At 32.6% G+C, this 144179-nt stretch overlaps 1 protein-coding gene and 1 pseudogene across 1 annotated transcript; both read left to right on the top strand.

Moving 5' to 3' along the window:
- The first annotated feature begins 57407 nt into the window (after positions 1–57407).
- Positions 57408–115508, top strand: LOC145277739 (uncharacterized). The gene is made up of 9 exons (XM_080129453.1): positions 57408–57528; positions 102738–102950; positions 106480–106597; positions 107753–107889; positions 109152–109618; positions 109999–110100; positions 110512–110648; positions 111766–111915; positions 113895–115508. Exons 2-9 carry the CDS (start codon positions 102756–102758, stop codon positions 114551–114553), a joined length of 1965 nt encoding a protein of 654 aa, XP_079985579.1. The 5' UTR covers positions 57408–57528; positions 102738–102755; the 3' UTR covers positions 114554–115508.
- LOC145278613 (5S ribosomal RNA) lies at positions 95573–95689 on the top strand (annotated as a pseudogene).
- Positions 115509–144179: the final 28671 nt, after the last annotated feature.

Here is a 144179-nt window from a genome sequence, read left to right as displayed (position 1 = left end):
AAGGTATTTTGAAAAAATAAAAATGTATGACGATCGACTCCACGAAGATTTGTTGTGAAAATTGTATGACCCTTGACCGCTCTCCCCTTACCAACAATGAGGGCTTTATGCCTAGTTAAAAGAATTTTTGTTTATAATTGTTAAACAATATAAACGTATCTCTTTTTTTGACAAAATAATATGTCTTGATTTTTGTCGGTATGAGGTATATTCAGAAGGTCTGAATACTCCCAGGTATTACCTCCGCCTTTAGGAAATTTTATTTTTACTTATCAAGGCCACTGGAAGAAGTATCTGACTGTTCTAAAAGAGGGTCAAAGGTCTTTCTAGACAGAGACAATTAAAAAATTTTCTCCCTGATCCAGAATCCTTCCTTTTAATTGGGGAGGGGGTGTTACCTCGGTACCCCATCCCACCCCCATCGCCATGCCTCCCAACGATATGAAAAATTGATCTTATGTCTAACTTTTCTAAATCAAAGATACGTCCTCGACAATCATTACGACAGTCTTGGCCACTGGAAGATAAGGGCTAAGGTGCTCGCTAGTTGAACGACGAAACAGAAAACACCTTATTATTATTTTATTTATTTATTTATTTATTTATTTATTTATTTTTTAATGGAAGCTGCTCCAGACAAAAGATGATGTCAGGAGCTAAAATAAGTAAACAAACGCAAAACAAAAAAAACTAGCCAATAATAAGTGTTAGATAGATAGATTCCAAAACAGAAACCAGCACTTATTCCCCTTTTGTCAGGAACATCGTTCATGAAATGTGAAGATTAAAGGACAAAATAAAGGAAGTGAGAGTTACAAGGCTGCAAAAGTAAACCCCACGTTCACTAAAATACAGCTCGTTGAGGATTTATTTTAGTCAGCTAGAAAACAACTCGTGGTAATGCTTCCACAAATGCGAAATTATTAGAAATAAACTTTGTTCATGGAAGTTCAGTTTAGTTTTAGGTACAAAGTAGAAAAAGGAAAAAGTCTTTACAGTGGATGAGTTCTTGCTGTGTATGTTTTACAGGGGAAAACTAGAGATTGGAGGTTAGTCTAACATCTATCATTGAAAATAAAATGGATTAGAAAAGAAAAAAATAATAATAATTTCAGGTAGTTATGGAAAAGAATGAAGCCAGCTTGTTTTGGTTTAAACGGAATAGACTAGAGATAGACTAACAATGTCTCTTTTGTGTGAAACAGGCTGTAAAGAAGAGAAAAAGATCCTTGCCACTAGATTTCAAAGTTGATTTTATATTCTGTCAGGGCAAAAAAGATTGCTTTGGGCAGGCATCACCTCCACAGATGTGACAGCAGTACTCCATTTGAAGACATGTGTAACTCCTATAGGTAGAGGATTGCATCAGTAAGAAAGTACTTTCTGGAGAGTTAGAATGATCCAAGCATTTTTCTAGCAACCTTAACAACAGATTTTATGTAAAGAGCTTTATATGTTACATATCCTAAGCTACCAAATTCCTCATGAATGGCATTTGCTGACTAGGCTTTACAAGGTAATGATTCGTCTGCACTTGGAACACAGGTCCCTAGTGTTTGTCAGAGTTGGCAAAGTGTTCTTTGATTCTCATGATCATCTATAGTGTTGTGCCATCAGATATATACTACATATTCCCTGCTACGACCCTGTTCCCTCTGGAGTGTATCATCTGCTTAGATTAGATCTGCTGTCTGCTCACTGGAATGTAACAGTTGCTTCTGTTGCCTACAGATTATTTCATGGTTCTTGCCCACCATATTGCTTAAATATCACCCTGTGCTGCGTCTGAACAGACCAGATTTGCAATGATATACATTCACATTAAACCCTCTGTATAATCACACTATTGTTTGCTCAGAGATGTATGTACCAGTGATCTCTTTCGCATTGTGTTCTGCAGTCCTGAATGTCTGCTTCAGAATTGTGTGAATGAACATTTATCACGGTCATCTTTTCAGAGTTCTGTATTGGCTAAGTATCATGATGTTCCTAAGTTTTATGCATTTCCTAATTAGCTTAGTATTCTCTGTCTATTGCTAATGGTTTTATGACCATGGCTTAATAAAGGAAAACAAAAAAGTCTTCCATTTTAGGACCAGAGTGAAAATCGACTGTAGGAGTTTATCAAGGATAAAACTATTCAACTAGAGAAAAGCAAGGATCCAAGCGTTGGTGATGAAAGAAGAAAAATTTGTGTTTTAGAAATATTTAAAAGTAACAAGCCATTCTTTTTCCCATTGCACTACATGCTCCAAAGTCCTTTACCCCTAGACTCCCGATTTGACATCTATTGTGACAGTCGAATTCAAACTTTAGGGAATAAAAACAAGTTTTTTAATTTAATATTTTCCTATCAAAACAGGTTTCTCATTCATTTTGAATTTTAATCTAAACAAGTTTTTTGTATAGTTTTATATTAAGATCCCTATCAGACTCCCATCATTGAAAAGAACATGAGCAAAACCATCAGTATCCTTTTTTTAAATACCAAACAATTACTAAATCAAAGATGAAATTACCACAGTCACATCTCTACATGTAGTGTGTAACTATTCCCTTTAAGGTGTCTTGTTTATCTGCTTAGCATCAACCACTGTCATGTCAGCAGATAAATGTGACTCAATAAACCGACCTATCTTCTCTTTATGAAGACCACAGTATGGCCTTATGCCTAATTTGTCAAATGTATATTTTATATATTTCTGCAAATAAGTAATGTAGTATCTAAGAAACTAGCGACTCCGGGAAGACCGTTACCATAAATGACCAGCTCAAGAAACTGAATATTAGCATTGTCATTCGTATTATTTAGATTCTTTAGACTACTGTTCTCATCTTGAATGTAATTTTCACAAATGTCATTTTAGTTGATGTAACCTCCGACCTTCTTCAGGTGTATCTTGTTGAACTCAGGAATGCTTCTATCAAACTCGGGAATTTGGACAGAATTTCAAATGGAACCCTTTATTTACTTCATGGGAATAGCATGCTCTTGTTCCATCAACCATGACTGGATAGAGATCCTATGTAATTCACAATTGTATTTTCATGGTCACCCACACAGCAAATTGAACCTTATAGGCTATATCAACCGAAATGTTATGAAAATCACACTCAACAGTAGTCCGAATAATCCAAATAATATGAATAACCAATCCTCATCTCAAAAATTCAGAAACATAACATTGTCATCCTTCAGGAAATGTGCATCGCAGAATTTGGCATGCTGATGAGGAAGGACTACGCATTTTGTTGGTATGGGAAGAACTCTAATGAGTTAAGGAAGCATGGAGTTTTAATAAGGAACAGCCTACTGTATATAATAGAACCAGGCAGCGATGATACAAACGATACCTTACTCTTCACCTCAAAATCATCAAAGGCACATTTGTAGATGATAGTGTTGCGACACTGACAAGGGTAGCCCTTGTCAGTGTCGCAACACTATCATCTACAAATGATGCAAAGAATGAGTTCTACAAAAACCTTACATCCATCATTGGCAGCATCCCCAAACAGAAACAACTTGTTCTGAGTAATTTCAATGCCAGAGTGAACACAGATCATTTGTAGCCCTCCTCTCTGAAACAGTTTGGGGTGCACAATCTATGCATTGCCAACTCCTACTTCAGGATTAACCTCAACACAAGGTCTCTTAACGACACAGATGCTCAAAGCACTGGCATCAGTTGGATCTATCTTTGTCAGGCACATTGCTATCAAGAGCCTTTTCCATACATCCTTTTACCACAGTTCAAAATGTGACACAGGTCATTCTTTACTTTGCTGCAAGATCAGGCAACCAAACCTCCGCATAGTGGCCAGCAACTAAAACTTGCGAAAAAGTATGCAGAAACCTTTGAGGGTGAGTTACAGTCCTTATAGCCCAAAGATTCTCACACTGAGAAATGGGAAACAGTACAGGACATCATATACTACACTGCTCTGGCTACCTTTGTGAAGAAGACCTCTAAAACTCATAACTAGTTTGAGGTGAAGTCCATCGAGATGTCTTCCCTCATAGAAATTTTATGCGTCACCCTTTCTAAATTCAAGCAGTTATCTAGTGAAAGAAACTTTCAGAATCTCAGGACTCCCAAGAATAAGGCTCAGTAAACTGCCAAGCGATGTGCCAATGAGTACTGGACAGGTAAATGAAGAAATTCAGACAGTGGTCAATACAGGCAACATCAGAGGAATGTATAATGACATCAGGAAGACACTTATACCAGTCCAGAACATAATGGCTCTCCTCAAATCCTCCACTGACAAGGCTCAGCAAATGGAGAGATGGATGGAACACTATTCTGACCCCTATTCCAGAAAGGACACTGTGTCCTCCTCATTTCTTATGACATTGAGTAACTACCAACCATAGAGAAGCTGGATGCTGAACTTACAGTTGAAGAGCTGATCAAGTCCATTGACAGCTTGGCCTCAGGCAAAGTCCCAGGTAGTGATGAAATTCTCCTGATTTGATCAACCACTGTAAGGCTACCTTTTTTGCTTCTGCTGCACATAGTTCCCTGCCAGTGTTAGCAAGAGGAAATCATACCATAAGACATGATGGACACCAAGATCATTACCCCCTACAAAAATAAGGATAAGAGAAGCATCTCTCTTTAGCATTGTTAGCAAAGTCTTTGCTTAGGTCACCTTGGTCCACCTGCAGAAGCTGACAATGTATTTACCATGAAATACAGAGTGGGTTCTGAGTAGAAAGAATGAAAAGAAAAGAAAGAAGAAGCAATGCAGACAACAGCAGATGCTACTATACATCATCTTCATAGATCTCACTAAAGCATTTGACCTTGTGAACAGAGATGACCTGTTCAAAATCCTCCACAACCAAAGCTGCAATGGATAACAGAGTTCTTCCATACGAACATGAAGGAGATAATCCAGTTCTGTTAGAGGGAGGAGGGGCTTATTTCCTGAAAAGGCATTAAGTTACTCTCACCACAGTAAAATGATACTCAGACATTTGTTTTTGTTTAACTGCTTTGAACGAAATAATATTTTGAAGAAAAAAAAAAAAATTAAAGACAGTTTCAGCAGGTTAAAAGTATACAGATCTATAGGTAATTCTACTGTTTAGTATAAGGCATTTGTTTATGCTTTTGTTATTGTTACAATTTATTTCCCAACTGTAAACTATTCTGCACTTTTACTAAGTGAGTAAATGCTTATTTTAAAATATGGGGTGGAAGAGACTTAGCTCTTATTTAAAACTAGAGATGAAAGAACTTAGCTACCTTTCCCCACCCCAAGACTTAGAAAAGTCGATTTTATTTGCTTCAAAAACAACAGTGAAATAGTGAGATGGGTTAGGGTTGAGCCTGTATTTAAAACTAAAAGGGAGGATACCTAGTCCCTTCCACTAGTTCGCCATTCTTTAACGATCCTAATTTTCCGTTACTGAAGTGTTCTTGCTTTGTGCCATTTTTTACCTGTGACATTTTTTTCATTTTGTTTGGTCTTAGGAGATCCTTCTAAGTATTATCTCCTCCTTCAAGAAGATGAATTGGTCTAACGCCGATCGCCTAAATTGCCCCTAACGGGGAATGTTAAGTTTTTTGTACCCATCAAAAATGCCCCCAGGAAGAGTGGGGGTCACCAATGCACCACTATAAACGCCGTGGTAGTAAATTACTTAACTGGCCTTCGGACTGAGTTCAAAGTATCTTTCCAAAATTGTATATTTTTGCGGATATATATATATATATATATATATATATATATATATATATATATATATATGAGCAGACAGTTAATAAAATATGTTAAAAAACACTTTGAAATGAGTTAAAAACATATTTAATCTGAAAAGGAAACACTAGATAAATGGATAGTCCTTAATCCGCGGAGTTTTGAAGAAATACTCTCCTTCTCATCAGAGGGTAGGAATTAGCAAAATGCGGGATCGGATTTTGCATGCAGAAGTATTTGATGAAACAACAAGTAAGTCAAAGATCTTACTTGAAAACAAAATAAGTTAAGCAGAGGGAATATGGTAAAGAAAAAGGTGATTACACATGAATGGATAGTCTGGTGGAAGATAAAAAATCTAGTGACGGTAAAATCCAAATGTAAAACTTCAAGAAAGTTAAAAGAATTTCCATTTGTACAAGTAAAATCCAAAGACATCCCGTAATTTTATATATATATATATATATATATATATATATATATATATATATACACACACACACAGGGTGACCCCCCCCCCAAAAAAAAACAGAGGACATTCAATTGATTTTCTGAGCATTTTACAGTCAACGGAGAAAAAAAAGGCCAAAGACCTAGTGTTTTGATGTGATGTTTTGAATATAATAAACTAGTTATGACCAAAGTTTCATTTCATTCGGACAAAACACTAAGAAACGGGGCCGAATTAGAGCTGAGACCCTTTTTTTTGGGGGGGGGGGGTCATCCTCTGTATATATATATATATATATATATATATATATATATATATATATATATATGTATATATATACTCGGGTTTTTTTTATATTCAAAAGTAATGGACTAATGAATTCAACGAGGTTGTTAGATAGTGCTCAATAAAAAGGGCTGATAATACTTGTTTATTGTTATATAAACATGTTCACATCCCGCTGCTACAAATAGCCACTTGTTTCAATCAAACAAGATATCATCAGGCAGCGACTTGACTATTCAAAAGTTCAATGAATAATATATGATTTGGGAATCCTAAGTAGGACGGCCCTTGGTGTGAATGCGGTATTATGGTGATTGAGAACTCTAGCTAGGAATGTCTTAGACAAATCAAAGGTACAGTGACAAGGATCGCCATAGATCCTCCCCCCCCCCCCGCACTTTTTTGATTGGCCTTGTGGGCTTGTTCCTAATTTTGTTTTGTTTAATTTGCTGTTTTCGAAATGATATAAATCAAAGTGCAGTATCCTTGTTTTTTTTTATTTATTGTCCCAATTCCATATTTTGGTGGTAGCTGAATCTTACTCTCAGTAAAAACAGACCTTTTGTTTTATTACCCTTTCAGAGGAGAAGCGAAAAGTCAAATATCTAAAAGAATTTAACGAATAAAATCGAAATTCAAACAAAAAATGGTCACTCTCATGGGCCACGTGATAATGTTGTCATTCATTGGTACTTGTGCAGAAATACGAACCGTGCTATTTTTTTTAGATAATAATTTTATGCTATTTTTTTTAGATAATATTTTCAAGTTAAATTTAATTGTTGCGATGTTTTTGTTTTTTTTTATTAAATTGTTATAGGATTGTTACAAAACGCTCTTCCAACCACATGTTAAGAATGGGTTTCTAAACGTTATTATTTCAGCACGGTCCGTACCACTTTTATATATTTATTTATTTTCATATTCCTCTTTAGAAAGATATTCAATCTGTCCAAAACCAACAAATCCTTCCCATAAATAAATAAAACGGTTCTTCCTCTTATTATTTCATAAACGGGGGGGGGGGGGGAATTTACATTTGTGAGTGTTTTGTTTCACCTCGGCGGCACGATAGTTTTTTTTTTTTTTTTTTTTTTTTGAAATATATATATATAGAGAGAAGGATGATTTAACCCGATGCAACTGAATATTTATATCTTTTTACTTAGGAAAAAAAAATGTATAATCATGAAAAATATGACAGACATCAGTGTTCACACACTTTTTTTTTTTTAAATTAAGTTCCGTTAAATTTATCCTGACTATAAAAATGGACTCAGTTTAAAATTTAAACTTCTTAATAATTTAGAACAATTGTGAAAAAAAGCTAAATAAACTAAAATTGTACATTTATTTACTATAAAAAAGTATTAAAGGTTATGTTCTGATGTAAACAAAAATATTAAGAGGAAGATAATCGTTGTTTTCATTTTTGTTTTTGTGTAATAAAATTTTCTATAATTTTTTAGTTAAAAATGTCTCTTGATTCTTGTCCTTTGTATTTATGTAAACAAAAGTGCCAAGTTTTCGCAGATTTCTTCAAATAACATATTAAGCAATAAATCATTTATTTTATTACATATGAAAAGCAAAACGCTAACATGACGAAAACTGGCAGCAGTAGTAGTAGTAGTAGTAGTAGTAGTTGTAAATTTGGTGTTATACATTGGTGAAAGTTTAGCTTAAAAATAAAAGACATAAAATGCTGAAAGATTTATAAATATACATTTGATTTTAACCATCAACGAAACAGGAAGGTAAATTTGTAGATTTACAACCTCTATTACCTCAACTCCCGAAAATGAGATTCTACCTTTTTAAGCGATAACGTTATACGTCGTATAACCACTCTAAAATAACTTGCTGAAAGATGGAAAAGATTTTAAAAGAAAAGCAGTTATTTTAGAATTTATTGTGGTGAATAATCGGGGTTTGTATTACTGTACACATAGATTCGAAAAAGTTGTTAAAAAACAAATATATAACAAATAAATGTTATCAAAGGCAAGATAAGTTACTTTTCTACCTAACTGGATATATTTTTCGTGTTTTTATTCAATGTAACATGCTTATTCAGCTCGAAAAGCATACAGTGTTTACCGATGTATTGGAAAATTCAAAATGGCGCCCGACGCTCTCTTTAACAAGGTAAGTTCAGGAAAAGATGTTATAAATAATAAACTAGACAAAATACTGTTAGAAATTCGCTCAATATATGTTACCGTGACATTAGTTGACATATATTCGGTGTTTTTTTAATAGTATTTTGTCTAGTTTATTATTTATAACATCTTTTCCCAAACTTACCATGTTAAAGAGAGTGTCGGGCGCCATTTTGAATTTTCCAATACATCGGTAAACAGTGCATGTTTTTCGAGCTGAACAAACATGTTACATTGAATAAAAACAAAAAAATGTATCCAGTTTGGTAGAAAAGTAACTTATCTTGCCTTTGGTAATATTTATTTGTTATATATTTGTTTTTTTGACAACTTTTTCGAATCTATGTGTACAGTAATACAAACCCAACGCTAGAATGGACCGGGAAGGGGAGGTTAAATTTATTTGCGAAACTTTTTGTAATCTGAATTTTGTAAATATTTTTTTCTTTTCTGTCCGTTAAATTTTTCAGGGTGTTGTGTTCGCATATAGAATCGTTTTCTTTTATTAAGGTGTGGGAGGGATAAAGGAGGATGTTAATCTACAATAATACCAAAAAGAATTTAAGTTTATTTTTGTTAAGCGCGCAAATATTTAAGACTGTAACTGGAAAATCAACGTTCACAAGTGAGAATCTAAAATAAATAAGTAAACAAGATTTAAGTATTGATTTTCCCTCCTCGGTTTTTTTTTTTTTTTTTTTTTTTTTTTTTGCATGTTAAAAATTTTCATAAAAATGAAAAATTTACCCTGATCCCCATGCTGTCAATAGAAATCAAAATGAAATATCTTTTATTATACGAATAAACGTTAACACCTGAAATGATTTTATTGTTCTTTTAATAAAATTAATAAAAATAGACTTTAAAGTGAGGTTTCTGGTTTCACTTTACTCTATAAAATAACGTAAAATGATCATCCACAGAACAGAACGAATAACCATTTTTGTTGTATTTCCAAAATTGCTGCTTTTGACAAGATTTGCAAATCAGAAGTTGAGCAAACTGCAATGAGTGAGGTGCAATTCGAACGAATGCCAAAAAGTGGTTGGTTTAAATAGCCATATTCTGTTTTTCTCGGTTTCATTTACTTTCAAAAGCAAGTTTTTACAGGAAAGTGTAAACTCAATATTTTTGAACCAACGAAAATTGTTTTAAACCTAACAATTCTAACAAACCTTACATAAACAGGGACAGGACCCAAGAATGTATGCTCACAAGCCCTACTTTCTGTGCCATTAGCCGGATAGTGCAGGAGGGACAAAAAGAACATTTAAAAACTTACACATGCAGATACACCATGTCATGGCCATTTACACATACACTAACAAGAACAAAGTAAACCAATGCATACTTACACAGTGACACATTATCGGTGAAATCGACCATTTTTCAATCAAATCAATTGATTTCTTGCTCTAGTTGGGGACACATTCACATCACATTACACCGATCTTATTCCACAATACATTGTAGTCTACATTGCGCTTTAGGGAATCTCCTGTTGATTTTATAAAATTATTTTTATATATAATGGCTTGAATTAAAGTTAAAAATGCAAAAATCAAGTATCATGGTTTAATTGCCCTCCAAACAGAAACATTCATTTTGAACATGCCCCTGTCATATCAAAGAACCTACTGTTGATTTTATATGCCTGGCCTTTCTACTTGTGTGGTGATAATGACTTAAAGTTTAAAATGAGAAAATTCATGTATCATGGTTCAATTGTGCTTTAAATATAAACATTCATTTAGAATATCAAAGAACTTACCATTGATTTTATATGCTGATTGCTGGGTCTTTCTGCTTGTGTGAAAATAAAACTTTTCAAATGCACTTGTGATGTTAGAAGGTGTTAATTGTCTGTTTCTTCTTTCATCAGATTTTTTTCAATTATTGATGATCGATATTTATCGAAGGCATTCCAATACAAAACCTACCTAAGAACAATGCCAAATACATAAAGTACATTTGTCTGAAATTTCATAAAAATAGGGTACGATTATGAATATCTCCAGTATCAAATAATCTTTATACACTGTGAAATTTACTTTATGTATGGAAACCAAAAGGGAGGGGGGGGGCGATATAACATCTGAGAAATATTTGGAATCAAGTCTTCCTTTGCTGTTATTTCAGATCATTTGAAACCATAGTAGCAAGTTTTAGTCTCCCCTCCATCAAATATTTGGGGAAATATCATATTTTTGTAATTCATATGCAAAACTAGGAAAACAAATGACTATGATTGAAATATTATTAAAGGTGCAGTATCTTTCAACCTACAAAAAATCCTTTAAAATACCCCTAATATAGATTTCCGAGGGTGCTGAAAACAAAAACAACAGTTAAAATCCCAAGAAACGAGTAATTTAAATATTATGAATAAATTATAGTTTTAAAAAGTGAGGTATCACTTTTCTATATTAATTTAGCATAAAATAAACACCCACTTTATAGCCAAGGTGGTCATAAAGTGGGTGCTCATTTTACATTAAATTAATATAGAAAAGTGATCCCCCAATTGTTTAAACACTAATATGCAACCTTAAGGGCAAATGTAACATAGCCCACTACACAATTCAGGTTATTAGCTTTCCAACGAATCTTCATTTGTTAAATTTTGATCAATAGTCGCCGAGATTTCGAACTTATAAAAGTGCCTAAAACGTGATGTGTGTGTGTGTATATATATATATATATATATATATATATATATATATATATATATATATACACACATACTCGTAGCCAAATTGAAAATTGAAATTGTCATATCGTTGGTTCTATGGGATGAAACTACATGAAAATTTGCAAGCTTTTTGAAGATTATAATACTATTCTATGGTTAAAATGTTATGACAATTATTAAAAAAGAACCTATATTTTCAAACCAATAAAATATGCCCAAATTTGCCTACATTTGTATATATAGTGTCCTAACAGGACAGCTTAAATTTTGCTACTTCTGTTGTCTCCCCTATGGTCTTTCCAGGCTAGCAATATATATATATATATATACTGCCCAACCCTTTGTGTTTGACATTCGCTGAGCATTTTCCTACCAAAACATTATTTGTGCAAATTTTCCCAGAGTAATGTTTCCGGGTAAAAATGACTTTTATCCTTTTGTAAACTTATGTAAACTGATAAATATTTTTGTTATTTAAACATGTTTTCCTTACACAACACTGTTCATGTGTTAAGTTAGAATGTATATAAAACATAATCACGTTGACACACCAGTTCCCATTAGATCAACAAAGTTAAGCAACATTGAGCCTGGTCAGCACCAGACGAGTGACCATTTGGTAATACCAGGTGCTGTATGTTGACACCTCCCTGCAAGAAGTGCAAAAGCATAACCTTGTCATCTCCCCTAATGGGGATATGCATGCAATTTGAGACCGCTTGTGAATTTGATATTTCCTAAACACTTCCTCCTTTGGAGAAAGCTGGTTAAATTCGCCTAGGGTTAATGTCGCTGGTGCTAGCTGGTGACCATATTTTAATATGCTTGCACATTCTGTTTAATATGATTTATTTATTTCCTTCGCCACAACGTAATTTTCATAGACAATTTATATTAATTGTCGGTGTAACTCTTGGCAATACCTAAAGATGCAACCATCATCCAAAATGAAGCTACCAAAGCCAAGGACTACACCACTCCCAATGTTCAGTAGTCCTTCTACATTGTTGGTGACTTTCGATAATGGGCACAAATATACAATCTTCTGATACAGTTAGTATCCTGACGTTTGGTAGGCACACCATAAAACTATTGGGCATTTGCATTGAAAGATTTTGGAAATAAAATAATCATCAGGAAAAACTAATCAATTTTAACTCCAGCATGTATTGAAAACACACATGTGTCTTTTATGTTTATGTTTTTTTTGTTTCTTTTGTCTTTATATCATTTTGTTTTAGTCTTACAAGCCGGGTATACAACACTACATCTGGCTGCAAGAAGTTTTAGTAGTACACGCACATAAAAAAAGGAAATCGATACTTGCCAGGTTTTTCCCTCAAATTTCAATGTGTACGCTGCTCAAAATACAATTGGCATTTGCTGGAAAAGTGCATAAATGAATTAGAAAACCTGATTTACGTGGTGATGAACCTGCCTTAGCAGGGCGTTAATTTGCATACCATATGCTCTCAGATTGCCACTTCAGATTTCCATTTTATGAAGGGCAGGTAGACCAATATTAAGGTGACGACTGGTAATTGCATAATGCAGGAAGACACTGGTGGCACTGTTGATCATGGCATTCATAAGCAAAACGACAAATTTGAGACCGTTTGTCCATTCACAATTTATATCTTCACATAACATATATAAAGCATTCTTCATCATGCAGAGTTGTTTCTGGAGGTTTCCTGAGCTTTACTGTCACCAAGGGTAAAGGAGTTCCTCTCTGATAGACATCTGGTTATAGAATTATTGATAGACTTCTCCCATGAATTGTATCTTGGTCAGAGGATACTATATGTGGAATCTCTCCATGTCAAAGTAAGAACTTGTACAATCCCTGGGTGATAGTGATAGCAGTCTCTTACACACAATATGACTGTGAAGTGTCGACTGAAACTATCTAATATTGTGAGGATGTATCATTTCTCTTTTGAGTTGGGCATTGTAACAAAGTCTATAAAGACAAGCTTGAATAGTCTCTTTCCTCTTTGGCAGTGACCAGTGGGCCAGTGAGTCTGGTACAGAGTTTGTATGGTACGACCAATTTTGTATACAGTCTCTAATCATCAAAACAGAGATGCCTGGTTTCAGAAAAATTTGGTGCAAATGTTTTATAAAAAGCGTAGCTCACTGGTCATTGAGATGCTGAACTACTGGGCCGTCTGTCATGACGGTTGATTAATGCATTGATTAACAGCACTTCTATGTAGAGAGTTTCTGCGAACTGAGTTGCATGGCCTCTGTTCAGGGATTTTTATAACCTCAAGATGTTTTCTGGTCAGATTAGGATGACTTGGCAAAAATTTGGACATAGAGCATTTTGGTTGATTGAAAAGGAAAAAATATTTTTATTTTTCAACTGGAACTTGTGCTCAAATGATATTTCTGCTCACTTGGGAATTTGCCTTTGTCTCATCAACATCTGGTTTTAGTTCTTTTATGCATGCTGTTTCTGTCTGTAAGTCAAAAAGAGATATGTCCTATCTTGTTTTATAACAATCCTTTAAGGTTAGAAAAATGGCTCTGAGAGATAATTCTCCTCTCAAACAAATATCAGACAAAGCCAGGACCACTGAACTTGCTCACGCATGAAATGAAATGATAACATAGAATGAAGGAAGTCCATGCGCTTTCATCCTATAGCAACAACAGGAAGGTGACATTGACTATATAGTAATGACATGAACTGATAACCTAGGTGTGCCAAGTTCGAATCCAGTCCATTCCATAGAATCGTTTTCACTTAGGAATGTTAACAACCTTCACGTGCTTCCTCTAATAAGTACCCAATATTTTTCTAGAAAGATTCTAACTAGAAAGACATCAGAAAAACGAATGTCAATGATAATCATTCGATTCACATGAAATGAATAACTGATACTCATAACACATTACAAACAATTCCAACAGCAAATATAATTTTGGATATACACAAAATAGTAGCCACCATGTTACTTTGAAACCTCGACCACATAGAATACGAAATGTTATATTTTCAATAGACAACTGTTATTTTATACATATGTGCTAGGGTCCTTTTTATCACCTTGTCTGCTGCTGCCACTTCACTTCATCACATCCGTTTCATCTAGTGGTTGCTATAGAAATAAGCTCCTTTTCATGAAGAATGAGAACACAAGGAGACGTTTACTGAGAGTTTACAAGATTTTAATTGGAAAGAATTGACTCTGGAGAGAATTGACTCTGGAGAGAGAGACAAATTAAGATTATTTATTTACATTTTAACTTCCTAACTTAACTGAAATGAGTGATTCACATGAACAGAGATATTGAGGAAACATTTCTTTTGAATTGAAAGCCATGTCTTATTTCAGAAAAGTGTCCGATGGGTAGCTAATCTGTACAAGTCCTGGAAATGAAAAAGAGTTTTCGGTAAGTAGCTAATCTGTATAAACCTTGGGTTTTAAAATTTTGCAGGCAAAGAGCAAAGGTCTTTCTCATGTGGACACAAAAAAATTATGCGCAGGAATTCTAAAAGAGCCAATATTTTTATGGAGCAATTCCGGTTGGTGGCTAGCAGAATGTGAATACATTTGATTGTTCAGTTCCTATCACCAGTGTCTATAAGTAGAACTTTCCAATTTTCTTTAATCATAGCCTCATATATAAAAAATATTGCAAAAATTTCTTTATTTTTCGCTTAGATTATCAAGTTTTCTACATTATTGTTGATGTTTCATTCACACAGCTTTTACAGAGAGACTTATTTGAAAACCTTTGTTTATCCCAGTTCAAAAAACGTGACGTCATTTGTCAAATCACTCCGTTTTGTCTATAGCATTTTTTTTTTTTTTACATGGTGGTCACCACTTATCAAGGCCCGGAAGCCACTCAGGGATAAGGGTTATTGCGTGTACAGTACGTTAGTGTTAAGATTTGATAAAGCGTCTACATTTGACCTGCTACCTTCTGCTTCAATTTCATATCACTCATTTTTGGAAACGATTCTGCTTTGTAGATCTGGATGACCGTCATGTACTCAGTGTGACTCTTGTTAAGATTCACACTAGCTAACTTAATTGCCATTGATGTAAGGTTCCTAATATGCAACAAAAATAAAGATAGTAGACAGGCCTGCCATTACTATGGATATATGGTAATATACATGACATGTCCTGTCCATGGGCTAGAGTGTAGAAACTGCCTTAAAAGGGACGATTTTACTCAAGTTTGCAATTCTAAGCCAGTGTACAAACAAAAAGTGAAGTATTTGATGTATGAACACCAAAACAATAGTACCAAGTTGACATTGGTTGAAGATGGCAACTGAACTAATAAGATATATCTACACAAAGATAAATGAAATCTTTTTTTTTTTTTACTTGGAAGTCACCACTTATCAAAGCCCAAAGGCTACCCGTGGATAAGGATTAATGAATGTAAGGTGGTTGTATAGTAATCGTAAATAGTGTAAATTAGGTAGAATTTGATTATTTATGGGAACAGCTCAACAAGAACTTCTTTACATTGGATTTGAAGGCTACTATGTTGTATTCAACCAGGAAGCAGGCCAGCGAAACAGTGTTCCAGTGTGGGCAATTCTTGGAAAGAAGCTTTGTTCATGGAATCTATGTTTAGATTTAGGCACAGATAGAGAGTGGAGGAAATCATATATAGAGGGTGGAGCTAGTCGAGTGTTTTTTGTAAAAGTTTGGCAAGGGGAAACCATAAATTGTAGTTCAGTCGAGCACTTACCATGAAAATAACGATAGAGAACCAAAGTAGAACTAAAAAAATAAAGAACTATCGCATGAAGATACAATCGAAACTCTCAAATTGAAAAACAAGGAAGATATAATGAATATACAAAATATATTTGAATGTAATATCAAAGAACTTTAAACCAAATACAAAAAAAAAGATGAAGACTTTATGGGATGAAATTGAGCTGAAGCATAACTTTGAAATCCAAGAAATTGAAGAAAGATCATCCAAATAAACAATTTGATGAAGAATATATGAGAAAGTGTTCAGTAACACCAAGAATTACTACATGATAATGCGCACATCGACTTTGGGCTGATTACTGTTCTCAAAGTCAGGTCAATATGAAGAAAAAAGAGGAATGCCTTGGAAAAGAAATGGCTAATCTTACAATCAACAATAAACAATTGGCCGAACCTCTCCAACATGCCAAGAAAGGAGTAGCGAACTGCGAAAATCTTTGGCTAATTATGAGAACGATAAACAGAGTTTAAAAATGACCAAGGCATGTTAGAAGAAACTGTAAGCTTCTGAATGGGAACATAAGATGCTTGAGTAAGGTTTTGAAAAGATCCAGAGCAAAACGTGATGAACTGTACAGTTGGCTTGAGAAGTCAACTCAGGAAGTTCAGCAGTAAAACAGCTTCAGAAAATATTCTTTTGGAGAAGAAGTTTCTCGTGCTGGTTGAACTGCTTGATTAGAAAGAATGCCAATTTACTGAAACCCTCTCTTGCTCTAACCGTGATCCATTCACCCATGATTCAAAAACTGGAGGAAGTTTTATTATCAAAAAGTATACTACATTCACGTGCCTATAAGCCATTCAATGACTTTTCTATCTTCTGCCTACTGCACAAATACAAACCATAGTAGTAGTAATCAAAATGAACTATTGTACCTCTCCTTTTCCTCATACATATAATGGACAAATACATATGTGGCATGGTCCCTACCTTGTTCTTGTTAGTGTGTGTAATGCTGTGAGTAGTAACCCGTCTCTGTTGGCTTGATTCTTGTTAGTGTGAAGGAATATGTACACACGATTAAAATGCTGATATGTGAGTCATTGAGTCCTTTCTACCTCCTCCTCCATGCCAGGCAGAAGCATGGGGTAAGAGCAGACGTTCTGGAATCCTGTTCAATGTTAGGCTAGAGAATTCTCTGTCTCTAGATTTTGGCTGTTTTATTGGAGTTTCTAACTTAACACTCACTGACTTATTACATTTACATAGACATGTTGCTTTTGGGGATTTGAGGCGATTTTCATTAGTTGAAAATATTTTGAGCTAACATGTTTCTGTGAAACTTGCTTGCTTTAGGAAGTGAGGAAGGAAGCAAATCCAAACAAGGTGGAGAAAGAAAGAGAGTAACCAATTAGAGCCATTTGCTTTTTAGCATTTGTAGGAATCATTTCAGGATTAAATCACCACACATGAACTCTGTGCATTCATGGTTTTATTAAGGACAGGAGGGATTTATGTTCAGTCAAAATTGCTTCCCTTTTGTAAATCGGAAATTAACCAAACTACTGGTCATGCATGTTGCTATATTGCAGAAATAAAAGATTGCTCTGGGAAAATAAATTGTTTTGACTCTTGTGCGGACTGAAATCATACATGTGTCTCTGTTTTTCTTATGTCTTTTTATCCTTTGTTTAGTTTTGCAAGCCAAGTCTATGACAGTGCAGCTGCCATTTTAAAAATACAAAGAAAATAGTTACTTTTTTTGTCTCATGCTGATCAAGAATTAGTTGATTACTTTATGTTAAATTATCATAGTAAAGTGAACCCCCAATCTAAAGTCTAAAATGTATATATTTAAACAAAATATTTTACAGATTTTATTCAGGGAACAATAAAAACAAATAGAATTTTATTTTTATTTTTGTGTTGATTGTTGGAGGGTAAAATGTTACCAACAGCTATGTTTAACCATTAACCAAAAAGATATCTAAAACTTATTTGTCCCCATTATTTTCGTTTTAAATGTCATGATCATTTGCATTGATTTTTAAATGTAAATGACAAAAATTGTGAATTGGAATGAGTTAATATTTATACATTTTATTTTTTGTCTATGTTTTAAAATTTCAACATATATCAACTGGAAAAAATGCAACTGCAAGATTGCTTATAACTTACAAAAAACAATTTTGATTTGATCATTTCAGTAACAATCTTTCATAGACTGTGAAAAAAAAAATAGTGCACAAGTGCCCTTTAATTTACCGGAACTTTTTTTTATTTTTGGAAGAGTTATACTAGAGAAAATGGAAGACAATCCAAAATTAATGCTCGTTTTCTAACCGAACTTTTCTGGTAATTTAAAACAAGTTCAATAAAGTAACAAAGTATCACAATAGAAAACATTATTTACCAAAACATTTATTGAATTTAATTGAAATTGTTAAAAATTTAACATTTCAAAATAAATTATATTTAAATTTTTCAAATAAAATGTAACATTTTATATTTCAAAATGATTATTTTTGAAATAAATATTTTTTCATAATGCACAAATAAAATGTAACATTTAGTTTAGAATATTATAAAATGGATGGAATATATATTTTATATAACTTTTCTTTCTTTTTTTTTTTTTGAAAATGATAAAGAAACATCTTCAGAATTGTAAGTATTATTTTGGATTATCGTTCCTATCTGCTAGTATAACTCTTCCAAAAATGAAAACAAAAATGTACTTCCAGCGAGTTACAGTGCTCTTGTGGTAAAAAAAGTTTGGTGCACATCATCACTCTACACTTGACTTTGCATATAGTTAATAATGAAACAGGTAATAATGGCACCAGTAAAAACGGCACACTAAATTGGCACAAGTGAATAAATAAGAAAAATAAACGTTGTCTTAAGGAGAATAGTTTCTCATCTCCCTGGAAAATTTCATCAGTATGCCCTGTATTTAAGAATTCAGGTGATCGCTCATCCCCCTCTCAGTACAGGCCAATAAGTTTCCTGTGCGTCATGAGTAAGTTGCTGGAATCTGTGTTAAATATAGAAGTAATCAACCATCTCAACAAAAATAACCTTCTTAGTGACACTCAATATGGTTTCCGTTCTGCTAGATCTACAGCAGATGTCCTTACAGTTATATCTCATAGGATTAGCAAATCTCTCGACGGAGGCAACCTTTCTAGGGAAATTGCTCTTGACATATCTAAGGCCTTTGATAGGGTATGGCATAAAGGTTTACTTCATAAGATCTCTAGCTATGATATTGCTGGAAATGTCTTCTCAATTATTAAATCATTTCTTTCTGATAGGTTCATAAGAGTAGTAGTTGGGGGGAAAAAATTAGAAGCTCACAGTATTAATGCCGGTGTCCCTCAGGGGTCCATCCTGGGCCCAACTCTTTTCCTGATCTACATTAATGATCTTCCAAATCACATCCTTACATCATTTGTAGACATTTATGCTGACGACACTACCATTTATGGTAGCACATTTAAGACAGTAAACGACCAAGTTCTCTCCAATTCTCTCTCCTCTGATCTTGAGCACGTAGTACAATGGGGTAAGGAGTGGCTGGTTACTTTTAATGCATCTAAAACCAAGCTTCTCTCTTTACATCATCAACGTTCTGATCCACATCTGGCATCAATTGAAATGAATGGCTCTCATCTTCAGGAGGCCTCAAGTTTTGACAAGCTTCTTGGCTTGACCATTACTCCTGATCTTAAATGGAACACGTACATCAAATCTGTTGCCAAGGCCGCTGGAAAAATGGTGGGATCTTTCTATCGATCCGGTAGATATCTCACTGCTGATGCTATTCTCTATCTATATAAGAGCCAGGTACGTCCAAGGATGGAATACTGTTGCCACATCTGGGCAGGAGCTGCTAGAAAGGACTTGTCCTGCCTTGATAGAGTTCAAAATAGACTTCGTAGCCTCGTAGGAGATGTCCTTTTCTCTTCCTTGCAACCTCTATCTCACAGAAGAGATGTTGCGAGTTTGTCTCTGATGTATCGTTATTTTTATGGAAAGTGTTCAACTGAGCTTCAATCTATGGTCCCCCCTCGCCAAACTTTCACAAGAAACACTCGTCTAGCTGTAAACACTATCAATAATTCCCCCCACTCTTTATCTGTGCCTAAACCTAAACGTAGATTCCATGAACAAAGCTTCTTTCTTAGAACTGCACGCCTGTGGAATTGTCTTCCGTTTTCCTGCTTTCCGGCTGACTACAATATGGTTATCTTCAAGTCTAACGTAAATAAGTTCTTGATGAGCCGTTCCATATAAGTTATCAAATTTACCAAATTTTCATTACTAATGATTACTATATTGTCCAATTTCTACTGTACACTCTTTAACCCTTATCCTTGAGTGGCCTCTTGACCTTGATAATGTGGTGATGCCTATGTAAAAAAAAAAAAAAAATATATATATATTAAAATTTCACAATTAGTTTATCAAAATCAAGCATACACTAGGATAAAGAGACTATAAGCTATATTAGGGTAAAGGGAAAATATTAAAAAAAATTATTGAAATCAAAAGAAAATTATCTTTACATTTAACTTAGCTTACATTTAAACTTCTAAAAGGTAAATTTCTAGGTGATGATGCTCAGCAAACTCCCTCCAAAAAATAAATGAGATTCTACTTTTTTTTTTAAGTGATTATGTGTTAACACACTAAAAACACTGGAAAAAATCCTCAAGACCACCAAGCTTGGAATCTGAGATTACAGGCTGTCAGAAAACGTTAGACGTCTAAACAAAGGAGATAAGATGAGAAAATGGAGGAGGAGGGGGGGGGTTCATTATAACTGTATTTGTTTTAGATGTCATAAATGAAGGATTTGCCTTTTATTTTCTAACATTATGTTTTGAATTGAAAGCTATGTTTAATTTTAGAAGAGTTTCAGATGGGTAGCTTATCTATAAAGTCCTGAGATGAAAAATAGAGTTTTTGGTGACTAACTAATCTGTATAAGTCTTGAACTGTAAATGTTTTGCAGACAAAAAGCAAGATTCCTTCTTGTATGGACATGAAAAATTACAAGGATAAGATCTCCATGTAGCTATCTATACTCGATTGAGAACAGGTTGAGTGTCTCTTATCGTTGTCCATAGGACTTTGTGTGTTAATTCCATGGGCCATCTTCTTTGTAAGTCTTGGATCCGGTCCAGTTGCTAAATATCCAGAACAAAGTAACGGGTGGAGGATGAAGCTGGGATGTCATATTTCAGAATCAGTTACACCAGAGATATGTATAATAGTAGAAAGATGTCAGCTGTCACAAGAAGGCTGGATGAGGAAGAGTATACCGTGAACTTAATGAACAAAGAAATCATTTACTTCTTATTACAGTTAAGGATCAGGTAGTAAAGAATACTCCCCTCCCTTTCCTACTGACATGGGAATCTCCCCTTTTGAGGCCCAAGCTCCAATATAAAACACTCAACCACTTGAGAACAGGAATAGGGCGATCAAAAATTGCAAAAACCAAATGGGGCCACAAAATTAACCCAACGAATGAGGAGAGGAGGATCATACGATGCAACGCTGCTTTATCTGCCTTATACTGTCCAATCTGTGCAGTTTGAAAGATCTTGCAGAATCCAACAATAATGCAAAGGACTATGTGAAAAATAATGGGAAATTGTTGCGTGACTACATGCTTCAAAGATATGCAAAGAAAAATTTACTTTGTAGTAAGAGAAAACTATTATAGCATTATTTTTTAATCTCAATAATAAAGGATTTGTAGATTTTAATTAAATATTTGAAAAAAAAGAAAAGAAAGGCATTCATTCAGTTTATTAGCAGACCATTAAATTAGCAGGAAGATCCTGCATTCCTAAAGATTGAATGCAGAATTCTAGTCTATGACGCCATATTAGTTATTTTATTCCTATATTTTCTTTTTACATCTTATATTATACAATTTTGGGGATTTGTCTGAAAGATGTACTTAGCATTGATTGTGTAAGAAGAGGTTTAAATGAAGTCACATTAACTGAAACAAAATTCAGTAAATTTATAGTCATTAACTGCATCTAGACAGACCTAGTTTTTCTCAAATATCTATGAGGACCCCTGTACATTCCTGCGTCAAGCTTTGAGCTCATTATTAACGTTTCTGTTCTTATTTTTTTTTTAATTTCTATAATCTTCATCCATATAAGAAAAGTAAATATATGTGTGTCCGTTTCACTTCAATAATCATGTAAACAAATTTCATTTTAATAAACAAAGAAGGGTTGGCTTTATCTTAAAGATAACAAATAATATTTTAAAAAAAATGAAAGAATAATCATACATGCAAATTTAAATTTTATGAGCAAAGAAAGAGTGACTCAATTTTGATAATATCTGATAATAATAAAAAAGAAAGAATTATCACATATAGAGATTTAATTTTCATGAGCGACATAGGAGTGGCTTAATGTTAATGATAGCTGATGATGATAATAAAAATAAAAATGAAGAAGAAGAAGAAGAAGAAGAGAATACTCACATTTGCAAATAAAAATTTTAAAAGCAAAGGAGTGGCTAAATCTTACGATATCTGATAAAAATTATTAAAATAAAAAACGAAAGAATTTTACTTTACATGCATATATATAAAATAAATAAAATAAAAATCCCGCATTTTGCCAATTCCTACCCTCTGATGAGAAGGAAAGTATTTCTTTGAAACTCCGCGGATTAATGACTATCCACTCATCTAGTGTTTCCTTTTCAGATTAAATATGTTTTTAACTCATTTCAAAGTGTTTTTAACATGTTTTATTAACTGTTTGAGCGTATATATATATATATATATATATATATATATATATATATATATATATATATATATATATATATAGAGAGAGAGAGAGAGAGAGAGAGAGAGAGAGAGAGAGAAAGAGAGAGAGAAACTATTCCCTTATTATTATTATTATTATTATTATTATTATTATTTATTTATTATTATTATTACTATTATTACTAAAGCAGAGTACGAAGGGAGAGTAAGAGATAGAGAAGGAGTTTGGTTTTCTTATTTGCATTAATTAGTTTTGTCTTTTTATTGTTTGGGTTAATCTTTTAATATCAATAGAGAGAGAAAGAAAGAGTCTTCTTTTTCTCATTTCAACGACTTCAAGCAATGAATTAAAGTGTGAAGCATTAGTAAACAGGCGAAACCTTTTCATGTTATACATAAAATAAAGGAAAATATTGTATTTCTTTTTCATGGGTGCCAAGCAGGAACATAAGAAAAAAAAGGATATCAACATTAACAATGTTTGTCTCACTTTTTACTGTCTTCGATCTGGCTTTGATCCAAACCTGAAATCAAACATGGTACTAAAATCCACACATATCAAGTTCTCGTCCACACCATTATATTGTATGGCTATGATACCTGGTCAATAAAAGCAAGTGACTTACGAAAGCATGAGACGTCTGATTAATACTATTTATGTTGCATCCTTCATGTTCATTGGTAGTAGTTCATTTCAAATGCCGTTAATTGTTCTCACTGCAACATATCCTCTCTGCATCAAGCTCTCCTTTTGAGACCTCTTTGTTGGCTTGGTCATGTTCTTTGCCGTCATTCAGATGACTTCATCCACAAAGTCATTGAACCAGCTCTTTTCAGGATTGAAGGTCAGCTGAAAACCTAGCTCCGAACAGTGAAACATAATACCGAGCTGATCCTGGCCACTCGCCTGTATGGGGTTCGCCACTGGAACCGTGATTGGCTAACAATTGTACCTGCTACTATGGTAGCTCGTCATGCCTGGTCAGTATTCGTTTGTGATGCTGCAAATTCTCTGGATGGAGCCCTCCCAACTTAATAAGTCTAGAATCTAACTAATAATACAACTTTCAGGCAAAATTCAACTTTATTCATCAATGTGGTTTCTTCTACAATTGGAAAAATACATAACATAGAATCCCTGAAAGGTTGATCGACATAGCCAGAGACAGTGTCAACACGGACAATACAGAGAGTAGTTAAACCAGAAACAAAAATACAAGAAAAGAAAAGTTAGGAGAGAAGCAATTACATGGATGGTTCATAAGATTGACAAAAGAATAAAACATCTGAACATAGCTACGAAATGGACATGTGAACAGAGATACAGAATCACTGCTGACAACTGCACACAACAATGCAGTAAGAACTAACTATATCAAAGATAAAATAGATAAAACCCAGGAAAACAGTAAATGTAAACTCTGTAGACAAAGAGATGAAACAATAAATCACATAAGTTAATGCAGTAAGCTAGCTCAAAAACAATACAAAAACAGACACAATTATGTGATGAAAGCAGTACATTGGAAACTATGAAACTGATACTATCCAACAGGTGGCAATGATGAAATCAGCTGAAATCTTCACAAAAATCTTTGAATGTAAAAACTCACTAGCATAAACTATGAACGCTGATCAACTACATGGAAGTTACTACAGAAATAAAACAAAAACATTGAAGGAACACCATGTGAACCCGAAGGACATGGAACTGCAAGAAATCTCACAAATTGCCCCCCGCCCCAAAGAACACAATGTGACTGCACTAGCCTTATCTGATACCACACAAAATAGTCATGAAGGTTCAAGGAGGATAAAAACACTAACCAGACATCCACTGGAAAGGTGCAGAGAGTATTAATACCTTGGGGAGGTTTATTACAATACAAACCCAAGAGAAGACGAATGGTTGCTGCTAGCAAATAATCAATGGTGAGTGATTTTTATGATAATGCAAAATCATTTGCAATGAGGGTAAAAAGAGGTGGAGATTATTGAAAATCTGGAAAAATGTCTTGTCAAACAGAAATCAGGGAACACTATAGTTTTTCTTAGTCAGCAATCATTGATGATGACTTGTGTGAGAATTCCTATTGAGTTTTTAATAATAATAATAATAATAATAATAATAATAATAATAATGTGCACTACTAGGGATAAAAAGGGGAAAACTAGAGACATCAGAGGGTAGGGAACTGCCCAATTACACCTCAAACCTGCAGACAAATGGAAACAGTACAGGAAAATGAAAACCACAAATCCGTTGGAACATGGAGATACAAACAGATAAACTCATCCAAGCAAGAAGACCAGACGCCATAATAATTAACATGAAGAAGGAACCTGTCAAATTGGAAATTTTTCCATTCCAGCAGACCACAGAGTGAAGATCAAAGAGACAGAAATACGAAACAATTATGCAGAACTTTCCAGAGAACTGAAAGGAATATCAAACGTGAAAAAAAAAAAAATATCATACCAATAATTGTAGGAGCACTAGGAACATTCCTAAAGAATTTGAAAAGAAAAAAATGGGAAAAATTGGAATCGAGAGGAAGACTAAACCTATACAACTAACAGTAATGTTGAAAACAGCTGAAATCTTAAGGAAAACTCTCGAGTGCGGAAATAAATTCACATGAGCGACAACGTTAACTGGACATATAGAAATTGCAACAGAAGTGAAACAAAAAGATGCAACCAAGAAAATCACAAAATTATAAATTTCGACTGGCACCACACTAAATAGTTGAAGGGTCAAGGAAGATGAAAAAACTGAGAGGGGAAAGCACTAACCAAACCTCCACTAGATAGGCGTGAAGAAGACTGGAGCCTTGGAAATGCTTACAGCCACCCAAATTCCAGTGATGACCAATGGTCACTGCCAGCAAGAAGTCAATGACAAGCAACTGTTGCAATAACGCAAATTCATTTGTCAAAGATTATCAGAAGAGGTAGAGAGAACTAGAAATCTGGGGAGACTTGTTATCACCCACACTCCAAGGAATGCCACTACTTATTGTCAGTGAGCAATTTCTGATAATTACCTGCTGAGAACTCCTGATGAGTAATAATAATAATGGTATGATGTTTAAGAAGGACTGGAGGAAAGTGATAGTGTGGTATATGAATATTCAAATGTAACGCTTCAGCTTAACGGGCCTTAAGAAAAAATTGAAATTCAGAGAATCTTGCTTAACTGGAACATCTGAATTTTCACAAAGGGTTTCCATCCGTTTTCCCCTTTTACATAAATCTAAATTAAATTAAATATAGCCCATGCTACAATCCCTTACATCTAACAGTTTTGTTCCCAAATCATAATGATCGGTTAATTAGTTTAGAATTGAATCCTGTATATACAATAAATATATAGAAATATAAACATGCCTAACTTTATGAATATATATATATATATATATATATATATATATATATATATATATATATATATATATGAGCAGGGAAACCCGACGTTGCCTGGGATTGAATGATGATCAACGAATGTTTCACACTCTCATAATTTTATTGTCATTGAAATTGTCGAAAAAAACATTTTTCAATCAAATCGATGATTGCTTACTCTAGTTGGGACCCATCTCCAGGCACCGGGAGGAATGTTCACATGCCGTCCCCCAGTGATTTAGTTCACATTACATTGTAGTCTACATTGCCATGTAAAATACAATGTAATGTGGGCTAAGTCACATTAATGTTAAAGTCACAGTAACGTAAAAGTAAAGTATCATACTTCAATCGTGCTCTCAATAGAAACATTCATTTTGAATGTGCCTCTAGCATATCAAAGAATCTAGTGTTGATTTTATATGACTAGCCTTACTGCTTGGTAATAAAACTCAAATGCACTTGTAATGTTAGGCTGTGTAAGGTGTAAACTTTGGTCAAAATTGCCTGTTCCTTCTTTCATCAAATTATTTCGATTATTGATACTTATCGAAGATATTCCGATACAAAATCTATCTAAGAACACTACCAGGCACGTAAAGTATCTTTGTGTGAAATTTCATAAAAATCAGCCCAGCCGTGTTCGAGTCCATAGGGAATGAACACAGACGCACAGACAAAGTTCTTTATATATATATATATATATATATATATATATATATATATATATATAAAAATTTTATTTTTCACCATTTAAATTTCTTTATATTTTAATAATTATAAAACTGCGGACCGTTCAGGCATCCTTGCTGGCTTGCTTGCTTGTTTAAATCTTGTAATGAATAATTTTACCAAGAATTCTTCACAAGTTTTGGTTTCGATTTTGATTCTAGCTGATGGTACTGAAGTCATATAATTTTTTTTACTTTTGAAATCACTACTATATATTGGGTACAATATAATATATATAATCGATAATAATCGATAGAGAATTGACACTATAATAATATATATGAAATCCAATGTAGCTGATCAGCGGCTTGGTTCGCACCAGTTTTGGCAAATAACAAATAGGATCCTGAACAGAAGTGTGCGTTCTATCCCAACCATTATCAATGGACCAGAGGTCATCTCGTCAGCTTCAGACAAGGCCAAACTATTTGCAAAGAACTTTGCAGCTAATTCTACCCTATGCGACGAAGGCCATCAACTCCCCATATTTCCTCCTATAATACAGAACATGCTAAGTAACATACAAATATCTGTGCATGAGGTCGCCAAGCTAATCAAGAACCTAGATTCCAGTAAAGCAACTGGCCCTGACGGCATCCCAATTATAGTGCTAAAAAAGCTTCAACCAGAACTTGCTCCCATACTTACGAAACTGTTTAAATGTTGCCTTAAGGAGAAGTGCTTTCTAGCACCTTGGAAAACCTCATCAGTATGCCCTGTATTTAAGAACTGAGGTGATAAGTCATCTCCCTCTCAGTACAGACCAATAAGTCTCCTGTGTGTCATGAGTAAGTTGCTGGAATCCATATTAAATAGAGAAATAGTCAACCACCTCAGCAGAAACAACCTTCTTAGTGACACGCAATATGGTTTCCATTCTGCGAGATCTACCACAGATGTGCTAACAGTTATATCTCATAGGATTAGTGAATCTCTTGACAAAGACTTCCTTTCTAGGGCAATTGCTCTTGACATATCAAAGGCCTTCGACAAGGTGTGACATAAAGGCCTACTTCACAGGATTTCCAGCTACGGTATAACTGGAAATGTTTTCTCAATGATTAAATCATTTCTCTCTGATAGGCTCATAAGAGTAGTGGTTGATGGGACAAAAATCAGAGGCCTGCAGTATTAATGCTGGAGTCTCTCAGAGGTTCATCCTGGGCCCAGCTCTTTTCCTGATCTACATCAATGATCTCTCAAAACACATACTTAAATCATTTGTTGACATCTATGCTAATGACATGACCATCTACGGCAACACATCAAAAGCTGTAAATGACAAAGCTCTCTCTGATTCTCTCTCCTCTGATCTCAAACGAGTGGTTCAGTGGGGGAAGACGTGGCTGGTTACCTTTAATGCATCTAAAACCAAACTCCTATCTTTACATCATCAAAGCTCTGATCCTCATCTGGCATCAATTGAAATGGATGGTTCTCGTCTAGGAGAAGCCCCATGTTTTGATAAGCTTCTGGGCTTGACCTTCACTCCTGATCTGAAATGGAACACATACATCAAGTCTGTTGCCAAGGTCGCTGGAAAGATGGTGGGATCCTTCTACCGCTCCAGAAGATATCTCACTACTGATGCAATTCTCTATCTATATAAAAGCCAAGTACGTCCAAGGATGGAATACTGCTGCCATATCTGGGCAGGAGCTGCTAAAAACAGCCTATCCTGTCTTGATAGAGTACAAAATAGACTTCGTGGCTTAGTGGGGGGTGCCTTTTTCTCTTCCCTGCAACCTCTCTCCCACTGAAGAGATGTTGCAAGCCTATCTTTGTTTTATCGTTATTTCCATGGCAGGTGCTTGTCTGAACTCCAATCTTTGGTCCCCCCCCTTGCCAATCTTTTACGAAAAACAGCCATCTAGCTGAATCCACTGTCAAAAACTTTCCACACTCTTTACCTATGCCTAAACCAAAACGTAGATTCCATGAACAAAGCTTCTTTCTTAGAACTGCACGCCTGTGGAACTCTGTTCCGTCTGCCTGCTTCCCACCTGACTACAACCTGGATGTCTTCAAGTCCAACGTAAACAAATTCCTGATGAACCACCCCCTTAAGTAGACACTTTATTAAATCTCCACACTAACGTACTGTACTTACAATAACCTTTATCCCTGAGTGGCTTCCGGGTTTTGATAAGTGGTGACCACCTTGTAAAAAAAAAAAATCTGCATAAATTAAAATATTATTAGGTTGAGAAGAAGATTCTTGTGGAATTTTTAATTTTGATTTCAAATGATGTATTTCAAATAAGTTTTCATTATAATACTTTTACTTTATATATCATTTTAAAGAGCGTTTTTTGCTCTATCTAATTTAAATTACGATCCTTTTAAAACAATTTTGTCTTCCTTTCAGAATGTTGAATACACGATGGAAAAAAAGTGAATTCGCACAATTTTCTCATTTCAATTCAAGCTAGGCCGAAAAGCTGCTGAAACAACTTGTGATATCAATGAAGCGTTTGGCCTAGAAATCACTACTGAACACACAGTACAATGGTGATTTAAGAAATTTTGTGGTGATGACAAGAGTCTTGAAAATGATGAAGTGGTTGGCCATCGAATGTTGACCATGATCTTTAGTCAAAGGCACTCCAGACACAACTGTTCGAGAAATTGCTTCTGAATTAGATGTGATGTATACGAGGATTTCCAGCCACCTGAGAGAGATTGGAAAGACAAAAAACTTGATAAATGGGTGCCTCACAAATTGAACGACAACCAAAAAAAAAAACGCCATTATAAAGTTATGAACTTAATGTTTCTCAACCAGGTTGTGACTTGTGATGAAAAGTGAGATTTTTACAACAACCAGCAACACTCAGCTCAGTGGTTAGAAGCTGACGAAGCTCCATAACACTTCCCAAAGCCAGAGTCATAAATGGAGGTCATGCTGGTTGTTTGGTGGTCTGTGACCGGTCTCATCCATTACAGATTTTGAATGCAGGCGAAACCATTACAGCGAAAATGTACTGCCAATAAATGGATGAAATGCATTAGAAACTTCGAAGACAACACTCATCATTAGTAAACAGAAATGGCTAAGTTCTCCTCCATGACAATGCCCCACTGTATGTTTCTAAATCGACCCTGTAGAAGTAGAACAAATTGGGCTATGAAATTCTGCCTCATCAGATATACTCTCCAGACCTCTCACCTACCAACTACCACTTTTTCAACCATCTCGACAACTTTCGGCATGAGAAATGCTTCAAAAACCTGGAACACAAGTTTTTTTACGTTAATGGCATAAATACACTGGTTTTACGTTGGCAATACTGTGTTGATTCTCATGGTGCTTATTTCGATCAATAAATTTTTGTTTTGAGTCGAGATATGTTCATCTGAATTTAAAAGCTAAAAACTGCAAGAAGTTTCTTGTCAACTTGATATTTTAGACAATTTCATTTTCAATTCATATTTCAAATAAAGAGTATGCAGAAAGGTATTATAGTTGTTTACAGCTGTTTCAAGGCAAGTTTTATTTAAAATCATACAATCAAACAAAGAGATAAAGAGGTTCTCTCTCTTTAAGTGATCAGAACAGTGTGAATCTTATTACTTGTGTTTACAATTAAAACATGACATATTTCTCTTAAATTTCAAAGTGAAATCGTCATGACGGCCTAACAGTAAGAGCCTAGAGTTCATAATACTTGGATCCAAAGTTTAAATTGTTTGACTAGCGAGGCAGTGTTGTCATTCATAGTTACGAGTATTGTTAACATGAAACATATATATGTCTATAGATATGAAAAATAGTTACTTATTAAAAAATAATAATCGATCTCTGTTAAGTTTAGTACTTTGAAAGAGACTAAATTGAAAATTTGGTAAATTTTTACTTGGTTTCCACCTTAGCATTTTCTTTTAAAATGATGACTTTGTAGGTTTTCGGATTTGCTGAAAATCAATGTCGCATTTAAATTTCTCACAGATAAGTAGCTTTCAAAGAAAACTATGTATGCCAAAAATGTGCTTGTGCTCGCACTCACGCATACAACAATGGCCACCACTTTTAACATAAGGAATTACATTGTTCAATATTCGGAAAACTACTTATTTGTGGAAAATATAAATCTGATATTCGTTTTAGTATATCCAAAAACCTTTATAAGTCGTCATTTTAAAGAAAAATGTTAAGGTGGGAACCAAATAAAAATTTATTGATAATTTCACCTTAAATCTAACATTTTATTGCAGTTTCACAATTTCACCAATCTTCAGAAGCGTTGTGTTGGATAAAAGTTTTATTTATTTATTTTTTTTGTGTGTGTGTGTTAAACGTTGAAATGGGATTATTAACTGAAATACGAAATGCTTAAAAAAACAAACAAATATCATCTGCCAAAGAAATATTCATGTCAAAATATTCCATGTGATCAGAAAATGCTGATTTGCTCTCAATAGCAATAGTACGATTATCCATCAAAGAGGATTGTTACGTAGTTAACAGAGGGAGGGGGGGACGAATTTTGAAAGGTTTATCGATTTTAAGCTTTGCGTTGTTTCTCTGATGTTAAAAAAAAGCATGAATGAATCTTGATGAATTATGACCAGAAGAAGTCTTAGATCTCACAGAGTTTATCGAACATAGCCATTTATCATTTAATAATTGGAATACCTGTCTTTGGAAAGGCCCATAATAATGAGATACACTCCAAGTTGATTCGATTCATTCTCATTAATTAATAATTTCTTATAATAAGGTTAGAAAACTATATTCTTTGATTTCAATCCTAGCTGATGGAACCCAAGTGATATATATATTTTAAAATTTTGAAACTACTACTTTATAGGTATTGAATACAATATAATAATCAATAAAGAAGTGACTTTGTCTGTGTGTGTATGTGTGTGTGTGTATGTGTGTGTGTGCGTGTGTGTAGAACGGTTTCTACCAAACGACTCGGTCAATTTTTGGTCTAAAGATTTGAAACTTGATATATAGGGGATTCAGACTTCTGGAACAAATTTGATTCAGTTTTGGGCCAGAAAAAATAGTTGCTTGAGGATAAAAATTGAAAAATTGGAACTTGGCAGGCGTAAGTCAACTTAAAGTGCTACAATATATATATGTATTTATTTGTTAAAGTCAGTTAATTTTTAAGTTTTGACATGCATATGGACTTAGTTCAGATGTAATGAATAACACTGGAGCATCAAATGTTTTGAATCTAGCTGATGGCATCCAAGTCATATATATATTTTTTAACTTTTGAAATCACTACTATACATATATTGAGTATAATATCAATAAAAAATTGGGTCTATAATAATAAATACGAAACCTGCATAAACATAATAGAGAATTGGCTCTATAATAATCAATATGAAATCTGCATGAATTAAAATGTCATATTTAAGTGCTGCCTGCTAGTATATAAAAGTGACATTGTGCTTAAAAAAAAACATGATTATCAACCACAAATACACTTCTGTTCTTCCATCAATCTTGTTTGCACGTCAAAACTCAATAAATTGAATGAGAACGATTCAAACAGTGTATATATTAATTTGATACACTGTATATACTATGAATATATTTGTCCGAGATGACTGTAAATCTGTATATGTAAGCATTATGGTTACCACCTATAGACTGTTCCATAGATTACAAACACAGACAAAGAATGCTGCTTCTCTTTTGTTGAAATCAAGTTACCTATGATGCATCTCTTGTTTGGGTCTTGTGGAAACCATGACTTGGCACTGCTGTAAAAAACTCCTTGAAAGATAGATTTAAATTTCTGTTGATGATGCTTGGCATCAGATTCATGTCTCTTTGCATCCTCTACTGCTCAAGTAAGGATAAGTAATCATCTAAAGTCAGCGGCCATGATGCATTCAGCACGCCTTGAACTGTTTGGACATCTGCATACTGACCATGGCTTCTGGCAGCTTGTTTCACAGTGCATCAACCCAAACTGGAAAAGAAGTCTCCTGACAATTCAGCTGAAATCTTCTTAGATATAGCTTCTCTGCCTTTCCTTCCACAAGGCCCACTTTGCATGTAGATTCTAAAAATTTAAGTAACATCCAATCATTTTACGACTCTCAAATGGAGGTTTTAACTTCCACAAAATGAAGAATTTCCTTAGCATATAATGGTAATTGTGTATTTTCTTTATTTTTAAACAATAGCAGTATTTTTGATTGTCAAAGAAATAGAGGGGAAAATATCAGTAAAAATGGCAGGAAAACCTATGATAACTAAATAAGAATTAAAAAGAAGGAAGCCAAATTAAAAAAAAAAATGCCACACACACACACACACACACACACACACACACACACACTACAGATGAATATGCAATATGAAATTCATATACTAGAATTTCTGCTTCAAAGCTTAAATTTACTAAGGGAGAAATTAGAGTCTTGTATCCTACAGTAGATGCATAGAAGAACACAGTGTTGAAATTTTGCAAGCATTAAGAAAATCCGGCTTAAGGTAAAAAGCACATTGCTATCAGAACAAAACTATATATATATATATATATATATATATATATATATATATATATATATATATATATATATATATGCTCCTATAAATTCGTTTTTCTTTTGTGTGCATTGATATTCATATTAAAAACCTTCTCTTTTATTTATTTAAAAAGAAAATACAATTTTCTTATATATGGATCGTGCAATTGCATTCATCTGCAAAAGATCGAGCTAATTTGCAAATTATTTTAAACATTCATTTTAATTAATTCCTTATTAGTTTATGTGATGATCATCTTTAGTTAACTATTACGTGTAATTATATTCATACAGATATTCTACATGATTTATACTTGCGTAATATTTGTCAAAATGTGTGCAGTAAACACAAAATTGTTTCCATATATATTTATCTATATGCATATATTTTTGTTTAATCTATAAAAATGAACGTGTCTGTGTATATCTCCCAACGCAATAACTCTGTCAATTTTCAGTCTACAGACTCGAAATTTGATATACCGGGTACTGAGATTTGGGAAAAATCTTTGTGATCGGTTTTCGGCCAGAAATTTGGCTGGTAAGAGGTCAAAGTTTAACGATTTGACCTCTGAGAACTCTACCAAACTCCTCCAACAATTTTGGGTCTAAACACTTGAAATTTTAGATATAGGTTCTTTGAACATGGATCTAACTTAATAACTTGATTCGAGCCCAAAACAATAAATGTTAAGGGGGTCATAATAGGGGTCAAATTTAAAAAAATTGACTGTTTTTTTTTTCTGCTCAACATACACCTCCAAAAACCTGGGCAACGCCGGGCACCCATGCTAGTATATATATATAAAGTATAACAACAGTACTACATACATGTGATTGAGAGAACCAACTTTACAAGAAGCAGAAAGCATAATGGATCTAATATAAGAACTCAAAGAAAGATTTGGTAAGAAAGAAAGTTTCAGAGCCGATTTCTTTTCAAGAGCAGACATCTATGTTAAGAACACCAAGACACAATTAATTGGTGAGTCATTAAGCATTAATAGAAATATTCTGTATATGAAAAAATTATTGGACTTTGAACGTATTTCAATGGTTCATCACACAATTGTTTACACAAAATTAAAGATTTAGACTTGTGGTATCAAATTATTTTTACTTGTAATAACAATAAAAAAGAAAAAAAAAGAAAATGCATTTGGGCAACTTGTTTAGAGAGAAAAGAAGTGAACAAAGAATAATTTAATAAATACAGTTAAGCCAGTCTGTTTTTGAAATTTTTGCATCCTGGTGTAAAAACTGCATCAAACATTGATATTGTTGTTTTCCTTTTCTTTCCTTTTACAAAACTCAATCATGTTCTGCAAAGCTTATAATAGAAACAACAATTTTCTCTACAAAATGACCAAACCAAACCAAGCACCATGAATAAATATTTGAAGATATATAGAACTTGAGGTATAAAACTTTTACCAAAATATCGGATTTGGCATTAAATAACCCAGAAAGGATTTATATATTATAAAATAAAAACAACCAAAATAAATGCTCTGAATGAATATTTTAAAATATAAACAACTTGAGGTATAGAAATGTTTTTCTAAAACAACTGGATCCGGCATTAAATAACCCAAAAAACAGTTGATATGCAATAAAACAAAACAACCAAACCAAACACTATGAATAAATATTTCAAGGTATAAAGAATTTGGAGGATAAAAACTTTCACCAAAATGGCCGGTTTTGTCATTAAATAACCCAAAAAAGGTTGATATACCATAAAATAAAACAACCCAATTCTCAAACCTAGACAATGACTATAGCTTTCTTTTTACAAAATCAATATTTTATTTTGATTCGCCAGTTTATGTTTTGAACTATCTTCTTAACAACAAAGAAATGCATTTTGATTTAATTTCTTTAAAAAAATAATTTATCTGCTTCTGAAGATTTTTAAAATGGATGCATTTTTAATAATGACTTAGTAACAGCAGCACCTCTCTAAAGCCCAATCCTTGCTTACTGTGGCAGGATTAGTATATAACGTCGTAGTGTTCAACTATTTAGCTAAGGCTCTGGTGAAAATCCAGCAAACGTCAACATCAGGATCTATTCTCTAGACGTCTCCCCTTCTACATGTGGCAAACCAAGAGTTGTCAGGCATGGAATTGCAAATAAATAAAATGAAAGTGGCAACATTGTTTCTGTGCTATTCCTTTGTCCTTTCCTGCTTTCTCATGCAACCACTAAGCTTTGATATTCTCGGTGTTTGCAGCAAAACATTTGCAATCCTGCAGGCTAACAAATAACTGCGAGCAATGAGGAGTACTTCGTGCAGAAGAGACAATCCTGATCGTGAACCCTATGCAGAAATCTGATCCACCTAACAAACAAATAAACAAACAAGTAGCAGCAGATCTGTGGTTGAAAAAGAGGGAAAAAGCGTTACTGTCCTTTTTTCTTCCTTTCCCCTGTTTCTTTCAGTGTGTGTGTGTGTGTGTGTGTGTGTGTGTGTGTGTGTGTGTGTGTGTGTGTGATAGAAAGAGAGAGAGAGAGATAAAGAATGAAAGAGACATCTGCTTTATGTATTGCATTAATATATCGTACTTGCCGCATGGGTTAACTGTTTAATATAGAGACAGAGTATGTGAGTTTGAACCTCATTCAGGCATAATTATTTTTTTTATTCTTATTTTGTTCCTAAATATAGTTAGATATTTCAAATTGCAATATTTGGCAGGTTATTTGGTTTTACTTTTATTATTTTATGCAATCTGCATAATTTATTTAAAAATTAAAGCCCCTAGCAGTCCTGGAATAATAGAACAATATGTACTTGGGTACTGATACAGTTTTTAAATCAAACAAAACTAACTTTTTGTTCGTCATGTGTTTTACATAAACAGCAGGAATATACTGAAATGCTTAGTCAATCAGAAGGCTCAAAAAGCAGATGACACTTCTGGGTCTTTGGAAAAAAGAAAGGTTTCATGGTTACAGTACCTGACAGAAACATCTAAACTCTCCTTCCCATGTCGGCATTAACTTTAAAAGAAACTCTGCAAAATTTTCAAAAATGATCAAAAGAATTCTTGCATAAAAAAATAAATACTTGTAAAGCTTTTGGACAGGACAAGAACCAAACTATTCTTTTTTTTTTTTTTTAATACAAACTCATACCTAACTCGAAGCTAGTCGTTTTTTGTCCAGTTCACAAGCTGTACCAGTACCAAAATAACAACAAAAAAAAATGTAGCATTTTTTTGTACTATCAGCTATGACTAGGTAGAAGACCTAAGTAACTCACAATTGTATTTTGAATATCACCTGCACTGAGGATTGAACCTTCAACCTCAAGAAGAGTGTCACTTAGAACTCAATTTTATCAAGTACTTTATTGTGAACAATTCTAATACAAATTTTGGCAGTCTTCAACCTATTTTTGTTTTTCAAAAACATAATATTTACGAGAAATGAATATAAAAAAGTTTATAGCCTGGGATTTTATTTAAAATTCAATATGGGTGCCATCATATGCCATCAGCTTTTTAATCTACCTGCAGTAAGAGTTAATGATATGGATGGACTGACATTTGAATGAGGATGAATACTATAAGAGGATTGAAAATATACACATACCATCAATTCAAAACAACAACCTACATAGAAAACAGCAATTCTTCACCGTTTGCTAGAAACAACTGCTCATGGAATGTGAGGACTAGGATATAAATAAGCTAAAATAAAATTATAAAATAAAAAATGAACTGGTAACGTTTCTTTCATATCTCCCCCCCTTTTTTTGTTTTCTTTTCTCTGACTTTCTTTTCTTTCTTTAGAACTAGCCTGGGTGGCCGGCGTTGCTCAGGTGTTTGGAGGTGTATGTTGAGCAAAAAAAAAAAAAAAGTAGTAGTAGGCAGGCAAGTTCGAACCTGTACCACGGAGGAAAAGAATGTGAAAAAAAATTTTTTTTAAATGTGCCGTCTCTGCCGTTGCGCCCATCGCCAAACCAGAAGAAGTGAAAGTTTAAATTAAGGATAGTCAATCGAAAAGAGGAGATGACTTTTGAAACTATCAGCGTAAAAAGCGATCCCTCCTTGTAGAAAAGTGCCTAGTTGAGGGCGAAGGAATTAATATTTTTGGCCAATTTTTCGATATTTTTCGTCCAAAATGTTGAGCTACAAAACGATACCAATCTTGTGAAAATCCGTCACCTCTGTCGAAAGTTTTAGGCAGACATACATACATACATACATACATACATACATACATACATACATACATACATGCATGCATTTAAACAGACAGGTGAGATTTATATTATTGATGAAGCTTGCAATCACTGTTATATATGACTGTTATCCTTACAAGAATGACAATAAACATTGTATAATAATAATAATAAGAAGAATAAGAATAAGAATAAGAAGAAGAAGAAGAAGAAGAAGAAGAAGAAGAATTAGTACGATTCGTGGAAATTCTACAGAATGAGAAATATATTTAATCAACAAATATATTTTGATAAGTTTGATATTTTTCTGGATAGTGCAAAAAAAAAAAAATAGTTTTGGATAGAAAACCAATTAACATGCTGTAAATATGAGTTTATTAACATCTCCATGAAAATAATATCCATTGTATTTTAAATATAGAACTGACCCAAATAAGATAAATTAGTAAGTACTAATAAGTACTCAGACAGTAATATTGTGCTACATAGTTCAATATAAATAATAAAATCACATTGTAAGAGACAATCTTTAATTTATTCCTTCAATCCACAACCTTTTGGCTGACAATGTTTTATTTTTTTTGCCCTGTTTCTTTTCAATATTCCTTTTTTTATGTAACATTTTTCTGATTTCTTTCTTCAGTGAAGGACTGCTGCACAGCGAAATTACTAGATGTTCCTTTTTCACACCATTACAAGAACGATCATATATTATTATTATAATGATATTCGAAAACAAGGCTACATCAAAGGGAGGCCATTCTCATATTCTTGTCTATGTTTGCCAGATTGGCCTTTTTAAAGCCCAATTTTGCAAATGTGGCCTTTTTTGAAGTAGTTTGGCTTTCAAAAATTGTATTTGGCCTTTTTCGAAGCATAACGTACGGACTAACTAAGGAAGAAACAATCATCATATAACAACAATAATAATAACAACAATAATAATAACAACAATAACAATAACAACAATAATAATAATAATAATAATAATAATAATAATAATAATAATAATAATAATATACAAAGCGATTGAAAAAAAACTTCCTATCATTTTATTTATTTTTACTTCATAGTCACTACTCATCAAGACCCGGAGACCACTAAAGGATAAGGGATGATAGAAATTTGATAATAATATATTTTAGAGGATGGCTCTTTAAGAACCTATTCACGTTGAACTTCAAAGCAACCATGTCATAGTCAGCCAGGAAGAAGCTCTGTGGTATTGTATTCCATATGAGTAGCACTTGAGGAAAAAAAAAACTCTGTTCATGGAATTTTTGCATAGATTTAAGCACAGATAGAGAGTAAGGGAAATTGCTAATAGTTGTTAGAGCTGGTCAGGTTTTTGTTGTGAAAAACTAACTGGGTGGCAATCATAGAGTGAAGCTCAGTCAAGCACCTGCCATGAAAATAAAGATAAAGCAGAGAAAGGCTTGCAGCGTCTCTTCTATAAGACATATGCTGCAGAGAAGAGAAAAGGACATCATCCACCAAATGCCAAAGTCGGTTTTGTACCCTGTCGAGGCAGAAGAGGATACTTTGAGTAGATCCTCCCTAGATGTGGCAACAGTATTCCATCCTAGGACGTATTTGGCTCTTATACATTTGCAGTGAGATATCTACTGAAGTAACAGAATGATCAAACCATTTTCCCAGCGATCTTGGCAACAGATTTGATGTATATGTTCTATTTCATATCAGGAATGAAGGTCTGCCCAGTAGCTTTTCAAAACATAGTGTTCCCCAATGCAGGAGCCATTCATTTCAATTGGGGCCAGGTGGGGGTCAGAGCGTTGATGATGGAAAGAGAGCAGCTTTGTTTTAGATGCATTAAAATTAACTAGCCACTTTTTCCCCCATTAGGCCATGTGCTCAAGGTCAGAAGAGAGAATCTGAGAGATCTTGCTTATTGCCGGCTTTTGAAGTGTTGCAAATGCTTGTAACTTATTAACGAAATATATTTCTTACAATTCATGTATGGAATGAGAACCTGTATAGCATACTATTTAATTTAGAATTCAATATGCGCACTAGAATTCACAACCAGCTTCTTAGGCTGCATGGGAACCGCATCAACTAATTTCACAATAAATTTCACAATGAATCACAAATCTAAATGTTGATAGGATAGCATGTGTATTATTAATTTTGTGTCATTCTAACATCCGAGTGATTGTCGCTTGATTGTTATGGACTTTCATTTCTTATAATAAATAATTTTATGACGAATTCTTCATTTTTTATAAATAATCTTACCAAGAATTCTTCATAAGTTTTGGTTTCGGTTTCAATTATAGCTGATAGCACTCCAGTAATCTATTTTTTTTTTTATAAATAATTTGATCAAGAATGCTTCATTAGTTTTGGTTTCGGTTTCGATTATAGCTAAAAGAACACAAGTTATATATATATATATATATAAATATATTTTTTTCATAAGCTTTGGTTTCAGTTTCGGTTTCGATTCAAGCTGATGAACCCAAGCCATATGGATATATTGTTTTATTTTTGAAATCGCAACTTTATGATATATAAAAATCGAGAGAACATTAACTCTATAATAATATATACAAAATCTGCAAAAATTAAAATATCATATTTAAGCATACTTTATGATCAGGCTATGCCGGACATCCCTGCTAGCTTAGATAAATACTTTTGCAGTTTTAACAGAAGAGCTACAATATATCAGATCATATCCTTTTACGCTGAACATCTACAGAGTGCCAACATCAATATATTACAGATGAATGAGTCCCCTATGGAATTTCCACAGGAACCACTAGTCTTTATACGATAGTGTGTGTGTTATTTTGTGTGACACACTTACATCTTTTTTTTCTTCCAACTGACTGTCGTTTAATTGTTATGTCTTGCCATTTCTTGAAATAAATAATTTTACCAAGAATTCTGCATGAGTTTTGGTTTCAGTTTCAATTATAGCTGATGGCATTCAAGTCATCTACTTTTTTTAAATAATTTTACCAAAAATTTTTCATAAGTTTTGGTTTCAGTTTCGATTATAGCTAAAGGAAATCAAGTTACACACACACACACACACACACACACACACATATATATATATACTCAGCACCTACATAATCCAACTTCTAAAAAGTTTATAATTACAAAAGAGAATTCAATTATATAAGGATGAAATAAAAAGCTTAAACTAAAATTCTTAAATAGAAATAGACTTAGCACTTGCATAAGTCGATTTCTCAATATATATATATATAAGTGAAATTGTCGGTGTGTGTAATTGTGCCTGTGTGTGTACATTTCCCTACCAAACTACTTTGTTAATTTTCAGTCTACAGACTCGAGATTTGACATAAGGGACATTGAGATTTGAGAAAATCTTTTTAGTTTGTTTTCGGTCGGAAATTTGGCTGTCAAGGGTCAAAATTTAACGATTGGACCTTTGAAAACTCTACCAAACTTCTCCGCAAATTTTGGGTCTAAACACTTGAAATTTAAGATGTAGGTTATTTGGACATGGATCAAGCTTTTTAATTTGATTTGAGCCCAAAACAATAAATACTAAGGGATCAAAATTGGAGTCAAAGTTTTAAAAAAATTGACCTCTGCGGTTTCTACCAAATTATTCAGCCAATTTTTATGCTAAACATTTGAAATTTTGCATAAAGTGCATTCAGACATATGGCAAGCTTTTAAATCGTTTTTTGACCGAATATTTGACTACTGAGGGATCAAAGTTCAAAAGATTTGACTTTTGCATTCTCTAGCAAACTATTCAGCCAATTTTGGGTCTAAACATTTGAAATTTTACATAAAGGGTATTCAGACATGCAGCAAGTTTTTAATCAGTTTTTGGGCTAAAATGTGGCTTCCAAGGGATCAAAGTTGAAAAAGTTGACCTTTGCAGATTCTACCAAACTATTCTTTTATTTTGGAAATCACAACTTTATAATATATAAGAATCGATAGAAAATTGCCTCTTTAATAATATATACAAAATCTGCATAAGTTAAAATATCATATTTAAGCATATTTTACGACCAGTCTACGCCAGGTGTTCCTGCTAGTTTATTTTATTTTATTACTAATCAATCCCTACTTATTAAGGCTAAAGGAAACAATCGAGACTAAGTTTTATGAGATGAATAAATTTACAGTTGAATGGTGAGGAATACTATGAGAGGATTAAAATGTTAATGTTTATTTATCTCTATGCATAAATGTGAAAGTTTTTGTTCCATGTTTAAAATAATAGCGTGGTCATTATTTGAAAGTTTTGTTTCAAGTATTTTTAAGTAGAAAACTTTGCAAAGTGACAGCAAGCTTACAAAGCCATCTAATAAAACATATACAACATGATTGAAAAGCATCTCCATATTAATCAGCACTTATAATTTTTTTTACTGAAATATAATTCTTGTAAATATGAATATAAGAAAGTGTATAGCCTGAGATTTTGTTTAGAATTTAATGAGCACTAGCATTCACAATCAACTTCTCAAAATGTCTGGAAACTGCATTAACTGATTTCACAATGAACTCTATTTTCTAAGGAATCATTATTTTCTCTAATTTTCTTTTCTTTTTTAGAAAAAAGCTTACCATCACTTATTGTATATTACTGACAACAAACATTAATGCATTAAAATACAATGGTATATTTTTTTGCTTGGTTGCGGCAAACGAGTAGCGTGAAACAAAGTGAAAAAAAAGCACAGGAATTAATGGAAATTGATCCCTCAAATTCGCCAGCGAGCAGCCTATGTTCTATCTCAATTTGAATTAGTTAATATAACAATTTTGGAGACCCGTGTATCTACAGCTACTTTGTCTGTGCAGCTAATGTAGCTGTGCTCGATACAGAATGTAACTTTCCTTCAATTTATTGTTTATTTAGTGACAGGTGTATTTTCATCAGTAGATGACCTTTGCAGATGTTTCTGTATCAAATTACTAGATATTTATGTCTTCTGGCCAGGTATTATATCTAATTCCCCGCATTCGATATTCAACATGCTGCACTATCCTATTTTTATAAATGTTCACTGCATCTACTTCTCTCGCTGTTTCCCCACTTTCTGGCTCAATGTATAACAGATGGAGAGTAGATAATACAGTGGATGTGTTATCGGCAGCTCCAGTAACTCTCGCTTCTCCTATTTTGTCATTCAATCCTCATTCAGTGAGTTATTTTTCTGACAAAGGGTGAAGAAAAAGCTGCTTAAAGGTCTGTAGTACTTGTTGACCAGTAGTCTGAGATGTCGGAAATTTTTCTGTCTGTCTGTCCTTGTGGTCATGTCACTAGTAAGGGTGCTGGGGGTAAACGTTTTGTCTGGGCTAACATTATCCACCTGATAGTCAGGGACCCGAACCTTGGATTAACCACTAAGGAGGCTGTCCTATCAGCAGACGTAAAGTACTGGGACTGCTGTATTGCCATTTGGTGAGTGGATCTGGACCATGCAGTAGTCTCTGGTGGCGCCTCTCGATGCCATACTAGTGGGTAATTGTTACAGCTTTACCTTTTCGTGTGCTACAAAAAAAAAAAAAAATTTTACTGTCTTTTTTTCTCTTACTTTCCCTCTCTGTACTGCTCTAACCAAGTATGCCGACCTATTCCACAAATCCCAAAAACCTCAACATGAAATATCTCCAGAATAAAAACTCGATTAAACCTAGAACCCCATCTTCCAACCTAAACCCCTATTACCAGGTCTCCTTCTCCAACATCAGGGGTCTACGTTCCAACCTTCCAGAGTTGAAACCCAATTACAGGTGACGAAACTGGACATATTATTTCTAAGTGAAACTGGAATAGGGCCGACCACTTCCCTAGATGAGTTCATAATTAATGGATACTCTAATTTAACAGCTAAATCTGACACCCAAGATCGCCATGGGCATGGAATATGTGCCTACATTAAGGATGGCTTCCCGTGTGGCAGGGATATCTCTAGAGAAGATCCTAATTTACCCTATATGTGCTTCAGGGTTGCACTTGCTAACACCACTGCATTTATATTTGCCCTCTATAAGCCCCACAACAGCGGAGTTACTATCTTTAAGAGCATATCTGAGAAAATAGACCACATACTGTCTTCACATCCCTCGGCTAACATCCACATCTGTGGTGACTTCAACGTCCATAACGTGGAATGGCTGACCCATTCAAATAAGACAGATGATGAGGGGAGGTTTTGTCATGATTTTGCCATTGCTTATGACCTCACTCAGATTGTTCGCGAACCCACCTGTGTGCCCGATACACCCGGTCAATATGCAAGCCTCTTAGACCTTTTTCTCTCAACTTCCCCTGAGCTATGTTCATGTTCTGTTCATTCTCCTCTAGGATCCTCCGACCATTCCGTCGTATCGGTTAAGATAAAAACGTAATGTAAGAAGTCCCCAGACGTACCCCTCCACCGTACTGTATACCGATACTCTATGGCTGACTGGGATAGCTTCCGTACATTCATATCTGATTTACCTCTGCACTCCATGTTTAAAAAGGAAGTGTCCTCTATAGTATCAGATCTGACCGAATGGTTAATTGTAGGCATAGACCAATTCATACCATCTAAAAAATTCCAACAAAAACCTAACAGCCAGCCAGGGTTCTCCCCAGAATGTGCTGCTGCTATCGCGCACAGAAATCACTTTTTCCATAGCTACCAACGTAATAGATGCACTGAAACTAAAGCTGCTTTCAGGACTGCCAGCAACCACTGTAAAAGAGTAATAAAAAATGCAAGAGAACTATATGCCCAGTCTGTTAAATCCAAGGTAGCTGATCAGCGGCTTGGTTCCCACCAGTTTTGGCAAATAGCAAATAGGATCCTGAACAGAAGTGTGCGTTCTATCCCAACAATTATCAATGGACCAGAGGTCATCTCGTCAGCGTCAGACAAGGCCAAACTATTTGCAAAAAACTTTGCAGCTAATTCTACCCTATGCGATGAAGGCCATCAACTCCCCATATTTCCTCCTATAACACAGAACAAGCTAGGTAACATACAAATATCCGTGCATGAGGTCGCCAAGCTAATCAAGAACCTAGATTCCAGTAAAGCAACTGGCCCTGATGGCATCCCAATTATAGTGTTAAAAAAGCTTCAACCAGAACTTGCTCCCATACTTACGAAAATATTTAAGCGCTGTCTTAAGGAGAAGTGCTTTCCGACTCCCTGGAAGACGTCATCAGTTTGCCCTGTATTTAAGAATTCAGGTGATAAGTCATCTCCCTCTCAGTACAGACCAATAAGTCTTCTCTGTGTTATGAGTAAGTTGCTGGAATCCATATTAAATAGAGAAATAGTCAACCACCTCAGCAGGAATAACCTTCTTAGTGACACGCAATATGGTTTCCGCTCTGCAAGATCTATCGCAGATATGCTGACAGTTATATCCCACAGGATTAGTGAATCTCTTGACAAAGGCTTCCTTTCTAGGGCAATTGCTCTTGACATATCAAAGGCCTTTGACAAGGTATGGCATAAGGGTCTACTTCACAAGATTTCCAGCTACGGTATAACTGGAAATGTTTTCTCAATGATTAAATCATTTCTCTCCGATAGGCTCATAAGAGTAGTGGTAGATGAACAAAAATCGGAGGCCTGCAATATAAATGCTGGAGTCCTCACGGGTCAATCCTGGGCCCAACTCTCTTCCTGATCTACATCAATGACCTCCCTAAACACATACTTAAATCATTCGTTGACATCTATGCTGATAACACGACCATCTACGGCAACACATCAAAGGCTGTAAACGACAAAGTTCTCTCGGATTCTCTCTCCTCTGATCTCGAGAGCGTGGTTCAGTGGGGGAAGACGTGGCTGGTTACCTTTAATGCATCCAAAACCAAACTCCTATCCTTACATCATCAACGCTCTGATCCCCAGCTGGCATCAATTGGGATGGATGGCTCTCGTCTGGGAGAGGCCCCGTGTTTTGACAAGCTTCTGGGTTTGACCTTTACTCCTGATCTGAAATAGAACACGTACATCAAGTCTGTTGCCAGGGTCGCTGGAAAGATGGTGGGATCCTTCTACCGCTCCAGAAGATATCTCACTACTGATGCAATTCTCTATCTATATAAAAGCCAAGTACGTCCAAGGATGGAATACTGTTGCCATATCTGGGCAGGAGCTGCTAAAAACAGCCTATCCTGTCTTGACAGAGTACAAAATAGACTTTGTGGCTTAGTGGGGGATGCCCTTTTCTCTACCCTGCAACCTCTCTCCCACAGAAGAGATGTTGCGAGCCTATCCTTGTTTTAATTTTTATTTTTATTTCGGACTATTAGTCTCATCTTTATTACTTGTTGTTTGTTTGTTTTTATTGGTTCACAACGTTTCGGCCAATTTCCTCTGGCCTTCGTCAGGTGGTAACCGCGACGGATAGGAACTTCGAATCTCCTAACTGCATTCTCAGCCATCACTGCCATCCGTACTTGTCGTCGTCTCACCACATTTTTGACCAATTACCTCTGGCACGCTTTGGGTGGGATTGAAACCGCTATCTTCAGACAATGTTCATCTGGAACCGTAGAGATTCAACGTCTCTATCAACTGCGCCACGGGCCCCGAAGGGCGATCAAGGTTGGATTCTTTGATCTTATAAATCCACATTTATTCATTATCTGATCTTCCATAGTCGGGTCCGTACCGATTGGTATATATATATATATTATTCCTTAATTGGAATTTTTTATTTTTGAGATGAGCATTTTTATGTTAATTTTTATTTTTATTTCGGACTATTAGTCTCATCTTTATTACTTGTTGTTTGTTTGTTTTTATTGGTTCACAACGTTTCGGCCAATTTCCTCTGGCCTTCGTCAGGTGGTGAACCAATAAAAACAAACAAACAACAATAATAAAGATGAGACTAATAGTCCGAAATAAAAATAAAAATTAACATAAAAATGCTCATCTCAAAAATAAAAAATTCCAATTAAGGAATAATATATATATATCTATCCTTGTTTTATCGTTATTTCCATGGCAGGTGCTCGTCTGAACTCCAATCTCTGGTCCCCCCTCGCCAATCTTTCACGAAAAACAGCCATCTAGCTGAATCCACTGTGAAAAATTTCCCCCACTCTTTATCTGTGCCTAAATCAAAACGCGGATTCCATGAACAAAGATTCTTTCTTAGAACTGCACGCCTGTGGAACTCTGTTCCGTCTGCCTGCTTCCCACTGGACTACAACTTGGATGTCTTCAAGTCCAATGTTAACAAATTCCTAATGAACCGCCCCCTTAAGTAAACACTTCATCAAATCTCCACACTAACGTAATGTACTTGCAATAACCCTTATCCCTGAGTGGCTTCCGGGCCTTGATAAGTGGTGATCACTGTGTAAAAAAAAACAAAAAAAAAAAAACAGAGAAAATAAAAGAAACCAAGATCACTGTGTAGTATCTGTTCTAATGCTACACGTAAGTTAATCTGTCCTTAGTCAATGTAGGTGAAACCCTTTTATACTAAGGCAATTTTTACTTTTTGCCTACTTTTAGAGTGCCTCTTTTTGGAGAGCTGGTTTTCTCCCACATTAAAAACGACCTTGTGTCACATTTTGCTTTTGTGGGAAAGCAAATAATTTTTTTTTAAATCATTGTGTACTCTATGATAACAAAATTAAAAAAAAAATTAAACTTGAGAAAGCTTATAAGCGCCATCTTCATTATGTCTTCAGCATAATATCATTTATCAATATTTTTTAATTCTTTCGTCCTTTTTAATTGAACACAATGTATAAATACTATCTGTATTCCTCCTTTACTTTGTGTCCATTCCTCGGCTAAACATTTAGAAGAAACACGAATTGAAACAAATACAGTAGAAGATATTGCAAAGTCTGCTACAAAGAAAGTGGGCTCCCTTTACTGCACTAGAAAAATACTCATACCTAGAAGTATCCTATATCTCTACAAGCCACCATTTGCCTATTCATGTAATATTGTTACCACATATGGGCCCGTGCATCAACCACTAGTCTCTCTACTAGGCATGGTACAAAAAAGAGTCTCCAATCTAATACGGCCTTCACTGTCAAGTAAGTTTCAGCCTCTGTCCCAATCACTGCAATGTTGCATTCCTATGCTTGCTCTACAAGTACTTTAATGGAACATGATTTAACAGACGTGTAGCACTTGTGCCCCTTCGACGTAAATACACATGACTAACCCAAATGGCAGTAAAATCCCATGCCTTCACTGTAATAGTCCCTAGATGCTAAAAGGCCTTCTACTTTGCCAATTTCTTCCCTCTGACCGCTAGATTTTGGAATTCCCTCTCTGCATCCTGTTTCTCTAACTCTACAAACATGCAGAAATTTAAATGTAATGTGAACAAACATCTAGCTGCTCAACTCCCTACTGAGAGTGTCCCATTAAGCATAGTCCCTAATTCGCAGTAGCCCCAATGGTAATTTGCCTTGTTTGAGTTGGATACGAGTAAAAGAAATATGATAAAACAAATGAAAAACAAAACAAAAACAAAAAAGCAATTCTTAGTGCTCAGTTCTAAAAGTTCGTTCTTTCTCTTTCCAGGTAGACATTGCAATCATTGTAACAACGCCTCAAATTTCAAACAGACACCAAGTAAATGACATTCGACCAATACCACACGCGCTTCTGCTTAAATGTAATTTTTACATATAATTTAACTCTTAATTGCAAAAGTACTGAACACATGAAGTTGCTATCCTGTGCATCACATGACATCTACAGTATTATCAAATTAAAACAAAAATGAAAAAAAACAAAAACAAAAAAAAAAACACTGCCATATGAACTGATTTGAAAGTCACCAACCTTTTCTTTCCTTTGATGTTGTCTCTATGTTTCCTTCAGTTTGATGATAACCAAGTTCGTATAGGTAACTGATCACTGATCATCAATTCGAAGACGTTGTATATTATTGCTATGCTTTTTTATTTGTTATTTTTTAATTTTTTACAGAGGAGTCACCACTTATCAAGGCCAGGAGGCCACTCAAGGATAAGGGTTAATGAGTGTAAAGTGGTCAGTGCGACAACAGCTCAGTGATAGATTTTGGTGGAAATTGGGCAAACTTGGGTTATTTAAGGGGATGGGATAGCAAGAACTTGTTCACATTGGACTTGAAGGCAACCATGCTGTTGTCAGTTGCTTTGTTGGAGCATGTGAATAGCAGATGGTGCAGTTGTTAGATGCTTGGCTAAGAGAAGAAAAGGGCACAAAGAACTGAAAATATCTTTGGTCAGAGTCAGACCACCCAGGAGATATTCTATTTGCTTGAAAAAGTAAGTGCCTCATTTAATGGAAGAATTCTGTTGGGATCGGCTTTGTGAGAAAAGCAATATTCAGAGACCGGGTGGATCTTATCTTCAGTGAATGTCTCTTTTAGACGGTTGAACAATGACCGTGAACAAAAGTCAAGCATGGAAAGACCCCAGAGGAGGATAAGAAGGAGGAGCAAAAGTGAAAGTTGGGGTTGAAAGTTGAAGAGCGAGCAGTTGTTTTTTGGGAGAGTAGTTGAGTTTGTGTGCCTTTCTGGTCCAGGTAGATCTCTTGAGAGCTCTTGGCCAAAGGACTCTGTAATTGGTCATATGTGTCGGTCTGATTGAGCAAAGATCTGCAAGTCTGCCATTCAACCTTAGTGAAGCAAGTTCCACTTATCTAAAATAATAAATAAATTTTTATTTATAAATTGGACTTTTGTTTTGTTTTAGATGCCGATTCTTTGTTGTCGGTCTAGATGGACTGATTGACGGCTTTGGCCTGGCACAGCATGTAGAAAATCACTGCTAGTGATTGCACACAGGCTATGTTTACATTTGGACATCCATGCATCCACAACTGATACACTCGTTTCACGATTTTGCCTACACAATCAATGTAGCCATACCTGCAGGACGTGACGTCCATCCAATTTATTGTTTATTTAGCGATGAGTATATTTATGTCTGCAGATGACCTTTTCAGATGACCTTTGTAAGTGTATCAGCATTAAATCACTAAATGATTATTTCCCCCCCCCCCCCCGCCAAATTTGTGTCTGCATCAATCAGCTGTGTTTTATTGTTTTGTCTGACCAGGTTTGTGTCTATGTCAACCAGCCAAGTTCAATTTCGTCTTTCTGGTCAGGGTTGTGTCTATGTCAATCAACCGAGTTCAATTTTGTCCAACCAGGTTTGTGTCTATGTCAATCAACTGTCTTTTATTTTGCTTAGCCAAGTTTGTGTTTATATAAACAAGCTTGATGTGATTTCGTCTGGCCAGGTTCGTGTCTACATCAATTAGTTGTGTTTTATTATTTTGTCTAGCCAGGATTTTATCTATGTCTATCATCAAGGTTTAATTTTGTCTGGTCAGATATCCATGTTCATGTCAGTCAGCTATATTTTATTATTTCTGACCAGGTGTTATGTTGAAATTCCAGACCCAATATTCAACACTAGATCAGTAGCACTAACTCGTTAGGAGGCAAACAGACAACAAGATTTTTTTTTTTTTTTACTGCTATGCTTTTTACAAACTTGATTATATCAGTTCATCAGGACAGAATAAGAACTATTTTAGCCCCTTTCTCTAAGTAGTCTGCTGCTACCAGATCAGGCTGTCTGAAGATTCTAGCTTTCTGGCTTAATTTCATCAAACATTGATGTTATTATTTTTTTTCCTTTTTCTTTGCAAAACCCAATCATGTTTTGCAAAGCCAAAAACAAAAACAAATTTTTTTCTTTGCAAAACAACTAATCTAAACACCATGAATAAATATATGAAGATATAAAGAACTTGAAACATAAATTTTTTACCAAAATAGCTGAACTCAAAAAGGGTTGACATGCCATAAAATAAAACAACCAAACTAAATACCATGTAAATATAATATTTGCAAATAAATATTTGAAACTTTTAAAGAACTTGAAGCATAAAACCTTTTTTTCCAAAAATTACTGGATTTGGCATTAAATAACCCCAAAAGGATTGATATGCTGTAGAACAAAACAACCAAACCTCTTGGCAGTTTTTTTTTTAACATATTGTCTACTCCTCTCTGATGTGAGTCTCCATTATCTGAAATAGTGTTCTCGGCACCTATCGTGTAAACCATTCAATAAATACATGAAAATAAAAAATGTTATCTTGATATAAATTCGTTTTTAATGATTTTGCATTGGATGCATTTGTTGCATGACATCATTCACATGGCACTGATTGAACTTACATAATGTATTTCTGATCACAGGGATAATCATGCAAATGTTTGTGTTGTATTTCTTTTTTCCTCTATGTCACTGAGCTGTTTGCTAGCTGTGATCTTTCTGCGGCTGTTAATTCCATGTCGGTTTAGCAGTTAATACAGGAAGCTTACAAATTCCTTTGCTCCACCTGATGCAATCTTCTATGTGTAAAAGAACCACATACATCCAAAGACGGAGTACTGATACCACATTTATGGAGGTGCTGCTCAGAGCACCCATTCCTGTCTTTATAGAGTAAAAAACCGACTTTGAAATCTAATGGACAATATCCTCAGATTAAATAGCTTCATGTTTTGTCTGGAGCGATTTTCATTACACCTGTTCTCCATGCAATCCAGTCCAAAGGGTTGACCCAAGTCAGATTGCATACATTCATGTTACTTCTTATGCACTCAAGCCCGGTTTGCCTCAGTTTACTGTACTTCTTAGTGCATGGAATATCCAGATGTGTTATGAAATTAATGCAAAATGTGGCACATTGTATATGGCTGAATAATTTAAGGCAACTAGCATGTAAGGCATCTGTAATTTCACCAATACCAATTTTCTCATTGGTCATAATAGTATTTATAGAAAAGACTGAGACTAGCAACATCTGTGAGAGAGAGGTTGCAGAGAAGAAAAGGCAAGGTCAATCAAATTACAGACTTATTCCTGCACCTTAACAAGAACCTTCACATGGGACAGAGATTCACCATGACAACAGAACTCCATACATGGTCTGATAGTTGGTTTGTAGAGATAGAGAATAGTCTCAGGTGTAAGAAAGTGATTAGAGTGATAGAGAGAACTGATTTTACAAGCAGAAAATATCACAGCTAGCAGAAAGAGCAATGGGTCTAATATATGAACCTCAAGCAAGATTTGATAAGAAAAAAAGACTAAGAAGTTTCACAGTCAATGTCTCCTTAAGAGTAGAGCCATCCATGAGAATCTCGGGAAGGAAAGGGGCACACCTACGATTGAAAAATATGAAATCAGTCTTAATAGGATTAAGTGAAAAAAATTATTTCATAACCCAATCCACGACTGAAAATTTAGTGTTTCCCACCTGGATGTCTGAAATACTAAAAACACCTTAAATAGCAAGCAAGCAAGCAAGCAAGCAAGAAGAAGAAGAAGAAGAAGAAGAAGAAGAAGAAGAAGAAGAAGAAGAAGATGTCACAGGTGTAAACCACTGAAATGCACTAAAAATTGACAATTTAGTAGAGATCATGGCTATCATAGTCCAAAAACAATACAACTAAGGAGGCTTCGATGGCTTTGCTTTCTCCTATAGATGAAGTGACTTGCAAGATATAGGATTATGGAGAATCTGCTAAAGTAGCAGTCCAGAACAATGACAAAAGTGATTTAAGCAGATACACTTAAAATCAGTTGCAGCTGGTTGAAACTCTCAAAAAGAGAAATAGCATCGTCAAAACTGAGAACAACTAATTTAGATGATGACTTCACATTCTATAAAAGGCGTTTCGAAAGTAAGGCCTCTTATTTTTTTTATTCCACCTGGATGGATCAGAGGGATTACAAATTGTAGTATGATGACTGAACATGTGCACTCATGACTTGAAAGTTTCATCTCTCTGTTGCAGATATTGACAGTGTGAAGCTCTAAGAAAGCAACCTCTGTCATGAACATGAATCAAAAACAGAGATGCGTCATTGAATTCCTGGCAAACATACATTGAGAATGGTAGTGACTATGTAGAAAATAAATTCTGGAGCACAAAAGGTACCACTGCCATTTTCATAGCTATTCAACTTTTTGAGTTAAAAATAAAATGGGAGGCTTTACTTTTGGAATGACACTCATAATATCTTTATTACCAATTTTCTGCATAGTACCTTGCATTATTTTAAAATCTGTTAAATATCCAGAGATTGTATTTGAGAATTTGGGTTGAGAGCCTGAATTCAGCTTCATCTCATGTATGGATCTTACAGGAGTCAAAATGGTTAATTTACAAACTTGTGTCCAAAAGTTCAAACCATTTGAAAATCTTAAATAAAAAAACAATATACTTACTTGTTTTCTATTAAACTTGGAATAATAATTATCAACACAACAAATAAACATAACATAGCATTAGAATCTTATTGTTGTTAGCGGTGCAAGTTTCGAATTCTTCATCACCAGTGTTGTAACCTTGCAAATCGGTAATAATCAAGGCAAGAACAATATTATAATTAGCGAAATGTGTATTAGCAAAAGTGTGTTACAAAAGTGCATGTCATGATTCTGGAGCCATAACTGCCATGAATCGCTAACAGTATTTACTTCCTTACCACTGCAAAAAGATATGACACAGAATGTCAGAAGGTCAGAACATGGAAAAAGTAAAGCCAACACTCCTAAAGAAGTAGCACTCTAACCTATTAAAAATTGCCGGGGCAGCCACGTCTGCATTCATATGCATACATTTTTTTTCTTCATAAGTTTTGATTTCGATTTCGATTCTAGCTGATGCACCCAAATCATATGGATATATTTTTTTATTTTTGAAATCACAACTTTGTAATATATAAGAATCGATAGAAAATTGACTCTATGATTATACGAAATTTGCATAAATTAAAATATCATATTTAAGTGTATTTTACAACTGGACTACGCTGGGTGATCCTGCTAGCTTAGATAATACTTTTGTAGTTTTAACAAAAGAGCTACAATATTAACAGGGTGTCTCCTTTTACGCTGAACATCCACAGAATGCCAACATCAATATATTTCACATGAAAGAGTCCACTGTGGAATTTTTACAGGTCCTGCTAGTAACTTTTAATGTCTTAATATTATTTTACAATGACCTGTTCGTGATGTAATGCTACTTCGGATCTATTTTGTTTTTATTTTTATTACAAGTTTATTTTATTTGACATGTCACTTTGAACATCTTCCTAATTCTTATCTCGAATTATACAAATCCTTAAAAATATTTTTGCGTCGTTATGTACACAACATAATTTTTAATATTCCACCCGATAGTTACCAAAAATACTAGCGCGATTTTTTAAAATATTATTTTAAAATTTTGCTGTGCTGCTGTTTTATTATTGTTATTACATTTATTTTAATCTGTTGTTGTTGTTGTTGTTGTTGTTGTTGTTGTTTATTATTGCTATGTTCATGGCAAGGGATCAAATGAGTTCCAGTCTCTGATCCTTCTCCCATAAAACATTCACAGCAAGAACTTGTCTAACTCTAACCATATCAAAGAACTTTCCTTTCTCACTCTTACTCTCTGTACTAAAGACCAAACAGAACTTCCGTGAACAAAGTTTCTTTTTTAGAACAGTCCACCTGTAGAATAAAATAGCACAAAGCTGCTTCCCAACTAACTACGACATGGTCGTCTTTAAGTTTAATGTTATCAAATACTTGTTGTGTCATCTACTTGGATAATCAATTCATCTTAAGTAATCTTCTGCCCATTCCATCCCTTATTTCCAATCCTAGTGGTGTTCATCGTCCAAGTGACAATCTCTTTAACCCTTATCCTTGATTGGCCCCAGGACTTAATAAATGGTGGCCCATTTGTAAAAAAATAAATAAATAAATAAATAAAAATAAAACGTGCATTCATCAGTGACACGGTGGATAGAAGCATTAAGTCTCTACAGTTCCAGGTGAGATAGTGGTGTCAATCCTACCCAAGTAGGTCAAGGGAGTAGTTGGCCAAAACGTGATGAGACAACAACTATGAAAGGCAGTAATTACTGGGAATACAGTTTCAAGACTCAGCATTATTATCCCGCCACGGTTCAGCACCTGAAGAAGGCCAAAGGATGAGTTGGCTGAAACGTAGTGAAATAACAACTATGAAAATGAGATAACAGTCCGCAAAAAAAATGAATGAATACACAAATTATGAAGCCTCACACCAAAGGATTTAAAAAACAACCAAAAAAGTAAAAATTATATTTAAAAAAAACAAAAACTCTTATGATGAATGACGTTGTGGCCAAATCTGTTCATTCTCCTTTGCTTGATAAAAAAAAAAAAAATGCGTTTTATGTATTATTTGTATTATTCAGACTGCTGTTCTAATCTTGGAGTTTATTCTCACAACGTTTTGGCCGATGTAATCTTCACCAGATCTCATGGCCACAACGGTGATACTGCAAAATTTTATCAGTCTTCTAGAGGTTGAAGGTTCAATCCACATTATTGGGCAATACTAATAATACAATTAAGAATTACTTTAATGGCTGATGGAACAAGAGCAAACTACTCCTCTGGATTGAGAGTCCTGTTTTAAAAATCCCGTACAGATTCCCGAGTTGGACATGAAGATTCACGAGTTTCACAAGACGTACCTGAAAGAAGGTCAGAGATTCCGTCGTCTGAAACATTGTGAGAAAGAATGACATCTAAGATGAGAACAGTAGTCCAAATAATCCAAATAATCCAACTTATCAATCCTCATCTAAAAATTTTTGAAACATAATGTGTTTTATTGTTGTTATTATCATCAGAGTTTGCAAGCATAAACAAAATAAATATGCATTCATTCAGCTCAGCTGGAATGTAACTTACTTTTTGGCATGTAAAATCTTCTGAGGGCCAATTTCTGGAACGCAGCTCATTTTTAAAGGTGTTTGTAAAATACAGGTAAACTTTTACCCTATGTTGTCAACGGTAAAATAGAAAGGAGAAATTTTTTTTGTGTGCAATCGCACATCAAAATCCTGAAAAATACGTGTAAAAATAAAAATATTAAATATAAATAAATTTAGACTTTGGATTGGGGATTCGCTTTAATGTAAAATGATCAGCCAGTTCCTGAACACATAGCGTAGGACAGAAGTTATCCTTTTTTTATTATTATTATTATTATTATTATTATTATTATTATTATTATTATTATTATTATTATTATTATTATTATTATCTCTAAAAGAAATTTGGGAATTGTGCGATCAAAACAAGAATATCACATGAACTGGGTGATTATTTTTATATAGTCAAATAACCTCCCCATCTAAGATTATTTATTTATTTGTTTTTAATTTTTTTTTTTTCACGCATTTCCACTGTATTGACGTGTAATCGCACAGAAAAACATAAAACTTCTGTTGATATGTGGGGGGGGGGGGGGGGGCAAACAGTGAAATTTAACCTGAAAACAGAAAATCATGCTTTGAAGTTCAAAAATTAATAAATAGTTCATTGTTCAAACTTTGAACAATGAACTGTTTATTAATTTAAAAATGTTTTTATTATTTATCTCCTATTCAGGGAACGTAGGCTCAGTTGAAGTTTTGAAAACTCAGCACAGTAGATGAAATGGACAGTGGACACTGGTCTATAAAAAAAGAAAAACAAAAAAGAAAGAAAAAATGCTCGAGCAACATTGCCGGCATTCGCGGGTAAGAGCGCCTCAGGCGATTAGCAATAAACTAATTCCATACTAAGAGATAAATTAAAGCCTGGGAGAGTGGGCCTGACCTCCTAGGACTTAACAAAATCATATCTCAACCCGACAACTATAAAGTTACTGTCGGACTGATTGCTGAGGACGTGTCCTCGACTGGTGAACTATGTTGGATGACCATAACACTTTTTTGAAAATAAACTTAATGGCAATTGTCACTCCCCACTGACCGATCACCATGATGATAATAAAACCATTAAAGACGTGATTACGTTATTCCAATCAATTAAACTGGGCAACAATAAGATGTTATTGCCCGTATAATTGCTTATATTTGCACATCATTTAAGTAACTACAAAAAATAAAATACAATATTAAAATTAAACACTCCGATAGATATTTTCTTAAAATCAATACCAATGAAGATGGTCGGTTTGTTTTGCTTTTGGAAGGCAAAATTTAGTTTAAGTTAGCGAAAAACGAAAGAATTTGATTTATTTTTTAATTTTAAAACAGTTTTTTTTTTAATTTGTATCTAGTAAATAATATTTCTTTTACAATATAAGAAAATATATTACTTGTTTTAATGGTTCCTTAAAAAAATCTTTAAATCACAGAAGAGAAAAACCGATTCAATTCACTTTATTTTTAATAACTAAAAATTAAAAATCAACTGTCTTCGCATCTTAACTAATTATTTTTAACAACTAATCTTTAATTTTCTTTTTAATTAATCGATTGTTGGTAATAAAATGTAAACTAAAACCCTTTTTTTCTGTTTCATTCTGTTTATTTTCTTATCGAGTTGTTGCTAATTCGACGAAGAAAGTGATTATTGTGTTGTGTTTACAATTTTAATACCCTTGGCCTTACATATATATATGTTTATGTTATTACTTGAAAACAGTGAATAAAAATGTTTTTTAGATCTATATTTATTTATATATTTACTTTACTCCGGTTAATAAAAAAAAAAATAATTTCAGTTTTTAATTTCTTTTAATTTAATTTTAAGCAGCGGGTGGATGGGGATAAACAAAAAATTGTCTACGTAATAAAGCAAAAGAAATACAAATAAAAATAAAGAATGGGAAAGAATATCAGAATTCGTTCGCTTTTTTTTTACCGGAATGGTGTAAACAGAATAATAGAATAGCATAAACCGAACACTTACACCTGAATTCTAGAATAACTTGTAAGCGAACGCCACAGTCTTCAGATATTCCGGAATATTTGACGGCCACACTTTAAACGTGTTTATATCTGAGGTAAGTAAGAATATTTTTTATTGTTATTGGTCAGTTAAACTATCTATATTAATGACATTGTTATTGGTTTCAAACGTTTGTTTAATTGCTATATGATATCGAGTTTATTAAAATTATTTTATTTAATAATACTTTTTTTGCAAGGTGGGACGTTTGGTTTATATAAAAATAGCGCACCTATGATTTTTTTCTGTTTTAACCGCTCGCATTTATAATGAGCAGTGAGCACATTTTTTTTATTATTATTAGTTTGGAAAACATTCCGAAATTGTTTATGAAAGAAAGTGTTATAGTATATTAATATTTTTGGTATAATGATAGTAGTAAAAAAAATGTTCGATTCTGAAAAAGTTTGGTATTTGTTAAATTGTCGGTTTTTTGGGGTTTTTTTTTAATGATGATTTGAAAAAAAAAATTGACTTTTTATATGAAAATTATTTTGTCTTCGATTATCTGGGTTTGGATTATTTTAACTTAATAAAATTAAAACAAAAATGAAAGTGCAAGTCGCTTTTATGTATTATTAAATAAAAATTTATTCAAATAAAAATTTATTAAACATGTACCTCGTTTCTATTTTTGGTTATTTAAAAATTATTTAAATCCTTTAAAACTTGGAAGAAACGAGAGAAATCGCAGATTTTTAAAAATTGTCATATTTGATTAAAAAGAAAAATATTCATAAGTTAGTTCTACCAATTATAATCATGCATTTTCTTAATTAACAACTTAATTGTTTTATTTCATTATTAACAAAAAAAAAACTTAAAAGCAAATAGAATTAAAATGTCATTTTTTTTTTCTTTTGGGAAGAGAGGGGGAGAGGTTGTCTATGACGAGCTAGTATTTCAATTACTTTTTACTTCTCTTAAAACATCATTAAAACTTACCTTTTTCAAACTAAAACTTATTATTTTATTGAAAACTCTAAAAGACGTACAAACATTTATTGTTATAGTCGAACTATCTGAAAAATCTTTTTTCCACGTCGAAATATAAAATATTGAAATTATTAGAAATTTTTAAAAAAATTTACCCTGTTCTATATAAGTCTGAGATAATACTACTACTACTTGTTTGTATGCTACTAATACTACAACTACACGTAAGAAATATAAAGAAGCCGCATGAAAAAGACTCTTAGAAACGATTTAGTCTGTTTTAAACTCAACTTTTATTAATTAAAAAGTAAAATATTCGCATCTATCGATTATGTCATCGTATTTTGATTTATTCTTCAATCTTAGATTTAGTTTAGGTTTGTTTGTGTCTTGTGTTTATCTTTTAAAAATAGTAATGAAAAAAAAAAACTAGCTGTGAAATTTTTTTTGACCATTTTTGTTTTTGTTTTGACTGTGATCGGCATTTGTTTTTGTTTTTTTTCTTATTCGTTAATGAAATCTAACAAAACCAAACAAACCATCCTTATTATCCCAAAATATGTTTTTCATTTGATTCATAAGTTTATCAGTTATAAAACATACACAATGATTCAAATTTTAGGGTTTAAAAATGATTAAAAAAAAATGAAGCTACCCTACCCTCTCCTCTTTCATAATTGACAATTACTTCTTTAAATTTGAAAAGTATCATTGTTTTATAATGCATCTATTAAACTAAACATATTTTTAAAATGACGTTTAATTTAAATGATTTAAAGTTCGGATTCCATTTAGAAAGTCATGCTTTAAAATGCAAAGAACTGGTCTTGATCTTTTGGAAGCCGTTGTAGTTTCCAATTTTCTTATATATATATATATATATATATATATATATATATATATATATATATATATATATATATATATATATATATTGTTATAATAACTACAACTTACAACAAATGTTTTAAAATTGTCAATAAACGAAATATTTTGATGTGTTTGATATTGAAATACATTAAGTTTCTCGAGTATTTTTTTTCTGGATTACGATTACTTTGTAGATTAACATTTGAATTATTTTAATTTTAACTTGAGATGCTGTGTAATTAAAAACAAAATGATTCCTGCGTCTTGTCAATTGTACTTGTGAAAGAAAAAAAAAGTGAAAACATTGTATATTGCGAAATAATTAATATATATTTACAGGGAGGGCGATATAGATTTAAGATATGCTCTTAAAAGTATTTTTCTTCTTAATTAAATTAAAATTATCGACTTCACTACTAGAAAAACGTATTTGCTTTTACCAGTGACCACTTACACCACACAGAAAGTTTATAAAACCAAATGTAATCGATATTAGTAAATCGATTGATTGTAATTTGACAAATAAATACTTTTAAAAGATATGTTTGGTTAAACATGCATTATGACTTTTTTTTTTCTTTTTGTACAAGTTAAACGTTATTTTCTTCATCGAAGATGACACCGGCTATAATGTTGAACGTATCATGTTGTGTTGTTATTTCTTCGTGTTTCTAGCCATCCATGTTGTTTCTAAATGGATTATGCCGACGATGTTGCAAAAAAATCTTGGTGTATGCATGCATATATATTTATGCAATTCGCATTCTGACTTCCATTTTCCCACCTTAAACTATTCATTTGTTTTTTAGTTTATCGGAATCGGTGACGACCCTTTTATCGGCATAATTAAAAACTTTGATTTAGACACGTTACACGATTAAAAGCTCGAAGTGGTTACAATGTTTGAAATATTGAAACGTCATCGTCATGAGTTTTTAACAAAATAAATATTGTACTTGATTTAATTAATTTTTACTAATTAAATAAATGCAAAATAATATTATCACAATTTCTTCGATAAAATAAACAAAAACAGTAATATAAAGTTTTGTATGCTATTTTTGCAAAACTACCATGGAATCTTTTGGTTTGTTTATTTTTTAGAGGGGGGGGGGTGATAACATGTAAAAACGAGTTTGATTTATTTATGTTTTAAACAACTTTAATATAACAATTGATTAATATTTAAATTTGCCAGCGATTCCAACTTCGTTGATAATGAGAATTTTGTTTTTGTTGTGCCTTAATTTTAGTTTTCTTTCCACGAAATCGTATTCGCCAACGTTCAATCTTGTAGCCAGTGTCGGTTTAAAGGTACCAGCTTCTTTATGTATATATATTTTTTTATTTTTTACTCCCGACAATAATACGTTTTGTTTATAAAAGTGATTAAAATAGTTACAATTAAGAACACAAAAAATATAAGTAAACATCTGGAATGTTCGTTATTTTTATTTTTATTTTTTTCTATTTTAAATGTCACTTGATTTCTGTCACCATTTTTATCACTTACAAGTGTTAAAAAAATGCATCTTTTATTTATTTTTTTACGTTGCAATTTGAAAAAAATGTTCTAATCATAAAAACGTGAATTGATCTCAACGGAATTTATTTTTGTTCGAAAAATTTATAATTCTAAGTATTTATTTACGATGTATTTTTTAAAGAATTTATAATAAATATTATTACCTGAGATTTTCTTTTATCTTAGAAAAATAAAGTTTGACATTACAATTTTCGATTGCATTTTCTTTTTAAGAAAAATAAATTAATGAAAATAAACTTTGTGTGTAAATTACTAAATTCGTAATTATTTCTGAAATAATAATTATTCCACTGATTAATTATGAACGTTCGATTGTTCGTTTTGAGTTAAAAATTATTCTCTCCAACACAAAACATCACTCACACAATGCTTTTTAAAGAAATCAAAATATTTTCAATCGTCCGTCAACATGAAGAAATATTGTAACTTTGAATTTTATCTTGTTCCTTTAAGAAACAACAGACGAAAACTTAACTTTTTTAACTTCAAATAACTAAATAAGCTTTGGGCCTTTTTCCCCATATCATCTTTCAAGATAAAAAAAAAAAAGTACTAGTTATCAACCCATTAGACTTTTTTAATTTTTGGTAAAATAACATTTATATTTTCCCTTCTTGACCCAGTTTGATCTTGTCCAGTGGTCCACGCTGGAATTTATCTCTCATTGACTACGTTTGTCTAATATTTCTATTAAGAAAATAGCAAATAATGTCATTTTATAGCTTTTTCTTAACATTTTGAAACTCTTTAAAGAAAACATGTCACCACTAGCAGAGATGAGAGATATTAGTTTTGCTTCTCGTACCGGCCGCTATCTTTGAAATTGATTAAAATGTGTGTAAACCATAAAGGTTCATCAATGTTTTTTTTTTTTGTTTTTTTTTCTATTGGGTGGAAGGGGGGGCATTGTGTTTTTATTATTATTATTCAATTAACTAAGGATACATTCTTTACTTAAAAGATATTTATGAGGGGTTATTTTATTAAGATTTCTTTCTAAAGTGATACTATTTTCGTTGATAAAAGAAATTAACTCACAGGTGCTACGACGTTTAACTTGCGAATTGACTCTAAACACTAGAACGCAACTACTATTACTACTGCTTAAGTCAATATTTTCCGTTTTCGCTAGTATTGCACTTTCAAATCGGGATGAAAGTGTAGTAGCTGTTCTATTAGAGGGAGGAGGTGCATTTTTTAAAATTATTTTTATTTGGACTAATCCGAAGTGATCCAAATTTGTAGAATTGGATATCCCGAGTAAAAACCGACCCTATATCGAACTTTGCCACCGTGGAAAGGCAAACATAGGGACTACTTATTAACTTGCCTTGAGGCTAAAAGTAGAATGCAGAATACTTCTACTCAATCTAAGGGGGCCACTCTCCCAGGCATTAATTTCTCCTTTGAGATAATTGATTAGTTTAATGCCGATCGCCTGGCAATCACGGCAAATGTTGCAATCATCTGTTTGGGAGGAAAGTAAACGAACTTGTCACATTCTATTCTGTTTTTGTTTCGGTTTGTTTTTTAAATACTGCTCTCATTGTTTCCTTACCTCCTCACGAGGGCAGATTTAAGAGACGAGGTCGGTTTTTAATGTGAAGGAATCTCCCCCCCCCTCCAAAAAAAAGGAGTACTTGAAAATTCTTCACTGACCGCCCCGCGCCCCGCAGTTAGAAAATATGATATGAAGACGGAGCACTTTTTTTCATTATTTCTTTTTTTATTTATACCCACGTCTTATTGGTAAACATATATATATATATATATATATATATATATATATATATATATATATATATATATATATATATATATATAAACTGTTATTAACAATAAAACAGTTTCATCGTGAAACTTTTACAATTGCAATATGAACCTTAATGTCTTAATTTTATTTTACAATGATCTGTTACGCCGTAACTTCGGATCTATTTTTTTAATTTTTTTTTTTATTACTAATTTATTTATGTTTGTCATGTCTTTAGACATTTTTCTCAATTCTTGTCTGAATTATACAAATCCTTAAAAATATTTTTTGCGTCGATATGTACACAATATAATTGTTAATATTTCATTCGATAGTTCCAAAAAATGCTAGCATAATATTTTTTTACCATTATTTTTAAATTTATTTGTGCTGTCATTTATTATTATTATTTAACGTTTCGCAGACCTATGATTAAATAATAATAATAATAATAATAATAATAATAATAATAACTGCTTCTACAGAATTTGAACTAAATAAATCGACTTTTGCCTAAACTAAATCGTCACTACATTGTTAATACAACATTAACGGATTAGTTTAGGGTTGGTTTCGGGTTGAAAAAAAAATAAAAGAACCAGTTCGATTTAAATTCTGTAGAAGTATCAAAATAACTTAAGTTTTGATGAGATAGTTATTTGCACAAAAATATACAATATTAGAAAATAGTTTAATTGCAAATCTTATCCATAAATAAATTCTTTAAGCTTAAGAGATTAGCAAGGACGGATTACCCGAAATTGGTAAAAAAAAAAAAAAAAAAAAAAAAATGCGGTGATAAGGTACTCTAATAAAAAACCCATAAAAAAACATATTTAAAGCGGAACGATTTTAAATCGATGCGAGATAATACTTTTTTCAATTTAAGACATTATTAATTTTTAAATTTATAATTTTTAAAATGTATTTTTCCCTTTTCGTTACTTTAATATTGACGTCAATAGACTTAGTTATTTGTGATTGTTGAAAGTTGTAAGGTACTTTAAAACAACACGATCTAAAACTATAAAGAGTAAGACGAAGCCGCTGTCTGTACTTAGTTGTACGACTACTTGTTTCTAGGAACTACTTGTTTTTATAGAACTGATTTTCCGGTTGGCAGGTTTGTACAAAAAGAAAAAAAAGGTATTAGATCATTTGATTATGTTTTTAAATCTTGTCTTTTTGATTGTCATCTGTTGCGCAAATTATTTTATAATTCTTTTATTTATGTCTTAAATTACAGAAAAGCGTCGAAGTCAATTCGTTTTCACGCTTTTCCAAACATTCGTAAGTGTTCGTATTTGATAAAAAGATCCAAGAAGTAATTTCTTTTTTCTTCGTTTTGTTTTTGGAAAGTAAATGTTAGTCAAAATTTCGTTTTGGCGATGATTTTACTTTATACAAACTTTTAGTTTATAAGCAAATTATTAAGTTTTTTTTTTTTTTTTTTTTTTTTTTTTTTTACACAGTGATCACCATTCACCAATTATCAAGGCCCGGAAGCCACTCAGGGATAAGGGTTATTGCAAGTACATTACGTTAGTGTGGAGATTTGATGAAGTGTTTACTTAAGGGGGCGGTTCATTAGGAATTTGTTAACATTGGACTTGAAGACATCCAAGTTGTAGTCCGGTGGGAAGCAGGCAGACGGAACAGAGTTCCATAGGCGTGCACCGCGTGCAGTTCTAAGAAAGAAGTTTTGTTCATAGAATCCGCGTTTTGATTTAGGCACAGATATAGAGTGGGGGAAATTTTTCACAGTGGATTCAGCTAGACGGGTGTTTTTCGTGAAAGATTGGTGAGGTGGGACTAGAGATTGGAGTTCAGACGAGCACCTGCCATGGAAATAACGATAAAACAAGGATAGGCTCGCAACGTCTCTTCTGTGGGAGAGAGGTTGCAGGGTAGAGAAAAGGGCATCCCCCACTAAGCCACGAAGTCTATTTTGTACTCTGTCAAGGCAGGATAGGCTGTTTTTAGCAGCTCCTGCCCAGATATGGCAACAGTATTCCATCCTTGGACGTACTTGGCTTTTATATAGAGAATTGCATCAGTAGTGAGATATCTTCTGGAGTGGTAGAAGGATCCCACCATCTTTCCAACGACCCTGGCAACAGACTTGATGTACGTGTTCCATTTCAGATCAGGAGTAAAGGTCAAACCCAGAAGCTTGTCAAAACACGGGGCCTCACCCAGACGAGAGCCATCCATTTCAATTGATGCCAGATGGGGATCAGAGCGTTGATGATGTAAGGATAGGAGTTTGGTTTTGGATGCATTAAAGGTAACCAGCCACATCTTCCCCCACTGAACCACGCGCTCGAGATCAGAGGAGAGAGAATCAGAGAGAACTTTGTCATTTACAGCCTTTGATGTGTTGCCGTAGATGGTCGTGTCATCAGCATAGATGTCAACGAATGATTTAAGTATGTGTTTAGGGAGGTCATTGATGTAGATTAGGAAGTGAGTTGGGCCCAGGATTGACCCCTGAGGGACTCCAGCATTTATATTGCAGGCCGATTTTTGTCCATCTACCACTACTCTTATGAGCCTATCGGAGAGAAATGATTTAATGATTGAGAAAACATTTCCAGTTATACGGTAGCTGGAAATCTGAGAAGTAGACCCTTATACCATACCTTGTCGAAGGCCTTTGATATGTCAAGAGCAATTGCCCTAGAAAGGAAGCCTTTGTCAAGAGATTCACTAATCTTGTGGGATATAACCGTCAGCACATCTGCGGTAGATCTTGCAGAGTGGAAACCATATTGTGTGTCACTAAGAAGGTTATTCCTGCTGAGGTGGTTGACTATTTCTCTATTTAATATGGATTCCAGCAACTTACTCATAACACACAAGAGATTTATTGGTGTGTACTGAGAGGGAGATGACTTATCACCTGAATTCTTTAAATACAGGGCAAACTGATGAGGTCTTCCAGGGAGTCGGAAAGCACTTCTCCTTAAGGCAGCGCTTAAACAGTTTCATAAGTATGGGAGCAAGTTCTGGTTGAAGCTTTTTTAACACTATAATTGGGATGCCATCAGGGCCAGGTGCTTTACTGGAATCTAGGTTCTTGATTAGCTTGGCGACCTCATGCACGGATATTTGTATGTTACCTAGCTTGTTCTGTGTTATAGGAGGAAATATGGGGAGTTGATGGCCTTCGTCGCATAGGGTAGAATTAGCTGCAAAGTTCTTTGCAAATAGTTTGGCCTTGTCTGACGCTGACGAGATGACCTCTGGTCCATTGATAATTGTTGGGATAGAACACACACTTCTGTTCAGGATCCTATTTGTTATTTGCCAAAACTGGTGGGAACCAAGCCGCTGATCAGCTACCTTGGATTTAACAGACTGGGCATATAGCTCTCTTGCATTTTTTATTACTCTTTTACAGTGGTTGCTGGCAGTCCTGAAAGCAGCTTTAGTCTCAGTGCATCTATTACGTTGGTAGCTATGGAAAAAGTGATTTCTGTGCGCGATAGCAGCAGCACATTCTGGGGAGAACCCTGGCTGGCTGTTAGGTTTTTGTTGGAATTTTTTAGATGGTATGAATTGGTCTATGCCTACAAGTAACCATTCGGTCAGATCTAATACTATAGAGGACACTTCCTTTTTAAACATGGAGTGCAGAGGTAAATCAGATATGAATGTATGATTAAGTGACTAAAACACTTTTTTTTCTTTTTTTTTTTTTTTTTTTTTTAATGAAATTTTTTTTTCTTTCAAAATTGATTCCTTCTTGTACTGTACGATTCTATATTCATCCAAACATCAACTGAATTTAAAGTATTTTTTATGCTATTTTTTCTTTTTACACCTTGAAAAAAGAATTTCAAAAATTGCCTGGCAAATATACCCGATGACCCAAGTGCAAGAGAAATTCAAACGGTTGTACTTAAAGAGGCGGTCAGAATCTTAAAAGGATCTCTCTATTGGAATATGTGAGTTAGTGGGTGAATGTTTGGCATCCTGTCGGATGCACCATTCTCAGCTTAAACAAATTGATAAGAAAATAAATGAAAAAGCAACGATTATTTTCTGTATTTTCTAAATTACTATCCGTAGTTACAGTAATTATTTGTTTAGCTTTTCATTCTTTTTCTTTTTCTAACCCCCACCAATCCCGTTTTCTTTCTTTTATTCTTTTTTTAATGACTGTAAAATATTTGTTTGTTTTACAATCGACAGAGGTTCGAAAAAGTGGTAAAAAAAACAAATGTATAACAAATAAATGTAATCAAAGGCAAGATGAGTTGCTCTTCTACTTATCTGGAAAAGTTTTCAGTGGTTTTACTCACTTTAAAACGCTTATTTGGTTCGAAAAACGTTTGATATTGAGCTAGTTAGGTGCGAATAAGAAAAATGGCCGCAAGTTGACACCTAAATGTTTGAAGTCTTAAAAATGACTTTAAAATAAACAAAATACTGTTAGGAACCCACCGAATATATGTTGGGTGGGTTCCTAGTCATTTTCAAAACTTTAAATATTTAGGTGTCCGTTCGTGGCCATTTTTCTTGTTTTCACATGACGCTCGACACTATATGTTTTTAGAACCAAATAAATCTTGAAAGTGAGCAAAACCACTAAAAAGTTTTCCAGATAGGTAGGAGAGTAACTTGCTTTTGATAACATTTGTTATACATTTGTTTTGTTTTGTTGTTTTATCACTTTTTTATACCTCTATGGATTGTAAAACAAACCTATATATATATATTTCTCCAAAACCTCTGGCCTTGATGAAGGGGAGATTAAAACTTGCTGCTATGGTTTCAAATGATCTGAAATAAAAGCAAGCGGAGACTTAATTCCAAGTATTTCTCATATGTTATATCTCCCCTCTTTTGGAAAAAGAGTATCTCCAATATCAAATAATCTTTATACACAGTGAAATTTACTTTATGTATGAAGAGCAAAGATGGGAGATATAATATGAGAAATATTTGGAATCAAGTCTCTCCTTACTGTTATTTTAGATCATTTGAAACCGTAGCAAGTTTTAGTCTCCCTTTCATCAAGGCCAGAGGTTTTGAGGAAATATCAAATATTTTGTAATTCATATGCAATACTAGGAAAACAAATGACTATGATTGAAACATTTTATGGCTGTAAAAAAGGGCCAAAAATAGGCTCTGAGTGATGGATGATCTCCTTAATGTGCGGCCTTAAGGGCAAATGTCACATACCCCACTACACAATTCAGGTCATTAGCTTTCCACAAGCCCTCATTTGTTAAATTCTGATCAATAGTCACTGAGTTTGGAACTTATAAAATTGCTAAAAATGGTGGTATATCTATCTATCTATCTATCTATCTATATATATATATATATATATATATATATATATATATATAATAGTGGCCTGGCAAGGCCACAGGGGAGACAACCAAGCAAAAAGAAAACCTTTTTTTACAAATTGTCATAAATTTTAATCATAGAATAGTATTATAATCTTCAAAAAGCCTGCAAATTTTCATGTAGTTTCGTCTCATAGAACCAAAGATCAGATATAAGCATTTCAATATTCAATTTGGCTATGAGTATAGATAGATCCATATATATGTATACATATATATGATGATGGCAACAAATTCGTTTTCGAATATTTCCATTACTTAACATAGAGTTAGAAAATTAACGCATGAAGACAGCTTATCGGTGAGTTGCACAAAAGTGGCTTTTAAGCCCGGCCAAACTCAGGCATTCTTTGGCAAAAATGCTGCAGACATGAGCGGCACTAGCAGCACATGCTGAACGGTCACTTCTATGAACATTCATATACTGTTTCAAACTGGCCATAGTCTTGCACATCTGCACAAGTTGACACAAGTTAGTTCTGCCAACATAGGATCGTTTTGTGGCCCATTGCGCTAATGAGCAGTCTGGTGGTTTATCAGCCCAGCTCTGCTCATACATAGTCTTGGTCCAGATCCTGGAAGTTCCAGAGCCCTTACTGCCATTGACATTCATATCTGTATTAGCATTCCTTGAATCTTTGTTTGCCATTTTAGGCTACAGCCAGCCCTTTTTTGTTATCGAGATACACATACACACTGGTAAAATGTGTATTCCATTGCATATCAAGTAATGCCTGTCCTTTAAGCATTTTATAGTTAGGAAAGACTTTGCACCAAGTCAATCCACTCTCTGAACAACTGCGACAAGGTGGTCAAGGTTTGGTGTGGGTGTGTGTTAAAGGCATATTGATGGCTTAGTGTCATACTGCGCTTCTCCCAAACAAGTCAATCCCACGTGCTCATTGTGACCATTACCACGCAGATGAGGCTTTGGTTAATGGCGAGTGTCATGCGCCGTATAACTGGACCTCCGCTGCCTAGTGGGTCGAAGTTCTTTTAACCAAAGGCTAAGGTAATCCTGAGAGAAATCTCCAGAGGAGCTTAGGCCCTGTCAACTGTGGCATACATGACCCACCGGCGTATGGAGTATGCTCTGGTGCCCAGCAACCTAAGTCCCAATCATGGATCAAATGGTCGGGGGGCTCCTGTAAGCCGTGGTGAAGGCAACCTCTCTAGGAAAAGGAAAACCCTGATTATATATATATATCATCCTTTTTTGGCAATTTTATAAGTTTCAAATCTCAGCAACTATCGATCAGAATTCAACAAATGAAGGCTTGTTGGAAAGGTAATGACATGAATTGTGTAGTGGGCTATGTGCCATTTGCCCTTAAGGTCGCACATTAAGGAGATCATCCAGAGCCTATTTTTGGCCCTTTTTTACAGTCATACAATGTTTCAATCGTAGTCATTTGTTTTCCTAGTATTGCATATGAATTACAAAATATCTGATATTCCCCCCCCCCAAAAAAAACCTCTAGCTTTGTTGGAGGGGAGACAAATTTTGCTGCTATGGTTTCAAATGATCTGAAATAATATGTTATATCTATCTCCCCCTTTTTGGTTTTCATACATAAAGTAAATTTCACAGAATACAAGGATTGTTGTATACTAGAGATATTCATAATCGTACTCTATTTCTAAAAGATGGGAGATATAACTTGAGGTTTTGAGGAAATATATACATATATGGATATATCTATACTCGTAGCCAAATTGAATATTGAAATGCTTATATCTTTGGTTCTATGGGATGAAATTACATGAAAATTTACAGGCTTTTTGAAGATTATAGTACTATTTTATGATTAAAATTTATGACAATTTGTAAAAAAAAAAAAAGAACCTATATATTCAAACCAATAAAATATGCCCAAATTTGTCTACATTTGTATATATAGTGTTTTAGCAGTCTAGCTTTAGTTTTGCTGCTTTGGGATGCATTTTTCTTAGTTTTTTTGTTTTTTTTTTTTTGCTATGTTGTTCCTCCCTATAGCCTTGCCAGGCCACTAATCTATATATATAAAAGGCAAAATGTGTGTTAGTGTGTGCGTTTTTTGCATATGTCTGGCAGAGGCTTGGGGGGGGGTCCCACTTGTTAGAACTTTTTATATACTTCCTAGATTATAATATCTCTGATTTATGAAAGGAGATCACGTCTATCTTTTATTTGAACGACTTTGACACACTATTTTCGCGCTATTTCTAGGTCCACGCATGTTTGTTTGGCTTTTCCGTATAAAAAAGTGGAACTGAATTCGGAACTAATGTGCCTCCCTGGTACGAGTGCCAGGGACGTCCAGAAAGCAATAAGCTTTTATTAATGCTGGGAAAACCCGTCATATCAGACAATTGCTATTCATTTGGACACTCTCCTTTTTATGGGGAGCTGGTTTTCCCCAACATCTTGTGGAGAAACAAACAAATACGCAGAAACTGGCTCACAGCCAAGGTTAAGTGTGTGATTTCATTCCCCTATGCCGTGATGTTTGACCTCATTAAATTAACGCACCTATCACTTAACTTTTTAATCGTTGAATTAGAACTCTTTTCAGTTCCTGTCCCGTCGTGGCCGAGCGATAAGATGTCAGGTTTTTTCACACTTTCTTTTTCACCTTCGCGTCAAAGCTTTGGGTTCAAGCCTACCTAACTACCAAAGCTTTTTTTTTCTTCTTCTTTTACACCTCCAAACGCCCGGGCAATGTCAGGCACCCTCGCTAGTCTATAATATAAATCTCACCTGTCTGTATGTATATATGTTTGTATGTCTGCCTAAAACTTTTGACAGACGTGATGGATTTTCCCGAGATCTGTATCGTTTTGAAACTTGATCCTTTGGACGACAAATATTGAAAAATTGGTTAAAAACCCAAAAAATATTAATTCTTTCAACCTCAGCTGGGCACTTTTCTACAAGGAGGGGTTGCTTTTTTCACTAATATTTTTGAAATTCATCCACTCTTTTCAATTGACTAGCCTTAATTTAAACCTTTGCCACTTCCGGTTTGGCGATGGACGCAATGGCAAAGTCATCACTTTTCTTTCTTTCTTTTTTTTTTTTTTCACATTCTTTTCCTCCTTCGCGGTATGGGTTCGAGACTGCCTGCCTATTATTTATTTTTTTTTTTTGCTCACCACACACCTCCAAACACCCGAGCAATGGTGGACACCCAAGCTAGTATATAGATATACCACCTTTTTTGGCACTTTTATAAGTTCCAAATCTCAGAGACTATTGACCATAATTTAACAAATGAAAGCTCATTGGAAAGGTAATGACCTGAATTGTGTAGTGGGCTATGTGACATTTGCTCTTAAAGTTGCACATTAAACCTATTTTTGGCCCTTTTTTACAATCATAAAATGTTTCAATCGTTGTCATTTGTTTTCCTAGTATTGCATATGAATTACAAAATATCTGGTAATTCCCTATAACCGCTGGCCTTTGTTGAGGGAGACTAAAACTTGCTGCTATGGTTTCAAATGATCTGAAATACCAGCAAGAGAATACTTGATTCCAAATATTTCTCATGTGTCATATTTTCTCTCTTTGGTTTTCATACAGAAAGTAAATTTCACAGTGTATAAGGATCATTTGATACTGGAGATATTCATAATCGTACCCTATTTCCAAAGGAGGGAAGATATAACATAGAAATATTTTGAATCAAGTTTCCCCTTACTGTTATTTCAGATTATTTGAAACCATAGCAAGTTTTAGTCTCCTCTTCATCAAGGTCAGTGGTTTTGGGAAAATATATATATATATATATATATATATATATATATATATATATATAGTAATTTATAAAATATATATGGCGACTAAGCTACACTGAATATTCTGCGTTTCATCCACTGTAGGATTCGTCAGGCTTATGCGCAAATTTTGTGGTTGCTTCTTGTTTTTATATATGTTGAGGATTTCTAGTTAGCCAATCAGCTTTCTAGTATCCACCGCGCCCCCTCCTATCAGCCAATGGGCATGCATTTTATCGAACAAAGGATCTGTTTTAGAACTAGGTTAGTGGTTTAAGGTAGATCTTTTCCCTCTTTTTTTTTTTTTTTATATATATATATATATGAATATACCTATGTGTACACACACATGCGCACACATATATGTATATATATATATATATACATATATGTGTGATCGTTTATGTATATTCATGTTTATTTAATTTATTTATTTGTTCGTTTTCTATTGTTATTGTTAGTTTTAAAGCTATTTTGTATCGCTATCCTAGGGTGAGTTTTATTTTGTGAACACAGTTGTTTGCTATTTCTCATCTACAGTTTAATAGATTTTGAGGTTCTTTAAAGTACAGGATAGCAAATTTTTCATGGAGGCATAATTTACATGGGTCGTCTAAGTGTCTGCACGTGGTAGCTTGTTTCATTATTTTCCATTCGACTACCGGCGAATGTCCGCTTTCTTTGAGTTCCCAGTATTTATTCGCTAGTGTTGTTTTTATACGGTGTTTTTTATTTTTGAAGGTACTTTTATTGTCATAGTATCGGGTTTTAAAATCTAAGGAAGTCATGCCTATGTAATATTTCTTGTTATTCGGGTTTTCTTTCGCAAATATTGTTGCTTGATAAACTACACTTTTTGGAGAGTTTTCTTTAAAAACATAAATCAGTATAGAATGAAAAACTCTCCTTATAAAAAGAGGATTTTTTTTTTTTTTTTTTTTTTTTTACAAAGGCATCACCACATTATCAAGGCCCAGAGGCCACTCAAGGATAAGGGTAAAAGAGTGTACAGTAGAAATTGGTCAATATAGTAATCATTAGTAATGAAAATTTGGTAAATTTAATAACTTATATGGAACGGCTCATCAAGAACTTATTTACTTTAGACTTGAACACAACCATATTGTAGTCAGCCGGAAAGCAGGAAAACGGAAGACAATTCCACAGGCGTGCAGTTCTAAGAAAGAAGCTTTGTTCATGGAATCTACGTTTAGGTTTAGGCACAGATAAAGAGTGGGGAAATTATTGATAGTGTTTACAGCTAGACGAGTGTTTCTTGTGAAAGTTTGGCGAGGGGGGACCATAGATTGAAGCTCAGTTGAACACTTTCCATGAAAATAACGATACATCAGAGACAAACTCGCAACATCTCTTCTGTGAGATAGAGGTTGCAAGGAGGAGAAAAAGACATCTCCTACGAGGCTACGAAGTCTATTTTGAACTCTATCAAGGCAGGACAAGTCCTTTCTAGCAGCTCCTGCCCAGATGTGGCAACAGTATTCCATCCTTGGACGTACCTGGCTCTTATATAGGTAGAGAATAGCATCAGCAGTGAGATATCTACTGGATCGATAGAAAGATCCCACCATTTTTCCAGCGGCCTTGGCAACAGAAGCTTGTCAAAACTTGAGGCCTCCTGAAGACGAGAGCCATTCATTTCAATTGATGACAAATGTGAATTAGAATGTTGATGATGTAAAGAGAGAAGCTTGGTTTTAGATGCATTAAAAGTAACCAGCCACTCCTTTCCCCATTGTACTACGTGCTCAAGATCAGAGGAGAGAGAATTGGAGAGAACTTGGTCGTTTACTGTCTTAGATGTGGTACCATAAATGGTAGTGTCGTCAGCATAAATGTCTACAAATGATGTAAGGATATGATTTGGAAGATCATTAATGTAGATCAGGAAAAGAGTTGGGCCCAAGATGGATCCCTGAGGGACACCGGCATTAATACTGTGAGCTTCTGATTTTTGCCCCTCAACTACTACTCTTATGAACCTATCAGAAAGAAATGATTTAATAATTGAGAAGACTTTTCCAGCTATACCATAGCTAGCGATCTTATGAAGTAAACCTTTATGCCATACCCTATCAAAGGCTTTAGATATGTCAAGAGCAATTGCCCTAGAAAGATTGCCACCGTCGAGAGATTTGCTAATCCTATGCGATATAACTGTAAGGACATCTGCTGTAGATCTAGCAGAACGGAAACCATATTGAGTGTCACTAAGAAGGTTATTTTTGTTGAGATGTTTGATTACTTCTGTATTTAACACAGATTCTAGCAACTTACTCATGACGCACAGGAGACTTATTGGCCTGTACTGAGAGGGGGATGAGCGATCACCTGAATTCTTAAATACAGGGCATACTGATGAGACTTTCCAGGGAGATGGGAAACTATTCTCCTTAAGACAACGTTTAAGCAGTTTTGTAAGTATGGGCGCTAATTCAGGTTGAAGTTTTTTGAGTACTATAATTGGAATACCATCAGGGCCAGTTGCTTTACTCGAATCAAGGTTTTTGATTAGCTTCGCAACATCACGTACAGATATACGTATATCACATAGCGTGTTTTCTGATACAGGAGGAAATATTGGGGGTTGGCGGTCTTGGTCGCAAAGGGTAGAATTAGCTGCAAAGTTCTTGACAAAGAGTTTGGCTTTGTCTGATGCTGACGAGATTACCTCAGGTCCATTGATAATAGTTGGGATGGAGCACACGCTTCTGTTCAGGATTCTGTTTGCTATTTGCCAAAACTGGTGGGAACCAAGCCGCTGCTCAGCTACTTTGGACTTAACAGATTGAGCATACAACTCTCTTGCGTTCCTTATTACTTTCTTACAATGGTTGCTGGCAGTCCTGAAAACGGCTTTAGTTTCCATACATCTATTACGTTTGAAGCAGTGGAAAAAGTGATTTCTGTGCGCAATGGCAGCAGCACATTCTGGAGAGAACCATGGCTGGCTATTAGGTTTTTGCTGAAACTTTTTAGAGGGTATGAAATGGTCAATACCTACAATTAACCATTCAGTCAGGTCTAATACTATAGAGGACACATCCTTTTTAAACATGGAATGCAGAGGTAGATTTCTTTCCTAATTCATTTCAGTCCATGGGAGGGTCTAACTTGCTATTTCCTTCATCCCTTCCCTTAAACATTAGAAATGCTTTCATCCAGCATGCTTCATGACCTAAATTAAGCAAGGTGATACACACACACACGTTGGTCTTTATTATCGACCAGAGGATTTTTATCATAACATTTTACAATCTTTAGAGTTGAAATTTAATTTATAAAGCTTCTGATACCATTATAGTATTAACATAATAATATTGGAAAAATACAGAAAATAATTTAAAAATGATTGTTTGTTTAATATTCAAATAATTTCTTGTCTCACGTATGCACACACACACACACACCTTTATGACTGTAACTCCGTATTTTGAGTGTGGCCAAACTAGTTTGCAATATAAACAATTGTTTTTCTTCAGTCAACCTAATAGGTCCTACACAGTTTACCTAGCTTTAGCTCCTGTCCCATCACCACAACATTGCATCCTTCTGCTTGTTTTACAAGTTCTTCAACAAGAAATGCTACAACAAATTTATTGCACTTGTACCTTTTCAACATAAATACCCCTAATCAATGAACAGCAAAATTCCACATCTTCACTCTAAAGATTTCAGATACTGGAAAGCTTTCTACTCGAATAACTTCTTACTTTGAACTGCTTACCTTTGGAATTCCCTCCCTGTTTCTTGTTTCCAACTACCAACATGCAGAAATTTAAATGTAAACAAAAATCTTGCTGAGGTTTTTATTCATAGTTCTTTCTAAACTAGTTGTTTCTCTTACAATGCCACCCATAGTTTGGAGGAAGAAAACAGCTTGATTCATACCTTTCTCAAGTGTAATTGTGAAACATTTCGACTGGGATTTGAGCATGATTACAGCATTCAAGAGGAAAAACTTGTGAAGTATGTATAATCATGAAAACCCACTGGCATTTCTTGTTAAGGGCACCATCAACAATTGACGATAAACCAATTACATATGTGGATGATCCCTTAGGACTTAACACAACTCCAATTCAGAGATGAGAGCCCTGTACTAGAAGTTATATATACTAGGCTTTTTAATCCGTTAAAAACGAGCAAAGGTTATAGCCTGTTGACTCAGAATTTGTGCTTTATACCAAATTGAAAGTTAAATATGGTTAAATTTGTTCTCATTCCTTAACTGTGCAGAATTGATACCATAATACTTAGTTCACTACACTTTATCATAACAAAGGTCCATACAAAATTTCAGCTAAATTGGCCACTAGTTTGAGAAACCCAAATCTTATGGAGAATGTGGTGAATCTATTTTCAATTCAACAAAACATAATTAAAGTCGTCAAAAATTTAGTTCCATAATCAGAATTAGTGAACTAATGGACTTTCACAAGACTTTTTGTTCATCTAACCTTCAAAAAATAGTGTAGCAGCTCATACAGACTCTTGGTTAATGGAAAGTTTTCCACTAAAGAAGATTAGAAGAAAATGTTTTTCAAAAAGAAACTATGGTCAAATTTACTAAGCTTAGCTTAGTTTCTTTTAGAGTGTTTTACTTTAATGAAGCAAATGAATTTGATGGATATCTCAACACAAGAATAAGATCGTACAGAAAGGGAAGAACTGATTATTTTCCAGGTAATAATTTTAATGAAAACTGTTACTTGAAACTCCTTTTCTCATTTATTTGCCAAGACAGAATTTTGAGGAAATTCTCCACAAATTGCAACAACACTAAATGACTAACCAGGACTTACATCTTTGAATCTTTGTTGCAATATTCATTTTGGAATCCAAAAGAACTTTGTATGGTGAATACCATACTGCACTGATACTCCCTCTTGTCCTAGAACAGCTGTGGAGTTTTCAGGGTTTAGTACATAATGTGCAATTTCATCTGGCCATAATGTTGCTTTGATAGTGCAACATTGCATGTTGCAAATTGACAGTTTCACCTTAGACCCAGCTTCAATTGCAACAGAGATATAGTTTTGTCGACTGCTTGACTGCAGTTGGTGACTGTATTATCACCATGTTCATTAAATTTCAAACAAGCTTTCTTTGCAACATTAATTTAAATAACACCTTGTATGCAGTATATACAGCTATTATTGTGTTGCTATAAAATGGTTTGATTGATCTCCATTGATATTGATGAAACTCTTAAATTCCATGATTTCAATACTAGTTGACCAATGGGATTTTCAGCCAGCTTTCCAAGCCAATACTTCAGAATATTTGCTTAGGAATTTCCACCTGCAAGGTAACTGCATACTCTTTGCTAAAAGAGATCTCTTCTATATCTCAACTAATATACAATCATTCCTTCAAGATCAATCAATCTATTTTCTGTGGGAACTAGAACTGAGTTAGTTAGTGAAACCTAAAACCTATGATAAAACACTTTCAGTTGTCAATTAGAGATGTAAAAACCATGCTATCAAGTGTCTTTTGAAGACTGTAAATTCTGGAGTTCTTCGATGGCTCTCGTCTTGGGGAGGGTTTATGTTTTTGACAAACTTCTGGGCTTGACCTTTACTTCTGATCTAAAATGGAACATATACATTACATCCGTTGCCAAGGCTGCTGTGGTGGGATCTTTATATCGATCCAGTAGATATCTCACTACTGATGCAATTCTCTATCTATATAAGAGCCAGGTACGTCCAAGGATAGAGTACTGTTGTCACATCTGGGCAGGAGCTGCTAGCAAGGACTCATTCTGACTTCATAGAGTTGAAAATAGACTTTGTAGCTCCGTAGGAGAAGTCCTTTTCTCTTCCCTGCAACCTCTTTGTCACAAAAGAAATGTTGCGAGTTTGTCCTTGCTCTATCGTTATTTTCATGGCAAGTGCTTGACTGAGCTTCAATCTATGGTCTCCCCTCACCAAACTTTCACAAGAAACACTCGTCTAGCTGAAAACACTAGCAATAATTCCCCCCTCTTTATCTGTGCCTAAATCTAAACGTAGATTCCATAAACAAAGCTTCTTTCTTAGAACTGTACGCCTGTGGAATGTCTTCTGTTTTCCTGCTTTCCAGCTGACTACAGGTCCTGGATATGACCTTAAACTATATCCGATGGTGAGGCCACAGCTTGCAGGCCTTAGGGAGTGTGGAGCCACCCTTTAATTGCCATTGCTCCCAGGTCCACTCTGACCCGGAGTGGTAGTACCTGTTAGGGTCCCAACTATGGGTTAAATAGAATACGACTTAAAAAACAAATACACTATATTAAAAAATCGTTCTTCAAAATCACCAGATTCAGCATTAAATAACCTGAAAAGGGTTGATATGCTGTAAAACAAAACCAACCAACCAACCAGCTGACTACAATATGGTTGTCTTCAGGTCCAACGTAAACAAATTCTTGATAAGCCATTCCACTTAAGTTAACAAATTTACCGAGTTTCCATTACTAACAATTACTATATTGTCCAATTGACTACTTTACACTCTTTAACCCTTATCCTCAAGTGGCCTCTGGGCCTTGATAAGTGGTGATGCCTATGTAAAAAAATAAAAAATCTTCAGAAAATTGGTCGATTGGGTTTTCAAGGTCATCAATATCATCATCACTGTTGTCACCATTAACAATGTCATCTGCATCATTTTTTCTGAATTAAGGAGTCTTTCACCAGAAAACTGTTGCTTCTGATCTGAGAAAGTTTTTTTTTCCTCTATGCAATATTAACTATTAAGACACTTAGCTTCATTGTATCAGGACTTCTGCGTTTTCATTAAGACATTTGGACTTGTCTGATGGTGGTGTAGGTATTATATCACTAGTTGATGTGACATCAAATGAGTTGCTTCTTAAAGCGAAATTGACAATCTCAAGTTTAATCTTCAATGTACCTGGAAATGATCTATTGAATGGAACTTATACCTTAATATTGATAAATGCTACCATATTGCAGTAGATTCTTCTTCCAACTTAGTTCTTACTTTCAGCAATGATACTGCTCTGTTTAAGGAGGTGAACACGACAAAGGTCTTGCCTTTCTAATCAGTTCATCCTACATGCCATCTAAACATTGCATTCAGGTTGCTAACAAAGCAAGAAGCATTCTATTTCTCACATAAAGTTCTTTCTACAATCTCACTACTAAAATATTTCCCTCTTTCTTTTCTCTTGTATCAAACAACAGTATGGTGTCCAGGCCTCTACCTATTTAATACGTTATATCCAGTGTCTGGAGAGAGTTCAAAGGTTGGCTGCTTGTAGGATAGAGGGTTTATCGGATCTGAGAACCATCTTAAAGAGCTGAATCTTTTCTCCCTTGAGTGCCGACAATTATGCGGTATCTCATTTTGGCTTACAATCTTCTCAATAGACATTGTGTTGCAATATTTTTGATTGATAATGGGGTACGCTCCCTGAAAGTTGGGAGGTTCTATTTATAAACGATGCTGATAGGAACTGATGAATCAAATTAATTCACATTTTGTTATCAACCAATCAGAAACCAGAATTGATCCATGAAAATTGAATCTTTTTAGCATTCCAGCACATAATTTTTTTTGTGTCAACATAAGAAGGATCTTTTGCTCTTTGCTTGCAAAATTATAAAGTCCAGAACTTGTACAGAACAGCAACCCATTGAAAATTCTTCATATCTAGGACTTGTATAGAATATCCTATCGGAAACTCTTCTGAAATTAAACATAGCTTCCAATTCAAAATTATAATATACCTCATGCCCTATTATTCACTCCTGCATCAGAAAGAGGTCTATGTAGACACTACAAGAAACTGTTTCACTGCCAAATTAAATTGTACTGGAGGAGGAATGTTTTCTCAATCAGAATCTCTAGACCTTGGAATAGACGTCCAAGTGAGGTATTGAATTTACTAATAATGCAACAATTTAAGATAAAACGTTACTTGCTGATTCAGGGTTCATCCTTTTTGGGATTTTTACAGCTGACTATTTGTTGTTCTCATCAGAATTGCTTTATTCAATGGTGACTGAGCCTTTTGGGTGACTGGTACATTTTTTCTTTTTTAGGAAAAATTTCTTTTTATACCCTGAAAAAGATAGTGAATACAGTTATTGACAGTTATTCAATTAATTAGTTGTCACTGCAATGCTCTAATGCATTAGTATCTGGTGATGTGAAATTGAAGAGTTAGAATTATAGGATTTTTTAATGTTAAAATTGATTAAAATATGTTGGTTTTTTTTGTGTGCATATTAAGCCTGTACTGTTTCCTCTGATTTGTTTCCTGTGGTAATTTATGTTTTACCTAGAAGAAAATAGGCTTAAAAGTTAGACTTCACAAAAAAAATGGAAACTTTAGTTTTTGAGGGGGTCATGGTCATGTTTGTGGGCATTCACCTTGGGTCAGTTAGGCCAGCTCTTTGCAACACATTCACCATGTCTTGAGTAGTGGCTGATGAGGCACAGTGATCCAAAGTTGCTTCAGTTATACATGCAAGCCATTCGTAGTTCCAGCAATGGACCCTGTAAAGGTGAAGGCCCAGAATTAGTTCAGCATCTTACTTCACTGTCCTGATCCAGGTTTTCAGTTAGTCATTGTAACATTTCTTCCAGCATTAATGACTTCACAGATGAAGTAACCTGTGGGAAAGAAAAACCTTTTTTTTTTGGAGGGGGGGGGGTCGGAAAAAGTAGAAAATAAATCCATAAAATGTATATATATTCTGAAAATAGAAGGAATACTTACAAACAAATTTATTGGGACAAAAATCAAACTGAGAGAGCAAAATCCCAAATTTTTTTTTCTTTTTTTTTTTTTTTACTCTTTTTCACCCCAAACAAGGTGTATTGTCACTTGGAATGTAAGTGCAACTATTTGGGATCATGTCTAACAGGGAACTGTGAGGAATTGAGCTACAGGTGTTTGTTTACTTCTCCAGATTAGTATAGTCAGGAAAACAGGGAGGGAATTCCAAAGTCTAGCAGTCCGAGGAAAGAAACTATTAGAGTAGGCTTTCCAGTATCTAGGGACTTCAACAGTGAAAGGGTGGGATTTTGCTCCTTGTCAAGTTAATTGGATGTATGTACATCAAGGAGGCACAAGTGTTATCAGATCACTTTCCATTAAAGTACTTGTGAAACAAGCACAAGGATGCAACATTGCGACAAAGGTTGGAGTTTGGTCGATCATGCAGGACTTATGAGGTTTGAGACTCTTTTTTTTTTAACCCTGTCTAAAAACAAGAGACTAATGATAGATGTACCAGCACAGATGTACCAACAATACTTTTGCATAGGTAAATTGTGGCTTTGAAAAAGTCTTCTACCTCTTGTATACCTTCACTAACATTTGTAGAAACAGAATATTGTCCAAAACCTGGAAATTAAAGATAAAAAAATTACAGACTCAGCTGATTAACAAACTATAATAACAATATTGTTGTTGCAATAATGTTTACACTGGTCAGGTTAAGCTGGCTTTTACCTGACTTGCACCATATCCTGAACCTTGATGGCCTATGTACAGCAATTTTGTGCAAGATCGCATAAAATGATTAATCACTCATAAGTCTGTCATGAAAAACTTGTGAACCTGAAAGCTCAGCTAAGCCCTTTCTGATAGTTTTTTGCTTGCATCTTCACTTGCCCATCTATACTCTTGCAAGCCATACAAGCAAAGAGGTATGGAGAATTAAGCTATGAATCTATCTCCTCTCTGTGTGACAAGCTATATGTACCAACCATCGAAGATGTCGATGCAACAAGACCGTTGGCAGAGAGACTTCAGGTTGAAACATTTGTAGAAAACAGCAGTTGGGACACTGACAGCCTGCCGACAATGCAGTACATGACCGAGCCAGTTATTGTCAAATGCTTCCAAATTTTGCTGATCGACCACTTTTATTGGCCATGTCTTGCATCTATAGAGAAGGATTGACTGATGCCTTTTAGGCAAATCTAACAGCTCCGTCTTGACAATCGATCTACATTACACACTAATTAGAATAAACAATGATGGACCCAGAGTACACAAGACTTTTAATCTTTCAAAACAGAGGCATGGAATGGATGATTAATGAGATCAACCTGGTTATGTGAAAAGAAAATGTTTATTACAAAATATTAATGTGGAAATCCACATTAATATTTTGTAATAAGCATTTTCTTTTCACACAAAACACAAATCATGTGATAAGATTGGAAACATTTAAGAGAAAGTAACCTTAATAAGGAACACTTAATGACCATATTTGATATTGGAAAATACTATGTTACTACATGGAAAAACGTTATGAGAATAACATCCAAGATGGGAACAGTAGCCTGAATAATATAAATCTTACAAAAAAATGAGAGTAAAAAAAAAAACTCCTAGTTACAACTAGTTTACAATATTCTCAAATTCTCTATGCATCAACATAATTATCATCATTGGTTTGGTGTATGTAGGTATCCCAAACCAAAATTTTATTTTCATTATATCTAAAAAAAAATTAATGTGGTCATATAGATTTTTGTAAACCATAAACAAAAGTACCAAATTTATTTTGGTAGCTCAATTAGCCATCAAGTTATGATCGTTCAAAGTTTGTCGATAAGTAGAAAATTTGCTGTCATGGTTCAGAAGCCAAATTTCATAGTATATAACTAAAAATGTAAGCTACTAAGAAGTGAAAAATCCTTATAAATGTAATGTCATCTTGTGATAAATGAAAATTAATACTAATGAAAGCAATAATTATTAGATGAAACCAACCTAAACACTAGGCAAAATTCCACTACTAACTGGGGGAGGGGGGGAATATGACACAGAAATGCAACTGACTGTTCATATCAATTTCATTTCAATAGTTAATGTATTGTATCTTCTTAGCATGATTCATAACACATTAAAGATCAAGATAATTTTTTTCTTTTAATTATAAATTGATAAATCCAGTCAATGTAAAAGCAGTCGAACAGACAATTTGGTAAAAAGGGTAAAAAAAAAAAATGAGTCAAAAGTATACGTTACTGAAATTGCTGTAAAAATGTAACCATTGGAGGTAGAAACTTAAAACTTTGCAACTTTACTAATTTTTGGGTGAGGAATTCAAAAAAATATTTGCCTTATTTCTAATAACAAAACTTTTTGCCACAGAAATATTTTTACTTTGGGGAATTTAAACTCGCCAAAAAAGGGCCGACAACAATAAGATTTAGAAATTTGTTATACAAAAAGTCACAAGTCATTTTTTTTCAGGCATTGAAAAATTTTCACTTAAAAGACAAGTAAACAAGTAAGATATTTTATAGGCAGAGGTCTTACTACAATTCCTTTCCTTATTGATCTTTTTCTCAGAGTTCTTTCATAGGCTTTTGCTATGGTAGATATATGAAGAACACTCCAAATCCTACCATCACTTGAAACTGGCATTACCTCAAAACCTCATCTGTAAACAAATGCTGACTCTACCTGTGCAATGTCATCTGACAAAGGCCATTGAAAAAAATCTTTTCTACCTTTGGTTTGCAATAAAAAATTTTATTACAGTGCTGGATGCAGATATAACCTCAATGACTTAATTTACTGAAACCACCAAAAAACGCATCGAAGCACAAAAATTAGGAACCTGTGATTTCTGGAAAATCTACAACAGTGTAGTAAATAATGGGCAATCAACAATTCCCCCACTAATCAACAATCATGAGGTTTGCTCAGCAACCGAGAAGGCTAACATGCTTGCCAGTCAGTTTACCTCCAACTTCACACTGGACCCTGCTAACAACCCCATCCCGGACTTTCCTTTGCGGACAGATGCCACACTAGACGATCTGAAAATCACCCCATCTCAGGTGCATGCTATCATAAAAAATCTTGACACTTCAAAAGCATGTGGACCTGATCTCATCCCGGCTGTGCTATTAAAAAAATACTTCACTGAAGTAGCTCCAGTTCTCTCCAAACTTTACAACAAATGCCTTAATGAATCTTGCTTTCCGGACTGCTGGAAAACTGCTTCTGTGGTACCAGTTTTCAAGAATTCTGGCAAAAGAACTGACCCATTAAATTATCGTCCCATTAGCCTCCTCCCACTTTTCACTAAAATATTTGAGTCCATAATTAACCAAGCTCTAGTCCATCACCTTACAGATACTAAACTTCTGACCAACCAACAATATGGATTTAGGCAAGCCCGTTCCACAGCAGATATCCTAACTGTAATCTCTGAACGTATATACCATTCACTGGACAAAGCAGGGGAGGATAGATCAGTAGCTCTAGATATATCTAAGGCATTTGACACGGTATGGCATGAAGGTCTTCTCAGGAAAATCAGATCATATGGTATCACTGGACGAATACTCAACATAATTAAATCCTTCTTCAGAGAAAAATCCAGGTTATCCTCAACAGTCGTACATCTAAACAATATGATATAAATGCAGGAATGCCTCAGGTGTCTATCCTTGGACCTTTATTATTCCTAATATTCATAAATGACCTCCCCGACAAAATTGCCTCTGAGATGGGTGTATATGCTGATGACACCACGCTCTATAACAGGCATGACAGGAAAACAAATGAACACATATCTAAGGAAATGGCAGAAACACTAGAAGATGACCTCCAATCTGTAGTAGAATGGGGACAAAAATGAATGGTCACATTCAATGCTGCCAAGACTAAACTTGTTTCCTTCAATAATTACAAGAAACCTTCTCTACCAACAATAGCAATGGCCAAAGATTCATTATCTGAAAGTACTTCTTTTAAACTCCTTGGCCTAACGTTCATAGGAAACATGAATTGGAACAATTACATTGAGGGTATTGCCAGGACCGCTGCGAAAACGGTAGGCCCTCTCTACCGTGCTAGAACGCTACTAACGCCCGGAAGTATCCTGTACCTCTATAAGGCCACCATTCGCCCATGTATGGAGCATCGTTGTCATATTTGGATTGATGCATCTGCTACTAATCTCTCACTCCTAGACAAGGTTCAAAAGAGTCGCCAACCTGATAGGTTCTGTGCAGCCTCTGTCCCACTGCCAAAATGTTGCGTCCCTTTGCTTCTTCTCTAAGTATTTTAATAGTGAATGCTCTGACGAACTTGTGCCCTTCGACAAACCCAACAAGCAGCTAAATCCCACCCCTACACAGTGGAGATCCTTAGATGTAGGAGAGCTTTCTATTCCAGTAGTAGTTTCTTCCCCAGAACCGCTAGATTTTGGAATTTCGGCTCCCTGCTTCCCCAACTGTACTAACATGCAGAAGTTCAAGTTTAACATGAACCGACATCTTACTGCCCAACTCCCTACATAGTACCCCAGTAGCTTATGTCCCTGATAGTAGCCCCCTACACCAAAGTGGCAATGTGCCTTGTTTGGGGTAAAAATAATTAAAAAAATAAAAAAAAAAAAAAAAAATTACTTGGGCAATGTAAAAATTGGTGTCATAGTAGACAGCAACCCATTGTCCTTGATGCTGAAAATATCCTAAGATGGTTCTTCATCACAACTGCAGGAGTTATCTGAATGTTCAGCAGATTCACTAAGGGACTTTTTTTTTGTTGCTTTGGGGTGGAAATGAATTAACTGGATTTCTTCTCAAGTAGTCAGAGAGAGCAGCTTCCTGTTGAACTTTATTTCCACTGGTGTTGATTTTGACACCTAACACAACCTTGAGATATCTCAGTTGAAGTTTATCAAAAACACTTGATAGAACATATAGGTCTCGGGGGTATTTCTACAGTTTATCGCCGAAAATGGAGACCCTATTTTTTTTCATGCACCTGTCGTTAAAATCCGAGTATTTTAAACTATGACCGAAGCATGAAATAAATAACAAAAAAAATTAAACTAGATAATGATATTTTAGTTTCATTTAAATTAATTTATTGTTGACCCTTTAAAGTTGCTTTAATTAAAAAAAATGTTTCATTAAAATTATTTATTTGTTCGGAAAAAAAACCAAAAAAACTATTTTATAAAAATCCAATGTTGCTTTCATTACAAAATTGTTTTATTAAAATTATATTTTCTTATGCAAACTTTTCCATAAATGTTTTTACAATTATATTTTGATAAATTTTTATACAGTAAATGTTTTGGTTTTCAAATGGCGCTTGCCCAGTTTAGACAATTATGAATATGTCATTTTCATTTTCTGTTTTTAATAATTTTTCATTTTCTGTTTTTAATAATAAAAATATATATACGTTTCCTGAAAAACATTCCTGTTTTCATTAATTAAATCGAAACATTTTCAATTAAATAATTATGGATATATGTTCTCCTTCATTTTCTTTATTTACTTTTTTTCATAGTTCTTTCTGGAAGTAATTCATATCTAGTTTAATTTTTTTTGTTATTTATTTCTAACTTTGGTCATAGTTTAAAATACTGATTACTCCCTCGGATTTTAAGGACAGGTGCGCAAAAAAATGGTGTCTCCATTTTTTGCGATAAACTGTAGAAGTACTGTCTCAGGAATTATTAAATAAACAAAAAAAAAAAGATTTTTACAGTGAAATTCATTTTTTCATTTATGCGCCACGTGCACATAACTTAATTGTATTTTCAGTTATTATTTTTTAAGTAATATACGTTGTAATTAAAAAATAATTTAACAAAATCTTCAAATTTATCAAAAACGCCCGATAGAACATAAACAAAAAAATGCACATTTTTATGTGAAATTTATTTATTTATTTATTTATTTATTTACACATGACTTGTTGCACGTAACTTAAAACTTAGCTATATTTTGTTAATTATTTTTTTTTAAAAGTAATGTAACTATACAGTCTAATAAAAAAGAAAATTTAACAAAATTTTAGATATATCAAAAACGCCCGACAGAACATAAGAGAAATAAGTAAGCAAAAAAATGAGGCACATTTTTTAAAATGAAAAAAAAAACTTTCCATCAGTCTCACGCAACTAAAAATGTTTTTTTGGTTTAAAATGTACCCAGTTTAATTTTTAAAAGATAATTTAACTATACTGAAGTTTATCCAACCGAAAGAAGATAAAGCAAAGAACATGAACGTTTGAAAGAAGATATAGAAAATAAACAATTAACATTATTTTTTAAATTGCAAATTTTCATTTCTTTCATTGATGCACTTGTCACACTAAAAATATTATTTTAAACAATAACTTTCTATAACTTTTAAATAAACAAAAACAAATCCATAGTGAAACAAGTTGTTTGTTTATGTTTTCGTTGGGTCGTGCAGCTCCTTCGTGCTGACAGTTGATTTTCGTGATGATACTTCGTACTTTGGTCACTTGGCATTAAGTTGTAAATTTCGATGTGTAGGTACATTCACTTTTATTAGTGACGCTCCTTGATTTATGAGCATAGTAATATGACACCAACAGATTATTAAAGAGGAGATTTTTCTCTACAAAACAGTGCGATTTTCGGAATTTTTTCAATTGAATTTCTTTCATATTTCTTTCACTGAAGTTTTCAAGTTGGATTTTTTTGGTGAAAAACAACTTAAACCCCTTTTTTAAGCTCACCATGTTGATAAGTGACCTTTTTTCTTTAAAATGGTACTATCTTTTTATACCTAGAGACTCACAATATCATGCACACCAAATTTGAAAAATACCAACATTTTTTTGTGTAAAAAATAAAGCCGCATTCACCAAAATTAGTGACATAACTTAAAGTAACCTGGAAAAAAATCTATTAAAAACACAAGAAAAAGAATTATATATCTATAAAGCAAAAAAGATTAAATTTTATTTAAATCAAAACTTCATCAAAATAACCCAAAAAATAGTATAGATATCGCAAGTTGAAGTTAAGAGAAATTTAACTTTATTTACCAGTTTTCGCATCCTAAACTAGGCTAGTTTGGGATACCTAGTGTATGTTTAACATGGCTGGTATATGTTTTACTATTTTTAGAAATTGTTTTCCAAATTAATCTCAGATCTATTTATACTGCTTTTTCTCTCAAACCCATCCTTATTACTTCCTCTTGTGTGTGTGTTTTTTTTTTTGATCTTGCCAACTGACCTTGCTACTTCAACTGTTCTATATTTCCTAAACCAAACATTCTCATCCATTCTTTCAATGTGATTAAACCAACAAAGTCTATTGTTCTATGCACAGCTCACTATACTGTCTAGATTTAATCTTCCTCTGGAGTCATCAGATCTAAGCCTGTTTTTAAGATTACGTATCAATCATTATTTATCTCCGTGCAACACATCTCTTCAATCCTCATTGGCCAGATTTCACTTCCATACATCACTCTATGCACACATGCCTAATAAACTCTTCCCTTGGTAAACTGATGTAATGCTTTGCTTGTTAGTAATGGCAAAAATTCCTCAAACTGACTCCATCTACTCTTAATTTTTGCAATTATATCAGCTATCACAACTTTTCAACTAACACAATAGCAGCACAATCCAAATATACCTTCTCCTCATCTGTCTTCATTAGTTAACACTTCTTCCACAAAAACTGATTCTCAATCTATCTGTAATTCCACTACACTTTTTGTGTATCCAATGTGTACAAGTACCACAACATGTTAATTGTTACTTCCAACTCCTTGTCTACAAACAAGTATCAATAAAAAGAAAACCAAAGTTGAGATTCCATTAATCATTGAACTCTTGGATAGAATTCAATTAATTTTCCATACTATAAAGTCACATCACAATTAAAGGAAGAGTTAAAGCTGGCTTAACTTCTAAATCATCCTTAGAAATGACCATCCATGAAAATGTCAACATCGACAAATGGTAAGAACTTTTGAAAATGAATTATTTTAAATAAAACATACTTTAGAGAAACGAAAAAAGTTGATCTCATAATTAGAGGACATGAACATCTGAAACACTTCTACTCCTACATATTCATGAAAGAACAACCAAAATATAAGTGTACAGCTCAACTTAAAACCAAATATCTACTGCTAGGATACAGAAAACTAAATGTCTGGTGAATACTAATGACTTATCTGAAGTTCAAAGGTCACACCGATTCATCATTGTCTGCTATGTTAAGAATTAAGAGAGAAAAACGCATGACCAGGCTGCTTCAAATTATATACCTAAATTAATATTGATAGTTTAACACTTATCCAGTTTTACTTCAATGTTAAAAAATTGTAATTAAATAAAAACTTTGTGTACATAGCTGTTAAGTTTTTTAACAAAGTCTGTACACCAAAATTTATGCAAATTCATCCAGTAGTTTTGTTTTAATAAAATAAAATTTGATCAGTAAACGATTTCTAGCTAGTATTATTATAACTGTGTGTTTAATTATGTCCCTTGGGCATTGACCTTAATGTAAAAAGAAAATGGCAGATGAGACATTTTGCTGTTAAATTTTTTTTTTTTGTTTGAAAAAGATATTTTATGAATTTGCATACTAAACCTAACACATAAGTACATAATAAAATCTTTTTGCTATTTTCTTAATTTTAGTTTTATAAGCAGTTTTTACTATTGGGGACAAACTGGATAAGTATTGGTAATTTATATAAAGCTAAGCATTCATCAGTGGGACAGTGACGACTTGGACTAAAGTCAAAGCAACAGTTGATATAGACGAGGAAAGAAAGAAGGAGTAAAATAGAAGGTAGTTGATGTAAGATAGTGAAGAGAAAAAGAGTATACGAATTGATAAATCTATCATATTTTATTTTCACATGTTGGGTAAAGATATCTTAATGCAAGAAACTTAATGGACTATTTGAAACAAACAAAAAAATATAGCCATTCTAAAATAAACTGGCCCGTTTAATCTAACAGAAAGTTATCATATTAGATTTTTAAATTCTAAATAGCATTTAAGCTGACAAATCAAATTTTAATTCTAACTAGCCAGTTTCCATTTATTATTTTTGTACCTTGTTATTGGCAACACTAATGTAATTTCCTCCAATTTATTTTAAAAATTATTTAGTCTGGCTCAGATAACTGCTAATATAAAACATTTTTAAATAATCATCTAAAAATAAAAATTGGCCATCTGGATAACTTATATTTTTGATTGAATAATATAAAAAAGTTATTTACCTTAAGGTGCAAAGAAATAAAAATTAAAAACTAAAAATGGCTTCACTGCATCATGACGAACACTGGATATATACAGCTAGCAAAATATAGTATTTATAAAAAAAATGACATTTGATTACGAAACATACCTTAAAATGAGATCATTTATTTACAAAATGTTGCCTGTAAAACAAATTAATTTGCAAACTATCAATATATATATTTAGGCAGCATTCTTTCCTTTAAGCATGTTTCATTAAATAATATTGGCAATTTCTGTCTACATATTTTGATTCTAATCCTTTAGTTTTCGTCTTATTGTTTCTGGTAAGAACTGCCATAATCACTTTTAACTCAAGTACTTTCAGATCCATCTTCAAGGATGAGTCCCAGTGAAAATTTTAAGCTATTTATAGAGGTGATTTTTTTTACTCCACTAAATCACACGTTATTAATTATATTAATAGGTTTTATGTTGCTTTAAAACATCAACCAGTTCTTGCCAGAAACAAGAAAACTAGAAAGGATCAGAATCAAAGTATGTAGACAGGAATTGTTTATATATTATTTAATGAAACCTGTTTAAACTATCAATATATAAACTATACATGCATAAAATAATTGTCAACCGAAATGAAATTTGAAGCAATATTTTACTTTGAAATAAATCAAAAACGTTAAGATTTTATTTTTTTTTTTATTGCAATCATGACATCACTTTTTAGTCAGAGTAGACTTGTGAGAAGAGGGTCTAAATATGAACAATACTGAAATCTTCTCTGATTATCCTAATTCTTAAGATTAGAGATTGAACATGGCTAGTTTCATAAACCTAAATGCTAGCCAGACAACTGGTCCAGACAACATTCTAATCATAGTGCTTAATCAGCTGCAACTGGAACTTCCTGTTCTTACAAAACTGTTCAATCACCTGCAAATGTCCATTTTGAGATTTAATCTTCATTGTCAATGTATCCACACTCCTAAGGAATCTATTTAGTGAGGGTTCTTGTCTGCCGCTAACCTTTTAATAAGGGTAACCTTTGCAGATGCTTCAAACTCGCTCAACAATTATTTTATTTTCAGTGATCAATCATGTTATTTCGTCCAGCCAAGTGCGTATCTGCCAAGTATTTATTCCTGCCAGGTGACTTTTTTCTACACACCTAGCCCTGATGGAGTAATTCTACTAATTAGGGAACAACTCTCCATCCATTGTTTAGTGACAGAGAATTTGTTTTGATGACTACATGAATGTCACAGCTTGTCTCTGGTTAAGATTTTCGGTTCAATTAAATAAATAATAGAGATAAGAGGTGAATGTAGTTTTCTTCATCTGTTTCAGTTTGTGTCTTTCCATTACCTCTGCATTGTACTGCCTTCTGCATATTACATTTAACTAAATAATAGGTTTTTGTAAAATTATAACAATTTTGTTTTCAATAATTTAATAACTTTCAAACTAAACCATCTCCAACCAGGTCTTTATTTATCCCATCTTTCTCTCAAGTTTATCCTTATTACTTGCTCCTATGTTTTTCTTGCCTTTCATCTGCCAACTGACTCTTTTAACTCTTCTAATCCCAAAACTTTCATCCATTCTTTCAATATGGCTATACCATCAAAGTCTCCTTTTCTGCACACATCTCCTTATACTGTTCAAATTTAATCTTTTCAAGTCATCAAATCTAATGTTTGTCTTTAACACTCACATTACACATCCGTAATATCATTCCCATGTTAATTCTCTCCTGATGACCATGTTTTGTCAGACAGCAGCAAAACCCGAGCTGTTGACATCATGCGTCGGACAAAGCCGAGCAAATGCTGAGTTACGTCTAGTTCGTTAAATGCACAAGTACCATGATTTGTATTATTTGGACTGCTGTTCTCATGTTGAATTTTATTTTCACAATGTTTCACAGATGTAACATTCAACCTTCTTCAGGTATATCTTGTCAAACTCAGGGAATCTTTGTATCTAACCTGAGAAACTGCACAAATTTTCGAATGGAACCCTTTCTTAAATCCACAGCACTTTTGTTCTGTTCAAGATGAGAACAGTAGTCCAAATAATACAAACTAATAGAAACAGTTGTTCTGCCATAAAGAAGACACTAATAAAATGTCACATTCTTAGATCTAATAAATAACCTGAAAGTAGTTAATACATAATAATAATAGTAATAATAATAACAACAACAACAGCAGCCATTACTTATAAAGAGAATGTAGAATTGCTCCCCAACATTAAGAACATAACCGAGGCATGGGGACATACATCAGTGATGATATTAAAAGTAGTTGAAGGACTAGGAAGTGGATATTTTACAGATGAGGAAGCACTATGCCTAATTGCATTTTGGGGGAAATATGTTTCCACAAGTATCATGGATTTTGTCATAAGTTACTTTTTTCTATAACAGAACACTAACATGATTCTTGTTCTGCTGTAAAAACTAAAAATCAGATTTTTATTTTATTTAAAAAAATTTTTTTTTATACTTACAGCCCTAATCTAATATATAAAATCAATATTTCTTTGTGTAATATAGATATATATATATTGTGTAATATAGATATAGTTATGTTAACACACGATTAAATTTCAATGAAGCTAAATTTTTCAAGAACTCTGAAGATAACATTTAAATTTTTCCTTTGATTCCATCTGGGTCCACTTGGAACAATTATTGATTACGTGCATAAAATAACTGAAATATATTAGAATGTAAAAAAAAATAATTCATTTTTATAATGAATTTTTTTTCTTTTCATAAAACAAAAATAAAATTATACAAAGAATATCTCTAGTAAAGAATGTACTAAAAAAAGTAAATATTTAACTATTTTTATTTGTATTTTTAATATTTAAAATAATTACATTCATTTTAATTCCTTAAACCATTTATTTTATAGTTATCTGTAAGAAATGCAATGATAGCATTTTTTTCTTTTTTTTTTTTTTTAAGAAAACATCACCATACTAACAGTTTTTTATTATATGCTTTAATATTGCAAATGCTATTTGTGATGGGACGATTCCAATATTTTTGCAATTCTGATACAATTATGATTCCGTACTAAATTTCTGACTCCAATTTTTTATAAATCTCCAAGTATTTAACAATATAATGGTTATTTTGTCTCAATTACCATAAAAACACATCTTAAATATATAAAAACACACTTGTGAGGAGGTGATCTACAGATTTTAATTTTACTGAAAGTTAAAATCAATAAATATTTATTTTATTATTACTACCAGCCATGGAAGATTTTTTTTTTTTATTACAACAGAACCAAATATAAAAAGATAATTAAAGGAACCATTTTTCGCATCAGAAAATAGGCACAAATTTTTCTGATACCCTAAAAAAGTTCAATTCCCGATTCCGATTAATCATCTGAACACTAATATATATATCTCAAATGTTAGTCATTCAATGAATTTAAAAATTTATGACGTGAAATGTTTGAATTTCAAATCAAAAGATTTTTATTATTCTATGTAAGACAAAGAATATATTTGAAATATTATAACTCCTTATCCTATAGGTTTTCGATGTCTACCATCTTTTCGTAGGAGAAAATATTAGCAAATAGTTATAATGGTTTACACCTTATTTGCTAAAGTCAGTGAAACATGGAAAATCACAATTAAAAGTTGTTTAAGTATTTAAATGTCATAGAGTAAGGGAAGTTTATGAAAAGGATATAAAAATTCACATCCAAATTGTATGGTAAAATCTGAAGAGTATGTCTTTGATAGCAGTGTTGTAAAATGATCCAAATTGTATTTTGAGTAATCCACATCACAATGTAATGGTCCGAAGTAGGCATTTCCCCGGAGCAATTTTCTTTGTTTATATAATGGGGCCGGTAAAAAAAATTTTTTTTTTTTTTTTATATTGTGACCTAATTTTTAAATTGGATTATGTATTTGAATCAAAATTTAAATATTTAATTTTAGACTGACGAGATATATAATTTTTTTTTGTTTTTATATTTTGTCGCCGAGGTAAAATAAAACATGATTCCCACAAGATAGACTAATACAGTAGTTGTTTTGAACTGAGCGAAACTCTACTAATGTACCCTCCCCTTTAAAACTTGCAGAGACTTTACCGGCTAGAGATTTCGTCAAGTCTATTTTTAGACCGGATTGTGAAGCAGAGAGGAAGAGGGGGGGTCGGAAATGGTATTGCTTCCCCTTTCCCTTTCTAACTTTTCGGTTTAGGTCGCCGACCTGTTAAGAGGTCTCTCTCTTTGTGGGAGGAGGGGGTCGACTTCTCCTCATGCGAAAAGGAGATACGGATACACAACACATGGACGACATGACCTTCTTCTTCAGTCATGCGAGAGAATGTGATTAATTTACTTTCTCACGAAAGAGACAATGACTTTTTCCCCATCATGTGAAGGAGATGCGGATGTACTGACATGGACGATTATCCCTCACGAAAGAAACAGATATGTAAAGTGCGAGCAAGAATAGAGAACACGTGAATTTGCTATTCAAACTTTTTCTCCACCGAAGGAAATATCTTGGATTAACTGCGTCGTTGACGAGTTGTGAAACACACCAGCAAAAGAAACAAAAAAAAAAGAGGGAAAACAAAAGAGACCTTTAAGTGCAAAGACTTTGATTATCCCCCCCCCCCAAGACTTTCGCTCATTTCAATATGCGTACTCCAGATTCCATAACTTTGAATACATTTCTTTTTCTTTTGTTAAACTCTTCCTTTTTTTTATCTTAAATAAATCTATTTTTGTATCATTTGGAAAGAAGGTCACGTCGTCCATGTGTCGTGTATCCGTATATCCTTTTCGCATGAAATTCATTGAATGACTAATATTTGATTTATTTACTCTATCTTTGTAAATCGAGCAATTCTTATTTAGGTGGGATAATACTTATAGAATATTACTGCCAGTAATATCTTGTAAAACTTATTATCACAGGTTTCCATACCAGTTGATTGTTAGATAATTTTATTCTGAAATATATATGATGATGATGATTGCAACGTCTTGTCAGACAAGTGCCACTCCCTCAGACACTTAATGTCCATGAGCCCAAAAATGACTTTTTTTTTTTTTTTTTTCAATTATTACATGCTTCCAGCATTTCAAGCCTCCATGCGTCACATGACCATTTTTATAGACAAATGCCTGAGGGAGTATCTATACACAGATGAGTCTCTCTCTCTGTTCAAAATGTTGAGATCCAGCAACAAGCAAGAGCAAGATAGCCAGCAATAAGTTAAACTGCAGACTAGCTTAATGCGGGTACTGGTCTCCCGCTTTATGGTTTTTTAAATCAGAGATTTGCTTCTCCTAGAAATGTTGCCTTCACCACGGCTTACCGGAGCCTTCTCCACCCCAACACACACATGCATACACAAAAATATACACGGTGCTAGTTGGCTGTTGACCCCGAAAAAGGGTTCATTCGCCCTTTGGAAGGTCTTGTTTTTAATCCTTCAGGGAGACTAGCCACCCTCCTCACCAAACAAGTCTGGTGGGGGAACCAATTTAGTCGCCGGTGACCCGACCATGAGGCAGGTTACATGGTACCAGTAGCATATGACATGACCTGACAATATTCATTGTAGCAGCGGGATGTGAGCATGTTTATATAACAATAAACAAGTATTATCAGCTCTTTTTATTGAGCACTATCTAACAACCTCGTTGAATTCATTAGTCCATCACTTTTGAATATAAAAACACCCGAGTATATATATATATATATATATATATATATATATATATATATATATATATATATATATATATATATATATATATATATATATATATATTGTCAGGTCATGTCATATGGCATAATCACGTTGACACACCGGTTCTCGTCAGATCACCGAAGTTAAGCAATGTTGAGCCTGGCTAATACCAGATGGGTGACCATTTGGGAATTCTAGGCGCTGTATGTGCTCTCCGCTTATCTCACCATTGTTTCCAGTCGTCTTGTACCTCAACTTGCCACTGGTATGCAACAATGTTGATTAAGGAGAGGTGTGGTTGGAGATTGCGCAACTCTTGCCACACAAATTTCACACGTAGGCACCCTTACAGTGGGTATCCATAGTCTGTCAAGACTGAAGGAAGCCTTTTTTTTTTTAATATATATATATATATATATATACAGGGTGTAATGATAAATTTGTCGCTCTGAAGAAAACAATACTACAGCTTTATTAAAAAATTTTCATTGAAAAAAATGCATTCAGATAGTTTGATTATGTAGTAGGGCTGACATCTATTCAATGTAGCTGACTTCAGCCTCAATCACCACCTCGGTATGGGTCCAGAACTGGGAGCATGCCTTTTGTGGTCAATCAGCACAACTCTCCTTATTAAGGTTTCACGTGTCCGCTGTGGTGTAAAATGAAATAATTCAAATGTTTTTGTAAAAAATAAAAGGTGTTTATGCATTTTTGGTACCGCGCTATTTTTAAATAGTTTTTTACGGTTTAAATTCAAAAGTTATAATTGAAAGTCGTTAAATTTATAAGTTATAATTTAAAAGTCATTAAAATTTAAAAAAAAAAAAAATTGATACTTATGTATTTTTATTAAAATTTTACTTTAAGGTCCGACTCACATTCCTATCGAAATATATTTATTTGATTTCGGTGTGCTAAAAACGAATTTTCCGTTTCCGTCGCAGAGAAATAGTTTTCATGATATGAGGAAATTAGTTTTTCAATAAGTGGGGGATCATTTTTCCATGTAAATTTAACTTAAAATGACCACCCACTTTCTGACCATCTAGTGAGGGGGTATGTTTTGTTTGTTTATTGGCTAAAAATTTTTTGTTTGTGCTTCTGCTTTCATCTTTCAATAAAGACACGAGGAAATTGAAAAGTAGTTTTTCGGAAATGGTCACATGATAATATAGAATTACATGGCTTAATATCTGGAAAATTACTTGTTTTTCATATAATTTTAAATTGTTCGCCAAAGATTACTACCCTATGTGAGAAGGTAGTTTGGTACGCGAGTGCACATTTCACGGCCTTCGTTTATGCTATCGCGCATAGCGTAAACTAAGGCTGTGAAATGGCGGAAAATAGTTCTAGGATTCAGGGCCACCATGCAAACGGTAAATTTGTGACGGAAACGGTTATCATATTCTTTTAAAACACACCGAAATCTACAAAAAAAAAATGTATTTTTCTATACGAAATGTGAGACAGGCCTTAAAGTAAAATAATACCGTATTTTTCATACTGCGCTGACTGAAATAATAACGTTATTTCGAAAGTCATTCTTAACATGAGGAGGGGAAGGTGTTTTCTAACTATTCTGTGCTTTCACCTAACAATTTAATAATAATAATAATAATAATAATAATAATAATATGTCGCCATTGGATTATTAAAATTGGCTTTTATTTCCAATTACACCCCCTTAAAAAACAAACAAAAAAATATTTAAAAAAATAATAAATAGCTTTAAAACAAAAGTATCGTGCCAGTCGTGCCACCTTTTTTTACGAGGGTAATTTGGAAATAGAATGTTTTATCGGGCCCTCTCGGATTAGAATCTTTATAGCCTCTCTGTTCCGTTCGTTTCCCAGGCATTATTTCCTCAGAAATTATACTTTTTTGCTGGTGAATTCCGAGCAATTTTTATAGGTATCTCGATAAATATTTATATTCTTTCCATCTTAACAATCGCCTTTAAAATGACGACTTTTGCAGGTATGCTGAAAACAAATATCACATTTAAATTTGGAAAAACAAGTAGTTTTCCAGATATTAAGCAATTATGTTATTTTCAAAAATATGCACGCGCTTGCGCGTAGAAAATGGCCACCATAAGAAATTACATTGCTTACTATCTGGAAAACTACTTGTTTGCGCTAAATTTAAATGCGATTGTCGTTTTCAGCATACCCGAAAACCTAATGGAATCGTCATTTTAAGGTGATTGTTAAGGTGGAAAGAAAGTAAATATTTACCGGTATCTCGACATCCGCCATGAATTTGGCCTTCGTAGACTGTACTAAGAGTTCTCCCTCATTGTCATTGTTATATATGGCGAAATAATCCTTAACTTCCATACAAACTGGAGTTAGGATTATTTCGCTATATAACTATTCAAAGCGCGCTCTTAAAATAACAAGCGTCATACTGACTAGATTTTCATTCGAATTCATTTAGTAATATTTAACAAACATAAAATAAAACTATTTATAGCCGGTTGACAAGTTTTCATTGTATTATGTTTCGACCACTAAACTGCGATTTTACGAATAATGCTGAAGGGATGTGTTCGCCGGGTATTTACGAGTATTTACGTTGAGGAGGGTTACGTTACGTGTAATTTCGCTATAAATTTATAAACCATTTCTATAACATTGTCTTCATGCTAACTTTTGTCGTTCATTCGTTAAAAAATGTTTTCAAGTTTCCTCTCAAATGTTTTCATCAAGTTTCCCCCCCCTCTCATCCTCCTCTCCCCCCACCCCATCCCTCTCCCCATCCTCATCCCCCTCCTCATCCTCACTCCCTCTTCATCCTCACCATCTTCCTCATCCCCCTCATCTTTCTCCTCCCCCTCTGTCTTTGTTCATAACACTTCTCCGGTTTCACCTTTTAATTCATTCTCCTCCGCCCGTGTTCTCTCGACCCGGTAAGTTTGATTTTAGAAATCGAATTCGTTTTCACGACCCATTCGTCTTTCAATTCTTCTCTTATATATAAGTTCTATCTTTTAAAATTCGCTTTTCATACAATTTTTGCATTCGTCGTGGTAAGTAAAAAGTTCAGCTTAATACTTTACGACTTTATACATTTAAATATTCAGTAACAGGTGATTTCTTTTAAAAAAAATATTTTAATTTCTTCAGACCCCCATTACTTAAATCTCCTTCCTCGCAGAATTAAAAAATTGTACTAGTCAATGTCCATTTTGATGTGATGGTTTCCTTTTTAGAGAAATTAGTGGGGATGATTAATTAAAATTTACCTCAGTTCCAGAAAGATTTCTCTTTTATTGATCGATGAAAAAAAAGAAGACACTAGAGTTTTCGAATTTCTTCGTCAAACAAAAAATGAATATAAATTGATTTTTATATTTCGTTAACAGCACGTTTTTTTCACCCAACTTTTCGTGAGTTTAGAATTCGATTGTTTTTGAGTATTATTAATTTTCGCCTGCTATGTTTTTTTTTTTTGTTTTTTTTTTTTGTACTCATGCAGAGAATGATCCGTGCTGAAATAATAACGTTATTATTTAAAAAGCCATTCTTAACATGGGGAGGGGAGGGTGTTTTGTACCCATTCTAGGTACTTTTTTAGATTAGGTCCACCCCACCTCTACAATTTGCGTTTACAGGACGGATCTTGCCCTCCCCTCCCTCCCTCTTTTTTTTTTTTTTTTTTTTCCAAATCATCAAAAAAAGATTATCAAAAATTATATATTTTAAGAATAGAAAACCTTAGGCACTTTTTTATGATGAAAAAAAAAAATTTTTCTTTATAAAAATTACTTTTAATCACTTTAAAAAAGTAGGTATTAGGTTAACATTGGAATCCTACACACCCTATGTGAATTCATATTTGTAAATGTTTCTGATCAAACTTTATAAAAATTGTCAGTTAAATCATTTATATAAGGGGGCAACAATAAGAAAGAAAAAAAAAGATGAGAGCCGTTGAAGGTCAATTTCACCCTCAAAACATAAGTACTTATTTTTTTTATAACATGTTACCCTACATCCTTACAATTGATTTCCAATAAATTCAAACAAAAAATGGTTACAAGTTCTTACAAACGCTATCCTGTATGGAAGTGGGTGGTTATTTTGTGTTAAATTTTTTACTTTTAATTCTGAAATAATTTGGGTTTTTTTTTTGGTTTTTTTTGGTTTTTTTTCTTGTTTTACCTGCAGTGCAGAGTTGGCTCTTTTTGTACTTTAGAACAGTGGTTTTCAACCTTTTTTTTACTCATGGACCCCTTTTCCCTTTTTATCTTGGTGGACCCCTTCATAACTATTGGTCAAAAGACAATCTTCTATTTTTCACTAATATACATTTTGAGGTTTTAATAATCAAAGAAATATTATATAATTAAGCTTTATTTTTAAATGAAAACTAATTTAATGCAAATAAAGTATTCTACAACAACTATAATAATTATGATAATTTTGTTATGTTTTGCCTGTGGACCCCCAGAAATATTCCATGGATCCCTAGGGGCCATGTGGACCCCGGTTGAGAACCTTTGCTTTAGAATAAGTTATCTCCTTTGATATAACAATTTATCTTAACTGTAGATAGTCAAACCCACCTGAGACGGACATACAAGGCATCTATAATCTCATCCAAACAAAATTTCTGATGGAGCACAGTTGATGAAATCCTTTCTTTCCATATTCACTTTATCATGGCAGTTATTATATGTTGAAGCTAGTGCAAATCAGAAATGCTTGAGGTCCATGCAAGATAAACACAGATTGAAAAGATTACCCCAAATCTTGAAGAAAATGTGCCTAGATATAAGGATTGACAACAGCTTCTCAAATCTTCCTCAAGCAACACAACGGTAAGCAGTGTGTTGTTTGCGACCCGTATTTATCATGTCACCCAAATATCAAAAGGTATAATAAAGCCATTTAGTTTCTTATTCAAGAATTTGCATTCAATGAAACTATTTCTGAAGCTTCCTAATATGGGGAGGAGAGGGGGCGGTGTGGTTGATGATCAGTCAAATGCATGCATTTACTGAAAATTATTAAATACTGGCAGAGGGGGGGGGCATTAAGTTTTTTTTGTTTTTTTTTCAAAAACAATTGATTTCTTACTATTGTCACACGAGGTAAGTGTAAAAAAACAACAACTAATCGAGGTACTCACCTCCCCTAAAAAGCATGCAAGCAAAATTTTGAAAGATAAATTTGACTTAAAAAATAAACTAATCTGCTCTTCCCTGAATCTGTAGAAACATCTGTATGCCTTTAGATTAATTCTCATTTAATAACCAAATATTAAGAAACAAGTGAAATTTTTTTTGTGTGTGGGTTTATTTTTATTATCAGTTATTAAGATCACACTTACTCTGCATTTTTCATAAAAATTAAATTTTTATACATGACTAGCAAGGCCACCGGTGTTGCTCAGGATCGTATAAGACAATGTGAAAAATTTTGAACATACCTGTTATTCTTAAAATAGAGGAAGTTTTTATGTCTATGTATCATTTGGCATCTTGAGCAAAAGAATATTTTACCTACCCTAGGACGGGTATTACACAACATATGTATGGAATAATTGTACCAGCCTTAGGACACGAAATTTACAGCACATATGCGGGAAAAAAAAAAAATCCTTACCTTGGGCGGGTAATATACAACACCTATTTAAAATTATTTACATAATTTTCTGTTGTGCTAAGTTTTCGGTATGTCACAGATAAGAGTTTGTTTGTTTTTATATCAGTGCTATAGTGAAGAAGCACCGGAGTTTTCATATAAATGTTATACTACTCGAATATATTACATGATTTTTGATTTTGATAACTTATGTACGTTACGGATAAGAATTTCTTTGTTTTTCATATGGGTACTTCACTGTACAAGTACCTTATTTCCTGGGTAGGATACTGTAGAATTACCTTTTTTTTTCTAATTTAAAAATGAAAGAACTTGATACTTTTAAGTAATTTTCTGTTGTGCTAAATTTACTGTGCGCCTGGGTTCTATAGTGAAGAAGCACCTTATTTCTCATTTAAAAGTCATACAACTCGAATATGAAACAGGATTTTCGGGTTTAATAATTATGTATGTCACAGATAATATTTTCTTTGTTGTTTTTTTTCATACGAGTACTATACTACACACGTACCTTATTACTTTGATAGAATTTCTTGTACACATAGATACATTAAAAAGTAAGAGATCATTGCATACAAACATATATAATACATTAAATTTATAATGATCAGTTAATTAGTATAGGAGTGAATCCAATACATACAAATATATAATCATAGACACATACTAATCATTCATAATGATTGGTTAATTAGTTTAGGAGTGAACCCAATACATAAAAATATATAAACATATATACATAATTAAAATTCATAATCATCAGTTAATTAGTTTAGGAGTGGATCCAATGCATACAAATATATAATCATATAAACATATTTAAAATTCATAATGATCCGTCAATTAGCTTAGAAGTGAATCCAAGGCATAAAAATATATAAACATATACACATAATTAATATTCATAATGATCGGTTAATTAGTAGGAGTAAATCCAATAGAAATGGCATTACTTGATCTATTTACGTGATTTTTGGAATGTACAAATAAGCCGATATATCATATATTTTGAATATGGCATTTTCCTTACGTAAATCAAAAACATTCTTCTGTATTTTTTTAAATAAGTGTTCTTTTGTATTTATTACATAACATTAAAAAAATCAAGAATATCGGAATGTGCAAAAAAAATTTTTTTTTTAAGTGAAATTATGAAGATTGAAACCGCAACACTTGGCCTAGTAATCTGTCACGACATCCGTTGCACCAAAGGAACAACCGCTTTAAAAACGTGAAATATTTAAATAAATAGATTTTTCTTTTACTCAATGTACGCATGCACAGAATGATGCCATTGTGCTACGCTCGTCAAGGTGTCATTGCTTTCAAGTTTGAACGCTTTTTTGAAGCCCTTAGCAATTATTTTAATCGATTAAATACCTCTAATAAAATTCTGCACCAAAAATGCAATCTTTCGAGCTATTGTACGCCATCCAACGATCATCCGTCTAGGAAGAGATACAAATTGAAAACGGAGACAGACACACACACAGACATAGTGAGATTTATATATTAGATTATTGAAGCAAGTCAGGCACAAATATATTCATTTTTATTACATAGATTTTTAAAAACTTTGTGGAGAGGAATGGAATTTTGCCAATATTTTAGAATCATTTATTTTGTCTTTTCTTTTTCAGTCTGCTTATAGCCAAGCTATGGAGGGCGGAGGTGACCACCGAGAAGCTCGGCGGCCTATGAATTCTTTTTTTATATTTTGTAAGCGACACCGACCTATGGTTCGTGAGCAATATAAGAGTATGGATAATCGTGCTATTAGCCGAATTCTTGGTGAACTATGGGCTAAAGTGGATCCAAAAGAGAAACAGCAATATACTGCAATTGCCAAACTCGTAAGCATCCTTTGATTCTTTTAAGATAATTTGCTTTCATGCAGCTAACATAGTACAAACTTACGAGACGTTCCATGTATCATGGCGTTCCCTTGAAAATATTTTTTTCATTTATTTTTGTACTAACGGGGGTGCCCGGCATTGCCCATGTGTTTGTAGGTGTAAAAAAAAAGGTGTTCGTAGGTAGATAGGCTCGAAGCCGGAACCTTGCCTGTGTGTTTGTAGGTGTAAAAGAAAGAAAAAAAAGTGTTGGTAGGTAGATAGGTAGGCTCGAACCCAGAACCTTGAGGCGAAAGTGGAAAAGAAAATGTGAAAAAACCTTTCATCTACCCCCTCATCCAGAATAGGGTAGGAAGTGAAAAGCGTTTGAATTTAACGATTAAAAACTTAAATGACAGGTGCATGAATTTAGTGAGGTCAAACATCACGCCATAGAAAGAATGAAATCCCACATTTAATTTTTGCTGCGAAGCAGCTGTTTTGGTTTTGTTTCCCCAAGATGTTGAAGGGGGAGGGGGCAGCTCTCCATAAAAAGAGAGTAGTGTTCAAATGAATGGCAATTGTCTGATATAAGGGGTTTCCCCTGCATTGATCAAACTCATTGCATTCTGGACGTTCCTGGCACGAAAGCCTGGGAACAATGCCTTCGCTCCAGATTAGTTTCGCTTTTATACGAAAAAGCTGAATGAACACGAGAGAAGCTGAAATAGCAAGAATTTGTAAAAGTCGATGTAAATAAATCTAGAAATTACACACATTTGCAAATCATTACAATCTATACGGTATATAAAAAGTTCCAAGAAATAGTAACACCCTCCACCTCCTGAGAAGCCTGGCAAAAAAAACCTTTGCTGGGCATACAAAAACACGCGTGCTGCTTTTGCCTTTTTTATGTGTATAGATTTAACTCATGAGCTCTTAAAGTCTCTGTCCATTTCAATAAAAAACAACTTTTTATTCAATTTACTTAATACATTACTAGTGTCAGCAATGTTGTTCTGTGTTAAACTATAGCAGTACAAAATAAAGACAATTTTTACTTTTGCATGCTTTTAAAAAGATGTTTACATTTAGGTGCAGCATGAATTTTAACTTTTGGGTGCTTGGTGGACAGAATTTTAACTATTGAATGCTTGGTGACCACTTTCTTGTTTCTGGAAATTATGTAATTCAAAAATTAGAGAAGCCTCAACAATTGTACTCTACATTCAATGCTTAAAATAGTGAACATGTTCTACTGATGTTGTCTAATACATAGACAACATTAAAATAAATAAATAAAATTTTTATTATTGAAATGCACCAAAATTGTAAGAATTTAAGATTCCATGAGAAATTGCATCCAGCAATGACATCTCAACTGGTATGATTCTCACTGTCAATCATTTTTCTTAATTTTTTTTTTTTTTTTTAAATTTATTTATTTATTTTTTTCAATTATCTTGTTTTTTGTTAGGGGGTGGGACATCGTATCGGATACCAGATATTCACTCACTTATCTCATATGTTCCAACCAAGAGATCTTTTTAAAATTCTAATCGTCCCTTTAAGCACAATTTTTTTTTATCTCTTGCATTTCAGTCATCAGGTAGATTTGTCGGGTAGTTTTTTAAAGGCTTTTTCATGAGTTCATTTACTCCTATGATTACTGGAATGATGGAGATCTTCCTAAGATTTCAGTTTCTTTTCATGTCGTACATAAGACTTTGGTATTTTGTTATTTTTTCCCCCCTCTTAGTCTCACCAACAGAGCTAACTTCTAAGGTTTCTCCTTTCTCCCATATTATTATGTCAGGTTTCATAGCTCTGTAATGCTCCAAAATGTGTCCCATGTCAATGGCTTAACGCCACATGGTAAGTCGCTTAATATATACGAGGGTGTGAGTACCACAAGCAAACAGAAGTTGAAAGCTGATTACAAAACCTTGAACCTTACTATGAGACAAAAAATGAAAATAATAAATCAATTTTTTTTTTTAGATAAGTATTTAAATATGGTGCTTTGTTTTTTATGAAAGTGATAACTTTTATGAAAAAAGTGATCTATTAAAATTTTTTTTTTTTTTTTCTTTTTTTTTTGCATATGCAATAAAATTGTATTTGGTCTTGTCAGTTAAGTATTGAAATGATTTCGACTAAATTCTCATTTTAAGATAAAAAGTTTAATTTGGAACTAGTAGGACCTGTGGAAATTCCACAGCGGACTTTTTCATCTATAATATAAATCTCACCTGTCTGTTTAAATCTATGTTTGTATGTCTGCCTAAAACTTCTGACAGAGGAAACGGATTTTCAGGAGCTCGGTATCGCTTTGAAGCTCGACCCTTCGGACGACAAATACAGAAAAATTGGCTATATCCATATGACTTGTGTGCATCAGCTTGAATCAAAACCGAAACCAAAACTTGGGGGGAAAAAAATGTGTGTGTATATGTATGTGTATATATATATATATATATATATATATATATATATATATATATATACTTGTTTATTGTTATATAAACATGCTCACATCCCGCTGCTACAAATAGCCACTTGTTTCAATCAAACAACAGATATCATCAGGCAGCGACTTGACTATTCAAAAGTTCAATGAATTGAATAGTCAAGTCGCTGCCTGATGATATCTGTTGTTTGATTGAAACAAGTGGCTATTTGTAGCAGCGGGATGTGAGCATGTTTATATAACAATAAACAAGTATTATCAGCTCTTTTTATTGAGCACTATCTAACAACCTTGTTGAATTCATTAGTCCATTACTTTTGAATATAAAATAAACCCGAGTATATATATATATATATAAACTTGTTCTTACAGCTATAATCGAAACTGAAACCAAAACTTATGAAGTATTCTTGGTAAAAATTATTTATGACAAGAAATGGAAGTACATAACAATTGAACGATCAGGATCTAAGTGTGACAGAAAATAACACATAGACTATCGTATTAATATATAGATAGTAGTGTTTGGACAATTAATCGGAATCAGGAATTAAAAAAATCGGAAGATCTGGGGTATCGGAATCAGAAAAATCGATGCCTATTTTCTGATGCCAAAATGATTTTTAAACTGTCTTTTTTTGTATTTCGTTTAAAATTATCCATTGCTGGTAATGATTATAAAATAATAAATATTTATTGATTTTAAATTATATGTAAAGCTAAAATCGATAGATCACTCTGTACAAGTGTATTTTGACTTTTAGCAAAATATCTGTATATTTAATGTGTTTTATACAAAAATTGGCGAAAATAACAATCTTAAAGTTAAATAATTAGAGATTTATAAAGAATTGGAATCGGTAATTGGATCGGAATCAGGAATTTAGCACAGAATCTGTAATTGTCGGAATCAGGAAAAATATTAGAATTGTCCCATCTCTAACAGATAGTTTTAAATATTTAACTTTGAAAATGTTTGTAAATTTTTAACAAATTTAATTATGATTATCTTTTAAATGTCATATTATGAATGGATGTTGATTTATTTACTTTTATTTATTTTATTTATTTCAATTGCAGTTAAAAGACAATTTTATGAAGAAAAATCCAAATTACAAATGGCATAACAACGACAAATCTAATGTGCTTTCAACAGTCAACCAAGAGTTATCTAACCTTGAAAAAGGTCAGGAACAATGTAAGTTGAATATTTTTTTCTATTATTACTAGATAGATTAAAAGCCACATAAGGGGCAGCTAGAATTTTTGTTTTTTAAGTGGGGAGGGGTTATCGTTTCATGTTGTAACAGAATTATTGGTCATATTTTATTTTTTGCATGTTGACATTTTTTTTTTTTCATGTAATTGCAATTGTATTATTGTCATCATATTCTTCGTCAACTTTAACAAAATCTAAATTTAACAAGTGACCAAATGTGTCATTTGAACTTGACCAGACATTCAGTTGAACAAAATATGACTTCAATAATACTATCAAAAACTAAGGTTGTTACAGACAAAATGTTGATAGATATATAAGTTTGTGGTTTAAATGACTGAATATAATGTGGAGTCGAATTTATCTTACCTCATGGAAGAAACTGTAGGGATAAAAAATCTGGTTATAGTCAGCTAACGTACTTCCTAATTTATGGCATAGTGCTACTACTGTAAGCAGTGACAAGGCAAATCAGTTCCTTCATTTTTTTTTTTTTCTTTTGCACCTATAAATATTTTTATACGTTTATAAACATATTTATTATATAAATTCAAATAAAAAACTTTTAATCTTAAAATTCAAAAGAAAAAACTTATTTTATAATTTCATAAACACTTATAAAATTTAAAATAAAATAAAAACTTTAAGAAATTTTGTTATTAAAAGTCCAAATAAAGACTAGTGTTTTTTTTATCTGTATAATTTTAATTTTTATTGTATACTTTTCAATAATGTCCTTTTCTTATATTATTTTCTTTCAATAAATCACTTCACAATAGAAATACTGAAGAACAATAAAAGTGAAGGAATTGATTTGTTTTGCTACCGCTTCCAGTAGCGTTAAGTATGTTTGTTGAATATCATCAAAAATCTTTTATAAAGTATCTATTAAGATGCCCAAGAGTTCCTTAATGAAGTGATAAATTATGAGGTGTATGAAACCCAAGGAAAAGGGCATTTTTTTTTTTTTTTTTTTTTTTTTTGCTTTCAGTAAAAAATTTTAGCAATATTTAAGATAAAAATGAAGATTAGTAAAGAGAATAATAGACAATATAAAGAACTTTTTTTTGTCCAACTCTGATTTTATTTATGACACATGACATCTATTATAATATTTGTATGACTTTTTTTCAGTGGATTATTGCAGTGAAAGATCTGATAGCACCAATATAGATCTTTTAATTCGAGCAATAGAAATGAATGGCAAGCAATATTTTGTGAAACAAGAATTTAATGAAAATGGTATACGCATTGCGCATACAGTTGGAAAGGTATGTCCTTGTATTCTTTCTTAAAAAAAAATTTTTTTTCTTCAGTTTCTTAGTTATTTCTCTAAACTTTTCCAGTGATTGCATAAAATTGTTATTGGCACATACTGGAATCAGCAATGTTGGTCTTTTTTAATTTAAAATAAAATATTGTTTTTAAGCTACATTATGTTACTTATATTTATTTAATTATTTATTCTGTCAAAATGTTATGAATGTGGTGAAAGGAAATACTGTTTTTGTAACATCTCTTTATATATTACATTTTTATTAAAAGATTATGTATAGTATATCAATCAGGAACATTGAAAGTTGCGGTTACAACAATGGTGATGGTATTTAATTTGGAACAAAAATAAAATGTATACTTTTGGATTTAATAAACGTTTCTACTATGTTATTTATTTTTAATTTAAGTTTTAATATCGTAATTCACCAATAATAACTGCAGCTATTTTTTTTTTTTATCATGGACTGAAAAATTCTAACATAATTAAAATAAGTTCATTTTTAGCAATTTTTGCAACCCATCTAAAATATGAAAGCTAGGATTTTGGGCATTATACTGAAGCATCATAGTTCAACTCATAGCTTTGTGTTTGTGTATATGATAAGAGAGTGAAGGGTAAAAAAGGGTGGATGCTGAGACCAGAATTGGAGATGAGACTTTAAGATCTTTGGTCTGATTCTCTACCATATAAACATATATATTATCATTTTTTATCTACATAAATTTTATGTATCTATTTTCAATATTTACTGTGCTGTGACTGTTCGATATGTAAGTAGTAAGTTTTGAAAACCTGGCAATTAAGCTACGCAAATTTTCTGCATTTCATCCTCATGAGGATTTGTCAAGTTATTGCATGGAATTGATGTTAGATGTTTTTATATGTTCCTTGGTTTGTAACTTAGCTGGCACTGAACATTATCTTCTAAGGCCAATCAGATTCTTTGTTATTGACATACCCATTTAATGGGTGCACGCTTATCAGGCAAGGGTAATTTTACCTCTAATTTACCCGTTTCTTTATCCTTCTTGTTGGGTTTCTTTCTTTTTTGTATTGAGAATTGACCTAGTTTTAATTTAATTAAATATCCAAAATATATTGTATTAATAAAGGTTAATCTGCATCATTATATCTTAATTTTGATTGTGTCTATCCGTTATACCTTTGCCTTCAATAAATTTTCTTTATATACACATTAAACAATGCTTCAAACAAACTACATTAACCTCATATTTTTTAAATTTATTTATACAGTCTTCATTCTTAACTGAAAAGGATAATACTTACTCTGCAACCATCATGAACCATGAAGTTGAAGGAAACGTGAATGAGAACATAGAATACGCAGTGAAACAAGGTTGGGCCTGTGAAAACGAGGAAGGGAGCTGTCTTCCAGCTCTTTGCCGCAAATCTCCTGAATATCCTGTTAAAGATTACTCTCCTTCCACATCAAGTCCCACTTACACAATGAAAGACGGCAATGAATCTGATGCTGGTAAAAGTCATCAAAGTGATACCAGCGGAGAGGTCAACTGGAAGAAACATGATGACCTTGAAAATTGCCAACAGCAATGCCGAGAGGCACGTTTGCCGTTACGTAAATCTAAAAGAACAAACAAAGGTGCAATTTATAAGCAACTTATTGCCACTGGAGCCTTACCCGCTTCCCGAGAACGGTTAGCTGAGATGCACAGCATTTATAATGTGAATTCAGATGATAGGTAAGTTGTTTCTTTTTGTTTTCGCAGGTTTGTTATTTTAACAAAACGTTTTTGAAAATAGATCTGTTATATTTAACATGCAATCCTGTTTTATATATACAATATTTTTTTATATATTTACCACTTGTTGCCTAAATCCATGATGAGTTTATACTATTTTATCACTTGTCAGTCATATTCCTGCTGGTTGCACATGTAATTCTTCTTACTGATACTGAATTATTATTAACCTTGCAATTTATTTAAAGACATATACCTATTACATTTGTCCATACATTTGTTTTTAGACCACCCACCTCCCCTTGCTTAAAGAAATGTGCATGTGTTTCTGTTTATGCAGATCTTTTACTGAAATTGTTTTTTTTTATATATTCTTTCAGTGCTGAGTTGAGAGAGACTCCTTACTATGAAAAGCTTAATCGAGGGACCAAACGTACAGTTCTTGAATCAGATACACAGCATGATAAACGTTCCAAAACTGGGTGAGTTTCCTTTTTTTGTCAAATCTATTATATCTAGCAGAACTTTCTGTAAATAATTTCTTTTGTACTAATTTAGGTTGCTACTATTGCAACATGACTGGCATCAACCCTATCTATATATATTGGACCATATGATGAGTAGGTGTAAAGCATTGTCTCGTGTTGCTAGTCCGAGAGTCCAGAACTCGCCATGCTTTAAATGCTATAACCAGATGATGAATTTTTTCTGTCAATAAATGTATCAGTATTCTATCTTATTAAAACGATCAAGAATGTTCTGCGCAGGGACATGTATTGCAGCTTGTACTCTTTTGTTCATATAATTTAACTTGAACTAATACAGGAAAAAAATGTACTTTTCTATCTAAATTCTTAGTTTATACATTTTTTTTTACTTTTCTGTTAATTTAGAGATTTTGATTTGGATGCCAAAATTGCCACTCTTCCAGCCTGCTCAATGGATGTTTTAGAAAAAAATCATAAAAATTCTACCAAACAAAGATTATCTGCTGAGCATTCACGACGGTCATCAGGAGGTAACAATAAAGGTAAGTAAACTTTGTACAGGATAGCTTTGAAAGTCTTTGAACTTTTACAAAAGTTGATGAGAAATCGGGAGGGGGTGTAATTTGTGGATAGATTGATAGATCTTCTCCGTAGTCTTTGGCAAGGTCAATTTGATCATGGCCCACCTATTTTTTGCAAATATGAAAGAAAAATCTTATAGTATATGTTATGAATTAGTTTGTTTTTTTAGCATGTAACAAATATATTACTTAGCATAGCTTGAGTGGGTGTTGTTCACACCAGTTGAGGGTACATCCCCGACAGTTCGACAATTGTTTGTTGCTGGTGTATTGTTTTGTTCAGTTTTACAAGGTCAACCCTCTCAAGTTTTAACTTTTGTCTTTGAGAAGAAGTTAGTTATTGCTAATCACCTAAGGCAGTTTTACCAGGGAATGATGATGAAGCTGCTCAAGCAATTTTTTGTAAGCCAGAGCGTGCTTTTTTTTCTATAGTACGCTGGCTTTTCAACACTTCAGCTGATCTTGTGTCTAATCTCTTGCGTTGGAGGTAAATAAGGCATGCAACAAGCATTTGATGAATGACAATTACTTTGTATCCTAAGGTACATTTGCTTTTAATGTAAGATGATGACAGCAATAAATGGATGAGTCACACTTTCATTATCATTGATGTACTGAAAACACTATTGACAGAAAAGTATGTGTTTATTTAGAAATAAACCCATTTTAAAACAGTAAGTTGCTAAAAAATCTTTATGATGCATATAATCTTAACAGAACTGAGATATCACTTTTCAAAAATCGCGTAAATTGATTAAGTAGTTTTGTTTTTGTTTTTTACAGAAAATGATTTAATGATTTTAATAGGAAATTATAGTTGATTAAATCATTAAAAAACTGGATAATTCAAATTTAGTTGTCTCCCACTTATTTATAAAACATGGCTGACTAAAACATGTCTCGCTTTGTCATAAAATTTGATTTTCTTAGTTAAAAAAAACAAAAAACTACTTAATCAACTTGTGTGATTTTTTTTTAAATATGACATCTTCGTTTCGTGATTGGTATGAAAAAATAAATACGAAAAAGTTTAATATGTAATAGTTCTTTTTTTTTCTTTTCTTTTTTTTTTATTCAGTCATGAAAACAGACATGCTCTTTATGCCCCCACACCGGAGAAGACCCCACAATGTATCCTTGCCCATAGGCAGTCGTAAAAGAAAACAGTCCAAAGCCTCAATTATGAAAATTATTCAATTACCATCAAAATACAGACATCATTTTTCACGTAAGTATTTTTTATTTTTATTTATTTTGTCTCTTTGGATATCTCTTGTTTTATTTTTATCTTTTAGTTTCTTCAAAGCTTACATATAAAATTATCTTGATGGATTTTTAAGGTCAGCTTAAAGGCTATTTAAGCTGACAGTTCAGATTTTGCTTCTGACAATGCAATTTTTATTTATTATTGTTGTACCACATTATTGGTAATAAAATAATTTACATTGCTACAATTAATTTAAAAAATTACTTGGTTTGATCCAGACAATTCATGATATGAAATCTTTTTTTAACTAATCATGAAAAAAAAAAAATCAAACATAGTCTTAATTAAAGAATATAAGCATTGGCTCTCTTTATGACTAAAATATTTCTTTTTCTAATAATTGTTTGCTTGCTAAACAAAAACAGAATAATTAAGTTATACATTGCTAGGACTTTGTCTTCAAATGGGTTCTAAGAAAATCATCTAGACAGGATGGCTTTAGGAGGAATGTGAATTCTCTGCTTTTTAGCGTAATTCCGCTTTTATTTTATCCCAAAAAGGCATATTTTTATTTTAATCACTAAAACCTATTATAGATGTGAGTTCTCAACTTTTTCATTGAAATCAGCTATTTTGTTTGAGCTTTTAATGATTAAAAAAAATAAAAGCTGATTATTCCTTTTCTATCTGAAAAGTTAATTTTGCTGTGATCAAACTTTCCTTAAAGCAATTCATGATGGGAGTAGGAAAGTTTAAATAATCAAAGAATGACTTTTCTTCTACATAAGCACTAAGTGTCTTTGTTTTAATTTTGAGTTTTTTTAGTTGAAACTAACTGGAGTTTTTAAGAAAAAAGTTTTTTTTTTTTTTATGCTGGCCTCTCTTCACTCACGCATTCACTCACACACACACACACACACACACACAACATAGGGGCATCCCCTCCCCCAGGTTAGGAAGTTCATCTTCAGTTTTTTTTTTGACATTAGCTTCTCACATCCCTGTTTTAGCTGGCACTGAACATCATCTCCTAAGGCAAAATAGGAAAATTCTTGATCTTTTCAGATTCTTTATCAGTATTGACAACCCTACAAAATAAAAACTTGAATAACTTTGATCATAAAACTATTGTGCAGACTAACATCATTGTCAGAAGCAAAGGATATAGTCTTAAGCTAGATTTCAAGTTGCATGGGAATCAAAGGAAATGACAAGGCTGATACAAAAATGCTCATAAAAAACCCGTTGACCAAATGTACAAAATTGCAAAACCAAAAACAACAACCCACTTTTTTTCCTCATTTCCCCCTACTCTTTCTATCTCCCCCACTTCCTGACAGGTTTCCTAACTTAAAATGTACCAAACATTAATACTCTAACCATTTTCCCTCTCCTATTGCAAAACTCATGTTCTGCAGGGCAGGAAACAAAAACGATAAAATCCACTATAAAACAACCAAACTAAACACTGCAAACTAACGATTGAAGATACAAAGAGCTTATAGAATAAAAAACCTTCTACAAAATTACTGGATGCAACATGAATTTCCAAAATAAATGGATTCGGGCATTAAATGGCCCGAAAAGAGTTGATATGCTGTAAAACAACCAAACTAAACCAAACTCTACAAATAAATATTTAAAGATATAAAGAACTTGAAGCATAAAACTGTTTCCAAAGTAACTGGATTCGGCATTAAATAACCTGAAAGGTTTGATATACCGTAAAACAAAACAACCAAACAAAAAAATATTAAAGGATCTATTTAAACACACAAAGATAGACCAATTTATCACATATCTTAAAGAAATAAAATTTGAAACAAAAAATGTAAAATAACTAAATAATACCATAATACTTTAACTTGAATTTTTTTTTTTTTTTAACAATATGTACATTTAATTATATTTTTGTATTTGACTTTTATTTTTAATTTTTTAAATAAAATTTTAATGTTTGTATGTCATTTAAAATATAAACCTGTTTTTTTATTATTCAGAGTACCTGAAAGATCCACTGACAACACTTTACCTACACCCTTTGATGAAATCCTATCAAGATCTTCAAAAGCAATCCTCATCAAGTCCAGACCAGGCAGCTTCCACGTCTGATGACAGCTTTGAATCAAAGGATGATAACACTTTTGTTGCTGCAGAAGAAGTGCAACAGAAGCCGACGGCATGTAGCAAAAAGAATGACACTGTCGCTGTTAACGTTCCCACCATCAGTGCCACATCGCCTTTGAAACCATCAACAATGCCAAACTTGGTTGCAACTAGCACCACCAAAGTGTCTATCCAAGAAAAACCCATCCGTAACACTGCAATGGTTCGATCTGATTGTAGATCTCTGGCCACAATGCTTAATTCCACATGTTCTGACCTTAAGCCCAGTGTATATCAAGCAGCAATGAATTCACTAGATATTTCATTGAGATCAACACAAGTGACCGCAGCAGCTTGCACCTCAAGTATACCTCTGGCAGCTGTTGCTGCTACTGTTGTGAGTGAGCCAATGCAAAACCCAATGTCTATGGAATTGGTCCCCACGTCTTCTGGGTTGCACGTTGCAGGAGAATTGAAAATGAGTGAAAATCCAGAGTTTTTAATGTGGGTCACCAACTTAGCTGAAGCCGCTGGACAAATTTCAGTTTGCTAGCAGAACGATGGATTACGATTTCATGGTTTCATTTTCTGAATGAACTACATTAAAAAAAATTTTAATGCCTATCGCGAGTGCATAAAACAACAAAAAAAATGTATATTTCTATTTTTCATAATCCAGTACCGAGATATCTAAGTACTTCACATACACTCAATTGAATTGTTTAATTGTGGTGAAAGAATCCATCCATGTCATTTTCACTTCTGAATATTAAGGTAATTTATATCTTCATAATTACTTTTCCTATTGAACAGTAATTGATCAAATTTTTAAAAAATAAATCCCTGTCTACTTATTCTCAAATCCATGCATCTCTATAAAGTTAGTTATGCGTATATATTTATATATTTCTACATACAAGATTCATTCCTAAGCTAATTAACCATTCATTAATTTTGCAACACAGCTGTTAAATGTAAAGATGTAATATGGGCTATCTTTAATTTTATGCAAAAGGGTTAGAAGCCCTTTCATAAAAATACAGATATCCAATTCTTGTAAAGTTTTCACAATACTTATTAGACATCAGTTAATCATTATTCTCAATATTTTAGAGGATATAATATGGGCACAAATCAGATTTTTTACACTGAATTTGATCAGTGGCCATCAGTCAGCAAGCAAGATTCCTTGAATTTCGATTCTTTATTCCTTAATAGCAACAATAATAATATTAATCACATTGACACACCAAAGTTAAGTGACGTAGTACAAAATAGGTGACCATTTGGAAATACTAGGGGCGGTATGTCATCTCCCTTAATCGGGATATATATGCTAACTGGAGACCACATGTGAATTTGTATTCCCCATAAACTTTCTTTTTTAGCCAAAAGCAGAATGCCCAACGCAAGGCAAATATCACAAAATTATTATTATAGGTTGTTATTTGTTCCAGCTTAGGTTTTAAATTTTAGACATTTTCTACAATTAAAATCATGTAATGGATTTTGATCAAAATTGGAATAAGGATTCTAAACATAAGCTTTAGTATCATTATATCTTGATTTTTTAATCTTTGTAAGGAGACATAAAAATGGTATAAAACTGTTTTGTTCAAGAAATTAATTTTACCTATTCTTGGACAGGTATTCTTCTAGTAAATATATATATATATATATATATATATATATATATATATATATATATACACACACACACACACAGCAACGAATAAGTAAAAAAGATCACTATATTTTTCAGAATGTAAGATATAAAAAGAATTGAAAGGAAATACATTTATTGGATTATAAAGGCCTTTTGTTTTTTACCTTGAGACTGAAAACAAGAGTTTGTCTTGTAGTCCAAAACATAAATTAAGAATACACTTCCCCCGATTTTTCTATGTATAAATATACGCATCTTATCTAGTGATATAGTATTTTAATTTGATTGATCTTCCTGTATTGTTTTTACATGCAATTGGCTGATCTAAATTATTTGTGTTGTTCATTTCTTGATGAGAACCATTTTTACTAATACACGATTACCGTATGTGCCTCCATTTTGTTTTCATTAATTTACTACACTAAAACGGTAAAACTTGTTTGAAAAAAAAAAAGTCCTGCAACGATATTAAAAGTACACATTAAATTTTCCCAACAGAACTTGCTTAAAAATATAGTAACATTAAACAAAACTTAGATATTTAAACATATCTCATAATTTTTCTTTTATAAACGATTCTCATCAGAGAATACTTTTCATATAAATACATGTAGGCTAAAGAATTTTTTTTTTTTTTTTTTTTTTTTTTTAATTCATTTGAAGCTGTTGAAAAACTTACAGTTCTGTTACATAAAATAACTTCCTCCTTCCCTCATTATCCGAGTAAAACATGTGCCATATGGCTAAGTTTTGTTAAGCAAAACGATTTTAAATCAGTTTGATTTATCTGAATTTTATTAAAAATTACCTCAATATTCAGAAGATTATGTGCCTAAGATTATAAACATTCCGGTTTTCAATTTTAGAAAATTATGTCCATTTGAGTTGTTTATCTGTGTGTGTATGCATGTGTATCTGTGAATGGTAAAATTCTATTTTTGTGTATATAAGAAATTTTCATCTTTATCAGTTTCCTGTGTGTGTGTGTGTGTGATTCTCTCTTTTTATTCATTGTTGGCAAACTGATTTATTTATTCACGCCTTCATGGGCATCTCAGTAAGCAAAAAGAAAAATGCACAATCTCACTTGTTTCTTTGAAATATCTCATCTGAAAGCTCCCAATCCATGATTATGAAATTGGTCAATATTATTTTCAAAACTACACGAGTTAAATCCTTGACATTCTCTCACAATCTATATTCATCTCTCATTCCACTTTTTTTTTTTTTTTGTTTCTCTCTGGGTAAACTAGACTCTCAAACAACTATTCTTGAAAAAAGTAGAACAATATTATAGCACCTATAACACGAAAACTAATTTTAAATCTGCTGATGAAGCATTCGTATGCCACAAACAGATCACGTTATCAATATAAATTATCTTTATATATTAAAACATATTGTGACATCAAAAATTACCTCATATTTTGTTATCTCAAAGAGAGCTTACATAAAAAAAATTTTCAGCTAAAAATGTTTTCGCTGTCAACTGGGGGGGGGGGGGGGCTAACAGGTGTGTGTACATAGTGTGATGACATATAGGTGTGAAATTTAACCAGTTAGGGTTGAGGATATGCGTTGCATGGGGAGAATGATACAATAGATATGTTTTAATGCATGTCTTATAGACAAGCTTAATTCAGACAGCCTGAAAAGAAGATTACACAGTATAGGGAGAGAAGACATTAATCTTATAACCAGGTTGAAAGAATTGATGAGAATTCTTGACAGTAGATGTAGAACAATTGAAATATTAGAGGAAGTACAAAGAAAAAAAATGGAAGGAAGTAATAAAAATGAACTTGAGAGAAAAATCGATGAATAAAGACCTGGCCAGAAATAGATTAGGTCTTGAGTCAATTTGTAAAAGCCATTGAACACATACCAACATATAAAAGCGACATTAAATCTATTATGATGCTTCATGCATTGCAGTACTATTGACTGTTAAAAACATAAAATTCAAATTTTACTACATGTCTAAATAAGTTGTAATATTTAAATAACCAATGCAGCTAATGCATATTTTTATACTATATTTCTGACAATCTCGCCTGTTAATTTTATTTCACTATATTATTGGTATGTTTTTCTCTTTAAAATCACAATATAACCTAAATTTAATTTAATCAGCAAATGTTGGGAATTATTTTAATAGGGTTGATTATTTTCAAATTTGTACATAGCTAATGTTATTCCCACACACAAAACAAAAAAAGAAACACAGAATTTTAAATTAAGAAAAGGGGGGAAATTTTTATCTTTCTTTTACCACATCTAGTGCTATCAGATCAGGCTGACTTGTTGACCTAAAATGCACCACACATTGATGCTGTTCTCTCCCCTTCTTTGCAAAATTCAATCATGTTCTGCAGTCAAAAACATCGATTTTTCTCTACAAAACAAAACAACCAACCCAAATACCATGACTAAATATTTGAAAATATAAGAACTTAAAGCATAAAAACTTTTTTGCAAAATTACTAGATTCGACATTAAATAATTCAAAAAGGGTTTATATGCTGTATAACAAAACAACCAAAACATATTCTTCCACGTAAAGAATGCAATTTTACTTTTATCATTACAAAATATGTGACAATGTTACTCTTTCTGTTTTCATCTATTATATAAAAGAAAGTTGTGTGCATCACACGAAAACTTATTATGCTAAAAATAATTACTTACCTTTATTATTGATAAATATTAAATTACAAAAACACTAAAATTAGGTTAAACAGTTGGCTGCTGCTGATTTATCCTTTTTTTTATTTTATTTTTTGTTATTATTGAACCAGTTGTCAGTTTTCGTATAAAAGAGGAAGTTCGAGGGAAGAAATGGGTTTAAAAAGTAAAAAAAAAAAAAAAAAAAAAAAAAAATGGAAAATGGATATTAACTTTCTTATATTAAAATAAGAAAATACTATTTTAATGTAAATGTATCGAAAGATCTGTTTTGTTTCTAAACATCAAGTAACTATAATATAATGAGGATTTGTGGGGGGGGGGTAAATTTTTTATACTTAATTTAAATAAAAATCAACTTTTATTTTTAAGTAGCTAATCTTTTGATATAATAAACTGAATCTGTTTTTAGATTTAAAGAGTCTATGGAGGTTCTATGACTTAATTAAAATAACTAACAAATGATTAAATAAATATAAACAAAATAAAGGTACAAAAATATTCAAACTTGTTTACAGAGAAACTATAGTGTATTATGGTGGATTTAATTTTGTGATTTAACTTTTTTTAATAAGATTTTTCATTATATTTTATACTATTGCATTTTTTTATTTCAATAAGTATTAGATTAATAGTAAATAAATAAATTTAAGAAATATTCAATGATGTAAGTCTATTTATAATTTTAATAGTATAGTGATGTAAATATTTGATTTTTAAAAAATTTTTACTTTTTAAGTCACAATGAACGTTCTAATTTTTGTATTACCATCTTCATTGGGATGATAAAAAGAGCTGAAAGAAGAGATGTGAGTGTTATGCGAACTGAAATGAATATGAGACTTTCATTTTTCAACCAATTTTGCAATTCAATTGATAATATTCATGTGAACTTTCTTGCAATATTATCTCCCAACTTCTAGTCGGTAAAATGTGTACATACATATATTTTTCTCTTTCTCTCTTAATTTATCAATCATTTTATTTAATATAGGTATATACATTTTTATGCACCATTCTTTTTTATACAAAATTATTTTCAAAAGATTTTTATCACAGGGATGAAAATTGTACATAAAAAAATTTTTGTATTTGTTTTTCATCTTCATGAAAATAATTTTTTTTTTTAATTTAAAACATTTTTTTTTGTACATGCATATATATATATATATATATATATTATATTATATATATATTTCTTTTTTCAAAGTGCCAAACAAAAGAAATTAAATAAAAACATTAAAAAAAAAATATTTCTTTTTCTTTTTTTTCTTTTTTTTTTTTTTACGAAAAGAAACTAAACAGAAATATGGATCATTCATATACCTCACCTAATAATCACTTTAAAATATTGGTGGAACATGGAGAGAGAAAAAAAAATTATCCAGCTGAACAAAATCTCAAAAGACTCCTTGTAGGCTCATTGATGATTTCTTGAAAATTACATTTTTCACAAACAAAAACACATTTAGATATAATTTAGGTAAAAAGAGACAATTATATTTTCATTGCCTAGTTTTTTCTTTCTTTTTACTTGTAATTTTCATTATTAAAATATTTTCTGTAATAAAAAAAAAGGAAATTAGGCAAAGTTGAATTTTGTAATAATTTTTCAAAAAAAACTCACTTTAAAGAAAAACCCTAAATCATAAGAAAAATCGGTACTTATGCACTTATGTTATCCTGCTGAAATATTATTTAGAAAGCCATTCTTAACATGGCGAGTGTTTTGTAATTATTTTGTACTTTTACCTAACTAGTTAATAAAAAAAATCGTAAAACTTGAATTTAACTTGAAAAATTTTTTTTTTTTTAATAGCATAGTAATTTAAGGGCATAAGCACCAAAAAATCAATTATTTTCTCGGAAGCATAAAAATAAAATACTCCAGTAATTTGCAATGTTACAATTGTCTGTGGCAGCTTGTATGGCATAGAACAGAATACCCTGCCCTCTTCAACCACCAATTTTTCTTACTAATTTGGTCTTTTCCTTATTTCATGTTTTTCTTTTTTTTAAAAAGGACAATGAGAAAAAAAATAATATTGTAAATATGTAAGAATAATAAGCTGCTTCACTTCAAAAAAAACTTTGGTAATGATGCATAAAACCAGACCCTACGTTTCAAACATGGTGCTGGTCTGTCAATTGAGTTATGGAAGCACAAAATGGATACAATACTTCCGCTATTCTTCAAAACTGATTACTTTTAGGCAAAATATTCAGATATTTTTGTTAATATATTTTTTATGACATAGTTACATTTTTTTTTTTTAATATAGTTACGTTTTCTTTTTAATGTACTATATTTAAATATACTTTATTTACCATGTACCTTATGTAAACCTGCGCAGTTTATTATGATCGTCGCTGATTTAAAAAAAAAATGTTTATAGTTAACTATATTTCACGTTTATTTTTTAACCCCCTTATAATAAAAATATGTAAACATTCTTAATCCATTGATTTGTGTTTTTTAGTCACATATCTTTTTCAAATAACTATGTTTATTTTGTCAAACTAGATATTTCTATGTGATTAAAAACGCAAAATCAACTGATAAAGAAAGTTTACATATTTTTATTATAAGGGAGCAAAAAAAATAAACGTAAAATGTAGTTAACTATAACAATAATATTTTTTAAATCAGCAATGATCATAATAAACTGCACAAGTTTAAATAAACTAAAAAAACATAAATATGTTAGAAAAATATATTAGCAAAAAGAAATCGTGATATTTTGCCCAAACGGAAGTACTGTATCGATTTTGAGCTTCCATACCTCAATTGACAGACCTGCCACCATGTTTGAAACTTAGTGTCTGGTTTTATGCACAATTACCAAAACTTTTTCAAATATGCAAAAAAAAAAGAAATAGTCTTAGTAATTGCTAAGCTATAATTTTTTTTTTTTTTATGATATCATTTCTTTTTTTTCTTGTTTTGATCCCAAAATGTTATTAAAATTTTTTTTCAAAATCGGTGAAATGCTTATTTTCTCTGGGTGATATGGGGATATAAAAATAATGAGCATAAAAAAATACTGTTGAGATATATTTATATTTATTTTGGCAGTAAATCGTTAGAGATACAAGTCTGATTAAAAACTAGTTTTCTTTATTTTCTTGACTATGCAAACTAGTTTTCAGAAGCACTTGAGATGGTCATCAATTCTCAGAACCATACTATATGAATTGATACCAGACTCAAAAACCTATCTTGCAGAGCTAAGAAAACAAGAAAATTTTTAAAAAGGAGAAAGCGCTGTCGTCTTTTATCAAACTTGCATTGATATATATATATATATATATATATGATGGAAAGATGAAAAAGGAACAAACTAAATTATATGTTCATCAATGTTTCCCCTTTATTTCAAGACTGCCTCGGATGCGCATTCAAATACAATTAAACAACATAGCGGTTTTTACAATCTATCGCCTTTAATTAGAAAATTCATATTAAAAGAACATAACTGAATTTTAGACAGAGGTTAACTTATTTGCACTACAGAAAATAATATCTATAATAATTAATATATAATTAATCAATAATAAAATCAAACAAAAAATTGCTGATTTTATTTCAATTATACATCTAATATTTGAATTATAATAGTTATATTCTTTTCAAAAAAACAAAATTGCGTCATATTCCTCGAACAGCTATATGACATCAAAACATAACACTCACTCTATTTTACAATGCTATATACACTTTGAATTGCTGACGGCTTTTTTCATTCTGAAATAGAACAAAGACATCCTTTTCACATTACAAACACAATAAGTATATCTTTAAATATTGTACTGGTATTTTATTTTCTTCAAATTCATCCCAAGGAAGTTTTGAAATAAAGACAACGTTGAACATATAATTTGGTTTGTTTCCTTTTTCATCTCTCCACACATATATACTAATGAGGGTGGGGTGGGGGTCCCAGTTGTAAAATACACTTAAATATGATATTTGAATTTGTCTAGATTTCATATATATTATAGTCACGATTTCAAAATTAAAAAAAAACTATTTAAATGCCATCAGCAAGAACCGAAAGCAAAACTACAATTCAAAGCTAGTGAAATTACCACTGTACTAACATAATACGCATATGAACGGATTAAAAATAAAAAATAAACTAAGATAAATGTATAAAATATATAACTATTTTTTCAGTTTTGATCCATTTTTAACTCATTGAAAACTATTTTAACTAGCTAAAGACCCATAAAAAACAGTCCGTAAAAAATCCAATCATTTGAGGCCCTAGCACTGCTCTGAAACTTTTAGTTTCGGAAGAGATAGTTTAGAAATATAGACACAGACATTTATATATTTTATAAGCCTTTTATATATTAGATTAGTGGCCTGGCAGGGCCACAAGGGAGACAACCGAAGAAGCAAAATTGAAGCTGGCCTGCAGAACACGATATATACAAATGTAGGCAAATTTGGGCATATTTTATTGGTTTGAAAATATAGGTTCCTTTTTACCAATCGTCATAAAATTTTAACCATAGAATAGTATTATAATCTTCAGAAAGCCTGCAAATTTTCATGTAATTTTATTCCAAAGAAACAAAGATATGAGCATTTAAATATTTCATTTGGATACCAGTGTGTGTGTGTATATATATATAAAATTCAAATGACCTTGTAACGAGTGATGTAACCCACTTTCCAGTTTATGACATTCGGTTGCGCATAAACATTAACCCATAATAACCAAAACAAATAAACACAAATCGCTTCTTTTGCAGATTTTGACCTGCGCACTGAAATATTAACATTATTATTTCGAAATTATTATTTATTACAACTATACTATTGCTATTTTCTTACAACTAAACAACTTTAACCCGTTGACAAACATTAGAACAATTGTAGTAAAGCCAAGACTACTACTACTCTCTATCCGTCCCTTTTCCTTCCTTCTTTTTTTTTTTGTTTACATTTATAGATACAAAATAGTTGTGTGAGAACGGTGAATTTGTTGACACATTTACTAATCTGTTTCAATATTAGTTTTGTTTTATTTTTTTTGCTTGAGATTTTATTAATTAATTTTTTTTTTAAGTTTCTATAACTTGATTGAAGGATTCCAATATGGGTTTTTCATTCTTATATATCTCATCGGTAGGTTCATGTGCGTTTTTCCTGCTAAATGACTTTCGTCGGCGTTCGATTCGGAGGAAAATCATGTTTAATTTTCAATTTTTGAGCGAATTAATGTATGAGCGTGACACTTGTGACGTAAAGAAAATAGTTTTTTGTGACATAACAGAAACATTTCTATGAAAGTATATCAAAATGAAAAAAGAATATAGATTTATATATATATTATAGCAATTGAATAATAAGTGGTTTGCCATACTTATAGGCAAATGTGCACTGAACAGATACCATAATATTTTAAAGTTAAATTCAAATTTTGATATCTTTCAATTTAAACGCAAAAAAAAAAAAAAAAAAAAAAAAAAAAATTGGGACGCTGAAAACGTACACAGTAAAACAATACGTTTTATTGTCGCATTGATTATCTATTTGTAACGCAATTTAAAAAAAACATTTTCGGGGTTATTTATTTATGTTGGTAGTGTAGAAGAAAATGTATGAATGTTTTTAAGAAAGGTGTATTAAAAAAATGAAGAATAAATTTTAAAAATAGGAAAGGTGTGGGTAAATCGCCGTTGTAAAATGCTCTTAGGTTGTCAACAGGTTAAAGTAGATTTATTTGTAAGAAAATTGTGTTAAAATAACTTAAACGTAATACGGAAATGTATGATGTAAAAAAAAAACAGAAAGTATTAACACTTATTTATTTTGAAAATTTAAACGAGAAAAAAAATTGGGATGCTGAAAATGTACACAGTAAAACAATCTGCTTTATTGCCGCATTGATTATTTAGTATAATATATATCGTATATATGAAACAGGTCGATGATTATACATATTATTTGTAATCATGTTTTATGTTTGCTTCCCATATCTTGAAGTTTTGTATTCAATGAATTTAAGATATTCCCTTTCTAAGGACGTCCGTTTGTTCGAACAAAACCGGTCCAGCGATTTGTGTTTATTTATTTACGCTGTTATGAGTTTATGTATGCATGTGCAACCGGAAGTCGTAAACCGGATGTTGGGTTACAATACCCATTACAAGGTCATTTGAGTTTTATAATTATATAGATTAGTGGCCTTGCCAGGCCACTAGGGAGACAACTAAGAAAAAAAGATCTGAAACAAAATTCATCTGAAAGCAGCAAAACTAAAGCTGGCTTGCTAGGACACTATATATAAATGTATGCTAATTTGAGCATATTTTATTGGTTTGAAAATATAGGTTCTTTTTAACCAATTGTCATAAAATTTTAACCAAAGAATAGTATTATAATCTTGCTAAAAGCCTGCAAATTTTCATGTAGTTTCGGCACATAGAATCAAAGATATGAGCATTTCAATAATAAATTTGGCAACAAGTATAGATATATCTATATATAGATATACCACTTTTTGGGGCAATTTTATAAGTTCAAAATCTCGGCAACTACTGATCAGAATTAAACAAATGAAGGCTCGTTAGAAAGCTAATGGCCTGAATTGTGTAGTGGCCTATGTGACATTTGCCTTAAAGGTTGCACATTACTGTTTCAAGAAGTGGGGAATCATTTTTCTATATTAATTTAATGTAAAATGAGCACCCACTTTATGGCCACCTTGGCTATAAAGTGGATATTCATTTTACGTTAAATTAATATAGAAAACTGATCCTCCACTTCATAATTTCTTCATATCTTGGAAACTACTCATTTCATGGGATTTTTCTATTATTTTTTTTTTTTTTTCAGCATCCTCGAAAACCTATAATAGTTGTAATTTTAAAGGATTTTCGTGGATGGAAAGCTACTGCACCTTTATCACCACTTCAATCATAGTCATTTGTTTTCCTAGTTTTGCATATGAATTACAGAATTTGATACTTCACCAAAACCTCTGGCCTTGATGGAGGGAACACTAAAACTTGCTGGTATGGTTTCAAATAATTTGAAATAACAAGAGAAGACTTGATTCCAAATATTTCTCATATGTTATATCTCCCCTCTTTGATTTTCATACATAAAGTAAATTTCACACTGTATAAGGCTTATTTGATACTGGAGATATTCATAATCGAACCTCCAAAAGAGGGGAGATATAACATATGAGAAATATTTTAGTCAAGTTGCTGTTATTTCAGATCATTTGAAACCATAGCAGCAAGTTTTAGTCTCCCCCTTCATCAAGGCTAGAGGTTTTGGGAAAATATCTGTGCGTGTGTGTGTGTGTGTGTGTATATATATATATATATATATATTAGACTATGTTTTCTGTACAAATACAACTCCTAAACCAGTATTGCTATGTATATTTTATATTTTTCTAACACTGTTTGAGAATGCTAAAACAAACGAAAAAAATCATTATGTTGTTAATATTTATCGTTTTGGGATTACAGCCATCCATGCAAAAATATTAACCTGGTTTATTGTTTGAATCTGTTTTTGGGGGGGGGGGGTTTATTTTTGACTTTGCATTTTAGAAAAGAAAGGTCACGTCTTAATGAATGCAAAAATGATATAAATCTATATTTATATTTCTGAATTTTGGGGATGAGGATTGATAATTTGGATTATTCAGACTACTGTTCTCATCTTGAGTGTCATTCACACAATGTTTCGGCCAATGTAACCCACAACCTTCTTCGGGTGTATCTTATTGAATTCTAAGAAACTTTCTTCAAACTCAGGAATCTGCACAGAAGAAAGAAAGGAAGCCTTAATTTAATCTCGGAGGGGGGGGGGTAGTATCCTTTCATTCCATCAGCCATGATCAAGTAGAAGTTTTAAGTAATTCACAATTGTTTTCTTCGTATCGCCTGCACTGATATTATATAGACTCTTCTGAAGACTGATGGTTCAATCCTCAGTGCCAACAATAAAAAGAATATAATTGCAAATTCCGTAAGAATTCTACCTGGTCATGGCTGAAAGAACAAGGCTATGCTAACCTTGTGAATTAAATAAAGGTTTCTGTTCGAAAATTCGTGGGTTTGATTCTAGAATTCAACATGATGCACCTGAAGAAGGTCATAAGTTACATCAGCCAAAACATTGTGTGAATAGCACTCCAGATGAGAATAGTAGTCCGAATAATCCAAATATAGATTTATTTCACTATTTTTTTTTTAATTTATTCATGAGATATTAAGTGATTTTAATCTTCCATATGTTATTTGAACTATTATGTTTATTGTTAACACATCTCTGATCTATATTATATATCAACTTTCGAATGTGTCTTTTCCTTCCCACAGAGTCTCAATAATACAGTATTCGTTCACATTATGATTCCTTAATCTTTGCCCTATGCCATCTATAATATAAATTTCACCTGTCTGTTTAAATGTATGTATGTATGTTTGTATATCTGCCTAAAACGTTCGACAGAGGTGACGGATTTTCACAAAATCGGTATCATTTTCAAGCTCGACTCTTCAGACAACAAATATCGAAAAATTGGCTAAAATCATTAATTCCTTCACCCTCGACTGGGCACTTTTCTACAGGGAGGGGTCACTTTTTTCGCCGATATTTTCGAAAGTTATCCCCTCTTTTCGATTGACTAGCCTTAATTTAAACCTACGTCACTTCCGGTTTGGCGATGGGTTCAACAGCAAACATGTCACTTATTTTTTTTATTTTTATTTTTTTCACATTTTTTTCTTCCTTCGTGGTACGGGTTCGAGCCTGCCTGCTTACTATCACTTTTTTAAAAAAAAGTTTTCGCTCAACACACACCTCCAAACTCCCAGGCAATGCCGGGCACCCAGGCTAGTGTCACATAAAAGAAAATATTAAGAAAATATAAAGAAAGCACTTGTAGAATATAATTAATTCAAATTTTTTCTTGGAAAATTTTGTTTTCTCAGATTTTTCTCTTGATTTTTTTTAATTAAATTATATATTTCTCTAAAACTGTTCTTTTATATAAAACTTTTTTTTTTTAAATTTATAAATTCAACGGCATTTCTAGTAAAGAACTCAAGAAAAAAACATAAGTAATTATCAGAATAGATTAAGTAAGTTTAATATTTCCAGAAAATTATTGATTACAATAAGAGACCCATGAAAAAGCCTGGAATTTACAACATCCAGAACGTTGTGAAAATGTTAACAACCAAGACGAGGAAAACAAATCTGGAACCTGTAAATAGTGTCTCTCCTGCATTATCAGCTTGCACAGTTCTTCAAATGTTTTGATCTATGTTGATGATTCAACTTTTTTGGAGTGCAAAACAAAAATGGAATATGTGATATATGGTTTGTGATATATGGATATATGTTTAGTAATTTTGTATTGCTTACAAATAATTTCCCTTAATGTTGCTGACTTAAATCTATGTTAAGTAAGAGAATACTTTTTATCAACAATTGCAAATAGATAAACAAAGGTGTTTTTCTAGATCCTACTAGTCAAAATTAAAAACCAATGAAAAAAACGAAAGTGTGAAGGGGGGGAGGAATGGGGGGGGGAATGGGGGGGGGCTGAGGAATGTAATGTACTGGCTGGAAACAATACTGAATACTATCATTACTTGTTTGTTCAAAGATAAATATGTATTTCATTGCATATGAAAGTGTACCTATATTCAATCGTGTCAAGTGATGTAATCCTTTTTTTTTTCTTTTTTGTCTTTCCCTCATCTCACATTTTCTATTTTAGCAAAATGATTAAAAAAAATTGAAGTCTATTTTTTATTGAAAACATGAGATTTAAAAACTGACAAATTCTTACATACTCCACTTTACCCACTATTCGACAAACATTTGCCTAACTGTTATACGTTTCTATTTGCAAAAACTCTTTTATAACAGTACTTGTTTAAGATAAATCATAAAGTCTGTCTGCATAAAGTTTAATATACATTTTTATAGGCTGGTCTTCAGAAAAGCAAGTGAAGCATGCATGGTCCCCCTTGAGTGCACAGTAAACGAGGCATAAAAATAATGACTAAGTTCAGCATTTGCTTCCACCCCTCCATTTAGTCCCCAGGGGATGTCAAATCCTGGTAAAAATGAACAAATGGTGCAGTTTCAGGCCTTAACATATGTAAATTTGAGTTCTGCACCATGCAAAAAAAAAGAGATGACTAAGTCCATCATTTACCTCCCACTCCACCCCACATTTAACCCCAAAGTTCCCAAGGCCTTAACATATTTAAATTTGAGTTCAGCATCATGCAAAACTGATAAATAGAAGTACACAGAAAATTTTGGACAAATATAGTAAAATATTCCCAAAAATGGAGTGTTTTTATTAGCCATAAAAGAGCCCCTGGGGCACACCCAAGAGTTATCGCGAAGTACAGACAAACAAAATTATATAGAAATCAGTTAGTTACAACTTTTCAGAAAGTTTTATAAAAATCCAAGGTATCAATTTTTTTTCATAAGCACAAAAGTGTCAATTTTAGCCATTTTAACCCGAAAGGCACCCCTAAGGGAGCAACCGGAGTTTTCCCAGAAAATCTGTTCTGTTACTTTTTTACTCATATCCTGTTTAATGTTTGTGCAAAATTTCAAAAAATTTCCAAGGCGTTGTTATTGAGAAAAGTGCGGATGGATAAACGGTCAAACGGACAAGAGTGAATTTGCAGGTTTACCCTCCTTTTGTCAGGGGACCAAAAAGTATCTATTACATCATACACAGCAATATGTATGTAATAACATTCAGTTTACTTTTTATTTTTAATATTTTTTATTCATAAGATCGTTTCTGTCCATTGTAAAACACCTTGTCTTGATAACTATAAGTTCAAGATATGTTTCAAAAGTTGTATCAGTGATTTTTTTTATTTCTGGGTTAAAAAATTCACTGAACAAGCCTTTAAAACATTCCTTGAACTTATCAATCAATATCAAGATTTTTTTTTTCTCTCTCTCTCTTTTAAATAGAGATCCTTCCAAATGATCCTCAACATCTCATACAAAGACCACATTACAAATGAAGAAGTGGAGAACAGACTCTGACAAGTAGTCGGGACATTTGAAGATCATCTGTAAAATATGCTTAAATATGATATTTTAATTTTGGTATATTTCATATGTATTATTATAAAGCCAATTCTCTATTGAATATAATATAATAATGATTTCAGAAGTTAAAAAAAAAATATATCACACCTGTGTCATCACTACCATCTGAGCTAATGACACATGCATATCAAACTTGACAATTAATGCAGTTAAACATATAGATGTATATTAATGCATGCATATAGCACTTGGCCCCTTTTCCGGCTAAAAACCAAACCGATTTTGTTTCACAGATCCAAAAACCCTATAAATCAAGTTTCAAGTCTGTAGATAAAAAATTGACAAAATAGTTTGGTAGAACTCGTTCTGCAGATAGACAAAGTTACTTTCATAATATATAGATAGAGGTATATCTATATATTATAAAGTGACCTTGTCTGTCTGTGGAACGGTCTTTACCAAATAACTATCAATTTTTTTGTCTACAGACTTGAAACTTGGTATATGGAGTATTTGGACCTGTGGAACAAAATCGATTTGCTTTTTAGTTAGAAAAATAGCTGCTAAGGGGATCAAAATAGAAAAATTTGAACTTGTCAGAGATAGTTCGACATAATGTCTACACATGTGCAAATTTACATTTATATGTTTGACTGCATTAATTTGTCAAGTTTTGATATGCATGTATCATTAGCTCAGATAGTTGCAAGTACTGTTAGAGAGCTAAATGTTTTGGTTTCAATTTTAGCTGACGGCATCCAAGTCATTTTTTTTTTTTTTTTTTGCTTTTGAAATCACTACTACATATTGTGTACAATGTAATAATCAATAGAGAATTATAATAATAAATACAAAATCTACATAAATGAAAATATATTTTAAAGGTATTTTACGACCGGGCAACAACAGGTGGCCTGCTAGCATATATATATATATATATATATATATATATATATATATATATTAACCTATTTGTGTGTTCCCTATAGAAAGGTTAGAAAATCTACATAAAATCTAAAACTGAATTCTTATGTAAAATTTACCAGGGAATACTTCTAATATCTTGCCAAATATTCACCTAAGGATGCTATGAAGGCATAAACCTCTTAAAATTTTAGATATATTCTATTTTGATGAAATTTATATCATATGTATAACATTATCTGGGGAAGACAATGGAAGTGGATATCTATGTGCTCCCATCTTGTTTTTCTTCCCATTACATTGTTTTCGTCGCTGGCTGAGGAACAGTTTATTCTTTCTATTGTATGCATGTTCTGTGAAAACCAGGGTCTTGTATGATGAAATTATAGTAAAAATATATACTAAAGCAGAATTTTTGCAGTTTGATGCAACAAAACCAACACTTTTTCCACTTCGTTTATTCAATTTTTCTGAAATGTCTTTGCTATTTTATTCTTGTAAAATTGTTTGGTACGTTGCAACAATTTCATCAAATGTACACGATTTTATTCCAATTAAATGAAAAACAAATGAACTTCTATGGATTTGAAATATTTTTAATACTGTTTTTTGGATAGCTTGACAAATGACTCTAAGTGAAATCAAAAGCTTGGAAATAATTTTGAAGTAGACTTTAGGTTTATTTTTGACAGCCTTGTAACTCTCACTTCCCTTATTTTGTCCTTTAGTCCTCACATTCTATGGGCGATCTTTTTGACAAAGGAAAAAGAATTGCTATTTTCTGGGTGGGAATCTATATATATCTATCTAACACCTATCATTGGCTAGATTTTACCTTGAAGTATTATTTTTTTTTTGTTTTTGTTTCTTCAAGTGGCTTTATGCCTTGTTTGAAGCAATTTCCATTACGAAATATTTTTTTTTTTTAACTTTTAACTTTATCCCTAATATTAAAATTTTAATTCTTTCATTTAAAAGACTGATATTAAAAGTTTTATCAAAAGAATCAAAATAACAATAAAACCATCAATTGACAAAAGTTTCCTAATTTTCTTTTAATTAAGGTTGTTTAATGAAAAAGATATTTTGAATTACTGAGCTTTGTAAAATAAATAAATAAATATATAAAAGAAAAATTTTTTAATTGAAACATGACATTGGAAATGCTTACAAATTATAAGGTGCCCGCTACTTAAAAGTATCCCGGATATTTGTCGTCTGGAAGAATGCAAACAAGAATGAGGCAGTGGAAATAAGTTTTTCATTATGTACTTGTTTGAGATTATTTGCATAAACATTGGACGAGACAATTACCAAAATATTTGAATTGAAAAGCAATTTATTCCACATATGACACACAAAATATTGTGGCTGAGAGATCAGATAACTTTTAAGCAGGTCATCCCTCTTCCTCCATTAATAATAAATTTCACAACATTGCACCAATGAAAGAAAGTTGATTCTGGTTTAACAGTGAAATTCTTTAAGAAATTTTGCAGACTATCATAAAATCACTTTTTTCTACTAAAAAAAAAATAGGCATTCACCTTTCCTAGCAAAAAAATAACTTTGAAGCGTTTTGTTTTCACTACAAATCTTAAATGTTCATTTTAATAATTTTTAAATAGACAAAATAGGCTTTTAATATCTATGTCAGAGCAAGAAAAAAAAAAACTCAACTTTAACTTAATAATTATAAAACTCTGGGCCATCCAGGCATTCTTGCTTGCTTCAATCTTGTGTGTGTGTGTTATTTATAGTATTCCGAATTTTATTGGGTTTATATAATTGATAATTCGGTAACCATGCATAGACCAATAAATTTTAAGTCAGAATGAGATGACTTAAATTGTAAGCTTCAAAATTACCATATTTTGTAATTGGGCATTCATATATTGTTTTAACAAAATCAAGACATCAAGAGATACGAAAATAGGTAAATATAAAAATCTTTTAAAAAACTTTGGACAGAAGAGATGTAGGTAAAATATTTTCTCATAATTTTCCTTAAAAGGGAAATTGATTTCATATTGTTCATTGTAAAAGTGTTTTTTCAAAAGGTCTGCTGATAGAAAATTTTCACAAAAAACAGCCTAACGATATAGGGTTTGAATTTGTCCGAATGGTCTAAAAACAATTGTAACAAGCGATGAAATACACTATTTATTGCTATCAATACATTCTTTGATGTCTTGATTTTGTTAAAACAATATATATATATATATATATATATATATATATATATATATATATGACTACTTCATTTAACCACATAAATTAATATACGAAAGTATAGATTTATGCATAAACTTTAAGTATTTACTTCAACAGTGCTCAATACGTAGGTAGAGCTAGGCAGTAAGTTATAAAATATATATAGTGATTAAGCTACACAGAATATTCTGTGTTTCATCCATGTGGATGAAACGCAGAATATACTGTGTAGCTTAATCGCCATATATTTTATAACGTACTATATATATATATATATATATATATATATATATATATTTATATTTAAATATGATATATATATTCAAGACTGTTAGACTTGTATGCATATGCCATATATATATATATATATATATATATATATATATATATATATATATATATATACATGGCATATGCATACTGCATACAAGTCCAACAGTCTTGAATATATATATCATATTTAAATCTAGATAAGACACCTACACGATTTTACCGTGTAGAATCGTCGGCTTCAATGCCATAACTAATACATAAGTGTTTAAATAAAATACCCATCTGATAACTAAATGTTTTGGTTTCAGTTCTAGCTGATGGCACCACAATCATATTTCTTTTTAAAACTTTGGAAATCCCTACTATATATCGGGTATTATATAATAATTAATAGAGAATTGTCTCTATAATAATAAATACGAAATCTGCATAGATAAAAAATATAATTAAGCGTATTTTATGATCAGGCAACGCCAGGTGGCATGCTAGTAGGTATATAGATAAGAAAAAAATTTTCAGAATTAGAAATTAAGCTAAAATTTTTTCACCAAAAGTTCTGATTTTTTAAATTTCTGATTCCAATTAATTTTCCTAACACTAAATGTATATTTGACAATCGTCCTAAGATGAGATATTTTTGTAATTTATATATTATCTTTATCTTGGTTGTTTATATATTCGCAACGTTTTCAGCTGTTAGGTTTCTTTTATCCTATCTGATAAAATGTTTATATATTTGTATGTACAGGATTCACTCCTAAACTAATTAAACAATCATTATGAATTTTGGAACACGGCTGCTAGGCATAATGGATCGTAATATGAGTTGTATTTACTTTTAGTTTGATAGAAGCGGTAAAAAAAAGAGACTGAAAACCCTTAATGGAAATTAGATATGTCCAATTTATGTTAAATTTTAATAATATCAAATAACAAATAATAGTCCCCAAATTTCAGGGTTTTTTTTTTTTAAATATTTTAAAGAGTTTTAGTACAATCCTCCATTTGAAAATTAAAATATTTCAGATTTACATTTAATTTAACCCATGGTCATTAGACATCAATTAGGCAAGATTCTCTGAATTTTTTAAAATTCCTGAACCTTAAAATTCCTGAGCTTTAAATTTTAAAGATTTCTAGAATCCAAATTATATAATAAAGTTTGATCAAAACTGGAATAAATATACTCGACATGATGTTTAATATCATTGATTTTAATCTTCGTAAAGAGACATAAAAATGTTGCAAAACAGTTCAGTTTGGGAAATTATTTTTTACTTGTTCTAAGACAGGTATTCTTTTTGTTTTATTAATAAAATTACACTATGTTATTTACACTAAATAGAATATTGTTTTCTTATCTTTGTATATCTTATATATGAAATTAAATCAACCAGTTTCTCCAAGTTAGATTTAAATAACATTGCATTTGACAAATCCGTCTTTGATTCTTACTGGCAGATATACAGACATTTTCAATATAGAATATGTAATTTATGAAATCAGTTGAAATTCCTTTTATTTTAAAGAATAGAAACTGAAAATGTATGTATTTCACTGGCTAAGCAGAATCAAATATCGACTTTTCAGATGCAATGCTATTTAAGAGCATCTGAAGAATCCTGCTGGCTTGATTTTATATATTAGATAGATAATTTTCGTGGTCTAATTTTTTTCTGGCCGCATTCCCTTTTTCCAATTTTTGAAACATAAAAAGATTGTCTGCATTTTCTCAATTCAAAATGTTTGTTATTTATATATATTTTAATTTACTGAATTGTCTCCCTTTGACTGCATATGTAATTTTTTTTTTTTAAATGTGCATTTTTGTAAGAGGTTTTATAAAATATGTTAGCAGTGTGAAAAGCGAACAGACAACCTTAATATTTCTAGATTTCAATATTTGATTCTATCTAATATTTTTAAAGCAAATTTTTTGTAAAGATTCAATCTATTATGATGCATAAAAAATTCCGATAAAAGATGTTTTTGATCATAGACAATTTCCTTTAAAAAAAAGCCATTGTAATGTGTTTTATAATTTTAGGATTGATTCTTCCACATAAAAGCCTAAAGGAAAATATACAAGTTTTTATATACTTTTAACAGTATTAAAATAAATAAATAAATAAATAAATAAATAAATTATTAATAATAATAATAATAATAATAATTTTCCCTTATTTTATGTCACAATGGTTTCATTGAAAGCTCTCTACCCATTAAATATACAGCTACAAGTGTCAAATTGACAAGAAAGAAATGGTTCGCTAGTGTTTTAAATCACTATTTATTGAGATATATTACTAAATATTCATATAAAGATCATAGAATTAAATTAGTAATTTTAATTTTTCATAAATTATTATTATTTTCAATGACTTAAAGAAAAAAAAATCCACTGTTGGCTTTCTTATTATTTATATATTAAAAGATATATTTTTTAATTCATTTTAGCCGGCTGGGCAATTGTCAGCTGGAAAAGGGCACATGTTTTACTAAGTTTATCGCGGCAGGATGGAAATGCACATCTACAAATAAAGACACATTAGCCTTTATTATAGAATGGATGTAGTTACATTAACACACACGTTCTCATTAAATCACCAAAGTTAAGCAACATTTAGCCTAGCCAGCGCCATTTACTCGAGGTGGGTTGAACTGGTTTCCTCCCAAGGAAGAAGGGTCAAGGCAATATTAAACGTGATCATGCCTTAAACTACATTTAGCCTGGCTAGTACTAAATGGGTGATCATTTGGAAAGAGCAGGTCTTGTAGGGAACAAGAATCTCTCTTAATTAAAATGAATCTACAGATCAATCGTATGCAAAAAAAATGTACAATTTTAGCATTAAATGATCCAAAACTGGTTGATATTTCATGAAATTCAACAATTACTCAATCTGTCTATTAACTTTAAACATTTCTCTTTCTTAACAGCTCAGCCAGGGATTTTTTCCCCATCGGCACCAAAGCAAACAAAACTCTAGACCATTTTTAAAATGGCTTTTTCCCCTGTTGACTGCAGTATGTTGCTAGTCCTGTGCAGTTCTAGGAGGTCCACCCTCATAAGCATTGCTTTCTTTCTTTGAGAAAGGGTTAGTTTATTGCTAATCGCCTTAGACGTCCCTACCAGGAAACGCCGACGAGGGTGCCCAGGCATTGTTTTGCTGGCCAGAGTTCTCTTCCTCTAAGGTGCTAGCTCTTTAATCCCACCTTCCAACCCTAATGTCACATCATTCCCTTGTGAAAGGGAGATAAATAACTTGCCTTTCTTTCTCACTAGCCTCCATGCTTGTAATATTCTTTTTCTTTTTTAATTTGTATATATATATCTATATCTATCTATATATCTATAAAAACAGAGATGTGTGTGCCACAGACGATTTCTGATTGGTTGATCCAATAATCACATCTCCTAATAAACAATGGTTTCTACGCTCTTACCTTTACCATAAAATATTATGGCTTTATTTATTGTCCATCTTGGAAGGGTTTACTTTTTTTCTAACTTGTTATTTACAAATTAAAAAAATACGAATCTTACACAATCTTACAATCCAACCTACGACATCCACGGCCGCCATTCTGGTGCTACCGCAGACATGTACACAACACGAAAACGATGTTTTGAAAATCTAGCAAAAATGAATTTTCCTGAAATTTTTCAATATTTAAAAATAAATTATGCCGGCTGATAAAATTTTAAAACTTTTTGTAAAGCTAGAAAGATAAAATTTAAAAATACTTATTTTTATGTAAAACGCGCGTTCCCTCGTGGTCTTTTCATTTCGGGTTTGTGTACACATAGATTCGAAAAAGTTGTCAAAAAACAAATATATAACAAATAAATGTTATCAAAGGCAAGATAAGTTACTTTTCTACCAAACTGGATATATTTTTCGTGTTTTTATTCAATGTAACACATTTATTCAGCTCGAAAAAACGGGTTTGTATTACTGTACACATAGATTCGAAGAAGTTGATAAGATACGAAACAATACAGGACGAAAACACGCGCACACACGCACACACACTCACGTCCACTACCGTCCTTGGCTACGTCACGTTGTTATGGCAACACGATAAATACACAGTAAATTTGATTTTCTTCATTTCTACGCAAATATTACGCAAATATAAATCATATAGAATATCTGTATGAATATAATTACACGTAATAGTTAAATAAAGATGATCATCGTATAAGAGAACCGAAAAAAAAAACTAATAGGGAATTTGTATAAAGTTGTATTTTCTTTTTAAATAAATAGAAAAAAGGGGTGTTGATAAGACTATCGATACTTATACAGTTTAGTGACGACATTAAAAAAATGAAAATATTGAAAAAAATTTTTATTGTACGTAACTGTTATAGACTGAAGTTCTCCGAAAAAAAAATTTCACTTCATTTGATCAAGTATTTTTGTTCTTACAGCGAAAAACAATTATTTATCACGACGACGTCAACGTGGCCATTTTGGAAATGTACCTAGCAGAATACCTCCATTTTAGGCCAAATTTCGCAATCTAGCTTTTTTTTCTCGCCGTATTGAGATGCGCACCGCACAACACATCTGCAATTTTTATACGTTTTTTTTTCTTTTTTTTTTTAAATCTGCAATTTTTTTGCGTTTTTTTTTAAAATAAGAATACTATTGAATATGCAAAGAAATTGAAGAATGCAAAGAATTGAAGAATTTTTATACGAGATTATTTTCGAAACATGCTCAGTTACTTGGACACGCATGGATAACTTCGAAACTTCGTTTATTTACTTCTGTTACAACTTAAAAAAAAAAAAAAAACACCCCAAAAATGGCATCTGTCTTCGCAAAAAAAAAAAAAAAAAAAATCTCATTCTGGTGGGGGAAAAAAGGGCTAGATTGGCCTAAAATGGAGGTATTCTGCTATGTACGGCAGTTACCTGCCCTTGGGGAATTCCTGGGTCTGCAATAACATTTCCAAAATCGCCACGTTGACGTAGCCGTGATAAATCATTGTTTTTCGCTGTAAAAAAAAACTACTTGATCAAATGAAGTGAAATTTTTTTTCGGAGAACTTCAGTCTATAACAGTTACGTACAATAAAATTTTTTTTTCAATATTTCCATTTCTTAATGTCGTCACTAAACTGCATAAGTACCAGACTATCATTACACACAAAAATATATAGATTTATTTTTGAGTAAAGTTCCCCGGGTTTTCCTTTCACTTCAGTAAATAATGGTCTTTTGTTATATATATATATGATGTTTATGTTTATATATATGTATAAGTGATAGTGTCTGTGTGTGTCTGTGCGTCTGTGTGCATTTCTCTACGCTAAAACTCTGTCAATTTTAAGCCTACAGATTCGAAATTTGATATACAGGGTACTGAGATTTGGGAAAATCAATGTGATAGGTTTTCGACAGAAATTTGGCGATTAAGTGCTCAATATTCAACAATTAGACCTTTGAGAACTCTACCAAACTTCTCCTACAATTTAAGGTCTGAACACGTGATATTTTATATATAGATTCCTTGGACATGGATCTAACTTATTAACTTTACTTGATCCCTGAACAATAAATGTTAAGAGGTCATAATAGGGGTCAAAGTTTTAAAAAATTGACCGTTTTTTTTCCTCAGCATACACTTCAAAACACCTGGGCAACGCCGGGCACCGATTGCTAGTATATATATATATATATTTCAGATATAACTTATTTTTTAAAATATTCACCACTTTGATTGAAATGAAATAATATCTGCAATCATTAGATAAAAAAAAAAATCAGTAAGTGCTGAGAAGACAGCGCGAGAAGAAACAAAAATAAAAACTGATAAAAAGGAAAAAAAGAATAAAACAAAACACTATCATGTAACAAAGATTATTCACATACGTTATTGTTGCTACTGGTTTATATTATTAGATTGGACTAGTGCTCAGGAGCGAAACATACATGATTATAGATTACTAGCAGGGACGCCCGCCATAGCCCAGTCATAAAATACGCTTAAATATATTTTAATTTATGCAGATTTTGTATATATTATGATAGAGTTAATTTTCTATCGATTCTATCTATTAGAAAGTTGTGATTTAAAAAAAAAAAATATATATATATATATCCCCATGACTTGGGTGCATCAGCTTGAATCGAAACCAAAACTTGTGAGGAAATATATATATATATATATATATATATATATATATATAGTCATCCACATACAGTACTGTTTCACAGCTCATCAGTGTGGCTAGATAGGCAACTACCTCAAGCCAGGATTGAAACCCGACTGTCTGTACGACAGTCAAGGCTCCTAAGCATTATGCTATCGGCGGCTGCTGAGCGAGTCGTGAGTTTAACGATGTTTTGACATCATCTGAAATACTTAAGCTCGATTTGTTTACACAAAGAGCATCGCTTTATACGCTAATGGTAATTCGTGTATCACTTCTCAATATGCTCAACTCAAGATGAGGAGCATTATAGTCATCCACATACAGTACTGTTTCGCTGTTTCACAGCTCATCAGTGCGGCTAGACAGGCAACTACCTCAAGCCAGGATTGAAACCCGACTGTATGAACTTTAGTTCCTTCAGCTATAATTTAAACCAAAACCAAAACCTATGAAGAATTCTTGGTAAAATTATTTATAAAAAAAATAGATGATTTAAGTGCCAGCAGCTATAATCGAAACCAAACTAGCTAAAACTTATGAAGAATTCTTGGTAAAATTATTTATTACAAGGAATGAATGGTCATAACAATTAAACGACAGTCACTCTGAAGAAAAAAGATGTAAACATGACACACAAAATAACACACATGCTATCGTATTAATATATAGATTAGCAGGATGCCCAGCATTGCCCAGTCATAAAATATGCTTAAATATGATATTCTAATTTATGCAGATTTTGTATTCATTATTATAGAATCTATTCTTTATTGATTATTATATTGTACCCGATATATAGTAGTGATTTCAAGAGTAAAAAAAAATGCCATTAGCTAGAATTGAAATGAAAATATTTAGCACTTCAACTTAAGTCATTACTGTTTGAGCTATCATCAGAGGGATAAGAAATAGTTAAAAATGAACCGACTTTAACATATAAACATATATTTGTGCATGCGTACAAGAGCACTTTAAGTCAAGTTACACCTGCCAAGTTCCAAATTTTGACTCCTTAGTAGTTATCTTTACCGGCTAAAAAACCATAAAAGAACGATCCACAAAAAATGCAACCATTTGACTCACCTTGCGTCTCTGGGGAGATGCATTTTGCAAAAAAACAAAAAACAACAACAAAAAAAAAAAAACGGAGACAGACAAACAGACATAATAAGTTTTCTAAATTAAATTTGTGTAAATAAAAGAAAAAAACACGTTTGTAGAGTGGACTTTGCTCTCAACAGTTTCTTATGTTGATAGCATGCCATGTCTCTAGTAATTATAAATTAATCATGGCTATTCGTTATGAGATAATTCTAATATTTTCCTGATTCTGATAAAGTTATAAATTCCAATTATTTTTAAATCTCTAAATATGTATACCTATAGAGTTGTTGTTGTTTTCAGATTACCATAAAAACCCATCTAATACGTACACATATTTTCACAAATACAAACATAAACTTGTTGGCATGATGTACCAATTTTAAATTTATTTGTAGTTTAAAATTAATAAATATTTATCATTTTATCATTAGTACTTGTAATAAAGAATTTTGTTTCAAACAAAAACAAAAGAATCGTTTTTGGTATCAGAAAATGAGCACAAATATTTCCGAATCTGATACTCCAAAGAGTTCTGATTTTTCTGATTCTAATTAATCGTCCTAACACTAATGACTACATTATTTTATTAATAATAATAATTAAAAAAAAAAAAAAACACTTTTTGATATCATATGATATATTTAAAATATGATCATATATATATATATATGTATATATTTTTGCACCAATCTAAAAAAAAAATGTAACCCTCTTTTTTGAAATAAGGGAGTAATATTGTAGGAAGGATATTCATTTTCCATTATCCAAATTAAACAAAAATAAATCTCATTTTCAATTTTTGTATTTTTTAAATATTTGATATAAAAATCATCCTCATTATTATTATCATCATCATCATCATCATCATCATCATCATCTCCAATCCAATCCAATAAAAACTTAAGTACATCTTATTATTCAAAACACAAATGCAGTTATCATAATCACAATAAAAGCCATAAATCAATGGTAAACAGTTGTTGCGATAACATAAAATGATTTGCAATGGTTTATTGAAAAAGGTGGAGAGAGTCTGGAAATCTTGAGAGATTTGTTATCACTTAGATTCCATGGAAAACTATTGTTTATTATTTTCAGTGAGTAATCATTTATAATAACTTGTGTAAAAACTAAATAATAATAATAATAATAATAATAATAATAATAATAATAAAAACAGCCAAAAGTTCTGACCCATTTTTGCTTATAATAATTTGTATTGAAATATATTTTTTTACAATTTTTCTTCTGAAAATTCTGTATAAAAGTAACTATTTATTGAATTTTTTGTTTTAATTTGATGTGAAAGCAATTGCTTTTTCATAATCTTACACTTTGGTATTTTATCACTTGAAATTAAAAAGGTTCTATTTACACCTTTTGTAGCTTTGGAATTTTTCACTTCAAAGTTTGACAAACTATATATATATAAATTGAAAAAGACATTTATTCACAAACGTATTCTTTTAGTGTTATTCCCACTGTTTCGCCGATGCGTTGACGGGGTCAAGAGGTACATATTATATCTCTACTGCTTGAGGACATAATTTCAAATCCAAGTTTATTCCCAAACATGCATTTTTAATACTTGAATATCCTCAACAGTCAGTTTTGACAGAGTCTAGGCAATTTTGAAGTTGGTGACCTTGTTTCTGCTGAACTAGTTCTGTTCAATACCAGGAGTTTGAGGTTCGCCCTCCCAGGTTTTATCTTCTTTTTGAGAAGTGGGTTAGTGTATTGCTATAAGGGGAAGGGGGGTATATGGCAGTGCTGCTCAGTCATTTTTAGTAGCTGAGAGTGCACTTCTCCTAGTGCACTGGATTTTCAAATCCTCACATGACCTCATAAATGTACATAGCTTCTTATCAGTTTTATCTGGAGCCCCTTCATTTTCATGGATAAACTTAATTGAAGTTCACCACCATATAGAAGATATTCCTAAAGGCAGTTATTTGTACCCCATTTGACCTTTTTGCTTTTCCCCCGCTTTTCGTTTGCATTGCTAAGTTCCATCCAAGCTTTTTAACATTTTAAGGGATCTGATTCGGACATTGGGAACTATTGAACCTATGTTCAAATGATTTTGTGGAGAGATTGCATTTGTAAATGCTAGGTCGTAAGTGTGCAGATATGGCAGTGGCTCTGGCCATCCAAATGGGGGATGAGCATCCATTTGTATTCATACAAGTGGGATGATTCCAATATTTTTTCCCCGATTCCGATATGATTCCCAATTCCCTACTAAATTCCAGATTCCAATACAATTATGGATTCCACTTCTTTATAAATCTCTAAATATTTAATTATATTGTTATTTTTCTCCTATTAGCATAAAAAACATATGCTAAATGTGCAAATATTTTCATAAACATAAAAATAAACTTGGGGGGGGTGATCTATAGATTTTAGTTTTACTGGTGGGTTAAAATTAGTAAATAGTATTTTATTATTACTACTACTACTACTACTACTACCAACGGTGGAAGATTTTACTTCAAACAAAATCAAATAAAGAATCGTTTTGGCATCAGAAAATAGGCACAAATTTTTATATTCCCAATTCTGATTTCAATACCTGCAAAAGTTACAATTTTTCTGATTCCTGATACCGATTAATCAACCCAATACTCATTCAAACTATCTTTCTCATAATATTTCTCAGTACTATGACTTATATACTTGACCTTGTCCTTGTGTCCAACAGAAGGTAAATAATATACACTCCAGAGTTCACGATGGCATTTTCATTATCGAGCAAGCAGACATTTTTTTTTTAATCAGTGATCAATTAAAAATTTCTATATGAAATTTAAGTGGTCTCTGATATTGGACTTATTAGGTTGTTTGGAAAATAATGACTAATTTCAGACACAAACATTTATTCATATTAACCTTATGCTGGACTTATGCATAAAGATTTTTTGCTTTGCAACAGTCATAAACATTAATAGCAATTTCTTTATGTGAAGAGCTGCCCCTCCTGGATGGCTGTATTTCATACCAAAACCAAACTGACAAAGTTTTGATCATGCTGTGGCTGGCGTGACCTTGTTCTCTGCTTGTCTGACATACTTCTGTTCCTAAAAGGTTCATCTTTCCAGACTTTACCTTCTCTCTGAGAAGGAGTTAGTTTATTACTAATCATATAAGGCACCCCGGTTAACCTGAACGAACGTTACCCCGTCTGTAATTTTTTTTTCTGTTCGTTTTTTTCTTTGCAATTTTTTCCAGTGGATTATTATTGATTGGACACTAATAAACCAGATTATCTAAAAAAAGAAAAATTTAATAAGTCATTATTTAGACATTTGAAAGGGATGCTCACTTTTTAGTTACAACATTATAGTAAATCGATTTCTCATTTGGTAAACAAGGAAAGGAATTATTGCCCTTTGTTTTGTTTTTTGGTACTTGTGCACTTTTGCTACCGTACTGATTTTGTTCAACAATTGTGTTCAGTTACGTTTCTGAATTTTTTAGATGAGGATTGGTTATTAGTATTATTTGGATTCTTCAGAGATGCATCGCAAGACATAGTTGTTTAGAATGAAATGTGTAAATTCATTTTGTTCCATATTCCTGAAGAATCATCAAGTCTATAAGATTCAAACTTTATAAAAAAAATTCTACCAATATCTTGATTGTATACTGGCAATGAAGAAACAGCTGTTATTTTGAAATAAAGATCAATTTTCTTAAAAGAGATTTTTATTTTATTATTGGAATCCTTTGAGATGAGTAATTTGTATATTTATTTTTTTATTTGCGAACTGTTACCCTCATCTTCATAGTTGTTGCTTCACAGCGTTTTGGCCAACTATTCCTCTGGTCTTTGTCAAGTGTTTAATTGCAATGGGATAGAAATACTGAGTCTTTTATCTGTATCCTCAGTAATTACTGCCTTCCATAGTTGTTGTCATCACCACGTTTTGGCCAATTCTCTGGTCGGCTTTGGGTAGGATTGAAACTGCTATCTTTAGACAATGCTCACTTGGAACTGTAGAGATTCAACGCCTCTATCCACTGTGCCACGAGCCCCAAAGGGCGATCAAAGTTGGATTTTTT

The sequence above is a fragment of the Euprymna scolopes genome, chromosome 6 (genome assembly GCF_053919585.1).
Source record: "Euprymna scolopes isolate OS-2025 chromosome 6, ASM5391958v1, whole genome shotgun sequence".
Classification (NCBI taxonomy): domain Eukaryota; kingdom Metazoa; phylum Mollusca; class Cephalopoda; order Sepiida; family Sepiolidae; genus Euprymna; species Euprymna scolopes.
Note: the sequence above shows the minus strand (reverse complement) of the source record. Positions and strands in the feature narration are given on the sequence as shown.

Excerpts from the sequence above, each read along its gene's own strand:
- LOC145277739 (XM_080129453.1), top strand. The coding sequence starts at position 102,756 with ATGGAGGGCGGAGGTGACCACCGAGAAGCTCGGCGGCCTATGAATTCT. Across the intron at positions 110,101-110,511 it reads GATAAACGTTCCAAAACTGG|AGATTTTGATTTGGATGCCA; the intron begins GTGAGTTTCCTT and ends CTGTTAATTTAG. Across the intron at positions 110,649-111,765 it reads ATCAGGAGGTAACAATAAAG|TCATGAAAACAGACATGCTC; the intron begins GTAAGTAAACTT and ends TTTTTTATTCAG.